The sequence below is a fragment of the Echiichthys vipera genome, assembly GCF_963691815.1.
Source record: "Echiichthys vipera genome assembly, chromosome: 22".
Lineage (NCBI taxonomy): Eukaryota > Metazoa > Chordata > Actinopteri > Perciformes > Trachinidae > Echiichthys > Echiichthys vipera.
In genome coordinates this window covers 6,185,347-6,322,120 of record NC_139847.1, presented here as the reverse complement: position 1 = coordinate 6,322,120, position 136,774 = coordinate 6,185,347, and the positions used below count along the sequence as shown (strand labels likewise).

Sequence of the window (136,774 nt, the reverse complement as noted above, 5' to 3'; positions counted from 1 at the left end):
CTCGTTCTTTCCGTCATGACCCAGCTTTTTAGTATTTAGCAAAATGCTTTGGTGAAAAGGAAGTTTTAAGGTCTTTTCAAAATGTTCTGTGGGTTTACTTCTGATACACATGCGTTTGATGTTTGTATGTACATGTATAATCCATAAAACTAATATAATCTTAAACTGCAATGTCTAACTACGACTGTGCATCTCTCTCCAAACTGCCTCATTAGATCCCATAACTCAAGTCCCCACCGTGATTTCCAATTCCACCTGGCACACCGCAAACGAATCCTGCACAGTTTTACTGGAGTGCAGTGCGATCTCTGACAGCAGTGTCACCTACACCTGGACTGTGATGAACCAAACCATAAGTGGCTCCAGGCTGCTCTACACCATCACACCTCAGAACGAAGACACTAAATTCACCTGCACCGTTTCCAATGTTGTCAGTGAGAAGTCGGCGAGCAAAATAGTGACATGCAGCAACATTACGACTGACGCAACAGATCATCTCATCAACAGAAGTGAGTACACCCTTGGTTAGGATTAGAAGAAAGGTCAATTGTTTAGAAACGGATATCTGCGTATGAAGATGGATAAATAACAACAAAAAGCTGGATTGTCGTCAGACCTAATTGCATTTAATTGTCCTAGTTGTATTCCTGCTTTATTAATCCTATGTATACTTATTCCCTTGGCACAATTGTGGTCTATTACTGTTACTCACTTGTCATAATAACAGTGATAATACCATCATTTACAGGTCCAAACTTTATCGTTCTCCTGAGCGCGGCAGGTGGAGGCTGTCTGTTGATCATCGTAATAACTGGTGTAGTGGTTTGGGTCTGTCACAGCAAAAAAAGACAGGAAGGTAAGAAACGCATCATTGAATAGCAGTGGCTTTTTATTTATTGATGTAGCACCATTTTTTCTTTTGCTTTGGTTCTTCATTCAAATCTACCCCCAGGTATTGACCCCAATGACCTCACCTTGTACGCTGATATCTCTGAAGTTACGATAGCAGCTGTAAGTATGCTCACGTATTCACTGTGCACAAATCATCTGCATCTGTTTGCCACACTTTACCGCCTCTCATTTCCAGTGTTGGGCACTAATATGTTATTGAAGCCCCTTTCAAATGATCTAACAGTGCGTGTGTACGTTTTAAACATGTTTTGGACATATTATTCATTCATTCATTCATCTTCAACTACTTGTCCCTATTGGGGTCGCGGGGGGCTGGAGTCGATCCCAGCTGACATCAGGCGTGAGGCGAGGTACACCCTGGACAGGACCCCAGTCTATCACAGGGCACATAGAGACGAACAGAGACAGACAACCATTCACACCTACGGGCAAATTTAGAGTCATCAATGAACCGAACACCTGCACGTCTTTGGACTGTGGGAGGAAACCGGAGAACCCGGAGAAAACCCACGCAGACACAGGGAGAACATGCAAACTCCACACAGAAGGGCCCAGACGGGGTTCGAACCTAGAACCCTCTCGCTGTATATTTTGACTTATTTATACTTTTTTTTGACATACTTATACTATGACATGCTATCTTATGACTGATAACCTCCGTCCATGAAGAAGAAGGCTGATTTACACAAAGACCAATTGAACCCAAAAAGGTCTAATTGAAGAGACTCATGAACTTCTAGTAGTAAGGGTCGACACCAAAATTGTCAGACAAATTAAAAGAACAGCAAGAAAGTCATTTGTTGATGACCAAAGAACAGGCTCTGTTGGTGCGCTGTGATCCACGTCATGTCCTCCCTCCTTCACGCTCTACCCAGGCTCTATCAGCCCTAGCCCTAGAGTATATCCAGCACATGAAAACGTTACTTTTTTAATAAAAAGGTTAAATAGTACTAATGCAAAACACTGCTAATTTCCTCTCCTATAACCTTGCAGGGGTCTCCATCTACCATGAAGCCATGCACACTGTATGAAACCATTGAAAACAAAGTCGACACAGTGACACCCGGGGTAAGAGCAAAACCTTTAACTTTTCATTCTTGCATTACACAATATATTACAATATAACATTTAAACGTAATATACAGTGTACTCTTCCCTCCCTTATATTAAATATATGACACATTTTTATGATTTGATGCTAACATTTGACGATGAACATTATATTTGATGAATCTGGGTCAGAATTGGAAAAAAGAAACTCAAAGATTAGAATATTTCACATTTACGAGAGGGGAATTTAAGATCATGTTCAATACTGGACCATTTTTAAAGAAGGTGTTGCTATTAGTCACCTACACAGAAATACATGGGACAATGTTGAAAAAGAAATTCACCTTTAAAGCTATGCTGTGTAATGTTTGTCAAATAGCGCCATCTGTGGCCCCAAATGGCGACTACATGATAACAGTTAATGCTCATATGTAGTGTACCAGTAGCACAAGTAGCAGAGAGTCACTAAGTCTGACTCAAAGTTTCCTAACCTTTGCTAACATTTTAATTAATGAATTTCCATTGTGTGTTTATTCACCTCAAGTGTGCAAGTCTCACTTAAGAGTGGAAAAGTTTCCTCGCATGTGAACATTGTTTTCTTTGGGAAATAACCTGGAATTTAGGGCGCAACTTAACAACATTTCTTATGTGAGAGGGCCTTTGACTGCAAGTGGCCAGGCCTTTCGTCCAGATTTAGCAGCGCGTTCGTAATATTGGTGGACTCCCTCGGTCTCCATTGTTTGGCTGTGAAGACGACAGACGGACAGAATCGGGTCACGGCATCACAAAGATTATAGGACCACAGAAATATTTGTTACTTTTACTGTCGGCTTCACACTAAATTTCCATAATGTTAGCTTCTGAGTGTGTCAGTGACAGCTATGTTCCCTGAATCTATATCTCCATAGACTACCGGTCATACCAAAGAAGGGTTCAGCAGCAAATGATGTATTGCTTTTGAGGCTACAACGTATATACTTTAGTAATGCTGAACAAATTCAAGATGCATGTGGATTTAATGCATGACTTAATGTGGGATGTTTCAGGAATTACGTTTGCTCACCATTCACACATGATTAAGTCACTAAGACTATGTGATCGGTTCGCTCCTCACAGATCATCAATTAAGAAATGTTCATTCACAGTTGCTTCATATGTGAACCGATATAAGAAGAAGAAGAAGAATTACTTTATTAATCCTGCAGCGGGAAATTTGGTTTTCTCACTCTATTATTATTCATGTTACACACACACACACACAGGCCCGAAGTACACACACACACAGGCCTGAAATACACTAACAGGACCTATATACATGCAATTAATGGAGAGATGTTAGAGCGAGGGGGCTGCCAGTGGGCCGGCAGTGCCCAGGAGATGAACTGGCACCTTTCCAGCCACCAGTCCATGCTCCATTCATGGTCCACACAGGGACTCGAACAGGCGACCCTCCGGTTCCCATCTGAGTCACCTATGGACTGAGCTACTGCCGCTCCAATAAGCAACCAAATAAGCTGGATTCCAGTTTAAAGTGATGTGGTCCTGCAGTTAAGCATTACTTCAGTGTATGATTTGTTCCCTTATTACTAAGTGCTGTGTTTTTTGTAAATGAGTCTTGTATCCACATGTAACTCTCTTTTTTTTTACTCTTTGTCACACATCCAGCCCCAGACTGTGTACGACAAGATCCAGTTTAGTCGCATGAGGAATGCCTCAGTGTCGCCCTACCAAGACATCTCCTAGAAGGTCAAATTCAGCGCGGTGTGCAGCTTCAATTTCCTTTGAGTAGAAAGTCAAAGTAGACCAAAATGCTTTGCCCAGAGAAACATACGGGAAAAGGTACATTTTCTATCTTTGGCCTCGAGAGACAATCGCACCTTCCCTTTAGCATATTAGAAAATGAATAACTTCCATTATATTTTTGAGCTGGAATTTTATTCACAGTGTTGTAAATTCTGTAAATAGAGATTATATTTTTATTTGCACTGTACTATGTAAATCTTGTGTGCATGTCCTTCCTGCCTACATGGCATCCCGGCCTGTGCAAAGGGGATCATATTAAATTTATATTTACTATCATTAGTGTCACTGTGTCATTTTGTAATCATGTTTTGCAAGCGTGTTGTTTTATCCAATATTTTCTTTTAATTTTTGGGTTATTTATGTGAAACTGCTATACATGAACATAGGCTTTTATCCAAATATTATTGTTTTTTTACGTGGAGTATTGTAAGTCAAGTCAAGTCAAGTCACTTTTATTTATTATTTATATATTTAAATACAACAGGAGTTGACCCAAAGCGCTTTACATTAGAAGAAATCAGGTTTGGGCAGGACAGTAGATAAAAGGAGCCCAAGAATACACAGGTCTTAACAAAACAAAGCATAAAATAAGTAAAAAGAAAACAATATTAAGATCAGCAATCAGCTTAGAATAAAAACAGGTGAAATAGAATCAAGCAAGAAAATAAAGGAAGTAAAGAAGTAAGAAGAAGGTTAAAAGCAATAGACGAAGTGAAATAAAATATATAAAAATAAATAAAAATAAAAATAATAAAAAAGGCAGTGGGGAATAAGGGAGGGTGTTAAGGGTTGTTAAAGGCAAGAGTGAAAAGATATGTCTTTAAATTAGACTTAAAGCTGGCGAGGGTGGTAGAGGACTTAATACGGAGTGGAAGGGGGTTCCACAGGTTTGGGCCAACAACAGAGAATGCCCGGTCTCCTTTTAAAATTTAAATACATAGTTGTTGCAGTGCCATTTTAAAAATCAACATTTGCTTAACGCAATTAATATTCCTTCAATACATTTAACTAGTGCAGGGGTCTGCAACCCGCAGCTCTTCAGCCCCTTTTCAGTGGCTCCCTGTAGCTTTGCTCAAAAATTATATAAACAATGTGTAAATAACGTGTTTTTTTGCACAGTGGACAAGGGAAAAATAATATTACGTGAAAATACGTCACATCCTCGGTCTACAGCCCAGCGCCTTTCCCTGCAGGTGGCTAATCTTGAGTTGGTGACCGGCACTGCTGGTGGATTAACCCCCCCGCCCCAAAAAAAAAATTGCGAGGAAAATCATGTTTCATGGACATTAATTTGCTTTCACATGTGGTGAGAAATTAGCAAACAACCACAATTTTAGGACGGGTAACAATAGGAATAAAATGTCAACAGTAACTATGTATATACCTTTATTAGCTGTGACATCAAATATGTTTTGCGGCTCCAGACAAATTTTATCTGGTGGAAGAGGCGGCAAAATGGCTCTTTTGATAGTAAAGGTAGCAGACCCCTGAACTAGTGTAACAGTCACAACGTTACTCTAATGGATAAATGCATTAGCAAGGCTTCAGGCAAAATGGTGCATTTGACGATAGTTCAAACAAGCACTGAGACAAAAAAACACAATATACAAAGTTAAAAAAAGTTTTTAAAGAGAGTATAAGAAGTTCATGTGACAAGGTAATTAAATAGAAAACAATATGACAGACAAGACATAAGAACCAGAGGAACAAGATAAGGTGGTTTTGCATCACTGATGCATAAAATGCGGTTTGTCAAAGTTCATCTCTGCCTCACAATCTGCACCTGCTTCAATCTGCCAATCAGACACACCCCTCTCATCAAGCCAACTCCACTCACCTGTGCTCTCTGCTCTGGCTGTATTTAAGCCCCAACTCCACACTCACTCATGCCAGATTGTTCTCGATGCTTGCACCAGACTCTCCAGCGTTACTCTGCCTGATCTCCCGGTTTCGACCCAGCCTGCCTCTGACTATCCTGCCTGACCGATCTCCTGGAAACCACCTCAGCCTTCCGTCCCTGACCACGATCCTCGCCTGTCCCCTTCTGGATTCTGCCTGTCGGCTCCTGTGGCTGACTGGTGGTTACCTGGTTCAGCTCTTCAGAGAGAGTGTAACTCCAGTCTCCTCTGTGGCTACCTGCAGGCTGCAGCGCCGTGACTCTGATTATTCCCTGCACCAAAGCCAATAAAGTTTGTTACCAACGATACCTGCCTGTATTTGTGCTGCTATTGGGTCCTAACCAAACCCGTTACACGGTTTATACTACAAAAACGTAACACCTGTACGATGTAATGTAATCACAATCATTGTGAATCTTTTGGGGCGTCTGTGTTGCTTCTCTGGGGGTCACATTAGATTGTACAGGGGTTCATTAGAGCGCATCAAGATTCTTTCAAAATGCAAACATTCATTTATTGAAGTTTTTCATAAATAAAAATGCACCATGCAGTTTTTCTAATACTGTCCTTTTTTTATTTACACAGTACAATCCTTATATACATACATACATGCTGCAGACATCTTCACACATCGTTGATATTGTTGTGTAGTCATTTTATTACTATTGTAGGAAAGAGAGAGAGAAACATAGTCATTACACACACCTCGACAGTGTGTTACCACGCTTTGCGACAAACCTTGGACCAATCAGAATAGAAACAGAAACTTACCATTAGATTATATTATCATCTTTTGATTGAAATAGTTTTCCTGGAAAATAAAAGGAGAATACAGATTAATTTGTGTAATGTCGACCATTTCAACCAGAACATGGCTACCTACCGTGATTGACATTGTACCTTTGAGGTGTACCCATGCAGCTTTGATGCGTTCTGTAGTTTAAAAAAACACACAATGTCAACATGTGGTATTTAATGCTTTAAATGTACAAGTGGACTATTCTTGTTGTAGCCTAATGTTGAATATGTTCTCAATATGGTGTCAAATCAACATTATGAGCTATAATTACTTATAAATTTGAGGGAATGATAAAATGAGGACATAAGTGTGTTGTATCTTTGTGTGATGTGTGGGTTGGACTTGAGAGTGGAAAGAGAAGGGGCTGTAACTATGGCTGACAAAAGAAAGTGTTGCACGGAAAGCAACCACAACACGGTGACACCTTTTTATCTCACCTCACCATTCTGAGAAATGAGTCATATCACATCGAGTATGTCATGCATGCACCTGAATCCTTGATATTTTATCTTACAATAGAGCTGGGTGGTCCCAAGGCCTTTTTGGGGAGCCTATGCAGAATTGCCAAAAATGTGCTTAAGCCCCCCCCCAGATCCTTACTTTGTTAAAGTGCCCCCAATATTTGTAATTGTTTATAACCCCCCATTTTTGATAGCACCCCCACATTGAAAAATGTGCTATGCCCAACATTTATCAATCTCTAATCCCAAACTTTGAAATAGGTCCACAGCTTTGATATATCTTTGATAAGCAACAAGGTTAATAGTTATTTGGAGCTCCCCGGTCGCTGCTGCTCGAGTCCTCACTAAGACCAAAAAGGTCGATCACATCACTCCAGTCCTCAGATCTTTACACTGACTTCCTGTCTGTTGGTTTACAAAGCAGTGAATGGTTTAGGAGCAAAATACATTTCAGATCTTCTGCTGAGCTACGAACCATCCTGATCTCTCAGATCGTCTGGTTCAGGTCTGCTCCGTGACCTCAGAGTCAGGACTAAACATGGGACAGGTCTGATCTGTGTCCCCAGAGTCAGGACTAAACATGGGACAGGTCTGATCTGTGTCCCCAGAGTCAGGACTAAACATGGGACAGGTCTGCTCTGTGTCCCCAGAGTCAGGACTAAACATGGGACAGGTCTACTCTGTGTCCCCAGAGTCAGGGCTAAACATGGGACAGGTTTGCTCTGTGTCCCCAGAGTCAGGACTAAACATGGGACAGGTCTGATCTGTGTCCCCAGAGTCAGGACTAAACATGGGACAGGTCTGATCTGTGTCCCCAGAGTCAGGACTAAACATGGGACAGGTCTGATCTGTGTCCCCAGAGTCAGGACTAAACATGGGACAGTTCTGATCTGTGTCCCCAGAGTCAGGACTAAACATGGGACAGGTCTGATCTGTGTCCCCAGAGTCAGGACTAAACATGGAGAGGCAGCGTTCAGTTTTTATGCTCCACAAATCAGGAACAAACTTCCAGAAAACCTGCTACTCTCAGTTCCTTTAAATCAAGACTGGAGACTTTTCTGTTTGTCGCTGCTTTTCAGTAAACTGCACTGAAACTTCTGTAACTGTAACCATCTTTATATGTTTTAAAAATTACCTTTTATGTGTTTTAAATCTTTCATATGTTTTAAATTACCTTTAAGTAACTTGCAAAACACGACAACCTTATTGGTTCTACTCTAATTGGTTCTTTTGGAAGATGACCAGTTGACTATAAACCTAAATTACAATATTATTGTCTGTATTGTCGTTATTTTAATGCTATTGATTGTTGGTGTTAACATAGTTGAAGTCATGCTATTATTAAAGAACTTTTCTACAAGGATGATGTTCTTCTCTTACCTCCAAAAAAGTATATCATAAGTACTGTAAGTGAACCTCCCAGGAGGCCCCCCGTGAAAAAAAGGATGGTATATCTTTTTCTGGGCTGAGGTTCAGGCTGAGGCTCGTTATCTATAACAATATGGAAGAGACAACAACATAATTATAAGAAAACATAAAAAAGGAAAGTTGCTTAGAACCACAATGGCATGAAGTGCAGCATGTTGTTGTTGTTTAAGTCCATGGTGACCTTACCGTCACACTTTGGAGTGACAACTCTTGACGTCTTCTCTATATTCCTGCTGGAGATGCAGGTGAATTCGACGTGGTTCTGTGTGGTGTTAAGAACTGCTAAAAGATCTGCTGAGTTGCCATCAGGATAGGTCAGGTTGAAGACAGTGACACTGGGAGGTTTACTCTGCCAGGACAATTCAACACCCTTGTCCGTTGAGGAGCAACGCAACCACAACCAACGTTCTCCTTTGGCAGATACACAGGTTACGTTTATGGTCGGTTTGCTGAGGCGTTCTGCAGGGGGGTGTAAATTGGAACCGTTGATTAGACGTCAGAAGATATGACATGAGAGACGAACAAAACAAGTAGAAAAATATTTGTGAGCGACCTGATGAACTTGCTGATAAAGTCAATACGCAAGTATCTGTGTAAGAGAAGCATTAAAGATGTACCCTGTAAGATTTCCATCTATTTACTACGTGGTCTCATGGGAGGGCGTATAAATAGCACGCCACTTTTCATGACTTGCATGACTTTTAGCGTGCATGTCTACGCATATTATGCTTTTCGCGTGTCATTTAACGCCCGTCGTTCCCCAGGGTTAGGGTTGGGGTTAGGGTTAGGGTTAGGGCATTTCACGCCCGTTATTTCAGCCATCCTTCACATGAAATATTGATTTAAAAACAACCCTCTGACAGAAAGCTCCACCACTTTGTATTTCTCCGCGGACAAATACGAACACATGGGTTTTCCCTCAATGACATTTGTGCGTCAAATGACATTTGTGCGTCAAATGACAACGCCATCTCTGCACTATACAAGTCAATTGAGACTACATGGCGTGAAATGACACGCAAAAATCATGAAATGCGTTGTAATTATACGCGAGATGGCTTGAGAGAAATAGCGTGTCATTCACACGCCTTTTGGTGAGACCAGGCTGCTATTTAACTGTTTAAGTTTCTATCTATCAAAGAGTGAGTTAAAACAATGTTGTTGATCATATGACCCACTAATGAAAGCACTTGTTAGTGACGCTGTTGTGGTTGGTCTGCCGGCCGAGATCATCATAAGCGGTTATGCTGCGTTCACTTGGAATTGGAAATTCAGGGCAGAAGTGTAATAGGAACATGTGTGTGTGAATTCAAGAGGGTAACATATAGGAGACGGACAGGAAGTAGAGAGGTGAATGTGTTTCAATAAAGTTCACAAAAGAGCAAAACATAAAAAAATATATAAAGAATAGTCAACACACATATTAAATGCAAATGTGACACGATGGAGGGTTCTGAAAGAACAGGCTCACCTGCAGTTACATCTTAAAGCCAAAGAGGCCGCTAGAAACAAGGTATCTCAAATCTTACGGAGTAAAGATTTAAAGATAAGAGGACAAAAAAAGTAATTTTATTAAAGGCTGCTCTTCTCTTTAATCAGAAATAAGCTAAATACCTTTAAAATACGTGTGAAAATAATTACTGACAAAATTTAAAGTTGTGTCAGTCTTGAATTCCATTCGCACTTACGTTTCACTGTGAGCTTCGTCTTCTTCACGCTGTTCTGTCTCTTTGTGTTGATGAGGTCGACAGAGTATTCCATGCCGTCGTCTGCGGTCAAATTATGGATCATCAAGTCACCTAACGAATAAAAAACAAGACTGTCAAATGGGAAATAAAATGACTAGCACTTTACACTTAACATGTGATAGATTTGTCTCTTACCTGAGGTGGTGTTGAGACTGAGTCTGCGTTTGTAGCGATCGACCCGTTCGAGGTTTTTCGTCCCGCTGCGGTAGGTGGCGATCCAAGTGTTGTTAGAGAATATTGACCACTCGATTGAAGAAAGATTCCATGACGGGTCGGCTCCTGAGGACAAGGTGACGGTATCGCCAAGATACCCGGAGACCTCCCTGAGGGATTCAACTAGTGCCGCTGTATTAACAAAACATTCAGCGTCAACATTACCTCAGGTTTTATACAAACAGCTGATCTTTGGTGACAGTTCAATAAAAGATGTCATTTTAGCACTAACCTGGAGTTTCAGCTCCATCTGGTTCATATCTTTTTAAATTTGCAACAAAACTGCTGTTCACCGTGTCCACCATCTTAATTTAGGGTGTTAGCAGGCTAACATTTGCTAATAGGCACGATACACAAAGTACAGCTAGAGTCTGATAGGAATGTTTTTAGTTTTAAAGGTCATTCAGTGTTGGATAAACTGAAATTTTGACCTAAAGATGTCTCCAGATGAAAGGTCAATGGGTAGCACTTTCAAACGAATCATCATCTGGAGACCATGAATGTCTGAACCAAATGGCAATCAATACTATAGTTGAAGAAGAAGAAGAAGAAGCCCCTTATTTGTCCCGCAATGGGGAAATTCAATTTTCACTCTATTTTTTCATTTTTTACATGTTACACACACACTCAGGCCCGGGATACACACACATGCAAAAATAGGACCTATATAAATGCAACTAATGGAGAGATGTTAGAGCGAGGGGGCTGCCAGTGACCAGCGCCCCGAGCAGTTGGGGGTTCAGTGCCTTGCTCAACAGCACCTCGGCAATGCCCAAGCGATGAACTGGCACCTCTCGCACCTCCAGTCCATGCTCCATACATGGTCCACACAGGGACCTGAACCAGCGACCCTTCAGTTCCCAGCCATACGTCACCTATGGACTGAGCTACTTCCGCCAATATTTCAATTACATTTTTTACCGATATGCTATTCTATGACTTTTGGAAAATCTTTATGACACGATACTGTGACATTTTTACCGACATACAAGATTTATGACTTTTTTAGACTTACTATATTTTGAATTTATTATTTTAAATCATACATATTATACTTTTTAATGAATTTTTTTATGAAATACTATACTATGACCTTTGTTCGGCATACTATACGTACATAAATACTATACGTTGACTTCTTTTTGACATACTAAACGTCTAACATGTCGAAAAAAGCTTACATGTCAAAAAGTCAAAGTATAGTTTGTTGGAAAAGTCATACAAAGTTATAAAAAAGCTCATAGTATAGTAAGTTGAAAGATTTGTTGACAATGTTGACATTTTTCAGAAGAGAGAAGATGTAAATGCAGTATATGATGAGGTTTACATATAAAGCAGACTTAAAACCTCTTTGGGTGTGAGTTCATTTTGTAATAGACTTAATATACTTGGTGTGAGTCTCACAGAGAGAATAAACATTCTGCTTATCACTGTTTTTACACCACTTAGTATGAGCTTCCTGCTATTGTTTGTTGCCGCGTGAATGTCCAACGCACCAATATGATTTATTTATGTTTCCATTTGGACATTAAACATTTATGCAAACTAGAGGAAGACATTTCAACTGATGAGTGGTTGGAAAGAGTATGGAGCGTATAGTTCTTCAAGTCAAGTCAGGAAGTTACTTTTTCTGTTCTGTATTGTCATTTTTAAGTATTTCAACGCTTTTGAAAAGTTCACACCAACTGCTGCTCAATGATATTTACAGCAAATGAAATAAGGACCTACCTTTGAGGATTAGGATAATGAGGATATCCATTTTCATCGTTTCAGCGTGACAACACTGAGAGACGGGAGCGCAAGGACGCTTGAGTGTGACACAAAAAGGAGGAAGTCACAAACCACATGCGGCATTGACACCCAATAACTCTTATGACAAACTTGTGACAAATTTAGGCAAGAAATCGTCATCATAATCTTCCAGGAATGGCCTAATATTAGTCACAAATTCTCCACTCCCATTTTGACATACATACATATTTTGACTTCATATTTGGCCTCACATGAAGTTGGTTATCACATTCATCAGCCTCTTTTCTATTTATATCTATATGGCTTCCTGTCCCCCTTAGAATATAGTACAAGGTCTCTCTCCTTACACACCAGTGCATTTAGGGGACAAGGACATGCCCCCTATACCTGGAGGAACTCCTCACCCCCCAGACCTCCTTACGCACCCTCCGTTCTGGTACCTCAAACACCCTCCAAGTCCCAGGAACCACGCTCCGCACCATGAGCGATCGGGCCCTTTTCGTCGGCTGCTCCAAGGTTATGGAGCACCCTCCCTGACCACCCGAGGGCCCGGCAGACTACAGATGCTTTTAAAATCTTCCTGTTCACCAAAGCATTTTTGCTAAATGTCTTTTAGATGTTCTCCTTTTAACTAATCACTTATTTGGGGCGGTAGTAGCTCAGTCCATAGGTGACTGGACTGGCAACCGGAGGGTTGCTGGTTTGAGTCCCTGTGTGGACCATGAATGGAGTGTGGACTGGTGGCTGGAGAGATGACAGTTCATCTCCTGGGCACTGTCAAGGTGCTGTTAAGCAAGGCACCGAACCCCCAACTGCTCAGGGCGCCGATCATTGGCAGCCCCCTCGCTCTAACATCTCTCCATTAATTGCATGTATATAGGTCCTGTCTGTGCATGTGTGTGTATTTCGGGCCTGTGTGTGTGTAACATGAAAAAATAATTGAGTGAAAACTGAATTTCCCCATTCGCGGGACTAATAAAGGAATTCTTTATCATTTTACCTTTTGTGTTGATATTGTTTCTATTCTGCTCTGTGGCACTTTGAGATTGTTGAATGTAAAGTGCAACACAAATAAAATGTATTATTATTATTACAATTATAGCAATGGAAACTGTTAAGTGTCATTTTCTGCAACAGATAAGTTCTAGAAAACTCGTGACTCATAAGGGACAAAGCACTTTGCATGAGACCATTTATTAAAAACCTTTTACATCAACTCGGTCCTAAAAAAACACAGCATAAAGAGAAAAAGACAACCTTGCTTTTAAATGCATTGTTCTTCAGACACAAGTGTTAGGAGCTTCGATCAAGTACAAGTAAAATGTTCCATCCAAAAACAGGAAAAATACAACTTTAGAAAACTGCACCGAAATGTATAGGTTAGCTGCTTGTGAGTAACAATCTATCTGTAGTGTTAAAAAAAGACATCTCTGAGTGACAAAAGACAACCCATGGCCCGATGAAGCTGCTGAGGGGCCCCTGTTGACCCCTTTAACTACGCTAGAACTGGAATGATTAGTCTATTAATCTGTTTGTTAATCAACAGAAAACTGATCTGCATCATTTTGATGATTTATTAATTAAATGGTATAATATAATTAAATGGCAAGGACCTTATTTATTCATTTTTTTACATCTTATCACTTTTTTCGTCAGCTCAAAGGAAGTCGTGAAGGACAATTCGTACGACTCAAGAAAAGACAGCCGCGGTGCTCTGAGAATACACTTACACGCATAAATTACGTGACGGTTGATGATATTGATGTGGGTCCGGTTTGCTGAAGCTACACTTTAAATTTAAGTGTTGAAAATCAGATTTGGACACAGGGCGCTTCTTCACGACAGAGCAAGTTCGGGTTAAGTAATGAAGGACCCGTGGTGATTACCAGCCGCGGCAGCGACGCTGGTATTGTTCCACATAGTTGGTTTTTAAGATTTTGCCAAGATAGGTTAGTTATTGTCCGTCTACAGATTTTGTAACCGCAATATCATCTCAACCGCTGCTGTCACTAAACTTTATTTTGTGTGTAGTTCAGAACAAAATGGAGATTAAGTTCTAAGATGGCTGTTCAAGCATTGCCCCCCCAAAAAAATACATACATGGAGGGAATCTGGGGCTTTGGGGGAGGGGGGTCAGGACATAAGGCTGCCCACTTTGATCCTGTTACACTCAACCACATTCACAAATTCATATATTCACTTTACAAAATACCAAAAGACAATTAACATCAAGCTGCCAAAAAAGAAGCACTTTGGCGGTTGTTGGCTGCATCGTGCTGGAACTCATGAATCCGATTCAAACCTCAGACGCAGAGGTGAAAACATCCAATACCAGTCGACGTAAACTGGTCATAGCGTACCTACATTGTGCTCAGAAAGTTAAGATTGCTTCTCAGTGCAGGAGTGTGCGTTCTCCAGAAATGAGAAGTGATTCAACAAAACCTGAGTGTGGGATAATACAAAAAAAACGCACTTATGAAATTATCAGTGCATTAAAAGTCGATCCAGTGTTACTACATACTCTCAGTGGGAAGTATGCATGGCCAATTTTCAGTAAACTATTCAGAGGAATCCAAAAGAGGAAGCGGTTCAATAGCGTGAAAGCCTGTTTGTAGCCTTTAAAGGTCTAATTAGACAGCATTTCAAGTAAAGGGGGTTAGGAGAGTAATTCTGAGCTCAAGCGAAGCCTCCTAAGTCTGATTGTGCATTAAAAAGGTCAGTACACACTCAGGAGACTTGTACATTAACCACAGACCCTACGTGGGTATCTTCTCTTGAATAAATGTTGTATGAATTTAAAAAAGTCACTAAAACCCAATTTGTAAACTCAAGTGGTCTTTTTTTTTTATATCAAAATGATCAAATTGTTATCAAAACAATACATTTCACTAAATGTGCACTGAAATACCCCTAAAAATACAGCAAAAATACTTCAGTATCATGGAAACTCGAAGCAGTCTGTAGTGCAATATCAGAAGTTAACAGTCAGCTGTTTGAGCCAAGTGTCTAACTTTGTTTGAGGAACAAGGTCAGAGACGGGGTATTCCTGTTGCCTGGCCTTTCCTCTTCTGTAGCTTCATGACATTCACGCCATGTCATCTGGGTGTCCTGTTTATCGACAAATAGAAATCATGAAAAACAACTTTAAAAAAGGGTATAAAAAGACACCCTGAAAGCACTAAGATTAGTAGCTTTGAATCCTCTTCATCCACCTCCTACACAGACGTCTCTGACTGGAGCTTCATGACAAATTTGTGCCTCTTGGGGTCGATGAACTCCTCGCCCAGATGCAGGAAAGGGAGGGGAGTCACGGTGACAACCAGGGAGAAGTCCAGGCGTCTCAGGGAGAAGACCTGGCCTTGACGCAGAGCGGCAGTCACCGGCTCCTCACTCACTAGTGTCCACTGGCGCCCTCTGCCTGTGTCCAGGTACTGGAGGGTGGGACCTGGGCTCAGGTAACGCTCAAGGAAAGCCTGAAAAGAAAAAACATTTTTCAATCAGTGTATAGTTAATAGCTGTACTAGTAACAGTGTGCACTAATGCAACAGTAACTGTTTAATGTGGCTGAGAGACATAACTACAAGTTGAAAATATAGCATTACTTTTAGAGCCGCAATTACAATTTAAGTTATGTTATATTTCCCTGGTTTCATAATGTATGTTTACTCCTCTAAGAGTTTATCACGGTTTACAGTCAACAGGGTCAATGAGATGACAGCTTAAAAAAACACTTTAGATCATTGAAATTTAAGTAAAAAATGGCCATAAACTCAAAAAAAGCGTCATAATATGCCGACGACAAACCACTTTTTGGTGATGTAAGGGATAAATAAAATGTTGATAAAAGTTAAACTAAAATAATATAAAATGAAAATACAATAAAACATAGAATTACTGCAAAGTGATGATAATATAAAATCTTTAATAAAAATAATAAAAATACCTCCTTACCTTGGGGGTCATGTTGTGTGTGATGCAGAACTGCAGGTGATGGATGATGCTCTCCATGCTGTGGTAGGTCTGCTGCCTGGTGGCACGCAGGTACTTCTGCATGGCCCTCGCCATAGGGGCAAAGATGGCTTGGGCTGCCTCCCTGGGGTCCATCACCTCCCGCGGGTGTTTCGGGGAGGACACGGTCGCCTCTTCATCCTGATGACGCTTGATGTGGGTGAAGGCTTCTTCTACTGCCACCACTAGCCTGTGAGGAGACACGGCAGATTGAGTGAGACACTAATGTGGATTTAAAGCTGCTCTTATAGATCTTTTTTTTTTTAGCAATTGGTCAATTCTTTAAGTGTCATATTTTCCATTTTATCAGACTTAACCAACTGATTCACAAGGATCATTAACACTCAATCTGTATCTTTATACATGCACATATTTGTGTGGGTGTGTCCTCACCTGGCCTTGCGTTTGCGGACCCTGCGCTCCACCTCTGCCTCCTCGTAGTAGAACTCGTTGTGGGAGTTGTCTCTTTTCCGAGCGGCGGCGGCGACCATACTTCTGGACTGACCCGTAGAGTTATTGGCGCTGTTCTCTGTGGACAGGAACAACCAAATCAATATCCCATCTAACAGACAACTGTCTTAACAGCGACGATTGAAGGGATGGCTACGGCGGTCGTCCCTTCAATTCCACACTTCTTGACATTACAGCAGAACTGTCTACCACAGGACGACTGGTACCCAGCAATATGTTTTTTTGTCATATTTGACAGTAATTTTGGATTCTATCGTCAGTAGTAGTATGGATTGGTCGAGTACGTTATTGTAGCCTAAGTAATGTTCAGAGCGCCGTGAGTTTCCGTAAGACTTCTCCACTGTATTTTAAACAGAACCATTAGAGGAATCATTCTGATTCAGAGGTTAAAGATAAGAATACTGGACACAAGATCATTTGTACCTTCCCCCAGGTTGTAGATCTTGAAGGCAGACATCTTCTTGGAGAGGATGGACTTGGGCAGGTTGAGCAGGGCGGGGTTATAGACGGGGAAGTCGCTGTAGTACTGGTCCAGAACCCACACTGCTGCCCGCTGAATACTGGAAGAAAAAAAACAAAGTCCTTCCCTTTAACTAGCATACTAAAAAATATAATTAGCTCTTATCACTGTTCATCACTTTTGAGATGACATTTTCATGACACTGACACGAAGATGAAGGAAGTGGTCAACCATTTGAGGAAGAAACATCTTCTCCCACAGGGCGAGAGACTATATATAACCCCATGAAGCAGAAGACAACAGCTTGGACAAAGTGATAAAGAAGGGCAGGGGGGTAATTATGAAGCAGGAACAACCATCTCCCGTTTGAGGTCAAAATATGACCTGAAATCCATTTGATAGTATGATCTTTTAGCCTTGGCTAGAAATCCTATAAAAAATAAAATAACAAATAACTAAAGTAGCCAGTGCAGGGAATGAACTGCTTGTTAAATAAAAAATTTAAAAAAGATATTTTTAACTTGACAAATGCATTCTGCAACCTGCATTCATTTTGTACTGATGAAAGCATCATATCATTCAAACTGCATTTGTTCTATTATGGTTTGACAATGTTGTGATCCTGCACGGGAATATTGTCACTACGAGGACAAATTGTGCAAAGTTCCAAGAGTTTCCGTCACACGACCATTGAATTATGTCTAATTATGCCTTAACAAAATGCATAACATTGTAACAGGATCACTTGAAAATGATTTGTTAGTATGTGTAACCTAAATATGGTTGCATGTGCAAAGTGCAGTTAAGAGTCGCAGATGCTGTCTCGGACTACTTTTGGTCGACAATATGTCAACATCGGACCCCGCCCACACAGGAGGAAGCGTGAGCAGCCTGTTTGCATCAATCCACCATCTGTTTTTACACAGGATGCGTTCAGGCACAGTAATGAGCGTAGATCACCTGCGTTTTGGCATTACTTAGAGCCCAACACACATTCATAGCTGTCATGCATGCAAAACAGACTCAAAGCATAGAAATATGCTCCAGGAAGCGATAATGTATGTTTATCTCTGGGTAAAACTTGTGGCCACTGCAGACAGCTGGACTGATAAAAATAGAAGCGTACATGTGCCTTCAAACGTGTGCGAGAGCCGGATAAGTGAAACATTCAGCTGTAATGCTAACTTTACGCCACAAACTGATTTTCTTGTGTATTAATCTTGAACCATGACAAATAATTTGCCTCAATTCTCTCTAGGACTAGACAAATGTTCCTGATATTCCACACACACTCACCTGAGATGTCCCACGTTGTAGAAGCGACTGGCTCCATCTGTGGTCCTCACAACCTTCAGGCAGAACGCCGGCTGCAGATGTCTGACCTCCAGCAGCACCAGGGCCAGGTACTGAATGAACAGCAGTGCGTCAACCAGAGACGCAGCATATCCCACAATCCCCCTGTAGTCCGTCTCTCTGGGCTCCAGCACCCGCACCCCGTAGAAGAGCCAATAGGACGCCACGAAGAGGAAGACCAACGCCAGCAGCAGACAGCGGAAGATGAAGAAGCGGGGCAGAGTGGCTCTGGGCGGGCGGAGAAACAGCGCCCACGTGGAGATGAGCAGGATCAGGAGCTTGAAGGCCAGAGAAATGTAAAGGCCCTCGCACGGCGTGCCGCAAGGTTCCAGCGTATCCCGCCAAAGGAGCTGCGGGAGGGCCAAGAAGGCCAGAGGAGTGACAAGAGCGAAGAGCCCCAGGACGGCGCCTACCGCCGGACTGAGGTAACGGCGGCATTCAAGTGGCGAAGAATCCTCGAGGTCCTTCGACATGCGTGTCAGGTCCTCGTTGGAGATGCTGTCCACGGAGGTGCCGGTGACCACCGTGGTGGTCTCGCCCCAGTTGTCATCCTGAAGAGAGAGCAGAGAAGAGCGTTGGAGATACGCAGCCCAACGCGGCTCAAAAGGGAATGATTCAAATCTAACTGACCCTGTCGTCTCCTCTGGTGGACTCTGCGTCCAGCAGCGGTTCTCCAGGGGCCTGGATGGTCACGGACTTGTCCCCACGGATGCTGCTGTCGCGGCTCTTGGTGCGATGCCTGTCCCTCCTCTCCCTGGAGAAAAGGAAGTCAGGGGCGGTTTATTATCCATCAGACAGATTATTGCAAACTGCCTAGCACAGGGGTGTCAAAGTGATCCAGTAAAGGGCCGTGTGGCTGCAGGTTTTCATTCCAACCAAGCAAGAACACACCTGACTCCACTTACTCAATCACCTGAACTGTCTTCACACAGTTGATTTGTTGGACCAGGTGTGTTTCTGCTTGGTTGGACTGAAAACCTGCAGCCACACGGCCCTTTACTGGATCAGTTTGACACCCATGGTCTAGCAGGTTTAAATCATCCTCTAGTCAGTGATGCAGTTATATGAGAGCTATTGTGGTAAAACTATAATCTAAAACAAATCTTAGAAGCGTCTGTTTACATTATATAAACAAAACCATAGAAAGTCATTCCAATCATTTACTTTACTATATTTTCTTCTTTCACTGTTCATCATTTGAGCATTTAAAGCTACTATGAGAAGATTTTCAGGTGATCTTTCAAATTATTATCTGCCTTTTTTCACCACTCGGGGGCACCAGAGTGGGAAACGTTCAAAATCTACACTGTCTCTTTAAGGATGTGTGGTACATTTGATTTATGTCCTTTTCTGTGTGTTTATTCCACGGCTGCAACTAACAAGCATTTGGATTATTAATTATCATCCAATTGTTTTCTCAATTAAGAATTTTGGGCATTTTTAATTGAAATATAACTGAACAATTATTCAGGAGTAGTCACACATTCATTTTCTGTTGCCGACAACTTCATTTCAATCGATATAATGTTGCAAATATATCTATAAAGTCCAAGTAACTTGACATTTACGCATGGCCTTAAACAACACAGCTTAAAAAATGTGTTGATTAATTAGAAAATTTGACAGAACATTAAGCAGCAACTCTTTTGTTATTTGATTATTTGCTTACGTCATTTTTTTTTGTGCCAATTCACTGGTTTCGACTTCACAAATGTAAATATCTGTTTGTTTTTTTACTCTTCTATGAAAGTAAATTTAATGTCTTGGAGTTTTGGACTGATGATCAGACAAAACAGCAATTTGAAGACTTAATTTAAAGGCAGATTAATCAACCCACACAGTACGATCTGGGGTTTGCTACCTGTGTTTGCGGGAGCTTCGCGAGTGGGACGACTTGTAGGAGTAGCCCGAGTACGTAGACTCGTTGTCCATGTCGGAGGCCGGCGGTGGGCGTGGTTTCCGGGCCCCTCCTGCCCCCGAGCCGCCGCCTTTCTCCCAGACCACGCCCAGCTGGCTCTTACGATTGCTGATGGACTTGGTGGAGAGGGCCAGAGGGAGGCGCAGCAAGTCCACTTTACACCTGAGGGAATCTATCTTGGAGGCCTGAGTGGGGGATAAACCATAAAAATGATGAGCTTGGAAAAGGCAAAGACAAGGAAAAGGCGAGAGGAGAGTGAACAGAGAGGAGGGAGAAAGAGAAATGAGAGGAGAGAGAGAGAGAGAGGGAGAGAATTAGTCATATCACATTAGAATAAAAGCATCACAGAGGGGAAACATACCAAGAAGCAGCAACAAGAAGGGAGACATTGTTGAAATGCTGGCAGTCCGAGGTGTGTGAAAGTGTCTGTGCGTGCGTTCAGTCCTACAGGGCATGGCCGAGCCCATTCTTCCGCTTTGAGGGAGTTTTTATGAGCAAACTCGAGTGATTTGGCCCCGAGTGTGTTCTCAGCCAATAAAGGGCAATTAAGCCACCTTCTATTCTAGGATACGAGGCTCCAGTGTGCACGGCACACAGGGGAGGAGGCAGAACGTGAGAGCAGCGCAACAATGTTCCAGTTTCATACGTGAACGCTTTGTGTGACGGTGTAACGGTCAATCACTTTTCAAGCATTTAAACATGCATTTTCAAGCTGTCCGGCCCTTTAGAGCTGTTGTAAATTACATTTTTATATACAGTACATTAAACATTACATTACAGATACATTAAATCAAATGTTACTGTGCGATAATCAACCAAAATTGTGTTTCCTGACGGCTTTTTACAGACGAGAAAACACAGCTTATCATATCCTACGTCGTGTGTTTATCTTTGTCTCCTAATTTTGGGTCTGCGTGTGATACATGCTCGTCCAGACGCCACATTCTCCAACTGTCCCCTGTGGTCTCCAAGGGCAACAGAGCTCTACTACTACAATGGGGATGAATGGGAGGCTCGGGGTGAGAAAAGACACGAGGGGGGTAGTTGTCACAGCAACCAGAACCATCAACTCTGCCCCCCCCTCCTCTCGTTCTCCTTCAAATACACACCTCAGCAGACAGGAACAGACCCTGATCACATAGCAGGCTTTGAGTCTGACTGTTTGTGTCCTGCATTTGGAGTTTGACTTTTTTCATCTGGACAGGACACAATCTTTAGGTTTTCCAAAAAGGTACTTTCCAAATTGGACGTAGAACCAGACTCTTGATCTAATAACAAATATCCTCGCGCTCTCAATTTTGCTGCCATGACCTCCTGTGTCCGTCTTCCACATTAGACACTACAGCGTTCACTAATGGTTTCCATGTGAGTCACAACAACGATTTCTCAGCTGGAATATTTTGCAAACAGATCCATAAGTAGGGGCACAAGGCTGCGATGAAATACTATTTTAAATCAAAGAATGCGCAATGTTTTTTTGTAATAAAAGATACATGGATGCTTCACTGGTTGCAGCTTTACGAGAGAGTGATAAAGCCATGCATGGATTACTGTAAGGGCCTACCGGGCCCAGGGACAGGGGCCCAAAGTGTCAGGGACCCCCGGCCTTTACCTGTCAGTCGAAGAGACACATATCGACCACAGAGAGATGCAAAATGACACAAAAAAAAGACACAAAACAACCACAAAGAGCCACAAATCGAACATAATGAGACACAAAGATAAAAACAACCACAACAAGACACAAAACAACCACAAAGAGACACAAATAGACCACAACAAGACATATAAAGACAAAAACAACCTCAACAAGACTCAAAACAACCACAAAGAGACACAAATAAACCACAACAAAACATATAAAGACAAAAACAACCTCAACAAGACTCAAAACAACCACAAAGAGACACAAATAGACCACAACAAGACATATAAAGACAAAAACAACCTCAACAAGACTCAAAATAACCACAAGGAGACACAAATAGACACAAAACAACCAAAGCAAGACTCAAAACAACCACAAAGAGACACAAAACAACCACAAAAGAGAAACAAATAGACCACAACGAGACTCAAAACAACCACAAGGAGACACAAAACAATGAGACACAAAAAGACAACAAAGACACACAAATCAACCACAAAGACACACAAAACAACCACAGAGACACAAAAGAATGGGACACAATACAACCACAAAGTCTCGTATGTAGGACAGATAGTGGGGCCTTTTGCATGACTGTGCCCATGGACAAAGCAACACTTATAAAAACAAAAACACTCATAGCATCTTTTTTTTTGCCAGAAAGCAAGTGTCTGAGTGTGTGAGTCTCTGAAGTCAGCTGCAACGAGATTCAACGATGTGATGAAACTTAAGACTGAATGTTTCGTCCGTCAGGCTAAACACTTGTTCTCTAGCATGAAAATGAGTCCAAGCATAAAGGCAGAGCTACACAGGAGCAGCTTAACCGCAATGTTGATGTCCCTGGGTGACCGATGGGACAATAAAATATTAATAACACTTTTTATAGTCTCTGTACTGGGGAGAGCATCTCTCTCTACATCTTTAAAAAGGGAGAATATCCTGGAGACATCATCACTGACACTGATCTGAGAGCCCGCATCCTATAGTGGCATGAAAAATGATCTTTGCTGCAGATTGTGCAGACTTAACAAGCCTTTAAAGAGCAGGAGATGACTATCAGTGTGTATACTGGTCAAAACTTGGGCCAGACACAACACAGAGCATGAGAGTAAGACACAGAGCAACACCTAAATATGTCAGAATGAGCAGCTTCTCACAGGTTGCAAAACTACATTAATGGGCCCATAAACATAAACAAGACCAGCGCTGTCCCTCTGCCATGCTGCCTGAGACGGTCAATGCCATCGATCGCACTGACGAGCCTCTCCCACTGTAATCAATCCCCAGCAGATCGATTTCCTGTCCACGCTCAGCATCATCTGGGATGTGAGAGGTTCCACGTGCAGTGTGGAAACAACTGTTACCACACTGTAAACACAGTGTCAACTATGTGCAAATAATTTGATTTTAAGATTATTTTTTGGCAGTTTTCAAGCCTTTTATTATGAAGAACAGACAGGAAATGGGATGAGAGAGGGGGAGACATGCAGCAAAGGGCCACAGGTCGGAGTTGAACCCGCAGCCGCTGCCTCGAGGACCTTCAGCCTCTCTACACGGGGCGACTGCCCTAACCACTCATCCACTGGCCACTCTGTATTTACACAACTTTAACTTGCCCTGTTTACATTTGCACCGAGGGGAGCTGAAGCTGTTCTATGCTCTCTTCAAAGCCACCAGACTCCGTTGACAAAAACATCCATTTTACCTCGCAGAAGTCGAGAGTTGTTGGTCTGTTGTTGCCTCGATCGGTTACTTTGTTTGTGTTATTGTGTGACTTCGATAATTTAAAAGGGTTAGGAACTAAGAAAGCAAACAAACCAAAGTCTGGTGGCTTTGAAGAGGGCATAGACATGCTTCACCTTCCTGTTGTAAACTGTTTCCTGTCTGATGGCAAGGTAACGTGCTGAAAATATAATTAAATATAGCGTACGAGTAAACAGATCTTTCTTATTTTTTATAGTTTAGCTGCTGCCCCCACCCACTGCAGTACATTTCGTAGCTTCCGCGCCGGTGTTTCTGTCTGTTTCTCCAAACTGGAGACGTGCAGACCACCATCTCCTGTCGATAACACACTGACTATGGACCGGTACGTCCCACAACCACACTCAAAAATATCCGAACCTTCCCTTTAAAACAAGTTTAAGTGTGAATCTCTTCTGATGCTGTGATAAAATCAGGTACAGCAGCACTTGTTTTATGGAGCTTTATAAAGTTTAAACAAGACTTTAAACTCTTATCATATTCCATAACTCGCTACCAAGTGTTACCTCTCACTTATGTATGAAACATGTAGTTCATGCGTGCAGCTTCAGGTTGGTGCTTCGGGCTAAGCAGCCAGCCTGTAGGGGCTCCCGGGGGCCCTGCAGGCCTCAGGGTGGCAGTGGGCCAGCGAGGCGGGGCTGCAGCCTCAATACACACTCATTTAGGCAACTCGAGCCCAGGCTTCGAGGCCTTTGTACAAACACACGTCCAGCGTGAATGAAAGCGCACGATTCAAAGTGTGAACAGCGGCGGCCGCGCCTGCGATTTAACACCAGTGGAAACAGAGCGAGACAGTGCGCGAGACAAAGCGGAACACACCCGGGGGTGAAGTGATGAGCAACAGACTGGTGAACACACACACACACACACACACAGAGAGAACTCGCCTCTTGTGCGTGTGAGCAAGTCTACCGCACCGGTGTTTCATTTGGCACACGGTGCGTAAAAGCGCAAAAACGGATAAAAAGAAAGAAAGAGCTGCGAGTGTGTGTGTGTGTGTGTTTGTGTGTGTGTAAACCCGGTGTACGTTCACACTGGTAGTGAAATCCAGCTCTGATCGGTATCTGCCAGCTCACCAGTCCTGACAGAAGAGCGATCGTGCGCAAATAAGAATGAATTTGTGGAGAAAAAGAGGAAGTAAATGGCAATTTTCTAGTTTTTTTGCATGGAAACCGGTGTTAACGCGTACACACACACACACCAGCGGCACATTTTTACCCAGAATGCATGCAGGGATGTCTTACCTTTCTACCCTAAAAGGGGGAAAGCTGAGACCCCGCAGCACAAAGAGCCGAGCAACAAAAAGTGCCTCCGAATGCTCCGGGTTCACTTTCTCTCCTCTCTCATCGGTCCGCGGTTTCCCCCGCTCTTCTATCACCGGAGCGCCACTCGGTTTCTTTTCCGGTGAAAGGAGCTCGTTTGGTTTGTTCCCCGGCCGTTAAATCGCATCTCAAGTCGAAGCCGCACGAACGGGGCAGCGACACGCATCTCCTCCACGGCTCCTGCGTCTGCTGTGTTGGCGGAGGAGCCCCGCTGAGCTGAGCGGCTCCGCGCCGACCATCCAGCGCGGCTGTGACACACGCCCGCGCACATACACACACACACACACACACACACACACGCACACACACACACACACACGCGCGCGGTCAAGTCACAAAGAGTGCTTTCACAGCTTCTGGTGATGATTTTCAAAATAAAACATGTTGGCGGAGGAGCCCCGCTGAGCTGAGCGGCTGACACACACACACACACACACACACACACACACACACACACACACACGCGCGCGCGCGGTCAAGCCAGAAAGAGTGCATTCACAGCTTCTGGTGATGATTTTCAAAATAAAACATATTTACAGTGGAACCAAAACGCCTCAAAAACCATAAAGAAACACTAGTCTGCTCTCGTGCTCACTCACCCTCATAACTCACTACTAATGTTGCACTAAAATGACAAATTAAATTCTTTAGTTTCTAATATTTTTCAGCTGAGGCAGACAAATATAAGAAGTGTTTTTCTTCTTATCTGCACCTTTCCATTCCTGTAAATGTTTAAATGTATTGTAGTTGTGAATTGAATTGATCATTGGGTGTAACAGTGTAATGAATAGTTATTTTCATGAAAGGAACAAATAAATACAAACACAAAAACACCCTTGAATGTTGTATTAAACTATTATTATTATTACACAATTATTGTGTTAAACCTTTGAATTAAGAGCTGATCCCACAACAGGCAATGGGACATTTAAAGGTTTTAACCAACGCCTGAATTCAGTTGTTTGAAAGCATTTGCAACATTTTCTCCTCATCTCACTTTGGAAATGAGTTTTTAAGCTTTGACATAAAGCTTAAGAATGTGTCATTTACGGTTCACTAAAGTGTCTATACTTTGATTCATTTCAACACCATGTGTTTAAGATTGTATACGATGTGCATATTTGATAGTGTTGAAGCTAAAAAACAAATACATTTTGTTTTACAAGAGCTAAAAAAAAGGAAAAAATGTCCTTTAAATTGCTGTGATATGGGATGAAATATCTTTTTCATACTAGTATTAGAAGAAGAAGAATTACTTTATTAATCCCGCAAGAGGATATTCAATGTTTTTGTATTGTTTTGTATCAGTTGAAAATTCTGGTTTTGTGATAATTTTACACATTTAAGGGAACGTGACAGATCTGAACATGTCATTTACGGTTTACTAAAGTGTCTATACTTTGATTCATTTCAACACCATGTGTTTAAGATGATAGGATGTGCATATTTGATAGTGTTGAAGCTAAAAAACGAATACATTTTGTTTTACAAGAGCTAAAAAAAAGGAAAAAATGTCCTTTAAATTGCTGTGATATGGGATGAAATATCTTTTTTTAATACTAGTTTTGTATCAAAGTTTAAAATTCTGGTTTTGTGACAGACTTGGCATCATTTTAAAACACTTTAATAAAAAAAAATATAAAATTAAGCGAGGATAATTCAGCCCAAATTCAAAGTTCAATAACACAAAATGCGCTGTAGCCATTTTTCTTTGTCCAGTTTCTTTTTAATCTCACAAAACACACGAATCTGAGACACGGGCTCTTCTTCCTTCTGTGCAGCTAAACAATCGCACCGATTTTTAAAAAACATGGGAGAAGAAAATAATTTATACATCCTTTTTTCTTTTTTTTCAAATCATATCTACAAAAATAAAAATCAAACACGAGGACTAAGGCTTTACAGGAAAAGAATGAACATATATATATAAAACAAGTGATCGCTCTATATTACATGAGTGAACAAGATTTTTTTTTTTTTTTAAAAAGACACAAAATAAAAAGACAGTGAGATGAAAGTTAAAGACGCGTGTATTCGTACAGTAGTTTGCACCGTGCAGGGAAGTTCGTTTGTGCAACTTTAAGGAAAGAAAAAAAGGAATTATAGCTTTTTTTGTGTGTGTTTTACAGCCGGTTAGGGCCACGACGCTGGCGTCGACGTACAAGATAAATGTATGTAAAAGAAGAAATCACGGAAGATACGAAGAAACTGAAGTGTAGAGGTAGAAATTGGAGATGGGAAATGCTGTTAGAGGTGGAGGAGAGAGGAGGAAAGAAGAGGAAAGAGACTCTTGACTCGGATTCAACCGGCTCAGACCATCTGGTTCATTTTGGTGCCAAATTACGGACAACGCATGTTATCTGTGCGATGACTTCCGTGTCCATAATTTGGCACGGAGATGTGTGAAAGCAAAAAGGACTCTTCTTTTCACCCCCGTCTGGTCCGACATGCTTGAAAATCAGCCGCCAAAAATGTAGAAACACAATTAAAACTGTTCCCTTCAACACCTCCGAAGACATATTTCACTTTGGTGGAACGTTTTGACATTTTAGCACAAAATATCCTCCGGTTCTTACGATCAGTAGCTTTTATTTTAAGTTTTTTTTTAAAATCCAGGTTTCACACTGAATGGTTCCTTCAGTGTGTGTTGGCTAAAGAGTGAAAACCTTCCACCGGGCAGTGAAATATCCTTTTAATAGAAGAATCCAGCCGGGTACCCAGTTTGGTGGGTAAGCGTGTAAATAAACTTGGCTCCTGCTTTTGTTCAGTTCGGTGCCGTATTGTCAGTTTTGCTGAGTAACTCACTAAAGTGCTCCTCAGTTAGTATTTGAAACCAGCTCAAATAAAAAAATCCAGTCCAGTGTGATTCTGCCCCAGCTTGATGAGAAAAAAACAACAAAAAACAAACAAACTGGTACACGTGTAACGGTTTAAATACAACTTTTCCTGTCTAGTGTGTATTAGAGTTAGTTCAAGATAGAAGAAAAGCACTTGGCTTTAGTGTCAGTCTCTGCTGGTTACACGTGCCTCAACGAAGGCGTACGCAAACTTTCTTTAAGGACGTAAACTTTCTCCCACGTATGATCCAACAATAATGAAAAAAGGAACAGTTGGGACGTTATTCGCTTTCTTTCAGAGTGTTAGAGGAGATCGATTCCAATCTTGTGTCTGCGCGTTAAAGGTAAACTCCACTAGCAAAACGATCCTCAGTCACTCACCGAGCGTCGCGTCGAACGCTCGATGAAAACTCCACGGTGAAAAGAAAAACGTTTGACGTCAAAACATGCGTCAACAAACTCTCACACAACCCGCGCAGTATTATCCAAGTCTTGTTTATCCAGTCGAATGCTCAGTACTTCGCAAACACGTTCTTCACCTGAATATTTATGTGGAAGTGTTTTAAATAATACATGCACGAGTTGTTTTGATATTGTTTGTTGTTAGACGCGGCCTTCCTTCAATTCATCGACTTTTTTTTCCAGTTGTTGGACTCTTCGTTCACCGTAGAGGCAAAAAAACGTTTTCCTCACGGATTCGACGCAACACTTGGTGAGTAACTGACATACAAATGATCGTTTTGTGGGTAAAGTATTAAGTACGGAGCTTAATCCAGCAGCTGATTAGCTTAGCTTAGCGTAACAAACTGGAAACAAATGGAAGCAGCTAGCTCGGCCCTGTCTTGAGGTCATCCAACTAGCACCAAAACACCAACGCGATAAGTTCCTGCAGAGTGTCCCATTTCCAGTCTTTATGCTAAGCTAAGACTAGCTAGCACATTTACCATGCAGGTATGAAAGTGGTATTACCAAAACTATTCCTTCAAATGAATTTTTGCTTCATGTAACTGTGCTGCAGTCACAGAACAGCTGCGTTGAGTTTTTGTTTCCATTTCTCCAAATAAATACAAGTTGTTCCGTGTCTCTCGCTGCAAAGCGCGGTGCTCTCATGGCTTTGGATGTGGGCTACGTGGCTATAAACACTATGTATGGTAGGACTGCTGGATGGGAGGATGGGAGAATGCTGGTTCACATTATTCACAGTGGTATTTACACACACACATACACACACACTGGAGAGAGGGCTCGAGGATGCACGGTCAAATCTGTAGAAAGTGTAGACCGGCAATGTGAGCGGCGATATTTGGCAGCAATTTGATTGAGCGACACACAGGTTTGCAGTAAAAATTCAAGTTTCTAAGTTTGAATCTGTGGTTGTGCTCTTTCCTCACGCTCGTCGTCAACATTGCCCGTCTTGAACTTTCGCAAACCTCCCAAACGTCAAACGACTTTACATGATCCGAACAGCTGCGTGAATCCACTGAGCTTTGTTTATTTGATCCCTGTACAGCCTCTGAAGCAGCGCGGAAAAATAAAACCTGCCAGCATTTCAGTAGTAAACAGCGCAGTAGTGTTTCCAGAAAACAAAGAGAACACTCAACGTGAACTGTGTGATGATCGCTATGTCGCACCGATGGTCCCGAACGGCCATCTTGTCGCTTCAGAGAAGACTTAAGGATGTGTCGGTGTGGCTGCGGCTGTTCCCGACACAGTTTCTCCCGCAGTGTGGCGATATGAACGTCTTGACATGAATGAAACGGTTAAATGATGTGTGTGACAGTTCCTTACCCAGTGCAAATAACCTGAATTACATAGACACAGTCCTTCGGCCGTGGTGGCAGGTGAACTCAGTGTAAAACAACCAGTGGAGGTGGAGGGGAGGCCATCTTGGCTCAAACGTCGGCCCCGAAATAAAGCCGGCTGGCATCTCCGGTCCCTGCTCCGTCCACTGCAGAAGACGTACGTGACAGAGGGATGCATTGTGGGTAAAGTGCAGGGGTGATGGGTCCCTCGGATTTTTTTCCTTTAAATTAACATTTCAACACTTTTCTGCTCCGTTCCTTCGACCGGCTCTTTTTAAAGCGAGACATACAAACTCCTTTTCCTTCACAAGTATCCAACGTGGACGTTTTTTCGCCACTTTCACTTCTTCCATCTTTTTCCTTTTCTCTTCAACTTGTCTTCTGCCCTTTCTTTTGTGTTCCTTCATACTCTTTCGCTCACTCCGTCCTGGAGTCCCCTCGTGCTCTGGTAGAAGTCGGAGGCTGCGCTGACCTCAGGGATCCTGGTGAATCCGGCCAGCTTCCTGGTATCCCGGGGCGACGGGAAACAAAAGAAGCGAACAAACGACAACAGCTACGGTCCCTCCTGGGCTCTGTTCCATCTGCTAGTGCATGCAGGGACGAGGGGGAGGCGGGGGCTGAGGTGGCCAAGTCTGAAAGTGGGTACGTATGGGTGCGTCCGTATACCGACAATCACGATGGAGAGACTCAAAGTAAATCCACTCCGCAGCGGCGTCAGAATCCGGTCGACTGAATCTTGGGCTCCGCGGGGCTGCCCTCTTTGCCTGGTTGGGTTCAAATAAAGAAAGGTATTCAGTGAAACATCGTCAGCCATTTTTCTGTGAAGGTTTTACGTTGCAAATTCAGTTCCTCCTCACCGTCTCCTGAGCCGCGGTCCAGAGACGGTGTTCTAGAGACGGTCGCTGATTGACACTGCTGGTCCTCCGACTCCTGATTGACGACTGGCTCTCTGAGGGTTTTCAACAGCTTGTGATGGGACTTCTCTATTTCCTGTAAAGGGATGAAGATGCAGAACGTAATGGAAGTAGGACATGAATGTGACTATGCTAGCCTGTGAGAGATAAAGATTGAGGGAACAAACTTCTGTGAACAATCATAAGAATATTCTGCTGCTTCGGAAATGTTTGACCCAGTTTGTTGCGTGTTTGTCGGGAGGCCAGATGATATATGCTGCGTTCATTACAGTCGCCTCCAGGGCTGCAGTGTTAGCTCTCCTTCCCTGAAAGCTGATCTGTGCCGTCGGCTATATTTAAAACATTCAAATAAATAATAGAGTGGCTGGTGATTAGAAGCCGCGGTGGAAACACTTTGGGGAACAGAATGGGGAAGAGTTTTAAGTCTCGTAAGAGAAAGAATGTGTTTGTTTACACAAAGGTTAATACACTACAATTTGAAGTCTGTTTGAAAACTGTGTCACCTCTTTCTCCTACTACACCTTTTCCCAAAGTCAAATTTAAGCACTTTTCAAGCATTTTAAGGTGCATTTCCAAGCTTTTCCAGCACATTACAGCTGAATAAGTCATATATTTATATACAGAACATACAGCATCTACAGTATACCTTAAAGTATACAGTAAAATTAGATTTATTTATATTCTTTTTATTTATGGCACAATTTCATTACTTTAACTAATTATTAAGGTTTTATGACTTACATAACCTTTTAGCTAAAGTACAGATTTTAGGGATATGAAGCATTTGAAGCATCTCCGATAAATGACATCGCAAAGTGCAAAAGTACCGAAGCAGGCACTGACGGAGCGTTTTTCTAATGCAGAGTTCAAAAACACAAACTCACCTTCAGCTGCCGTAACTTGCTCATCAACCCCTCGATCGTGTGGAAAATCTCATCCACATTTTTGATCACGTGGCTCTGGTGCCCGGCCTGCGATTGGCCCGTCTCCTCTTCCTGTTCGTGTTGCACGGCCTCTGATTGGTCTGGCTCTGGACCCTGGGTGGGCATTTCCTCCTCTGGCTCTGTCTGTGGTGGTATCTCTTCCTCCGGAGGCTGAGGGAAGTGGCTGGCGGTCGGGGTGGGAGGGTCGTTGAGGTCATCGGTGACGCTCTCTCCCTGCTCTGTTGGCAATACCAGGTAGAAAGTGTTCCCTGTGGCACAAAGTGTGCTGTGAGTCATTTCTTGTAGATTATATTTTTTTTATCTGGATGAATATTACACATGAACAAATTAATGCTTTTCTGATAAAAAAACTACAGCACTCGACCGATTCAGTCATCATTACCCTGAGCAGTGGCCTCGCCTCTTGGCTTGGATGATTGGTCGGAGGGGAGGGTGACATCGGCACTCATGTCATCAGGGACAGAAGAAGAAGAAGAAGGACCCGCAACCACAGCTATTGTACAGATGACAGACGTGTGACCGAGAAAAGCGTGTGTGGAATGAAAGATGAGGGAAGAAGAGTGTGTTGTGAATAGCAAGCGGAAAAAAAGATGAAGAGCGTAAGACACAAAATAATAAATCACCAAGTGCAGAGAGGACATGCAGAGGAAGGCAGCCATTAAAGATTTTATATTAAAAAAATAAAGAAAACAGAGAGTAGTCAGCTGAATTACTGTCAGTTCATTCAACACCAAATATTCAAGAGAACAACAGTGATTCATCTTGGAATAAAGGTTTCAAACGAACTCAGAGTGAAGACTTAGAGATAATTAATGAAAAACTTTTCTCCGTCTTATTCATTTACCTTTCCGAACGATCTGAACGCTGCTAGGTTGCTCCCCGTCTGAGGCCGTGACTCCGTCGGGCTCGTCCTCCCATTCGTTGGTGCTGAAGTTGAGGACAGTCTCCAGGGACTCCGGCCGCTGTCTTTCGGAGAACGAGCTCCTTTCGTTGGCCGTCTCGTTGGTGGGCGTGTCGTCTGAATGGTGGCTCCAACCGTCCTCTTCCAAATCTCGCAATATAAGCTGCCTTAGTGTTTCAACTGTAGAGAGAGAGAGAGAGAGAAAAAATAAGGTTCTAAAATTCCTCAAGGTCGATCACTGGCTGATTACTAAAAAGCTATTTATGATGTAGGTGTGTTTTGATTTCTTCTCACCGTCTTGTAAAGCGGCCTCTGCCACACAGACTGGTTTTCTGGCTCCTGATTGGTCCGTAGGTGTGTCTTCTGAGAGAACAATGTCGTCGTTGGAATGAGTCTCCATGGAGTCCGACTGCTCCGTTATGGAGTTGTCTGGAAGATTACATTTAAAAACAACTTCATCACAGCCTGTTTTGTGATTAACTCAAAGATCAAATGATTTTGTTTCCTAAATATTTGCAGTTTACATGATGGAAGCTGAGTATAATGTGTTATTACCTGCATAGACACTGCTGCTGGTTGATACCGGGGACGCACTGCGTAGACTGGGGGAGCTGTAGAAAAAAGAAACGACACACACTTAGCATATGCAAGGTGATGAAAAACCAATGTAGAAAAGAAGAAGAGAAGTAAATGAAAACACATCTATTTATCTTCGTTTTCTACTGCAGACAGTGACACCTCAGGAAAGGCTGGACTGTCAGTTAATCACCATTGCTCCTTCGATCCGGCACACTTTGCAGGGCTGCTATTTAAATTTAAAAAATCTGTGTCGAGTGAATACAAAAACTTGCATTGATAGTAGCTTGGCTATAAAAAAAATGGTGGGAATGCAATGTCACGTGTCTAGTAATGGCTAAGCTCGCTTGAAGCTTTGACTGAGGGGGCACCAAAAAAGGACAAGGTATTATCCACAACGTCGGGCAAGCATCAGAGGTCAAGCAGGGGGAAGAGGGTGGGACTTGGGAGGGAATCGCTGTGAGACATGCAAGAACGGTAAGAATTGCTTTAAGTAACTTTCTTAAGGAGCTCTCCTTGGATTTATTGTTCACAGATAAGATTTACTCACGATAAACGCATGGATCCGTGATTGATCAGGGGTGATGATCCGCCAGATGATGAGATGGTCTTTTCAAGTAAATCTTTCCAGCTAAAAGAAAAACAACAAAAAAGTGTCTGGATGATGAAGAAGAGCGTGGATAAGCGCTGCAATCCTTCCTGTCAGTTGAACAAAAGCACTTACGTGTTTTTCTCCGACGCCGTCCCAGCCACCAGCTCATAGATCTGCCTCTCTGTGGTGCTGATGACATAAAGGGCTTTGTTGTCTGGAGAGAAATCAAAAGATTCGATCAGCATAAAAGCAGGAGAGCACATTTTGTTTAAAGCTTGGTGTGCCCACGGCCTTACCTGTAGCTACAGAGCGAACCAGCAGAGAGTCCAGCTTCACCAGAGGGCTGAAGGAGGTCTTGCTGTCTCCGCTGCCTCCTCCACCTCCGCCCAGCCAGCGGGACGGATATCTCAGCTGCAGCCGGTCGTCTGGACCCCTCTGTAGGAGGACCAGGCAGTCCGACAGCAGCAGCGCTTGAATCTCTGATGAGAGGGACACACAGAGACGTGTGAAACCAAACTGATGAGACTGTTTGTATCAATGCAGAACGCGACCACACAGATGTACTGACCTATCTGCTTATCTTTGCTGACTTTCCACGTGAGAGGACCTTCGTGAATCATTCTCTTGGTGGTGAGGTCCAGACTCTGCGAGAAGAGTAAACAAAACACAATTAGTTATAAAAAAAAAGGAGGAAAGCCTTCATCACAGTATGAATGAGAAAGAAATTTAAAAAACAGGTTAAGAAGCATAAATGATTTGACTACCCTAAAGAGAGGGGCAGCGTCCAGCCTGCGTTGGTATTGGCTGAGGCGTTGCCGTTGTTCCGTTTCCCCGACAACCTCGTTGACGGTCTGCAGTATCCCTCGGCAACAAGCCTGGGCGCGTTGAAGTGAGGGAAGGTCCAACGAACCGGCTAAAAGCAAAACAAGAATATCCGTCTTAAAAAAAATACTTTTTTTCATTTGCTGTTATTATTACACCACACGTGTTTTGATTCCTCACCGTCTGTGTGTTTGATGATGTTGTCCAGCAGCAGGGGATACTTGGTGAGTCTCTGCATCTCTGACACCAGCAAGTCTTTGAGCTGCAGCCTCCGGCAGTGAGGACTCGCTTCACACTCCTGAACAAATGTCAAACACGTGAGCACGTAAAGACCGGGATAGATGTTAGTCAAAAAAGGATCAGTGGAGAAACGGTTATATTTTTTATGGTGAATCATAGATTCTCCAGAACCCTCCATCTGATCTACTTTACACTTGGAAGTGACGTCTTTTGTGTCAAAGGTGGTGGACGAGTTCGATAATAATAAAACTTAGAAGAAAACCGGACCTGTGCTGCATTCATGTGGTGTCAGAAAAATCAGTCTTAAGCCCAGTTAAGACTGTGATTCACAACGCGACGAAACCGTTTTAGAACACTGCAGAAAGTTGCAGCTGTGTGAATGACCTGTCTCGTCTGGACTCAAACCGGCTGATTTTGTCGCCTGCGATCCAGTGTGTCAAATAGTCAACAGCTGGTTTTAGAACGGAAGACACGTCACCTGTTGCAACAGCCAATTAAGTCTTAGCATAGTCCTCTGGTCAAGTCACTTACAAACTGTCAGCTGGTTGAAAAGACAGTTCTGGACGGAGGCTCGACGAGTGTGTGCGTGTGTGTGTGAGAGAGAGAGAGAGGGAAAATGAGACAGAGCGAAAGAGAGAGGGTCGAGCGAGCAATACAATGAATAAGGCGAGCGAATGCCGTAATCCAGAACGAAGCAGTGAATCAGGGAAATAAAACGACAACTAGAAATGCAGCTGTAGCAAATATCTCACCGTCTCTGTCTTCACTTATATTTTATAATGCTACACATATATCCAGCTACAAAAAAAGACCGAAAAGTCAGAGGTTTAAAAGGAAGTACACAGAGGTGTTTCTATGGAGATGTTACACCGTCTCGCCTCGGCTCACTGGTGTGAACGGGCAGAACGTTGCAGACCTGCATGTTGCAGGTTGTTGCAAGTTTCATCTTGGTGCGAATCCTTGGTCTAAACTGGACTTTACAATACCAACGTGGGACAAAAATCATCATTCATAAATACTGGAAACAGCTATTGAAGTGTTGTTTAAATGCTCAGAGCAATAAAATACAACATATCATCTTTGAAGCATGTGTTTTGTTTCCACATTACAACTCAAAGCTTAACAGTCCAGACGACACAAACACAGCTACAACTACTCTTATAGCAGTACTCATATTATTAATGATAATAGTAGAATTATAATAATCATCTTGGCAAAACTAGAAAACATTCCTAATCATACAGAAATAACCATAACCGTCTTCTTTGAGTGAAATGCTCACAGAAGCATACGTGTTGAGGCAGGCGTGGAAGTGTGTGTGTACCTGGATAATGTGAGCGAAGCGAGGGTCTTTACGCTGTTTGTTCTTGATTAGCTCCACAGCCTGAGACTGCTGGCTGCACAGCTGCGACGCTTGTTCCTGAAACTCGTCTCCAGCTGCGCATTCAAACTGGAAATACACACGAACACACGCGCCTCTGTTAAACATACTAAATACACCGCGCACAAACATTACTGGAGAAATGAGAAGATGAAGAAAGGCGGATGGAACTGAGGGCGATGATTATTTCACTCACCCTGGCCAGCATAACGTCCCCGATGTCCTGAACGATGAGAGTCTCTCTTCGCTTCTTCATCGCCTCGCACAGACTTGCTGCGAAGAACAGATACAGAAGCCAAATTAACAGGGATATTAAAAGAACCCGACGTGGAAGGTTGTTAGTTACATCTTTTCAAATTAAACCAATTAAATAACCTTTAAATGGAGTTTAGTATGGCAATAATATCATACCATATACTTCCATGCTGGCTCTTAATTAAAGCCCAGAATACATATTGACTCAAGAAAGCTGCAGGCTGAGATTACACTCAACAGTCAGTATTTGCTTCACTTATTTACATATTTACCTAGCAACATGCAGCCCTGAATACATGTTGACTCAAAGTACAACTCACTTTATTGTGCAAACAGAAGAAGCAGAGAGCAGCGACACTCTTACACACAGAAAACACCCACGATTTTCCTCATATTCAAATGCTTACTCTTCTTAAAGCTGTTTATGATTTGAAAATAGATTGAAAAGCTCCTGATTATGCAAACAAGAGCAAATAAATCCACAGACAAAACATTATACGTGCGCCTGTAATTATAATGAAGTACACAGAATGTGCGTGCAGTCAAATGAGTGCTGGATTTGTAATTTTTCGCTTTCGCACACTGACCGTGGAGTTCGTAAACCTGGGGCAGGTTGGGGAAGATGCAAGCCAGCTCGTCAGTGTTCAGCACAGACCTCATCTTCTGGAAAAAGACCTGGTCCAGGACCCTCAAGGTCCGCATGTGTGACGCCTCGGTGGTGAACAGCTCTGATGACGACGTGGAGAGAGGTGGAAAAATAGAGAGGTTGATCAACATCATGATCGCTGCGTGTCAAAGAATTGATAATGAAACTAACAATCGTATGAAAATGTTTGCCGGGAACAAGTGTTGAATTTATCTGGTACCGTATATGACGGCCTGTCTTTCCACCTCCCTCGGACTGAGCGTGGCGAGGAGCTGAGGAGGAACTGTGTCCTGCCAGTTCTGACCGTCGCACACCTCCTCCTCCAGCGCCGCAGCGTCGGGCAGCAGGGCCAACGGTGAGTCCACACTCCTTCATGGTCACACATATGAACACAGGTGGGGGAGATGGACCGACGTGATGGACAAACAAACAGACACATTTTTATACAAGCGTTATGGGGACAAAATGAGAGATAATGAAAGCTTCTTGTGAACCAAGCCATTTCATGTGGGAAAGAAGTCAGCCATCTTTATTTCTAATTTCCTGCCAGAAAATGACTGAAATCTCTGATCATCTACGGGGATGACATCGAAACTCACCTGCGTCTAGACCGAGGGGTGTATGGGGGTGTAGGGTTCTCTAGAGACCTGAGTTTGAGAGAGAGTGGAGAGAGAGATGGCATGAGGTGAAATCCTACACTTCCTGGGGTTAATGTCCGGGGTGTTTGAGATAAAAGAGGCGAGCTTTGATTCTTGAAGCTTATGTAATTATATCAATTTAAAAGCATCCATGTCTGTATCTTAATTTCATCTGTAGAAATGGGAGATTCCAATAGTCAACATGAAAACAATCTTTACCGTGCAGAGCTGCTGGACGCGGATGATGACGTGCTGTGCTGCAGGAGCCTGAGGCCAGGCCCCTCCCTCTCCTCCCCGCAGTCCTCCATGTCCACGTCACTACGAGAGCGGGGGACCGATTCCGTCCCCGAGACCACGCCCCGCCGGCGGCCTTCTCCCTGAGCCTTCAATGACTCGCTGCGTGCCAGACGCACTGAGACCGTGGGGCTGCAAGAGAGAGAGCGTAAAGAATGCATATAGTTTTTTAACTAAATCAGCAAGTATCAAACACTTTGAATAAGGTGCTGTACCACCCATATAAGATGATAGTCAACATATGCTCCTTCAGGTGACGATGTAGTTTAAAAGAATATAGGGATAGTTTGGAATGGAGTGGGGTTGTATGAGGGACTTATCCAGTAACACGCTCGCAGTTTGGAGAAGCAGACACGAAATCTAAGCAATGTACTGTTGTGGACGGGGGCGACATCAAAACCTATTTTAGCCACCTTAAAATAAAATGCTTTCACCGCTTTACCTTGTCAGCAGATGCCCTTGAGGATGAGGAACTGAAGCTATTATCTAAGCGCTCGTCAAAGCCACCAGACTCCATTGACATTGACAGAAACATTAATTTTGCCTGACAGAACGCAGGAGTTGCTGGTCTACCGCTGCATCGATCGGTTAGTTTGTTTGCGTTATTGTGTTACTTTGGTATTTCAAAGGGTTCAATCTTGGATTCCAGTTTTTGTCAATGCAAGGAGTCTGGTGGATTTGACGAGAGCAACGTACGGCTTCTGCTCCTTCTATGTAAACTCAAACAGGGCTTTCTGATGGAAAGGGAAACGATGAAATTCTTCCAAATATAGTGTACACTTAAACTGATATTATACACTATATACACTGACTAATGGATAAGCACATAATACAACCTCCCTTCAAAAGCATCTGAACGATCCCTTTAAGTGGCACTTCAGAGCTACCTTTCCATGCTGTCTTCTCCCAGGCTGCTGGTGGAGAGCCTCTGGGGGTCGGCAGCGTCCCCTCCCTCCTCTCCCGTCTCTGTGTGATTCTCAAACTGCTGAATGATGTTCCTCACACTGCCGGGACGGACTGCACACACACATATTACTTTAATTTTTACAGGATGGTAAAGTAGTCCACATAAAAGGGTCAATGTGTATAAAATGAATAAATACATTCCACAAAGAATAACTAATTTGTGAAAAAGCAGAATGAAAGGTCAAAGGGTTAAAAACAAAAGTGAAATAATATAAAAGATATACCTTCGGTGGGTGACAACGGGACATGGAATGCTACGAAACCAAAATGAACCAAAAAGAAAACAATGAAATCAGAACAAGACGCAATGATAATTCCATAAACCAATAAATAAACCTGCAAAAACAATAACAGGGCAAACAGAGGACGGGAATAAATCAATATTGTCTGACAAATACGAGTGAGAGCATCACACGTTTGTGTTAGCACGCCTCTAATGTGGTGTGACAGTGTACCAATACTGTCAGCTGATAATGACTTTTCACAGACGGACTAATACCAGCGTGATGATGAGACGAAACATCTCACATTATGGTCTGTGTATGTTAGGCATTTACATTATTTACTGTAAAGGTCCTAATATACTTTACTGGTTCTATGCATGCGTGCGTGTGCGTGTGCGTGTGCGTGTCTGTGTGTGTGTGTGTGTGTGTGTGTGTGTGTGTGTCTCTGTGTGTGTGTGTGTGTGTGTGTATGTGTGTGTGTGTATTTACTTGACTGGGATGTGGACCGGGGTTTGCCGATGTACTTCAGGATGGGATTTCTCTTTTTATCCTCTCCATCTTTCTCTTTCTTGGTGCCACTCAGCTGTGGAGAGAGGATCCGTAAAGTCCTGTTATATAATCTACATATATACATGACTCTTGTTCATCTTCTATTCTTTTTGCAACATAAAAAAGTCCGCTCTGCGTAGTTTTTTTTCCGCATTTGCAAAAAATGTGTTGCTCGTTGCTCTTATCGCCAATTTTAGCGTCAGACCACAGACGTGGTGTGCAGGGGCATTAATGTAGCATTTCCACTGCATGGTGTGGCACGACTTGACTACCTGCGTTTGGGTTTTGCATTAGCAAAAGTTGCGAATAGTACCTGGTACTTTTTTTGGTAGCCAGACGGTTGAGGATCCAAGTGAGCTGAACTGATACTAGAAGGTGGAGTTAAAACGCTGCAGGTCACTGATTGGTCAGAGAGAACCGCAACCGCATCCTACACAAACCCGCCATTTTGAATTTATGGCAGCTTACAAAACTACAATTTACAAACTGCGGACAACGCCCCTGATAAAAGGTTCATCACTATGCTGATCGTGGAAAACTTATTAGAGAAAAGCGCCTGGTACCAAAAGTGACTTGAGTAGAGCCGAACCATGCAGTGGAAATGAGGCAGAAAGTTTTCTATTCCTGCATATTAAGAAAAAGGAAAACAGATGCCTACATTTTGAATGATACACAGCATTTTTAGATGTGTGGTCTCAACGTAACAGTAGACAACATTATTATTGTCGTAATCATTTCCAACATCTCTCCCTTCCGTCCTTACCTTCTTCGTCTTTAAGAAAGCGAGCCACTTCTCCTTCTCTGTGCTCAGCCCAGGGAAGACCTTGGAGTCTCTCAGCTTGATACCAGAGTGACGCAGGTACAGGTGCACGGCCGACGCAAGAGGAGAACTGAGGGAGGCGGGGCGGATCGGGAGACAGGACAAACATGGAAACAAGAGGAGAGTAGCCCACACGGGAAAACAAACAAAGAAAAGATGTTAAGAAAGAAAGAAGCAAATCGCTCAGACCGATTGCAGTTAAATTAAATTCCGCTCGGATGGACAAGGCGCTTTGTTTACCTTCTGTCCTCTTCGTGCTTTGATCTGGAGCGGGGACAGAAAGAGAGACATAAAGAGGCTGTTAACTCGCCCCGCAACAAATAACAGACTTTCAAAGAGATATGCAGTGTAGTTCCTCAGAGTTAAATCCAGTTCATTCAGGTGCAAACACAGGTGGAAGAATCAGAGTGTAGCGCAGCAGTCATGTGATGGGAATCGGCCCGTGTGTGCATAAAGTCAAAGGAGGAAATGTCACGTGGTTTTCCAGGCTCTGCCGCTGTGGTAACGACCTTTTTTATGATAGCTTGGGTGAGCTCTTCCTATCACTTTGTCATAACTGTTTTATTGGAGCCTAGACATCTGACCCTGTTGCTAGGAAACAGTCTGAGTGTGTGGAGATTAACATTCACTTCCTGGTTACAGTATGTATCCTTAGTTAACGGGTGGATTTAGACCCAGAAATCAGTTTTGCTTTATCTTTTGGCACTAAAATAAAATATACATATTAATAAATTGCAAAAGAAAAACAACCCGAGGTTTTCTAGAGTGACATCAGTGAAATAAAGATTAGTCAACTTTTCCGGAAAATGAACCGTCGCCCTCGCCATGACCCTGCGAAGCAACAGCAGCATTTGAGTGACAGACTCACAGTATTTCCCAGAGGGCGGTGACCTGTCTGTCCACCACCTGTCTCTCCTTCGCCGGGTCTCCGTCCAGCTGCAGCAGGTCTCCTTCTCCGAACAGAGAGCCGAGGCCCATCATCTGCTTGTTCCTATGAAACATAAGCTCGTCAGGTTAATATGAGCTCGGAAATCATGTGTGGCCTCTTTGTCCACGTCCCCACATTAAACTGGTCCCGTCCGAATAGGGATTAAGACATAGGCCCAGGTTGAAAAATACCCTAGTGTCTCTTTAAATACTCCCAGTCTTGAGTAATGTACCTGTAGTCCTGTATCTGGTCTTGGATGTCCGGAAGCACTAGCTGCTGCAGCTCGGACAGAGGTCCTCTGATGTCCTCCTGAGCATGAAGTCGACTTTCTGAAGGGACCGTAAACACAAGGTGATGTCAGCGGGGACACTTACAAGTGTCGTGTGACTTAGAATGCAAATCAAATCGAGCTCAACCTTCTTTTAGTCCTCTTACCTATATCTGCCAGATACTCCTCTCGTACTTTGATTTTCAGGGGCTACAAGGAAGAAAAATAGAAAAGGCATTTTTTTTTCACGTTTATATTTTTTCATTTTTTTCGGTAAGGCAAGTTTATTTGGAAACACACAAAATGACAGATAAAAAATCATCAAAAGTTCAATATATTTACTCAAAAAACACAACATCCATGGACATTTCCAGTGTTTGAATTACAACCAAATTCACTACGACTTGTCAACTTTACAAATTCCTCTAGTTCGATTGATTGATGGTTATTAGTTCAAAGTCTGTGAACCTCGACGGCCAATCAAAACGATAAGGTTCTACGGCCAAAGATGTCGCTTTTATTTATAAAGCGGTTGATTGTATCCACATTTTGGTGCCACTTTCAGATCCTGAATCCAAGTAGAAAACAAACACATGTTGGTACATACTGCATCTGGGTCGAGGAAATGGGAGCAGATCTGCGGTGCAAGTGCGCGGGCGTCTTTAGTGCTGGAGCCCAGGTAGGCCTCCACCGACAGGTAAAACAGCTGTTGTGGACAAACGTGATCACGAATGTATGTCATCAAAAGTTAGCAGAATACATTTGAATTGCCAGCACTGAAAATAAAATATAAAACCATTGTGTTCAGTATCAGTAAATTGCTGACCATTTAAATTCATAAATTAAAAATAAATACATTCACACAACATCTAATGTGGACTGACCAGTGGGTTGGGGTCCAGAAGCTGGGTGAAGACGTATCTCATGAACACGGCCATGTGTGCCGGTCGAGACTTCAACAACTCGATGTCCTGGAATGGGCCGTCCATCTGACAGAAGGATGCAGAATACGTGAATACTCGTAAAGATGGAGGGAACAGCAAGATGCAGCAAGGGCAAAACGATGAAGGGGTAGCAAAAGAAAGACTGCTGAAAACCACATCAAGGATTAGTCACACCACGTGTCCTCCTCACCTCGTTAAATGCATAGCCGTCGTCTTCTTCGTCCTCTTCCTCGGGGCCGATGATCTGAGCCTTTCCGCCCTTTGAACACGGACACACACAGATTTCAAGAGATGGAAAGCACTCAGTCACACTTGAGGACACTTACAGCGGGCCCAAGCACATCTGCCATTTTCATTCATATACTGTGCATGCGGCAAAACGATTGGATGATGTGAAATAGGTAGGGAAGTAGGGAAAACCGTTCATAAGAAGTATTTAGTGTATTTGTGTATGTTCAGCATAACTCCAGCAGATCTCACCAAATCAGACAGGGTGTGTGTGTCGGAGTTCTGCCGTCGGTGTTGTGGGATCCTGAAGGAGGATGAGGGGGAGGAGTGGGGACTCTCAAAGGCCTGGGGAGGAGGAGGAGCAGGAGGAGGAGGAGGGAGGGAGGGAGGGAGGTCAAGGGGGACGGGATGAGTGGGACCATCACATACACAAACACACGTACAATCTCACCAGTTTACGTAAAGACAGGAGTGTGCGGCCTACCTCCATGTCTCCTTCGCTTGAGTCCATTGATAGTCGACCTGCCAAAGCACAGAGCAGTTTTAAACCCCTTATACTAGGTAGTGAATGACACCCCTGACCTTGGACAGCGTATTTCACAACAGAAGACCCATTTTAAGCCACTTTGATAAAACAACCACTACATTGTATACTATGCATTACGAGATCTCCAATTATTTGACCTATTTCTGTTTATTTTCTGCTGATATGTTGAATAGTTATAAAGGTCCCATACTGTAAAATGTGAGATTTCCATGTCTTTTTTATTATAAAGCAGCTGGGGGGGCTTTATAAATATTGTGAAAGTATCAAAAGCACTCAGTTCACAAAGAAACTGTGTCTTTAAACAAGCCGTCAGGACTTCCTGTACAGTTGTGATGTCACAACTATAACATAGAGGTAGAAAGTGACGCTACAGTGACGTTACAGTCAATCCCCGGCTGCAATAATGGTGCAGAGAAGGGAAACCCGGAAGAAATGCTGACCAATCAGAGCAGACTGGTCTCTTTCAGGGGGGGGGTCTTAAAGAGACAGGCGCTAAAACGGAGTGTTTCAGACAGAGAGCGAATACAGGTATATTCAGACAGACAGGATGGAATATTTTTTGTGTCTTTTGAACTTCAAAGCATGTAAACATGTTCCACTAGAAAACCAAAATACTAGCATGGACTTGAAAATGAGCACGATATGGGACCTTTAAACTCGGAAGTGTGCATTATTATATTTAATTAAATAGGTAAAAGATAAAGAGATAGAAACCTTCTCCTGCGATGACGTAGCTCGTGGCACATTCGGATCGCGTTCCCTCCTAGAGAAGCAGAACAAAGCATCAGTTCATTATTTCAATAATGTTATTATTAAAGCTTTTTGGGGCAGCAGAACTGGTAGTAAACACAAAACTGACAGATATTTGAATTTAAAACCCTTTACAGTGTTTACACTAAAATGTGATCGGCTTGATGGTTGCAATTATGACGAGTAAATGTATGAAAACCACTTTATCTTGAATTTAACTGAAATTATCTGGTCACGTGACCAAAAGTTACATGCATAGAGTTCAGGTCTCCTCACCAGATCTTGCTGAATCTTGACCCTGACTTGGTGAGCTCTCCTCTTGGCACTTTCAATCCGCTCCCCCAGTGACGACGACGGGTTCCTCAACTGCTCCTCCATCAGTTCCTGTAAATGAAATTAAATCAACAGTGTCACTGTGACTGATAATGTTCAAAGCACCAGGCAACAAGGCGTTGAGTAGTAGTGAGTGTGTTTACCTGCAGTTCAGCCTCTTCCTGCTCCAGCATTTTCCTGAGTATCTGAGTGGCATGTTTTTGTACTTCTGGGTCCTAAAAAAACACACATTTAGAACAGAAATTGTGAATTATTTTGATCATCCCCGATCCTACTTTTCCTCAATTTTAATCAACCTTTGCTATTGTTTCATTCACCTGTAGTGGTTTGGGTCCAGTGATTCTTTGGGATGGGGTGCTGCTGAGTCCAGAGGGCAGGGGTGGAGGTGGAGGGGGCGGGGCCTCCCCACCCTGAGACGTTCTTTGATTGGGTGTGAGGTCAGCGGAAAGGGGCTCTAAGGGCAGGGAGGTGGCTGAAGGGGGCGGCCCTTGTAGTGTCAGAGCCACATAAGTTCCAGCTATGGGACGATTAAAAATAAGTGAACCAGATAAAATCAGATTAAAAACAGAAACATACCAAACATGACACAAAAACAGGCATTGACAAAGAAAAAAAAAAGGCAAACATGGACAACAATCACTGCTTTCTAAACTCACATTTGATGAGCTTAACCACCTCCTGATGGGACATGGAGGACACCAGCGAGCCGTTCACCTGAGAGGGAGACAGACGGGAAAAAGAGCAAACTCATCAACAGCAGAGTCAGGAAGAGCCTGGCAGCTTCAGTGTCTGTGACCGAAAGAAGTAAAAACCTTTATTATGCGGTCCCCTTCTTGGACCCCGGCCTTGACTGCTGCGCCACCTGTAAAGATGATTAAAGACATTAAGTGTTAAGTTCACGTAGAGACGATTAGTAAAAAACTATGGCTAATCATTTTGATAATCGATTGTCAAAGTAATTTTTAACGCAAAATGGCTGGAATATGGAGACTTACTCTTTCGGATGAATCGATAATAAAAATAATCATTAGGTGCAGCCCTAGTTCTAACTCAAATGTCATGTGTGCTACAATAAACAAGTGATTTATCACCGCCCATGTCATCTGCGACTAATATTATATTTAAAAATACTTTTACTGATAGATTTTCTTTAATACCTTTGAGACATTTCCCCCGGTGGCTCAATAAAGATAACCTTTAAACATTAAGAACTGACTTTCAACTGTATTTGAACCCTACATCATGCATTTCTTTGTCAATAACATCCCAAAATCAGTCTGCAAATATATCAATCAATCAATCAATCAATACTTAATTTGTTAGGGACAGTGCACATTAATGAACAACGATAACAACATATCACTGTAAAAGTGCCGGATTATAGCCAAGATGCTAATTTCCCTGCTAAAAAGAATAGAAAAAATACAAATACTACTAAATAAATAAATAAAATACAAATCGAAGGGACAAGACAAACCGCACAATACATTACATACTCAGGAGGACACCAGACCCACACAGGATAAAACAATGAAATAAAAGGTCATGTGCAATATGATACAGTTGAGTCAGTGGTTGCATCCTGATGGCAGTTTGTTGGAGCGCCTGTGTGTAAAGTAACAGACTAAGCGTAAACTGAGCACTTGCTTACCTGGTCGGACGTTCTGCACTAGCTTGACTCTCTCTCCACACACGGTGAAGCCGTAGCCGAGCTGGTCCTTCTGCACGACCACACATCTCTGGACGAGACCCGTGCCTGGAAGAGGAGGACAGAAGGATGTCGATAGTGTTTGAGAGATACTGATTTATGTTAGATATAGCTAAATGGATCCAGAAACAAAAACATAAACCAGCGTCGTATTTACCCGTACTCTCAGCGGGGACTTCGACCGTCGGCTCCCTCTGCTGAGTGGCGGAGGATTTGCGCTCCGAGTCCCCGATGGTCAGGCTGCTGAGCCTGGGTTTGAGAGACGAAGGGAAGAGAGGCTCAGCGTGACACAAGACTAAACTGGGTGATTTATGAAAGTGCTCTGGGAGGGCTGGTTGCACTGGGAGGGGGAGAGGGATAAAGGAAGAGAAGGAGAATCGAGGGCCGGAGAGAAAGAGGGAAAGGAAGCTTGCAATTAAACATAGCAACCGGACAGAAGAGAGGAGAGTCAGAGGAAGAAGAGTCAAGAGAGGCCCGTAGTCAGATATGTGTAAAGGGTGAGAGATATGAGATAACGCACGAGAAGCAACAAGAAAGGGAAAACTCACCAGGCGGCGAAAGGGCTGAAAGTGAAGCATGACGGAGAAAAAGGCAGATAAAGGGAGAGAAAAAGAGAGACATTTAGCATGAAGAACAAATCCTGAAGTGAACGCATCATCACCACGCCCTTTATACCCAGAGATAAACACTGAGGGCAGCCTCGACTTCCAAGAATGTATTTATTTAAGGGTGTACCGCGCAAGGACACAGTGTAAACACTGAAGTGATTTGGTTTCATTATGAGTGGTTGGCTTAAAGAGAGGGTAGTGAAACACAGGTCTGTTGTGATTTGCGAGAGTCTGGAGATAATGAGCGACTGGTGAAGTGGTGAAGTGGTGACGTAGGGCTGGGCGACTAATGTTATTTTATTCTGAATTGATTTTTAGGCTTCCAGTGATTATTAACAAGACAATGGAGATAAAACTCTTATCACGCAACATTTGGTTTCACAGTGTTACAAATCCAGCACACGCCTTTGCTTCACTTTCACTTATTTCCATGAGTCGCTGACTGGAAATATGTAATAATAACACAGTCACCAAAATGTTTAATATATGTTACAGGTGTAGCAGTGCACTACAACATATTTGATCGGATTTGTTTTGGTCTAGTATATTTATTTTATATTTATTTTTAAATATTTCAGGTGTCTGGTTCCGGCGCTGTGTCAAGCGGCAGCCAGCAACAGTTGCTCTCTCTCTTTTCGCACTTTTTAGCTATTTTATCTAATGCTGCTACACTTTTAACCCTGTTTTCACTTATCGCTCCTTATCACTTCTTTAGTTTGTACCTATTTTATTTCAATATGCTGCTAAACTGCACGCTGCGTAATGTTGTATATTGTATAAACCTGCGCTTAACCACAATGTCTGTTGCACTCTGTCACACTTAGTTAATTGCTTGATTTATTTTATGTAAGCTTTATTTTGATTTGACTATGTTTTTATGCTTATTGTTACTCTGAACCTTTCCCATCTTTGTATTGAAACTGTTGCACAGTAATTTCCCTCGGGATAAATAAAGCTTCTTGAATCTTGAATTATGTTTTTGAATGTATATGTAATTATATGTATCTCATTTTTTTAACTTTCTTTTTTACGTTGAATAAATATTTAATATTCAAGAAAATCCACTGTTTTTTGTCAACTAATCTGGATTTCTAATATTGACCTTAATAATCATGACTATGATATAAGCCATAAACGGCCAGCATTATTGTTAAGTGAGGGAAACTAATCCACAACAAATTAGAGTTTTGAGTAATCCCTTCTGTCATTTGTTGAGGAAAAATGTTGTCTGCTTCTAGCTTCTTTAATGCGACTCGTCATATTTAGGACTTTGGGGATTTGGACTTTTTGATCAGAAGAAAAACAACAAATCTGAAGACCCCGTGCAAAAACTGCTGCAACAGCTGTACAGTCTGCAGGCGTCATTAACCCCAAAACTCTGAAGTGAGCTCTCGATGGACAGCTGCCCCACCTGAACGGGTGGGTGTTTTTCTTAGTGGCTGGCCTGCTGTCACATGACACACACACGAAAACAGTGGAACACACACACACACACACGCAGACACAGACACAGACAGATAGGAAAAAAGGTTGACAGCAGGAGAAACAGGAAAGACACACGACCAAGACAAAGATGCATCTAAGAGACGAGCACAGGAACACTGTGTGAGGCCACGCGGTGAATGTGGCGATGACTGACAGTAACAAACGGGACGGGACAACACGACAGACGAGCAACAAATAAACAAATAAAACTCAAACTCACTCTGGATAAAATGTGTGGGGATTCTACGCTAGGATTCAGAAGTGATTCTCGATAGAATAAAACGGTGATATGAGGTGATTTTGTGTTAAAGATGAATTCTCAGGCTGCACTTAGTGTCATGTGTACACTATTTTTGCCCTATTTTTCCTTGTTCCTGAGGGCTGTTTTATCACCTCCCCAGTAAACAGCCTGTTCGACTAGTTTTTCCAGAGGCCAGACTGGACTTCAGTCAGATAAACACACGACAATAGGCTGATCTGGGAGCAGTAGAGTTTTTCTGTATCCTTAACCACAGGAAGAAGAAACAGACTAGGTGTAGGAGTAGTGGTAGTAGAAGTTGTAGTGGACGTGGGGCTCATACCTGTCCAGTGTGGAGGTGGGTTGGCGGAGACTCATGTCTGCAGCCTTGTGTCACGCCTCTGCTTCCTGGGTGCGGGGGATCAACACTGTCACTGGGCCTCTTTTATCATCATCCCCATCATCATCATCACCACCATGAGTCCACACAATCAACTCTCTGTTGATCAGATCTTCAAGCTGCTGGGAAGCTGGTTCAGATCCGACACAGTGCTCCTCATGGTCCCATGCGCCCTAGTCTTGGCTCCACTTAGGGGTCGGTGGGACTTCTTCTTGTTTGTTTGTTTGTTTTTTTTAAAGAAAAAGAAAATGCTGCTAAAAGTATTAGTTGAAATCTCCTCCGGCTTCACTCGGTTACATTAGTGGTTAAAAATAAATACGAGTCAGACTGTCAGTGGCTTGATGTGGCTGCTGTAGTGGGAAAAAGGATAAAGGACAGTCTGCTTCCTCAAAGGTCATTAATCATGAATGAAGGGATATGTCTGCTTTGCTCCAGGTCAACAACTCCCATGCCTTTTAGTGTCCGTATTATAAGACCTATTTTTGGCAGGAGAAATCCAAAATAACTGCTTCAACGCCCAGATATATCCATTTTTTGGCAGCATAAATTAAAAACAACTGTTCATAGCTAAGGTCCAGGTATCAGCGCATGCGCATTAGCACGATGGGCTAACGTATTGACACCTTACAAATGAAATAAACCAACAGTTTACACGCAGCCGGACCTTTTTACACGCTTTCGACCCAAATAAGCTAAAAACACTACTTTAATGTCGCACGTTTCAAGTCATATGTATGCTTGGGTTATGTTACGTTAACATATAACACCATTCTACACACACACAACATACCGTACCTTAGTTTTTATACTTAAAAAAGTGAATTACCACCTCACTCCGACACAATTCAAAGCTAAAGTCAACCCTAGCTTGGACGTTTACGTGCTAACTGACACTGACGCGACCGTTGGCGTTGCTAAGGAACTATTAGCGAACGTTAATTAGCAGATTAGCCGGCATTAGCTCACTTCTGCCGTTGAGGCTTAATGAAATGAAAGCACCGCGCAGGAATGAGATTTAAAAGGTGCTTTCTCGATTTTAAGCAGTGTTTATCTTGTTATGTATCCAACTAGGGGGTGATAAACATTTGAAGCGGCCTGCTATATCCACCTAGCGTTAGCTCTAAACGGACGGGCCCGTTTTCAACCGCGGCATGGCGTTACTCCTCAGGCCGAGCGAAAGCGCCGTGGGTTCGGCTTTCACCTGAACCAGTGAGTCGGTCCGTTTGGAAGGTAGCGAGCTAACAAGCTATGCCTGCAAGGTCTTTTTCCTCCAAAACAAGTCACAGTGGTAAAATCCGGTCTTGCTTCTCTCTTCCTCTCGTGGTCTGCCAGAAGACGCGGAAGTTAAAGTTGCATAATATGAATTATTGCCTGTGAAAGTTCTTGAAATAATGATCTGTGCTGTGTTGTTATCCTGCTGTCTTGACTGGCTGCTGATCCACCACCATGTTCTCAAGGATCACAGCACCACAGCGCCCTCCTCGGGATGGACTGTGGTACTGCAGGCAGTTTGACCAAAAGGCTAATGGAAGGAGGCTGGGACACACGCACACACACACGCACACACACACGCACACACACACACACACACACACACACACACACACACCCATCATACACACACACACACACACACACACACACACACACACACACACACGCACACACACGCACTTTAGAACACATTTGGGCTTTCAAGAGGACACTTTAGCACGCGTTTTGGCTCCAGGGCACTTTAGCACATGTTTTGGCTCCTAGAGGACACTTTAGCACGCGTTTTGGCTCCTAGAGGGCACTTTAGCACACATTTGGCTTCCAAGAGGGCAAATTAGCATGTGTTTTGGCTCCTAGAGGTCACTTTAGCACTCGTTTTGGCTCTCAAGAGGAGATGTTAGCACACATCGTGGCTACCAGGGGGCATTTTATCACACGTTTTGGCTCCCAGGGGACACTTTAGCACACATTTTGGCTCCTAAAGTGCAAATTAGCATGTGTTTTGGCTCCTAGAGAACACTTTAAAACACCTTTTGGAACCTAGAGGGCACTTCAGCACACGTTTCGGCTCCAGGGCACTTTAGCACACATTTTGGCTCCTCAGAGGACACTTTAGCACACATTTTGGCTCCTAGAGAACACTTTAGCACTTATTTTGGCTCCTAGAGGACACTTTAGCACACATTTTGGCTCCTAGAGAGCACTTTAACACACGGTTTGGCTCCTAGAGGATACTTTAGCACACATTTTGGCTCCTCAGAGGACACTTTAGCACACATTTTGGCTCCTAGAGGACACTTTAGCACACATTTTGGCTCATAGAGGACACATTAGCACACATTTTGGCTCATAGAGGACACATTAGCACACATTTTGGCTCCTAGAGAGCACTTTAACACACGTTTTGGCTCCTAGAGGACACTTTAGCTCACATTTTGGCTCCTCAGAGGACACTTTAGCTCACATTTTGGCTCCTAGAGGACACTTTAGCACAAATTTTGGCTCCTCAGAGAGCACTTTAACACACATTTTGGCTCATAGAGAACACATTAGCACACATTTTGGCTCATAGAGGACACATTAGCACACATTTTGGCTCATAGAGGACACATTAGCACACATATTGGCTCCTAGAGAACACTAGCATGCTTTTTGCAAAACTTGGGCCACGACCACCCCATGCAGCCGGCTGTTTCTACCCTTCAACTACTTGTAAAATTCATAACTGAGGCAAAAGCAGACGTGCAGCTCATCCATCATTCCTTTTGCGTTCAGTGTCCCAGAGGAAGCGCCGGGAGTTTGACACAGACTCACCGGCATTTTTTTTCCATTTAACGTAGCCTAAGTGACGCAATATGAAACCCTCCATGACCTTACCGGGGCTCGGAGAGGGTTTCAACACTTTACCAAATATGGCCAGTGCGGGGCGTGGGATCCTCTCTGCTGCGAGGTATGTGGTGGATGAGAGCAGGGGATGCGTCTCCAAGTACGCGCGGTGGCACGGGGGGAACTTTAGGCTTATGAGACGCAACGAAACACGAAAGAAGAACTCCGTGACCAGAAATCGGTAAGATCGATCTCCACAGTTGTACTTCTTCTCTTCTATGAGCGCTTATGTGGAAGTTAGAGGAGCGTTTATCATGCGTCTATTTCTGTTACAAAGCCACAGCGCTGGGCGCGGTATGTCCGCTATTTAGGGACGGAAACCCTCTGCATCACCGCCAGTTACAATGTCTCTTTTATCCCTTTAAAGTAAACGCATCTCCTCTCGTTTCATTGAAATGCCATTGTATCTGCCCGTAGCCCGTATTCACTTAAAAGATGATATGAATGAATGCAAACAGAGTCCAGGTTAAGAAGCTTTTCTGTGTTGTTATCCTCCATTTCCAGGCCAGTTTAAATGATCATCTGCAACATTTAAGCCCAGGACAGTGATAGGTAGTAGCACCCAGGAGGATTTAGAGTAAGAATGCAACCTGAAAACAAACCAAAGTCTGGTTTCCTGTCAGCAGCAGGAGCACAAGGCCACACACACACACACACACACACACACACAAACAACCACACACAACGACACACACACACACACACACACACACACAACCACATCTTTCTCTGAATGTTACAGGTTGCTCTTATTTAGCTCAGGTATTAACCAAACCGCCCTCTCAGTGGTTAAACTGGGGGACCAAGCATGCACCAGTATGTTTAAACTCACAGATTTAATTAGAAATTTAAAGATATTTTTGATTAAAGATGTGGATTTTTTTTTGGGATTATCAACTGAGCTAAATAATTCCCCCCTGGGATGATTCATTTCTGACATTGGAGTATTTCTGATTCTGATTCTGAGCTGCATTTCTAACTTCTAACAGGTCTCGACTCCTAAAGCGATGAATGCTTTGTGTTCCTGCAGACGTGCCATTAGCCTCTCAGAGCTGCTTCCTGTGTTTCAGTCTCATTACACAGAACAGGAAGTGTGGAGTTAGTGGCTACAATAAATTAAGTTAGCAATTATCAGACGTTGGCAGAATGAACAATGCACCGTCCTGGGACCTGTAGAGTGACACTTGTGTGAGTTAAACGGCCTGTCATCATAACATCTAAGAGTTTTATCAGCGTAGATAGAAAACAATGCGATTATCAGTTTTTCCACACACCACATGTGCACTTTAAAATGCATGAATGCTGCATGGTTTTGACAGAATTTGGCAGGGTACATTAGGTGCATTACCTCCCTTCAATATATTCTGTGAAAGCAGATATAATTGGTAGCATGTGTAAGGAAAAGCCTCCTCCTCCTCATGGACGGATTCTGAGGCAAAGGGGCCCTGGGCACACACGTGTAAGAGCCCCCCCCCCCCCCCCCCCCCCCCCCACTCTGTCTACGGAGGAACAAGACACCTACATTTTGAAGAGTCTACTTTTAGTCGTTTTTTAATGATTTCATTTCCCACTGTGGTTATTTTACGTCCATTTTTAGTTGTTTTGTATGTTTTTGTTATTGTTTGGCATCTCTGTGATTGTTTTGCATCTACTTTTAGTCATTTTGCGTCTTTTTGTAGTGGTTTTGCGTCTACTTTTAGTCATTTTGTACCTTTTTGTGGCATGTTTACATCTCCTTTTAGCCATTTTGCAACTTTTCGTAGTGGTTTTGCATCTATTAGTCATTTTGCGTCTTTTTGTAGAGGTTTTGCATCTATTTGTAATCATTGAGCATCTTTTTTTGTGGTGGTTTTCGTCTACTTTTAGTCATTTTGCATGTTGTGGTGGTTTTGAATCTACGTTTTACGTTTCTATGTCGTCGTTTGAATCATTTTGCGTGTCTGTCCTAATTTTTCTCTCTATGTGGTTGTTTTGTGTCTATTTTCAGTCATTTAGCATCTGTGGTCATTTTTTGCATCCTTATAGACATTTTTTGTCTCTTTTTGGTCATCTTTGGTCATTTTGTTTGTACTTGTGGTAATTTAGCGGTGGTGGTGTTGTGATAATTTTTCAGCAACATTTTAGTCAGGCACTTCGGCCTACTGGGCACAGGCTCAGGGGCCTACTGGGCACAGGCCCAGGGGCCTACCGGGCACAGGCCCAGGGGCCTACCGGGCACAGGCCCAGGGGCCTACCGGGCACTGGCCCAGGGGCCTACCGGGCATGCTCCTCCTCCTCCTAAAGTGCATTGAACTTGAAATGGAGAAGGATCCTGCCTGTTGCTCTTCATAAGGTTTCTCCCCCTTTTTCCCCACGCTCAGTTTTTCCTTATCTCACCTTACCTTATGAATAACAGGGAAGTTGGCTAGACATGTACCCACTTTAAAACTGCTGCATGTGGAGCAACTGGCACAGAAACCAGATATAAAAATGTGTTTCTTACATCGGTACAAAGCACGTTTCAGGAGAATATGACACTGTTAACCACCATGTTTAAAACCTAAAACTGCTGCACATCAGACCTGTTTAAACACTGGTTGTATATGTATTTCAAGGGTCTGGAGGAAGTCATATCTTGTACAAACTGTAAAGCAAGTCTACAGTTTGAACACTGGAGGGCACCAACATAGAACCTGAAGTTAGACCAAGGGACTTTCCAACTCCTTCAGCTGTGAGCAAAAACATACTTCCACTTCCTGTGCAGACCCACCCTGCACAGGTCACAGCTCGAAACAGGTTCCTCAAACATTCCTCCGTCTCTACACGACTTTAGTTTGAGCCTAGACATGTCAGTCAGGGATGAACAACTTGTTAATAATCACATTTGTAGCTTTAGTGATGTCATTTCTTAGCATTTCATGACAAAGCATCAGACGGCCATTTCCTCGACACATGATGTTTTAAATAGCGGGTAGCTGGTAACAATAAGCGACACGTGGGACATCAATAAATCGTGTTTTTGAAGGTAAATTACATTGAGTGAGGGCTGTTAGGGAAGCAGAGACATCTGCTTAATGGGAGACATTAACACTGCTTTTGAAGTTTTCTGAAATTTGACATTTCAATATGCAAATGAGGAATTCTCTTAATAAATATGTGCTATATGCAAAAAATCCTAGAGCATAAATCTCAATGTTGGTGCATTTTCTAGACATTAGAGTCAAGGGTTTTTTTAATAGAAGGAATTCTCTCTTTATAACTCCATTAATTGGAAAATTATTGGGGCGGCAGTAGCTCAGTCCATAGGTGACTCGGCTGGGGTCACTGGTTCGAGTCCATGAATGGAGCACAGACTCCTAGGCACTGCCGATATGCTGTTGGGCAAGGCACTGAACCCCCAACTGCTCGGGGCGCTGGTCACTGGCAGCCCCCTCGCTCTGACATCTCTCCATTAATTGCATGTCCTGTCTGTGCATGTGTGTGTATTTCAGGCCTGTGTGTTTGTGTAACATGAATAATAATAATAAAGTGAAAAAAATCAAATTTCCCTGTTGTGGGATTAATAAGGTTCTTCTTCCTCTTTAATTATGGAAGACTGAATCTGCCAAAATAAATACATACATAAACAGAAAATAATATTCAAAGTACATTTAGGCATTAATGAATTGCTAAAGTGTAACATGCATTGAAATTTCTGTTACCTTTGTATTTATTTCCATGCGTATTTACTTTCCTATTTTCCTATTTCATTCTATTTGTTTCTATATATATTGTGTTTGCATTTTTTAATTAATTTATATTTGCATTAATTTAAAATGTTTTCTTTTGTATTCATGTATTCATTTTTTAATTAATTCATCAATGTATGTCTGTATTAATATCTATATACATTTCTTCAAATGATGAATTTGACTCTTGTTGCTCATTTTGTAAACATTTTGCAAGACACTATGGTTAAAGTGTTAATTAGACCTTGAAAAGTTATTAGTCGGTGACTTACATTAAGACAATGATGTTTGTGGGTTTTCCAAATTTTGACATTTAAATATGCAAATTAAGTATCATGAAATGCTCACGTTTGGTGAAGCTGCTAAAGATGTAGTGCGGTAAAATAAATACATACTGTATGTACAAATGCATAAATGTGTCTTGTGTGTCTGAAAGAAGACGTGTTATGTATGAAGTGTCTCACCTTCAGATATAAAGCATACAGTGTTTGTATTTCACTGACACTTTACATCTACGTGTTTGAAAATCCCATGAATCTTTGCTTCACGTTACCCTCATTACTCTCTTCTTTTATTGCTTTTCTGCAGAATATGTGACAATCATCGACAGAGTGTGTGACAAGCAGCCGACACAAGACCCCACGTTCAGTATTAAAAACTCCTGCTGGACTACAGAAGCCACCATCCACTCCTGATTTAATCGCGACGCCCCCATCATGCCGTTGATCGTGTTACCCACCTCCCAGCTGCTGTGGGTGCGTGTAGTTGCCCTGCTGTTCACCTGCGTGGCGTTCAGTGTCGCAGCGCACGGCGCCTCGCTGCCCCACGGAGGCATGGCTGACTGGTGCATCTTCTGCTGGGCGTTCAGCTTCGCCTGCACCCTGCTGGTCCTGCTGGTGGAGTTGTTTGGCCTCCAGGCCCGAGCCCCGGTGTCCTGGTCCAATTTCCCCATCACTGTCGCCTGCTACGCCTCCCTCCTCTGCCTCTCTGCCTCTATCATCTTTCCGATTTTTTTCCTTCAGGGCCAGCATTCATACGGTGCCACTCGTGACTATCGCATCGTCTCCACCGTCTTCTCCTGCCTGGCCGCGGTAGCCTACATGGGGGAGGTGAGCTTGACTAAAGCGAGGCCAGGAGAGGTGGCGGGTTACATGGCTACAGCTCCAGGCCTGTTGAAGGTGTGCCAGACCTTCCTGGCCTGTGTCATCTTCATTCTGGTCAGCGACCCTGTGTCGTATGACCACCACGCAGGGCTCAAGTGGTGCATGGCCGTGTACTGCATCTGCTTCATCCTCTCCATGGCCGTGGTGGTGCTGTGTGTGTGCGAGTGGACCGGCTGTCTCCCCATCCCCTTCTCCAAGTTCCTGTCGGCTTACGGGCTCCTGGCGGTCATCATGTACTTGACGGCTACCATCATCTGGCCCGTGTTCCAGTTCGACAAGCGCCGAGGCCAAGCGTCGTCCAAACTGATCGCGGTGGCAGTGCTGACCGCCCTCAACTTCCTGCTTTACCTTGCTGACCTGGCGTACACTGCCAGGCTGGTGTTTGTCACTGCCTGAGACGAAAAGAGACACATTGAGGGTTGAAGAGCAGAAAGATGCAAAGAGCTTGAGTGGCTTTGCCGAAAAGTGTAGCAAAAAGAAAAGAAATGCTCCTCCTGTTGCTGTAAAATTGGCTGCTAATCGTAAAATGCTAAAATGTGAAGAAAGCCCCCCCCCCAAAAAAATCCCCAACTCACTTAAAACACGTGTATTTTCAGACGTCTGCAATGACCGCATTTTACCTTCAATGTGAACCGACCTGTGCTAAATGTGTTCACGTGAACAATGTCAAAGTGGGGTTTTACACGATGATACAGCAAAAACAAAGTCAGCTGTTAAAATCCAATGAAGTCAACACACTGGAACAGCAGAAGACATGTTTTTTGTTTATTTAAAAAGGGAGAATAAATGTATTTACTGTATCTGAGACACACGGACACTCTGGCTGCTGATGAGGAAGCAGCTTTCATCACATCCTTATTATGAGCTTTGGTTCATAGCTGTCCCTCTGTCTCGATATCAAAGTATTAGTACTGAAACATGTGAAATAATGTCATCTTTAGAGTTAAACCAATACATATATTACTTTAAAGCATGTGACGGAATGTGGTTTGTTTGTTGTGGCTTTCCTGACGCAGTCATGAAGAGTCATTATGTTCATGATGGATATTTAGATGTATAATAATTCTTGCAAATGCATTTGACGAAAATAAGTCCAATGGGTGTTTGTGTGTGTTTGTCATCAGATAATCAATAAACCAAGGACACGTGATGGGATATGTCTGTTCAGTTGTGCATATACCTTAGGGACAGGTACAGGTACAGGGACAGTGTGAGTGTGCCCTAAAATGTATGTGCATTAAAACACATGCAGTGTGTTTTTCACATTGTGAATTAGAAAGCGAAACCATTCAAACACAGAAAACACAGGAAACACATTCACATACACTCCACATTTACCTCAATTTTGACAACATTAAAAGTTAATTAGTTCAGTCAGGACTGAACACTGCGCGTTAAGTTGCAAGGTGCAGATATTTAAATTCCTCCCGAGGGCCCCTGGAGGGGGGCTGGAGTCTCCCTTAGAGAGAGGGTGAGAAGTTCAGCATCCGTGAGGAACTCGGAGTAGAGCCGCTGCTCCTTAGCGTTGAAAGGAGCCAGTTGAGGTGGTTCAGGATCATCTGGTAAGGATGAACCCTGGGCGCCTGCCGAGGGAGGTGTTCCAGGCACGTCCAGCTTGGAGGAGGCCTCGGGGAAGACCCAGGACCAGGTGGAGAGATTATATCTCCACACTGGCCTGGGAACGCCTCGGGATCCCCCAGTTAGAGCTGGTTAATGTGGCCCGGGAAAGGGAAGTTTGGGGTCCCCTGCTGGAGCTGCTTCCCCCCGCGACCCGACCCCGGATAAGCGCATGAAGCTGAGATGAGGGCCCCTGGTCTATTGGGCTAATCCGACCTGTACTTCATAGTTGATATTGTAAACACATCTGATTCTTTTTTAAGGCTCTGAACCCCCTCAGGTGTTTTCAGGTAACCTGGTTGATTGGACCAGTGTGTCTGTTTTTGTGCACGTACCAAACTGAAGCCACAAACTACAAATATAAAATATATATATATAAAAAAGCTTCATTAGGGCATGTCTGTTTTCTGTGGAAACATTGCTGACTGGTCACTGTTGAAAAATCTTTTTTTTATTTAACCTATAACCGTTTTTTATTTGCGCAAATAAAGTTAATGCTTGATATTAAAACCCCTCCCCCAAACTAACATTCCCTTTCCTCACGGGTCAAAGTGAAACTACACTTTCTTCAGACCACAGGCGAACAGGCGCAGGGATATCCAGTGCTACATAGATCAAAATCGTTTTGATTTGACGCTGATTTCTCCTCCAGCAGCATGGAAGGTGAGTGAAAAGTTATGGCTTAAGTTATTAGTTGATGACTGGACATGAATCTATCAAATATGACGCTAAACGCTGCATTTAGCTAAATGCCAAAGGGGGAAAACTTGACTTTAAAACTTTCCACTGCCTGACTTCCGTCTTCTGGTGGTCTTTGGCTGAGTGGATCTACTTTACGCTGTCGTGACCACACTTTAACCAGGCTGTAGGACAGGGCTGTTCAACTGGCGGGCCCCGGGGGGAACATTTCCTGGCCATTTTGAGTTGAAGCCCCTGTGGAAATAGCGATTCATGGCCGCTGTCCTCTCTCTCCAAACTATCTAATAACTGTCTATCTCAGCGTACGCGCGGCCACAACGATCCGCGCGCTCCCGCTACGCTCTTCTTCGCCGGTTTCTGCGTCCTCTTCGCAACAGCTCACCAAGGTCCGCTCTGTTGTTGTTGTTGTTGTTGTTGTTGTTGTTGTTGTTGTTGTTCTCAGTCGTCTCCGTGTGGTTAAACCACCACCGCAATGTCTCCTACTCTGAAAAAAGAAAGAGGTGACCCAATTAAAATCACTTTTGTACCTATGCATTGGAAGAAAAGCTGGGGTTATATTTAGGAAACTAAGTCTAAGTCAAACACATTCAACTTGCTCCAAAGATCCATTTTAGTTTGGGGGGGGGCTGGAGCCGATCCCACCTGTCATCGGGCGTGAGGCGGGGTCCACCCTGGACAGGACACCAGTCTATCACAGGGCACATAGAGACGAACAGAGACAGACAACCATTCACACCTACGGGCAATTTTAGAGTCATCAATTAACCTAACACGGACATGTCTTTGGACTGTGGGAGGACACAGGGGAACCCGGAGAAAACCCATGCAGACACGGGGAGAAAATGCAAACTCCACACAGAAAGTTCATTTTGTAATTATGGCTGCAGTTTATTTGCACAGAACATACAAAAAGGTGTTGTTTTGTGTTCGCTATTATCCAAGTTTGTGATTTTAAACTCTTTAAAATAGTTAAAAGACTGTAAGTAACCAATGTTCTGACCATTGTGGGTTAGCTGTATATATATATATACCTGTGTGTGTGTGTGTGTGTGTGTGTGTGTATATATATATATATATATATATATATATATATATATATATATATATATATATATATATATATAAACTAGTCCTATAGGTGGAAACAACAGCCTTCTGATCCAGAATATCACCTATAATGCGAAGGGGGTGCATTTCACGGCAGGGGTGCTGAATGCGGCACAACACCGACAATTCACCAGAGAATGGACAGTTATTGAACTGGCCTAAATAAAATCAGTCAAAATCCTCTGCTTCGTTTACTGCACTCTACAGTGAAGACTGTGAAAAATCGTTTCATTGCATTTTAAAGAACAAGTAAAGAACATTCATGTAGCAGCCTGTTAGTTTTAGTCGGCACGTTCACCAGTTAAAATCAAAATCATGTAATTAACTTGTCTGTCGACGAGACAAATGTACAGTATTATTGATGGGCATTATTTCTTATTCTTTCAGAGTCAAACAGAAGAATTGTCATTTGTGGAAAAACTGGATATGGGAAAAGCAGCCTGGCTAACACCGTATTTGAAGAGAACAGGTTCAGGACCTCCCACACTTCTAACTCTGAAACAAGTGAATGTAAAGCAGAAACCAAATCTGTCAACGGAAGAAACATCACTCTGATCGACACTCCTGGATTCTTTGACACACACAGACCTGAGGAGGAGGTGAAGCCTGAGATAGTGAGGTGTATCACAGAGTGCGCTCCTGGGCCTCACGCTTTTCTCATTGTGCTCAAAGTGGAGAAGTTCACAGAGCAGGAGAAGGAAGTCATCAAAAAAATATGCCAATACTTCTCTGAGGAAGCCTTTAAATACGCAATAGTTATCTTCACTCATGGTGACCAGCTCAATGAGGGACAGACAATTGAGGATTATTTCCGCAACAGTGTGCCTATGAGTGATCTGATAAAGAAGTGTGGAGGCCGCTGTCACGTCGTTGATAATAAATACTGGAACAACAACAACCAACAGGATGAATACAGGACCAACCAGTTCCAAGTGAAGGAGCTGCTCAAGACCATAGACGAGGTATATGAGGCAAACAATGGAAGATGTTACACCAACGAGATGCTACAAGCAGTGGAGGAAGAAATAGAACTAGAGGCCGCGCACATTAGACTGTCATCGGGTAATATGTCAGAGGTAGAAGTCAGACAGAAGGCTAAAAGCAAAGTGAACAAGAGTCTTTGGATCAGATTGGCAGGTACTCTAACAGGTGCACTGTTGGGAGCTTTGTTTGGTGGAATAGTGACCTTTGCAATACTTTGCCTAGTTGTGAAGAAAGCATCACCATCAGTATCCGCAGTCAAAGAAGTACTAGCAGTAGTAGGCATAGGAGGAGCAGGAGCAGCAGGAGCAGGAGCAGCAGGGACAGCAGGAGCAGGAGCAGCAGGAACAGCAGGAGCAGGAACAGCAGTAGGAACAGCAGGAGCAGCAGGAACAGCAGGAGCAGGAACAGCAGTAGGAACAGCAGGAGCAGCAGGAACAGCAGGAGCAGGAACAGCAGCAGGAACAGCAGCAGGAACAGCAGGAGCAGCAGGAACAGCAGGAGCAGGAACAGCAGCAGGAACAGCAGGAGCAGCAGGAACAGCAGGAGCAGGAACAGCAGCAGGAGCAGCAGGAACAGCAGGAGCCGGAGCAGCAGGAGCAGCAGGAACAGCAGGAACAGGAACAGCAGGAGCAGGAACAGCAGGAGCAGGAGTAGTGGCGAAAGGAACAGCAGCAGGTGTAGCTAAAACTACATTAATCACACTTACAGCGGTAACTGCTGCAGTGGGAGCGGGATTGGGAGGTGCTACAGGATACTCTGCATCCGAGGGAGCAGACACACCACTGGAAGCAATAAAGATGGCAGCAGAGGCTGTCAAGGATGGAGCACTATCTGTCTATGAAAAAGCAAGTGGTGCTTTGGACAAACTATTTGACCCAAAGTAGAGACAGAGTTTCAACCAAAAATGAGCCATGGCTCTTCACCAAGGTGGAGAGAATGTATTCAAAAGTAATCTCATGATTGCATTGCAATCTTCTGCTATTGAGCGGATTATGTTATTGTATGTTGTAGTCATATGCAACAGGGTGTTTTTCTTGTCTGAGCTTCAAACTTCATATTCTTGTGAGTGATTATAGATCATAAAGTATAAGAGTATATCAAACAGACATGATCTAAATCCACTGCTATTCTTTACAAAACAAGGGATCTGTGGAATAAGAAATGTCTACACATTTTCCTTTAGTTTGCTTGAAAATCTTTATCTAAACTATCTTTAACCACTGAGCTGATTATGATTATTCATATAGGTCGTATAGATTTGGATGTGGTGTCCAGCGCACGCTCCGTAAACTAGAACACAAACATCAAAGATATTTTCACCAGCATTGAAATATATTTTGTTTGCACCGCCGACTTTATTTCTGCCTCCTGTCAAAAAATGTTCACGGATTCCTGTTGCAGAAGCTAAGCAGAAAATGTATGGACAGCATCATTGTATCAGAATAGTTGTGGTTCTGTGTGGATTATAATGTATCGCCAAGACAAATATGAGGAATTAATAAAGTGAAGCCTTAGAAAAAATGTTATTTGTGCAGATTCAGTTTTTCCACGGAGGCTCACCCCCTCCCTGTTTCGATTTCACAGTAAGTGAAATTGAAACTTAAAATTTCTTCATAGGGAGTGGAAAACAAACACACAGGAGGCTCCTCTGGTCAATCCACATTTTTGCTTTTTACCACATTTCTCTTCCAACAATATGGATGGTGAGTTAAAAGTTACTACTTACAGTTTTTACGTGTTAACACTGATCCACTGTACACTATTCTATCACATAAGACATTCTGCAAAGTAATATTTTGGCTAAATTATCCTTAAAATGCTGTCATTTGAAAAAACCATGCGTTAGGCTAACTGTTATAATAGAATCAGTACTGACTAATGTAAAATACGCAGCCTCCTGAGTCACATGTTTGGTATTTGTGACGCAGACCTTTGGGTTAATTATCTGCCCTGTGGCATTTCAGCAGAGTAGTCCATGTCATCTTTATCTGAGAAGACTTTTGCGGAGAGTTTAATCAGCTGCTATAAAGTATTCATGTGATAGAAGTAATAAACTAGATAAAATAGACTTCTTGCGAGAGAGCGGCTTAACAGGAACTGAAAACACCAAAATACACCAAGCTGTGCATGATATTCCATTAACCTCCAGATGGCAGCACAAACCAGCATCCAGTGATGAGAGTAGAGAGAAGTGAAATGCAACTGTGAAGGTGAGAAATCTGTGATGAGAATATCAGTTTTATTTTCAACCATCACCATCATAAAAAAATATAGGGTTTCATGCAGCGTAAAAATGTATCATCACAAATACATAAATAATAGCAATAAACACACCCGGTCGGTCAGTGACCTTCAGCACTCACTGGATCGGTTCGCAGCCGAGTGTGAAACGGCTGGGATGAGGATCAGCATCTCTAAATCTGAGGCCATGGCTCTTAGCACGAAACCGGTGGATTGCTTACCCCAGGTAGGGAATGAGTCCTGACCCCAAGTGAAGGAGTTCAAGTACCTCGGGATCATGTTCACGAGTGAGGGGACGATGGAGCGTGAGTTTGGCCGGAGAATCGGAGCAGCGGGGACGGTGTTGCAGTCGCTCCACAGCACCGTTGACGAAAAGAGAGCTGAGCCGGAAGGCAAAGCTCTCGATCTACCGGTCAATCTTCGTTCCTACCCTCACCTATGGTCATGAAAGCTGGGTCATGACCGAAAGAACGAGGTCGCGGGTACAAGCGGCCGAAATGGGTTTTCTCAGGAGGGTGGCTGGACTCTCCCTTAGAGAGAGGGTGAGAAGTTCAGCCATCCGTGAGGAACTCGGAGTAGAGCCGCAGCTCCTTAGCGTTAAAAGGAGCCAGTTGAGGTGGTTCGGGCATCTAATAAGGATGCCCCCTGGGCGCCTCCCTAGGGAGGTGTTCCAGGCACGTCCAGCTGGGAGGAGGCCTCGGGGAAGACCCAGGACCAGGTGGAGAGATTATATCTCCACACTGGCCTGGGAATGCCTCGGGATCCCCCAGTTAGAGCTGGTTAATGTGGCCCGGGAAAGGGAACTTTGGGGTCCCTTGCTAAAGCTGCTGCCCCCGCGACCCGACCCCAGATAAGCAGATGAAGATGAGATGAGACACTCAGTGAAGTTGAGGCTGAGGGGAATGCCTTTAGTTTTGCAGGTATTTGGTCATAAACCAAAGTGTTCTAGCAAATTAAAACTTGACCTGATGGTGGCCCCAGTTTTTAAAAAAGTTTGCACAAAATCACAATATCAATTTTAAAGTTGCTGTTAAAGTCATAATCCGTTAGATTTTCATCTAGTTAAATTTCTTTTAAATCTATCAAAGAGTGGGTTAAAACAATGGTGGTCACATGACCCACTGATGGAGAACCTAACCTAAAATGGAGGATCAACAGACAGAGAAAGAAGATTGTTCAACTTCCAGTCCAAAGAAAAAGAAACAAGAAACGAATGCGTGAAGAAGGGCAAATAAACAGAGATTGCGAATGTGACAAGATGGAGGGCTCTGAAAGAACAGACCCACGTGCAATTACATCTTACCGCAAAAGAGTTAGCTAGAAACAACATACCTGAAAACGTACAGATTATAACTTTAGGTAAATGGTTTTCATTTTTACTCCTTGTCAATGCAAATGTACATTATTAATTAAACGTCACCATTTGTCTCATCTAGTGTTGACAACAAGGAGAATCGTGCTGCTGGGAAAACGGGGAGCAGGGAAAAGCAGCCTAGCAAATACCCTATTTGGAGAGGAAGTGTTTAAGATAAAGCACAACTCCATCTGTGGAACAAGTGAATGTCACGCAAGGTCCAAATCTGTTCATGGCAGAAGAGTTACTGTGGTCGACACTCCTGGTTCCTTTGACACGGATAGACCTGAGGAGGAGGTGAAGCGTGAGATAGTGGGGTGCATCACAGAGTGCGCCCCTGGGCCTCACGCTTTGTTCATTGTGCTTAAAGTGGAGAAATTCACCAAGCGAGAGCACGCTGTCGTCAGCAAAATATTTCAGTATTTCTCTGAGGACGCTTTAAAGTATGTTGCGGTTGTCTTCACTCATGGTGACCAGCTCCCGGCAGGAATGAAAATTGAGGAGTTTGTGGATCAGAATAAACGCCTCGGTGATCTGGTGAAGAAGTGCGGCAGCCGGTGTCACGTTGTCGATGACAAATACTGGAAAAACGGCCGAGAGGATGAATACAGGAGCAACAAGTTCCAGGTGGCAGAGCTGCTCAACACAACAGACAAGATAGTGAAGGCAAACAAAGGAGGCTGCTACACTGAGAAGATGCTCCAAGCAGCGAGGAGAGAAGAAGAGGGCACTGGAACATCAACAGGAAATACCTCACAAGGTCTCAGAAGTGTCTCAAAGAATGCGTGGGTCAAATCAACAAGCCCAGCGGCAGAATCAGATGAGGAAGCCGTCTTTGGGACAGCTGTCGTACTTCCGCAGAAAAGTGTTGGAGTGAATGAAGGTGGAGGAGTAGAGAATGAACGAGAGGCAGCAACTGGAACAGGAGAAGAATCGATGGAAGAAGCAGAAGAAGTAGCAACAGAAACAAAAAAATCAACTGAAGCAGTAGGTGGCGGATTGAGAAAGGTCATACGTGCTCTATTTTGGATCTTTTCTGTCATAGGAGCAGTTGTTCGCGGGTTAAAAAAGTTCATGGGTTGTATATTTTGGATCTTTTCCATGATAGATGCAGTAGCTGACACATTAGGTAAGTTTATCAATGGTATATTTTCTATGATAGGAGCTGTAGTTCGCAGATTAAGAAAGTTTATAGATGATGTATTTTGGATGTTTTCTATGATAGGAGCAGTAGCTGCCAGGTTAAGAAGGTTTATAGGTGGTATAATTTGGATGCTCTTTATACTAGGAGCAGTAGCTGGCAGATTAATGAAGTTTATATATTCATTCATGATCTTTTCTGGGGTAAAAGATAGAGTAGCAGAGGCATTCGTTCCAGTAGTACTGTGGTTAGAGCCATTAAAGGCAGCAGTTGCAGCAGTAGTAGTTGTTCCAGTAGAGGTAGTAGCTGGAGCAATATGGGGAATCACTGTAGCAGCCATAACCGTAGGAGAAGTAGTTACATCAGTAGTGGCAGTAGCTGTAGGCGTTGCAGCATTAGGGGCTGTAGCTGCAGCAGTTTGGGTAGTAGGAGGAGCACAAACTGTGGAGGTGACAGCTTTAATCCTAATAGAAGGAGGGCCAGGTGGCGAACTAAGAAAGTTTATAGGAAATATATTTTGGGTGTTTTCTGTGATTGGAGCAGCAGCAGCAGTCTCATTGCCAGGAAGAAGAGGAAGAGCAATGACATGGGTAGAATTAAACATGTATCCATTTAGACTTTGTTTTGAGAGACGTAAAAAAATGCTGATGAGTGCCTTCTTTATTTGCTGCTATCTTATGATGTCCAAGTATAAATCATAGGGGTGCGGTTGAAGGGTCCGGTCCCTAGACTAACAGAGTGTCACCCTAATATGTATCGGTTGCGACTGTCAGACTTGGATATGGTAACAGACTGAATAGCAAACACACAACTATATCTTATTATTCTTGCTTTTACGCAATTACTTTGGGAAATTGAAAATTAAAGCTTCTCCTTTAAGGTGCTGAGATGATTTTCCATATGGATATAGTGTAGGAATTATAGTTCAGATGCAACCAAGTATTGCTTATATTCCTTTCTTCTTCATATTCTCACTTTATGATGGAAATGTGAGGAGAATTGGTTTATTGCTTGATGCATTTCGTCGGAATATGTTGTATTGTAACAGACATCTTTCTTGTATAACGGCATTTTAGTTGTGCTTATTATTAACAAACATTTGAAATTGACTGTTTTTCGGATTATTGTTTGCTTGTGCCAGGCTTAATGTTACGAAAGTATACCGAATATTATAATATTGAGGAATTCTGACTGATGTCCTGTAGATGGCAGCGAATACACTTGGTCACTGTTTGATGAAATGATCAAAAATGAATGAAATTCACTGATGGAGATTTGTTACATGTCGGACGATTATTTCCCATTTTATTCTCTTAATCTTTTGTGTTTTGAAAATATTCGCTTAAAATGTAAAAACCATAAGGTAACAATAAAATGATGGATTAGACTCATGTCCTCTGTGTTAGCTTTGTTCCCTCTTGTCCATTAACACCGCTGTATGACTGATACTCTAAATAGACCCAACCAAATAAACTCTCCAGATCTTAATGGTCTCATAAGGATTATGACTTTAACTACGTCCTTAAAGAAATATGTACTATGATGTTCATTAGATGTATTACTGTAGGACTCAACAAAACTCTCTGTGCACTGTAAGTACTGCGCCTGCACACTACAGAGCACTTTAACGTTACCATTTTGGGGTAATAACCTTTGGTGGTGTTGATATTCGATTAACAGCACAATGTTGTATGATTATGACATCATCAATGTGTACTAGTCAACAGAGTAAACCGTAAATTCACATTTTTGGGGTAACACAGCTAATTGGTAGCTTAAGCTTCATTCAAGTTAATGTTGATGTGAACTGTTAATAAGCGGTGACATTAAGGCATAAAAATAACAAACATGTATGTAATATTGTTATTTTTTAGGGTTGTGCTTTTCAATATAACAAATCCACAACAGTGTCAGTACAGTAAGAAGACTATTATTTGGCATTACCGTACAGGAATCAATGTATTTGACTTACTTAACCGGGTCACATACTTTGTGTATTTTATAGAGCATTAGCTGATTTAGAAATTAACATTAAATTACACAGAAATGTAATGTCATAAGTTTGTGGTTAAGAAAGATACAGTATGACCAGATGTGACAAGTGATAGCAGCACATTGTAGACCTGGCTTCTTAAGGTGTACACTTGTATAAAAATAGAAGTACACGTGTGATAACACTCATTCCATCAGCCTTCCACCAAGAAACAAGTCAAACAGGCGGCGAAAGAAAGTGAAAGTCAAAAGAAAGGACACGTAGTTACAACATCCTCGACATCCTCAAGATCCTGAAGAGCCAAGTCATTTTCTAAATTCTGCACTGATTTCTATTTTTGAAAGCATGAGCGGTAAGTTCCTTATTCTTTTATATTCTCCATGCACAGAAAATTCAATATTTTCCCATGTTTGTGTACATTTTTTAATTCTCATGATATGTAAATGACATTGATTGTTGTTGTTACAAGTGACGTGTGTTTAATAATGTTTGAATTGATATATACGTGGCATTTATATATTTATGTTGTAAGAAAAGTCATGTCATAGGGTCACAAATGGTCCATTTTATCCACTCCACTACATTAAATGAGTCACGATAAATATCAGGTTTATTTAAAAAAACAAAAAACTTGCATTTCATAGAATCAAGGCTTTAAGCGTATATAATGAGCCATTCTCACTACAGCAATTTAAAAAAAAAAGCTTTGTGTTTGGCTTCTCATCTCGTAGTTATTTCAGAAAAACTCTTCCGTAAGATTTAACCCCACCCCTCAGTAACCTCTGACCAATCACATGCAATACCATGCAACGTGAAGAAGAATAATGCAAACAGTGACTGAGAGGGACACAAGGCCTATTTGGCTCATTTTTGATGACTGGAACTGAACTTATGTCTTACATAATTTTATGTAACAACTAAGCAATCCACAAGCACATAATAATATTAAAGCTGTAATATTATTTTTTGCACATTTCCAAAACATCTGTATCCATTTGAACTGCTTGTTAGCAACAGTCAAAGCCCTCGTACAGAGGTAGTGTCTATACTGTATTTGATATTTCCACTAGTAAAACATACATACACACAGAAATATACACAGATCTATGTTTAGATAAGCCTAATCTGAACACTGACAGGCTTGTAAGCAGTAGCCAGTTTTACTTGCATTGAAAACACAGCAACGCAGTCCATCATTTGCGAGTTACCATGGTGATATTGTCTGCAAAATGTCCCTACTTTTGAGCTACTTTTCCCACCGTACATCTCCTGCACCTTCGTAGACAAATTAGAATATTATATATAACTGACACTGAGTCATTATTGTCTTCTAGTATCAACAAGGAGGATTGTGGTCTTGGGAAAAACTGGAGCTGGAAAGAGCAGCCTTGGCAACACCATATTTGGAGAGACTTTGTTCAAGCCAGACAGTACAGCCAATTCGGGAACAAGCGAATGCAAAGCTGAAACCAAATGCGTCAATGGAAGAAGCATTATGTGGATTGACACTCCTGGGTTTTTCGACACAAGGTCTGAGGAAAAGATGAAGAGTGAGATAGTGAGGTGCATCACAGAGTGCTCTCCTGGGCCTCACGTTTTTCTCATTGTGCTTAAAGTGGAGAAATTCACAGAGCACGAGCAGGCTGTCATCAAAAAACTGCTTCAATATTTCTCCGATGCCGCCTTAAAATATGCGATCGTTCTCTTTACCCATGGCGACAACCTCGACGACGAAATGACGATCGAGCAGTGGGTCGTTCAAAATGCAGATCTGAATGACCTGGTACAGAAGTGCGGGAGCCGATGCCACGTCGTGGATAATAGATACTGGAAGAGCAACGAGGAGAACGAATACAGGAGCAACAAGTTCCAGGTGGCAGAGCTCCTCCAGACAATAGATAAGATGACTGTGGCAAACAATGAAAACTGCTACACCAATGAGATGCTCCAAGCATGCGAGAGGCGGATACAACAAGAGGAAGAGCACATTAAAGGATCATCTCCAAACATGTCACAGAAAGAGATCAGAGCAAAGGCTAAAAGCAATGTTCAGAAGTTCATACTGATGGGAGGTGTTACAACAGGAGCACTGTTGGCAATTTTCCTTGGTGAGAAATTAATGACAGACGAAAGACTAACATTAGCATTAGTAGTAGCAGCAGCAACAGCAGGGACAGCAGCAGGTAATAGTGAGTAGCACAGGGAACTCCGAAGCATAACATGTCGTTAGTCGTGTCTACAGCAACAACTTCTGGGACACAGCAGGAGCAACAGGTGGTTTAATAGGAAGTCTTAGAGCTGGAAGTACTGACTCACGGGAGAGGGGGCTGAATACCAGATTTCTAATATTTACCAAAATTATTTCTATATTAATTTCTGTTACAGCTCACATGTTAATCTTGAAATAGTACAGTCGGATTTAAAAGATGCTATATTCATAGAATCAGTACAATTACTGTTAATGGTGCGTCCCTTTTACCTCGGATGTTGTACGTCGAAGCTGAGAATGACGTCACACCCGAGTTATCAGCATTTCGGTAACAAAGTCGGAAAAAACGCAGCTGAAACTACCCGGCTACGGTTAGCCGTTGTTAGCACGGACTGCTTTGTAGTTCGCATAGACACGTTAAAAATGTAAATTAAACTATGACAGCATTTCCATATAATATACATCTAACAATACTATGTATTTGGCTTATTTTGACAACAAATAGTAAAAAAGTGTTAAAATAAAATGATTATTACAGGGGCTTCTTTACTGTTTACAGCCAAGGAAGCCATCTTTAAATGTCAACTCAGGGGTTGTGCGGATCGTCCGAGTCAGGATTTTGACTTTCGGGTCCAGTTGAAAGTTCGGACTCGGAGTTGGGTAATCCCGACTTCCGGGTACAACTGGAACGCACCATTACTAATACAAAATTTTTTACATTCTGCTCCATTCTCACTCTAGTATATTAGATTTCTGTCATCAGTCGGACAGTTTTAGGCTGAATTCTATCAAACTTTCTCTTTAACCAACAAATATTAACGATGGCGTAATGTTTTGGGTTAATGTAAGGGTGTAAAACTAAAGTCTAACTTCTTATCTTTGTAACCAAATATCTCTTTAATGGCCTAATTTAGCTTTGTGTTATCAAGAGTCATAAAAGTATCTAAGTATGTTACTTGTTTACATTCAAATCTGACTTTAATGTAATCATTTGGGTTAACAACATTTGGTAGTTTTTGTTGAAGAATTACGTAATCATATGAACAAATTGCATGTGTAATCTACAATAATACCTTTGACATTGATCGTACCATTGATGTGCTTGCTTTCTGTGTCTCTGAATGTAATTAAATGCCTTTGTGTTTCTGTATATCTGATTATCTCATTTGTGCCCTCTATAACTTTAAGGTAGGAGGTTTTCTTTGCTACAACATTTATCAATAAACAACAATAAAAATGCCAATTATTCACGTTTCCAAGAGTTCTTTTTTTCCTTAAACCATTTTAATTTGTCACATCAGGTGAGCGCCCTCTAATGTTAATAAAAAGGCAGTTAAGAAGCTAAAGATTGGACTTAAAATGCTAGCTTTAGCGATGTTTGAGGGGTGGGGGGGATCTTCTTGGTTTGCTGCCATTGCCAAAAAGACCAGTGATGGAAACTGGACCAATGGTTGGATGGACAAAACACTTTATTTATCATTTTTGCTACATACACTGTGAGTGTGTATACATTCCCGGTTTGTTTTCTGTTTTAAGTCACTATGGAAACCAATCTTTGACATATGATCCTGGATCAGAAGAAATATGCTATATCGACTAACTCGGCTGTAGTGCCATTCAAAACTTCCTGCTTAACCCTTTGCCAATGTTGCCAGACAGGTATGAGTCAGTGTTTTGATTCTTTAAAACAGACAAATGAAAAAGAAAATGAAGGTTGTGAACATCCTGACTTTAGCTTGTACATTTCAATATATAAACATGGACGGAAATTTTGGGGATAAACTACCTGATTTTTGATGCATTCTTGTATTAAACACCAAAAATGGTCAATTGTCAAAGCCACATATTTAGTATATATTAGTATATATTTAGAGTATTTAGTATATATTTAGAGTATGCTTCTGCTATTATTTGAGGAAAGCAATACATGTTTAAGCACACTTGCAAAGGATCACATCAGGATGTTGACTTTTAAAGGATAAACTCTTGTTAATTTTGCATTGTACTGTGTATATAATGATATTCAGGGTGAAAAGAACTATAAACATTGAAGCACTTGAGAGAATATTCAGTTAAGCTCCAATATCATGACACCTTTTGTTTTATGTAGCCATTTCTGGTAGACCATTGTTATCGCTGGTGCTTAGGTTGCAGTATAAAGATGCCTTTATGATGTACTTGAATGAAAACAAGGGCGATGTGGTAGATCATTCCATCAGCCAGAAAACAAGTCAGACGGGTAGAAAAAAAACAAACAAGAGGCGAGTCAGAGCGAGAGAACCAGAGAAAAGACTTACAGTCGAGGCATCTCGCGGATCTCAGTTCATTTTGTGTACAGATTTCTACTTTTTCGCGACATGGGCGGTAAGTTTAGCTATTTTTTCTACCGTTTTGTCGACAATGAGCAGCAAATACTTTTGTTCAAATACAAAAATATTTAAAATTCTGGATGATTTTGGGGCAAAACTCACAACTAATCCTAAAAATGTATTCATGCATATATATTTTAGTTGCAGGTTATTTTGTGTTGTTAATATAATTTCACTATGATCAAATAAGCTCTGATCCCTCTAAACAGGATTTGTGGATCATCATGTCACGTATAATATTTTTTTGTGTATCATTAAAAAAAAAATCTGTGACAAGTGACAATATCCATGAGTCAACCTCCTGCCAAAATTGTCAAAGATTATCGAAAATGTCCCCCAAAATACCACATTAAGACACCCAGACCTTTAGGAAGACCATAGAAAAATCCATGCTTTGATTTGGCATCAACACGTTTCACATTTGGACATTTTGGGGACGGATGTTGAGCACTTCTGATTTGAAAAATGCGTAGGAAAGCTCCTTATTTTCAATATACATAGGAAAGTCATACATCCTCTGTTCTAGGGCTCTAGTTTGTGGTTGTAAAGTTTCATAGGGCTGTGATTATCCTCAACCTCAGCTTTCTAGACACACAATTTATGCAATTGCAGACTGTTTAGGGGCCCCAGTATGTTGAAATATTCAAAAACATCATTTAGAATAGTTTGCCTGATAACATTTGTTCTTTCTGTACACTGTGTAACAATTCTTGGAGCGCAGTGATTAAATGGGAAAACACAATCAGCGCTGGGTAATGTTACTTTTAAAAGTATGTTACAGTGATATAATAACTTGTTAGAGTACTTCTACTTGTACTTTCCTGTACTTTTTGTTGGTTATATTGTCCAGAGGTAGCGCATAGTGTCCCAGCAGGTCAGAGCAGTGGAGGTCTGCAGAGGGAGCGCTACAGCTCTTGTGTACTTCCATGTCCATGAAAGTAGGCGAAATATAAGAAACCCTTGAGGGTACCTGATAGGTCTGTGCCACCTTTTGGCTATTAAGTATATGACAATGACCTGGGCCAGTGGCGTGCACAGACTTTTTGAAGGGCTGGGGTTAAAGGGGGTAAAAAGGGCACATATAGAACATTCTCGCCACTGAAGAGGGCAATTTAGCATGCGTATTGGCTCCCAGGGGGCACTTTAGCACGTGTTTTTTAACAATTGCCCCTGTGCACGCCAGTGTACTCTGCGATGTCACTGTGTCCTTAATGCATAAAAGTCACCCTATGGGGACTGGTGCAGGCAGAAGTAATTCAGTGATTCTTAATAATTCTTAATAATAGTTTAAAAGTAACTGATTACCCAAAACGTAACTAAATAACTCATTCGTTTAAACGTGTTACTTGTTACAACAAAACAGTCATCTGAGTAATCTGAGTCCCCTTTCTCTTCTAGTGCCAAACACAAGGAGGATTGTCCTCGTGGGAAAATCTGGAGTTGGGAAGAGCAGCCTGGCTAACACCATATTGGGTGAGGCCAAATTCAAAACAAGCAATTTGAATGACTTGAAAACACATTGTTCTCCAGCCGAAACCAAATCTGTCAACGGAAGAAGCGTCACTTTGATCGACATTCCAGGATTCTTTGATGCAGGCAGGTCTGAGGAGGAGCTGAAGCCTGAGATAATGAGGTGCATCACAGAATGCGCTCCTGGGCCTCACGCTTTTCTCATTGTGCTTAAAGTGGAGAAGTTCACAGGGCACGAGAAGGCCGTCATCACAAAGATGTGTGAATATTTCTCCGAAGACGCCCTCAAATATGCTGTAATTGTCTTCACTCATGGTGACCAGCTCCCTGAAGAAATGAAAATGAAGGAGTACGTGGAGCAAAGTGAGGGACTGAGTGATCTGGTGAAGAAGTGCGGAGGCCGGTGCCACGTCGTCGATAATAAATACTGGAAGAACAACGAGGAGGATGACTACAGAAGTAATCGGTTCCAGGTTGCAGAGCTACTCAACACCATAGATAAGATAGTGATAGAAAACAATGAAGGCTACTACACAGATAAAAAGCTACAAGAAGTAGAGGGAGAGATACAGAAAGAGGAAGGGCGCATTAGACGGTCATCGGGAACCATGTCACAGGAAGAGATCAGGAAACAGGCTATAAGCAACGTCCTGAAGAAGCAGGCGGACGATCCAGCTCAAACGTCGTACAGAGGTTTAGTGGGTTTTGCGGTGATCGCTGGATTACTCGCAATTGCCTTAGCGGGGTTCATGAATTCAAAAATTGTGAAGGTATTTAGCGAAGCACCAGTGATTCATGAAGAATTAACAGCACCACTGGTAGAAGTGGTGGCAGAACCACTTCTACCAGAAGTTTCAGAAGTGTCTCCACCAGCCAGTACGATAGAAAAGGTAGCTGAGGTATTGGTCACACCAGTGAACGTAGTAAAAAAGACCTTTGAAGTTATCTTGGATAGACTTAATGCTTTGTATGAAAGAACATACAATCCTTGGAATCCATTTGAATAAACAGCAGAAGTCTTAAGAGAGGTTGACATTGACATATACAATGTTGCAATCATGCAATGCAGATCATGTAAAATCATTGCTATCAGTTTTCCAGGGTAAGCTATGACAGAAAATAGTGTAATGTTTGATTAGATTTTTTCTGTTTGGCTTCTTACCTTTTGGAAGTCCTCGTGTCTGCACTTTAAACTTTGTGCTTGTTCCTGTCAACTGAAAATGTATCAAAAATGTAAATACATGTGTTTCGCACTTCACTAATGATCTTAAAAGTGTGTGTTGGGTCACAGACTCTCTGTTGTGTTTTAAAGGGTATTAAAAAAAATGTACATTCACTTTTCCTGTCTTGACGAGCACTGCTGAAAACGTTTAAACAGCTGTGTAATGTCTTCTGGAGCTCAGAGGGAGCTTTCCAAAGTTTAAAAAGTTTGAGACTCGTAATGCCTTGTAGAAATTGTAGGTGTGGGATTTAATAGACCTGGACATTTACAGTTATATAATGAAAGAAGCTTGAGGTGCAAGAATCATCCCCGGGGTCTTTTTCTGCAAATCCACTCATCGGATCAGCCATCAAGACCATTTTTTTGGTGTCACAACTATTAACGTAGATATCCCGGACAGCCGCTAATAGCTAAATGTGGCTAACATTGATTAGCTTTGGGCAGCACGGTGACGGCATTAAAACGTCTTTCCGAAATTTAAAAAGCTTGAGACTCGTAATGCCTTTTTAGAAATTGTAGGTGTGGGATTTTATAGACCTGGACATTTATAGGTATACAATGAAAGAAGCTTGAGGTGCATTATGAGAATTGTGCGATCCAGGCTACGGATTAAAAGTAACAATATGTCTGCTTTGATTTTGAACACTCAACTTTATTGAAATGCAATAGAAAATCAATGGTGTAACCTTTAAAAGTGATGATTTTCCATTCTGTATATATATTTTGTGTTAATATGCATTGCTTTGTTATAAACGCATTATGTAACAATAAATCGGCTGATTGATTACATCTTTAAAATTGTCTTTTTTCACCATTCACACGTGCTGTTAAAAGAAAAAGGTGAGCATACTCATGTTTTCTTATTATTACTTCCGTTTAAAGGCCAAAAATACCAATCATTTGGTCGTACTTACTAGTATTATGTGTGTAGCCAAATTTGATATATATTATCCTTCTGAGCCACAGAGATCCATACAATGTTAATGCGAATTTTTGGAAATGTTTTATTTTTATTTTGTGAGATTCTTAAAGAGCAGAATAAACTTAAACCATGAAGTAATCTGTCTGCAGGCCGCACATTAAAACACAAAGGCTTTGTTGTTTTCAGTCTATTCACTTATAAAGTTGATTCCCTGCAGTTGTGTATGGATGCTGCCAAAAAAAACAGAATTAAAAAAAATCCTTTCAACTTGTTCACTCAGACAAACACTCCACCCTAAAGGTATGAAAAGGTGCAGCTGCTATCCTCCCTCTTTGACAAGCAATATATAAACACTACATATCCCAGTTATTATATAATCTGGATGCTTTGAAAGGCTTTTTACACCCACACATGTGTTTTCAGTTATCTTGCTGATTAGACCTCTTCTCAGGACTCTGGGTGTGCTTACCGTGATCGATTGACATCATGAGTCTCCTTCTTTATCGCACCTGTTAAAGGGAAATTCCGGTTTAAAATCATCCCCGGGGTCTTTTTCTGCAAATCCACTCATCAGATAAGCCATCGAGACCATTTTTTTTGTGTCATAACTATTAACGTAGATATCCCGGACAGCCGCTAACAGCTGAATGTGGCTAACATTTATTAGCTTTTGGCATTAAAAAGTCTTTTTAACCACTAATATTGCTCAAAATAACAGCAAACATCTGCAGCAGCATGAGAAGAGTCCCTACACATAAAACAAAGCACCAATGGGCTCCTTCCTTTTGGATTGACTTTGGTGATCGACTTGAATGGACTTTACTATGAGAGGAGCTGGTACAGAGGCCAGTTGGTAAGTCTTTAAAACACTCTTTTAATAAACTCTGCGTTCTCTAACTATGTTGTTGGTGCTTCGTTTTATGTGTAGGAACTCTTATCATCAAAGAAAAAGTTTTAATGTCTTCACCACGCTGCCCTGAGCTAATAAGTGTTAGCCACATTAGGCTGTTAGCGACTCTCTGGGATATTTACGTTAATAGTTGTTACACAAAACAATGATCTGGGATGACTTTACACCGTAACTTCCCTTTAAGGCGGGACAAATTACACCTATATAATTCTTATTGGTAGTTGGAGATCGTAGTTGGAGATTTTGTGATCATAAATTCCCATCAAAGCTTCGGCCCATCTTCAACCCAGCAGAGGTCTGATCAGCCACAATAAGGGAAACCACCTGTGTTTGTGTTCAGAGGCTTTAACAGGAGAGCTTGCAGATGATGGATGTCTAATGCTACAGGCTGTTGTGCTTTATAAACATAAAATGCCCTCATCACACTGTGGGAAAAATGTAGTTTTGAGGACAGTGAATATAGGAGGATGGGTGGAGCACCCGTCGGCAACATCAGTGAACGATCGGCTGGTTGTAAGGCCTTTTTTAATAATCTCCAGCTGAATAAAACAAATACCGTAACACGCTGTACTTTCCCGTCACAGTCACCGCTTCAACCTGCTCTTCTGGAAACTGTCATGCATGTGTTCATTACTGTCTTCTATTTCTGTAAAGGCCGGTTTACTGGCATCAGAAAACCATCCCTTCATTGTACGAGGCTTTATCAAAACAGTGTTGCAATTGTTTTAAATGGAATGAAAAAACGCCCACATTGACGGGTTACTGCATCTGAGCACCAGCTCGCATTTACCTGTAGAATACATTTGACAAATGTTTGAAAATTGGTTATATATTACTGATGTTAACCCCCTATCACCTGACAACCCAAATACCCCAATATTTTCTTTAAAAACGGCCTTTCACAAATGAATTTTACTTTAGCTGATGTAGTTTTTATATTTTATTCTTTGTTTTGTAATCCTTTTTTATTTAGTGGATATTTATTTTAGCTGACTTTTTCATTACCTTGTCCCTTTTTTCGTGTTATTATTTAACAAAAATCTCTTAAAAAATTACACGAAATACATTTTGAGTCTGATATAATGTGTTAAAACAGTGTTTATTGAACTGAACATGCATATGATTGCATGTTGTTTTAATGTGAATATTTTCAACTACAACACAGCAATAGGGCTTTCATAATCTGAGATTTTGAAAATGAAGTCATAATATTATGGAAAGGTCTTATTGGATGCTTTGAGTCATATTGTTGAGTCATAGAGTGTGGTCTATACCTACTCTGTAAAGTGTCCTTAGATAACTTTTGTCATGATTTGGCACTGTAAATAAAATTGAATTGAATATTATTTGATTTCATTCATTTTTAGATCAAATATAAGTAAAGACATTTCCACCATAGTGTGGTGCATAAAAATGAATGCTTAATGTGTGCCCCTCAATGTTTAAAGGACACCTGAGCCCGCGGGTACGCCCAATCAAGTCAAACCGGTAAAAAAGCGAAAGTAAAGTCAAACTACAGCTGGAGAACAGGAGGAAAAACATCAACAACAGCAGCAGCGGTCCGGGTGACTACAGGGATTCCTTCTTTTTTTGCAACATGGACGGTGAGTTGTTTCAGTGCAGTGGTGGAGGAAACATTCAGATTCTTTATTATACAGTATGAAGAAATAAAGGAGCAACCCTGCGCTGTAAAAAATGCATAAGTGTGTTGAAAATGTTACTTAATTAAAATTATAGTAGTATCAGAAAAATGTGCTTAAAGTAGAAAAACACCAAATTATCATTGGTGAGGCATGAATGTAAGTTTATACTGTTGGGTAGTTTAATCTTGAACAGTGCATCAGATTTGCATCCTGTTTCATTAAGTATCTAACTATATCTGTGAAATGCAAGTGGTAGAGTAAGTACCATAAAATGGAAGTTTAAGTATCTTAAATTTGTGCCTAAGTACGGTATGAGTGATGGACATTGTATAAGCCAGGGGTGGGCAATCCGGTCCTGGAGAGCCACTGTCCTGCATGTTTTAGGTTTCTCTCTGCTCCAACACACCTGAGTCTGATGATTTGCTCGTTATCAAGCAGCTGCAGCTTGTCACAGTTTGATTATTGTTAGACTCAGGTGTGTTAGGGTAGGGAGGAACCTCAAACATGCAGGACAGTGGCTCTCCAGGACTGGAACTGCCCACCCCTGGTATAAGCGTAACCACTGAGTTGATTTTGCCACTTAGACATTTAAAAGAAAGAAGTGGTGTCTTCAGTTCAAAGCAAATCTCGCTGCATAAATTATCCATAGAAATCATACTTTAAGAATATATATATATATATATTCGGCTGTATTTGAGCAAGTTATCGTTAAGTTATTGATAGAGGAATGGTTTGACGATCCGTCCTCCATCACCGTCTGGTACGCTGCTGCCTCTGCCAAGGACAGGTGCAGACTGCAGCGTATCATACGTTCTGCAGAAAAGGTGATTGGCTGCAACCTCCCTTCTCTCCCAGAACTCTACTCTTCTAGGACCCTGAGGAGAGCAAGGAAGATAGCTGCTGATCCCTCCCACCCTGGACACTATCTGTTTGAACCTCTCCCCTGTGGCCGGAGGCTGCGGTCCATCAGGACCAAAACCTCCCGCCACAAGAACAGTTTCTTCCCCTCTGCCATCAGGCTTTGAAATTCTGTTAAAGACGCTTAACTGTCATTCGTTATATTAACGACATCTGGAACTCATACGTTATATTAAAGTACCCAAATCACAGGTGTTATATTAACACCCCCCCCCCCCCCCTCCTCCCTTTTTCACTGGACACTTTAACTTGCACACTACCACCTGCACTGGTCATGCAAATACACTCACTTATATTTCATGTATATGATTCAATGCCATATGTTTAGTTTGCGTGTGTTCATGTTTATATTTATGTAGGCACTGTCAAAGCAAGTCAAATTCCTTGCAATGAAACAGACATTTAAAAGAAAGGAGTGGTTTCTTCAGTTCAAAGCAAATCTCGCTGGATAAAGTATCCATAGAATTTATACTTTAAATATATATATATATGTATATATATGTATTAACCTGTATTTGAGCAAGTTATCGTTAAGTTATTGATAGATGAATGGTTTGACGATCCCTTAACTCTTCATCTGGCGCCATCATCAGGCCAAATATATGATTCGTTCAACACTCAAACACACAAACAAATCCTTGCATAACAAAATTCCCATTCCCACCAGCCTCAGCTGTACTGAGCTGTGGTTTAAAATGCAATCAAACAAAAAGTGAAACATAATACTCAATATTATATGTATTTTCTGTTTATATGAGGAGATAATGCTAAATAATAACATGTTTTTGTATTTGTGGTGCACACACTTGGAACGTCTTTCAACATACAATAAAACTAAGTATAATTGTACCTATAGGTCATTTTAATACCATGATTACAAACTACTCCATTCATGAATGTAATTGTTTCTACACACATCCTCAATGATTACTGTCACATGCATAATGTGTTTTGTATTTCACTTTATTTGTTTATTTGTTGTTTGAATTAATTGTCATTTTATATGTTCCTTGGCGTACTTTGTCTTTAGTGCTAATCGGTAAATGCTAGCATGCTAATAAGGTACTCATTAACTGAGACAATAACCATGATCCAAATATCCCATATCACGTCTCCTAGTTTACAAATGATTTATCAATTAATTAGAAAATAATCCGAAGGTTAATGAGTAATAAAAATAATAGTCAGCAACCAAAACGTTTAATACCAAAAGGACAAATTAACGAAACAAGTAAAAGTGAAATGTTCTAACACCGAGTCATTGTTCTCTTCTAGATCGGACGTCGAGGAGGATTGTCCTACTGGGAAAAACCGGAGCTGGGAAAAGCAGCCTGGCTAACACCATACTGGGAGGGGACGCGTTCAAGATCAGCCATTCTCCCATCTCTGAAACAAGTCTATCTTATGCCGAAACCAAATCTGTCGAGGGGAAGACCATGAAATTGATCGACACTCACAGTTTTTTTGACACGTGCGGGTCTGAGGCTCTGCTCAAAGCTGAGATAGTGAGGTGCATCACAGAGTGCGCTCCTGGGCCTCACGCTTTTCTCATCGTGCTTAAAGTGGAGAAGTTCACAGAGCAGGAGAAGGAAGTCATCAAAAAAATATGCCAATATTTCTCCGAGGAAGCCTTTAAATACGCGATAGTTCTCTTCACCCACGGCGACAACCTCGACGACAAAATGACGATCGAGCGGTGGGTCGTTCAAAATGCCGATCTGAGCGATCTGGTGAGAAAGTGCGGGGGCCGGTGCCACGTCGTCGATAATAAATACTGGAAGAACAGCGGAGGGGGCGACTACAGAAGTAACCGGTTCCAGGTGGCAGAGCTTCTCAAGACTCTGGACAAGATGATTGAGACAAACGACGGAAGCTGCTACACCAACGAGATGTTACAAGGAGTCGGGAGAGAAATAGAGAAAGAGGAGGAGCACATTAGACGGTCATCAGCGTACATGTCACAGGAAGAGATCAGAACTAAAGCTACAATTAGTGTTTTTGACAAATTGTTGATCAGATTAGCAAGTACTGTGACAGGTGTGTTGTTGGGGGCTTTCCTGGGCGTGGCAGGGATGGTTACAGCAACTGTTACAGATGTTGAGGATATTTCAGACGTTGCAGCACTAGCGTCGACAGCAAGAGGAATGGTTGCATCTGCGGCCCTAAAGGGGGTGGTAAAGGGCGGTCGGTTAGGATATGATGCCGCTGAAGGAGCTAAAACTCCTCAGGAAGCCATAGACAAGGCAGTAAAGGCTGTCTGGAAGTAATTTGGGTCTGCAGCAGATCAATACAACAAATAGAGCATTAACAATAAAAAAAAGTGAAGCAGGAGGTTGATGTTTGTTGTATTAAATACATAAATAATCTATCGATCTACCGTGTTTTCCGCACTGTGAGGCGCACCGCATTATAAGGCGCGTAGAAAAGACGCTACAGTCGAGGCTGGGGTTACGTTATGCATCCATTAGATGGAGCTGCGCTAAAGGGAACGTCAACAGAACAGTCAGTGGAGGTCGTCTCGTTGCTTCCTCCACTTCCGCACCATTGATTGGTTCATGTTTAACTCTCCGGCTGCTGCTCTATTCCCGTGTTCTACTGCGTGACTAATGGCCTTGAGTGTAAACTCTGCGTCGTAAGCGTGTCTCTTAACAGGAGCCATTTTGGGCTCTTTACACAAACACACAAATGGACATGAAATGGCACGCTTCGCGCAGTCGTATATCTCAACATGCACCGCGCGTTACTTCTTCTACGGGGGAAAATAGAGTCGGCGGCTGCTCACCGTAGTTGCGAGACCTGTTGTGGCTCAATATTGGTCCATATATAAGGAGCACCGGATTATAAGGCGCAGTGTCGGCTTTTGAGAAATTTGAAGGTTTTTAGGTGAAACTTATAGTGCGGAAAATACGGTAATGGGTTTTATGGATGTGTGAAGAAATATGAAGTGTAAATTGGGAACTAGGAACAGAGATCAAGCTGCACTTCCAAGTGATTCCTGTTAATTAGGAGTGTCAGTGTGATTTTAGTGTTTTACAGATACAAGGTAATAAAAACACTGATGAAGACACATTATTCACATTTGAATGATGCCTAGGAAATGTAATTGTATTAGAGAGAGTTTAAGAACATTCATTATAAAGTGGGATATCATATGGGAAGACTTTTTTAAGAGGATAAAAGTGATCAATAACCTGAAATGATCTATAGCCACTTACTTTACACTTTTCCTGATCACTCTTTATTGGTGTTTTTGCATTTTCTTTGGAGTGATTCGACAAGCGAGGAGCTGTGTGTTGATGTGTTTTTTAATCGCTCTGATGTCGAGAAGATACAATAAATTCAGACGTTGAATGATAAGACAGGTTGTTTTTTTTAAATGTATTCCTTAATAGGTAAATCAATTATATCTGGGAAAGATAAAGGACATATATTATGGTACTATGATGCCTTTTAAGAGGTGTCACTCCATATTATGAATACTTGATGCTGAAAGATGCTTTTCATTTTTTGTTTGTCATTAACGTTGTCACAAGTTTGCCTATATAACAATAAAACTGCTGAGTGCTTAAGAGTTCCCTAGCCTCTGTTTTGTTGTGCAACTATAAACCAAAACAGCATTTCATATTTGATTCATTCCAATGTTTCAATCAGACTTCCTGAAGTTTCCAAAGATTGCAACCTTGTCTTCAATATTCTGAGAAAACATGGTAAACTCAACCCATTTGTCACGTTTATACAATCTGTGAGTGCTCTGCAGATGAATATGGCATAAATAGATCATTTAAAAAACAACCTACCTCCACAGTCACTCCCCAAAACAGCTGTGCAGAAGTGCAGCCATCCCCCTGAAGAAGAGGTAAAGCAAGCAGAGCTGCAGTTATTAAAGATGAGGTGTATGTCTAACTACATTAGCTTAGTTTTTCTCAACCACTAACACTGTACGTCCCCAAGCACTATAGATCAAACTCGTGTGCTGTCTCACCGCTTTGCTAAAAGTGAATTACAAAAATATTGTGATTACCAAGAGATTACTGGAATATATATAAGTATAGTATTTAGATGTAATAGATATTAAACGTAGATTAATTGTGATGCACATGGAAATATCACATAAATGACGAACAATAAATGTATCCAGTGTCAGACTATGCACCTGATGTGGAACATTGTTTGTAACATTAACCATAAAGTCCCCAAAAAGTTTCTCTTCTAAAAAGCATTGTTAAAAAAAAACTATAATTAATGAAATCATTGACAAGTTATCTAAACAAGATATCAACATAAGCCTCATCTCACAGTATCAGAGGCTCTAGTCTCTAATACTAGAGCCGTGTACAGCAGCATCTAATAATAATAATAATTTTATTATTATCATTATGTGTTCAGTTAGTTATTTTTCACATACAGCGGTACACATTATTAGCATTGCTATTTTGTTTTAAATTATTATTTATTTATTTTTGTTATTTTTCCACATACAGCAGTACAGTTTTATTTAGTTTTAAATATTATTCATATTCATATTCATATTATTATTATTATTTGTTTTAGTTATTTTTTTCCATAGACAGCAGTACACATTATTATCATTGCTATGTTGTTTTTTTGTTTTAAATATTATTGTTATTTATTTGAGTTGTTGTTTCCACATACAGAAGTAGGGATGCGACCCCTGAACATGCTCTCACATTAGTCCATGCAGCCTCCAATAATATCTCATGTAATAAATAATAAAGTTATGAGTCATGCGTCCCTATGACTCGCCTCCGCTCCCTGTGCACTGGAGGCGCACTCGGTCCTGCAGGAGCAGACGGGCGACACTGTAAACAAACTGCCCCGCAGATCGGACGCTGCAGATGTTTGTCTTTGACGCTCTTCACCGAGAAGAGCTGAAACATGGCTGATATTTACCAGTACCCAGTTTTCTTTGAGGGCCGCAGTCTGTCAGGGGAGCAGCTGAAGAGGATAGAGAGATACTTCCTTATTCAACGCAAATCAGGCGGCGGAGACTGCGGACCGGTGAGGAGGGTGGACGGGCAAACCTACAGCGTCGCTTTCAAACACTCAAAGGGTAGGCCAAAGGTCACGTCATAATTATTATCTTTATTGTACTAAGTCATGGCAGGCTGTGTTGTGAGCTATGGTAAATGTTGGTGACAGAAGTCTTGGCCCACCCTGTGTTTGAACTATAAAGTCAATGCATCAACTAAATAGATTTTAGATAAATTGTTTTAATTTATGTCGTCAATATAAATAGATAGTCAATATAAATAGATAACATTAAGTGTTTAAGTATAATATATCCAATCGTTATGATGTGAGATTTAGATCCTGAACCACAGCGAAATCCTTAAGTTTCTATTTCGGGAGAAAGTGAAACTAAAAATATGCTGCCACAGACGGACGGGGTTTGGAGGTGGCCAACTTTCTGGAATATATTTAGACTTACACTCAGGATATAACCATGCCCTACAGAAATAAGGAATAAAATAGCTCACTACAGAATAGTGTGCTATAGTAGTAATAGTGTCATGACCGAAAGAACGAGGTCGCGGGTACAAAGGGCCGAAATGGGTTTTCTCAGGAGGGTGGCTGGAGTCTCCCTTAGAGAGATTGGAGAAGTTCAGCATCCGTGAGGAACTCGGAGTAGAGCCGCTGCTCCTTTGCGTTGAAAGGAGCCAGTTGAGGTGGTTCAGGATCATCTGGTAAGGATGCCCCCTGGGCGCCTCCCTAGGGAGGTGTTCCAGGCACGTCCAGCTGGGAGGAGGCCTCGGGGAAGACCCAGGACTAGGTGGGGAGATTATATCTCAACACTGGCCTGGGAACGCCTCCGGATCCCCCAGTTAGAGCTGGTTAATGTGGCCCGGGAAAGGGAAGTTTGGGGTCCCCTGCTAAAGCTGCTGCCCCCTCAACCCGACCCCGGATAAGCGGATGAAGATGTGATGAAGATGAGATGAGATGAGATGAGACTACAGAATAGTAACATTTAAGTTTCACTGCACCAACTGTGTGAACGCACAGTTACAGTACCATGGGTGGACATCCTGGGGGGGGGGGGGGGGGGTCTCTGAAAAACATGAATACCCCCCCCCCAATAAAAATAACCCTAATTATTGAAAACTGAACAAATGTATTTTCAGACTTCCCATTCGTCACAAAAATAATGTTTGACAAATATGTTTTTGACTCCTCATCCAATCTCCGCTCTCCTCCACTACAACACAAACAGGCCGTTGATGATAAGCAGGCTTTAAGTTAAAAAAAAAAGCTTCATATTTTGATATTCATCCATCATCATACATAAAGTAGTCCCATACACTGGGAGAGAAGGAAGATGGTGAGAAGAACTGGGGGTGAGTAGACATTACCTGCCCGAGACCCTTAAAATGATGATTTACTAATATAACAGTTAAATAAGCAGTGAACGGCTGTTGGCTGTTTAGGATAAATAAACAAGAAAGGTAAGCAGAGTAAATCATTCAATGTCGTGATTTATGGTGGCATGGTATGAGTTGCATATGGGCATATCACTTTTGTCCCCCCCCCCAAGAAAACACAGGGATATCTGTCCCTTCCTGTGAACTGACTCTTTAACCAACCTCAGCCAGTTACGATGGTCTCCCGCCTCCACCTCCCAGCTGTGTTTCCCTGAGCTGAAGCCCTCAGAGCCCAGGACATTTGCATACTTATTAGTGAATCTCTCTGGGATGTCAGGAAGCTGCTGCCATGAGTCTCCTTGTCTCACACTGGTCAGATCATTAGACAGATGAAGACCTTGGTTTGCAGTGTTTGGGTCCAGAATGACAGGAGTGAAGTGGACCTTCTCCTTCATCTTCTCCCAGACTCTGAAGGACAGGTTGCCCAGGTGTTTGGCCACATCTATCACTCGTGTTAAAGATTTGTATGATGGTGCACATGGAGTGCGACAAAGAAGACAGGATAAGACAAATATATGGTTGACCTACATCCATTGGTTCACTATTTTCTAACTATAAGTCTCATCTAATGTAGAGTCATTGGTTCATGTTACATGAGCAACAACTACATTATTTGAAACCCACAATAACCACTGTCACACGTTCTTGTCATCTTAGCTCAGCAGGCAGTCCTGCAGAAATGTGAGCATGCTGTGGATGGTCTGGTTTTCACTGTCCGAGGGAGCCTGGAACCGCACACCTCCTCCCCCAACAATGATCTTACAGCTCTGGTACAGGTTAGCACTACATTTGTAAGTGTTTTTAAATTTTTTAATAAATATTTCCACTTCAAAGTTTCCAGTCAACACCAAATGGGTGTATACTGTATCTTTAACAGTTTACATTTATGTATATTATTGTGAGGGATTTGTTCAAACAATGCATATAAGATCAGTAAATAGTTGTTGTTATTATTTGGATGTCTCTTTTCACAGAGCTCACAGTCCATTCCTGCCTCAACTCCTCCACCAAGTGCTGAAGAATATGAACTACAACTTGATGTCTTCCTCCTTCGTTACCTTAGGGAATGCCCCAAGGCACAGACAGAACTAGAGGAAGCACTCACTTCTGTGGCCTGCACTATTCAGTTTTTCCCAGAGGAGGAGAGGGTTTTAGTCAGCCATTTAGCTCAACCTGGAGCTGCAGATGAAGTTGGTAACTGGAAGGCAGAGGTAGACAAACTCTTTGATGCCTACCTTTGTCGCTATGAGGTGGACTCTCGCAAAGTTAAAGCTTTGCTTCAATCCTGCAGCTCTGGTCAAACCACAGATGAGGTGAAGGTGTACAGTGAGGTTGGGATGGCTGTTGTTGTTGGAGAACGTTCTCAGGTGAACGCCGAGTTGATGGATGTGGAGGGCTCGTATGTTAAACAACGGTCACATTCAAGTGAGAAGCAAACCAGCATCCGTCGACTGGGTGAGGCCAAGCTCCGCCTCCTCTGGAAAGAGATTGAGCACGGTTTGGGACGAGATTTTCCAGCAGTGAAGGTCACGCAGGGAGCTGCAGGTCAGCTAGTTTTGGAAGGTCCTGTCGAGGAGATTCTTAGAGCTGGGGATTGGATCTCTGATCAGGAGAATTTGGTGGTGGAAAAGAAAGTTTCTGACATGAGCCCACTTTTTTTGGCCTTCCTAAGGGAGGCTTTTGGAGGTCCAGGGGTGCTGGGTAATTTTTTAAGTGTTGGCGATAAAGTGGAGGTAGAGTTAGGAGACACAGAGCTACGTTTCTTCTCCTTTTCCATGGATAATCTTGATGAAACAGAAATGGCACTGCAAGGTGAGATCAAAGAAGTCTTGATTGAAGTCCCTAACTGCTCTGCAGTGCCAACTGAGCTTCAAGAAAAGCTTAAGTCCAAGACAAATGAGATGAACCAAGGGCAATACAAGGCTCAGGTTGTGTTTGGCTCAGACAGCACGGTGTGCTTACTGGGCCAAACCAAAGAGATTGAAGAGCTGAGTGAAGCTGTCGTACAGTTTATTTTGGACCAGTCTACTGTGCAAAGCATTGTCCCTCTGCCAAACCTAGAGTTAGTACAACTCTTACCAGGATTCCTGCAACTGCATGGCTTTGACTGTTCAGGGGTCACCTTCCATCCATTAACATCTTCCTCTGGGCCCGTGGTGGTGCTGGGAGGTCCATCCAGCAAAGTGACTGAGGTTAGGAACAGGCTGGATCAATTTCTGGACTTGTTTCTTGAGCCATTAGGGGCAGCAAGATATTCCAGCAGTCCCACCGGAAAAGATGAAGTCTCAAGTATTGTACATTTTTTGAAATCTTTGAATCTGATTGAAGTAAACACAACAGTTGCTAGCTACAGCCTTCGTGACGGGTTCCAGGTGCTGGTGTGTCAGGGTGACATCACCAAACAGGATGCCGACGCCCTGGTGAATGCAGCCAACGAAGATCTGGACCACGGTGGAGGGGTTGCTGCTGCGTTAAGTAAAGCAGGTGGTCCTGAAGTACAGAGTGAGAGCAATGACTTAATAAAGTATATTGGGAAGATTCAAACAGGTGAGGTCGTGGTGACCACAGGAGGGAACTTAAAGTGCAAGAGACTGCTGCATGCTGTTGGGCCCATAGGTGGAAAATCAGGTGGCAGAGAAAGGGTGTTACTGGAAAAAACTGTCAAGTCTGCTCTGGATTTAGCAGAGATGATGGAGTTCAGGTCTATAGCCATACCCTGTATCAGCTCAGGGTCATTCGGTGTTCCTGTCACTGTTTGCTCTGAGGCTATTGTAACTGCTGTTAAGAAGTTTGGAAGTCAGGGAGGGAGAAGTCTGAGCAGAATCATTCTGATTGATAACAGAGGAGAAGTCGTGAAGGCCATGCAGGAAGCATGTGACCGGCTTCTCCAAGGGATAAGTGCCGGATACAGTGAACCAAGAGATCTGGACTTCCACATGGATGCTGCTGCCCAAGGCACAGCTCCTATAGCCACTGCTGGAGCTCCTGGAGGTGGTGTCCATGTAGAGATCATTCAGGGAACCATCGAGACCCAACAGGTGAGAAACTTTGCTGAGATTTTAGGAAAATTAAACAAACCTACTCATAGAAGAATAAAAGCAATCATCTGCAGAATGAATATTGTTGAGGATCCCTCCACAAGTGCTCTTCCATATGACAGGCATCTCATTAAAAATGGCCTTGCCTAACTTGATGATGTGCACAGAACAGTTTGTTACTGTCTCTACTGCAGCTTGCTTGACCGCTTTTGAACAGCAAAGCTCACTTGATGATAAAGCCCATTACGCCTTGCCTACATCTCATTTGTGTGGCCAAGAGTGCAAATCCCAGTCATAACTAATGTTGCCCCATATCTGCTGGATTTAGAAAATAAGCAAATGTTTGCAAGCTAGTTTGCTTTGTCATTGTAATAAACTGTCAGTGTTGTATTTACATCAAGTCCTGCTGTCTCCAAGTGGCCAAATCAGTTATTACAGGTTCAATGACAATACCTTTGTTTAAAGCCTTTATAACTGTCTATGTCTGGTACTTTAGGCTACGGATTTCTGAAATCTGTTTGTTGTCCTAGGTGGATGCCCTGGTGTCGCCCATGATTGGCCATGATCCCCTCTCCAGCCGTGTTGGAAACACTTTGTACTCGATGGTTGGACCTCAGCTGACTGCAAAGTTTCATGAGGAAGCAGGTGGAGAAACAATGCCTGGAGACGCAGCCCTAGTGGAGGGGTTTCCTGAACTTCCATCCAATGCAGTGTTCTTCCTCAACCTCATACCCTATGATGATGACCCAGATGGAACTGGAGTCCAGGTGAAATAATGGAGAAGTTTTCGTTTGTATCTTAATTTCTTGCATTTGATCTTGCTAGGCAACCACAAAGTCACAGATCCTCAGCCAGCCATTATTTTGCTATGAAGTTTAATGACGTTGGGCACTTTCTGCTGAGTTGAAGGTTTTTCAGGCCTTTTGGAGTGCTCTTGCAATTCGCAAGGAAAAACACAAACCATTACAAAATGTTCTGTCTGATTGAGGCTTAAAACAGTATTTCTAGCCTTAAGAATAATTCAATTCTGACCTCTTCCAGGTTCTGAGACTGGCCATCAACAACATCCTAACTTCCTGTGAGAAGAGAAGGTTTGGATCTGTTGCCCTCCCAGTAGTCGGAGCTGGGCTTGCACTGAGTTTTCCTGACAGCATGGTAGCCAGGGTCCTACTGGAGCAAGTTCATGAGTTTGAACAGAACCGAGCAAGCAGAACACCATTCCAGGTCCGCATCGTCATCCACCCCGAAGACGAAGAGTTTAGTGAGGTACTGAAAATGCACTGTACCATAAATGTTGACTATTTACAATGCAGCTGTGTTGCTTGTGCATGCATTTGTATAAAATATAGTAAGCGGTAGAAAATGTGTCTTTTCCAAATTGATTCAGATTTTCTTTGTGTAAACAGCAATTTATCAGAAGTTGAAATATCTTAGCTAATGACTGATTCATTTGGTGTGTCAAAAGTACATTTTAATAAATGTCACATCTATTCATACAAAATGACTAAATGTCAATGTTACAGTGGATTATTGTTGAAGTCATTAATCAATATAATCAGATGTATTGCTAAACTGTTGAGCAATAAACATCAGCTAACCTTTTTTTCTGCATTAGATGAGTATATACTGAAATTTGTATTAAACCATACTTCTTGTCTCTGCAGGTCTTCACTTATTTCCAGGAAGATTTACAACTCAAAGGATTCCCAAAAGATGTTCCCCAACCAGACCAAGGTGAATACTGTCACTGAGATACTGTTTCCCAAAACAGCATAAGCAAAGTACTTTCAAAAGCTAAAGAAAGCAAACAAGCAAGACATAATTGTAGTTAACAGAGACATTATTCTCTCCTCTAGGGTCAACTACAAGGAGGATCATCCTGCTGGGGAAAACTGGAGCTGGGAAAAGCAACCTAGCTAACACCATATTTGACGAAGAATTGTTCAAAACAAATCATTCTCCCAACTCTGGAACAAAAGAATGTCAAACCGAAGCCAAAATTGTCAATGGAAGAAGCATCACTTTGATCGACACTCCCGGTTTCTTCGATGCAGGAAGGTCTGAGGAGATGATGAAGCCTGAGATAATGAGGTGCATCACAGAGTGCGCTCCTGGGCCCCATGCTTTTCTCATTGTGCTTAAAGTGGAGAAGTTCACAGAGCACGAGCAGGCCGTCGTCACTAAAATATGCCAATATTTCTCTGAAGATGCTTTAAAATATGCTGTAATTGTCTTCACGCATGGTGACCAGCTCCCTGAGGGGATGAAAATTGAGGAGTTTGTCAGTCAGAATGAGAATCTGAGTGATCTGGTGAAGAAGTGCGGCGGCCGTTGCCACGTCATGGATAATAAACACTGGGAGAACAAGCAGCAGAATAACTATAGGAACAACCAGGTCCAGGTGGAACAGCTGCTCAACACCATAGACAAGATGGTGATGGAAAACAATGGAAGCTACTACACCAATAAGGTGTTTCAAGAAGTGGAGAAAGAAATACGGATAGAGGAAGAGCTCATAAAAGAGAAATCAGGAAACATGCTGCCAGTAGAGATCAGAAAACAAGCTAAAAACAAAGTGTCTCAGAGGTTTTTGATCCAACTCGCAGGTACCGCGACAGGAGCGTTGCTAGGAGCTTTTTTTGGTGTGGCAGCAATGGTTGGGTTAGTTGTCACAGCTCTGCATAACTGTTCAGCAATAATGAAAGTTGTGAATCAAGTTCCAGGATTGAAAGGGGCTGCAGCCACAGCAGCAGCAGGAGGTGGAGTAGAAGTAGCAGGAGTGGCGATGGGTGTGGCTACCGCAGGGTTTGCTGCAACAGGAGGTGTCTTAGGTGGTATTATTGGATATGGTGCTGCTGAGGAAGCAGAAACACCACGGGAGGCAGCAGAGATGGCAGTTAATGCTGTCATAAACAAAGGAAGAGATGCCTTTTCTGAATTAAATAAAAATATGTCTGGAACACGCAAACATTAATAGCCTTTACAGATCTAGTAGACGCTGAGGGACACTATCATTCAAGTCCAAGTCACCTTATGTCTGACTTTCATCATCAACTATAAAATGCCTGGCTCTTGAATTATCTGCTGAATGCTTCACTCTGTTCACCAGCAAGTGCAGATGCTAGTAAATACCCACTAAACATGTTGACCTCAACACTGCTACAACTGCACAGGCATGAATACGCAACGCCATACAACAGGCAGTTGCGGAGTGTAGCCACACTTTTTACCTTGATAAAATGCAAATAAATATATTATATATACTAGTGGAACATGTTCGGACAGGATTGTGATCCGAAATTACAAAAACAGATGCTACGTTTTTTGGTACACTGCTACACGTAGTTAGCTACATGCTGTAATGTACGATAAAGCTGTAATCTTGCTGATCATTTATCCAAATCTATGGATCACATTCTTGCTGGAAAATATTTGATTGTTTAGTTTTTGGTTTACAAGCCTGTATTGGTGGTGGTGGGGGTGGTGGTAGGAGTGATGGTGGTGGTGGGGTGACGGGTAGAAAGTGCAGGAGGAAGGACACGATGAGGTTTACATTGGGTTATGTAGACGGTTCGTAATGGTCACAAACAACTGAGTGTCTTGCAATTCTTTGAATTCGTCTGATTTTGACCCGCTCCAGTTAGGCATTTTTCATCGGCGTCGCCCTGTACATGACACTTTTCTTCACCATCAGATGTTGTTACCAACGCGCCTACCTGCTCGCTGTGGATATTTCGGACAATGAGCTGCTCTGTTCACACTCTGGCCCTTACATAATCACATACAGCTCCTCTGGGTAACGTCTAGATTAGTTCAGGTTTTCAGTGTATGTGTGAAAGGAGCGTTTGTCTGGTTGATATTTGGTGCCGGGCAGGTAGCACACATTTGGTTTATCAAAGCGTTTTTGATGGAAACAACATCATCGTTGATAAGAGTTTGCGGATTAGAAAGACAGAACCAGCTTAAAGGCTTCACAGAGCCGAGGGGAACTGCAGGACTGGGTGATGATCCTTTTTTGAAGTTGACAGTACAAGCAACAACTTTCATATCACACATAGTCACTTTATCTATTTTTATTATAACAAAAACTGCAGCTTTAACTAAAGGGAACAAGGTTATGGTACAAGAAAAATAAACGTTCATTCGGAAATATTACTTATATCGCTAATTTGTAAATGATTTGTAAAATTTGTCAATCCTCAAATCTTTAATATATTGGTGTTGTATAAACTGCACTTATTTGTGTTTAATTATCTGTCTGTGGTGTTTGAATGTGGATATTTTATTCCACACATATTTTCTCTAAACCGTAATCTGTTTTTCAACAATAAAATCACAGATATCCTCCAAAGTTTTCTCATATGTCCCGTTTTGTTTTATGGTGGCTGTATGTTTGCCCTGCACCGACGAGCTCTGATCAACAGGGGGCTCCCGAAAAGCAAGAAAAGAGACTTTGTTCGATCAGATGCCACTGAATTATATTCGGTCACATCCTGTAAAGACAAGGTGGATCAAGTACAGTAGCAATGATGGCATTTATTGTGTGATTCATCTTACATAGGATGCAGTTACGGGTGATTTTGTAATGTAAAAAATGTTCTGGTTCCACAAGGAGTGTCAGGGGTCAAGTCACAGAGCTGCTATGTAAAGATAGTGTTTCTCTGCTAAAGCTTCGTCTCAAAACTCAAAACTGTTGGGTATTTGGTGACACAGGACATTCAGAAAGGCAATCTAATCAGAGTTACCTATTTTAGCGCCTCTTTCTCAGTGCAGACATGCAGTTTAATATCCATTTGTCCTGCATGTAGCCTGTATTTATAATATTGTGTGTAAATAAATGTACATGCCTTGAAAATGAGCGGAATTTACCTAAACCTTGGTTAAGTGTCTTGAGAGAAAGGCGTTAACACACTTGCCTGATTAGTGTGCAGTACTTGTGGACTAACTTTTTATTATTAATATTATAACCTTTATTTATCCTCGAGAGACATTGAGGTTACCCTCATTTTCAATGTCATAACTTTTACAAGGTAATTTAAACATTTACGGTGGTTACATGAAAATGTACATTTAACGAGAAACTAGAAAGACAGTCATCTGAACGTTGGTAAGTTCACAGTTTTTCAGTTGAGTTCTTTCATTCTTCATTCATCAGTGTATAGCTATTTGTTTTGTTTTGTACATTTTAAAAATAAAATTGTAGGCCCTACTTGTTAACAACCACACACGCACACACACAAACACACAGACACACACACGCACACACACGCGTGTGTATTAAGCTCTTGGCATTGTAAGGATTGGTAAAGTTGTATTGAATGGAATCAACATCAATATTGGGAAAGTGTTGAAATCATACATACACCGAAATTTTTTTATCACTTCCTTTCTTAGCCTAATTTTAGATAACTGATGATGATGACATCACTATGACATCATCAGGGTTATTTTCTTTCTCATATTTAGAAAAAGGACACCATGCAATGGTTTACACAGGCTAATTAGCACTAACCATTTAAACTAATCTTGGTGACAGAAAATTGGCGTCTGCCCCTTTAACACGGTTGCTCTCAGCACACAGGTGATGTCAATTCAGGTTGGTGGACATCGGACCTCACCTGGTTGGAGCACATAGTCAGCTCCTTCTTTTTATGAAGCTGGCTCAGTAAAAATGGCTGCCAAGCAACAACAACATCAGCAGCAGCGAGAGCAGCGACGTGGAGTTGAGCTGGACCATGATCAGTTCTACTGTTCAGTATGTCTGGACCTGCTGAAAGAACCAGTCACTATTAACTGTGGACACAATTACTGCAGAAGCTGTATTGAGGGTTGCTGGGACAAGGAAGAGGAAAAGGGAGAGTTCAGCTGCCCTCAGTGCAGAGAGACCTTCAGTCTGAGGCCTGCTCTGAGGAGGAACAACATGCTGTCTGAGGTGAGGGGGGGTTATACTTGCTGTTACCTTATCTTACAGAAAGTATATCAGCTACATTGGTGCATCATACTTTGATGATGGTCCGAAACTTCGGACTTCCCATTGTACTTGAACGCAGCATTTCAACGCATGTGTCGGGGGAGCGTCAGAGGTCAGGCAGGGGGGAGAGGGTGGAACTTTAGAGGTAATCCCTGTGAGGCATGCAAAAAAGGTGAGAATCGCTTTAATACTCTCTTTGTCCTCCTGGCAGATTGCTGTCCCCTCATACTGGACGGGAACTCAAACTACACCTACCTCCACCTGATAGACGACAACCGCAGAGTGAGGCCTTCACCCAGCACGTATCCTGCTCACCCAGACCGGTTTACTAAGTTTCCACCGGTGCTGTGCAGAGAGGGTTTATGGGAGCCATGTTACTGGGTGGCCTACAAAGATGTCAACCGAACGTCAAAGTTTGGCGACGACGACAAGTCCTGGAGTTTAGAGTGCACAGAAAATGGGTACTCCTTCCGTCACAATAATGTAGTAACCAGGGTGTTGGGCCCCCGATCCGAAAAGATTGGAGTGTATCTGGATTATAGAACGGGCACTCTGTGTTTTTATCATGTTCCTTACCCGATGATCCTGCTCCACAAAGTCCAGACCACATTCACAGAGCCTCTTTATCCTGGGCTTGGGCTGGAGTATGAATGGTATGATATTGGAGTGTTTGCACAGCTGGCCAAGTTATGGTAGTGAAAGTGAAGTCCTAAAAATAAATAAACATGACTGTAACTAGTGAGGACATAGCTCCATAATTGCTCTATTGGTGCAGCGATCAAAGTATATAATAACTCAGGACATTCTCATGCATTTTTCGTACATATGACAACGAAAAGTAATGCGCAGTAATTGGTGCATTTCCACGTATAATTTGTGTATTTTTAACGTATTGAAAGCAGGAGACGCAGTATAAGAAGGGGTTAGATTGAGGTGGTGGACGGGTCCAAAACACAGGACTTAAACCCGGGCGAGCAGGGTCGGGGTTCATGTCCCAGACGTACAAAACCAAACTACAACCTTTTTTTACTAGTCCTAATACAGTGTTTCTTACGTCTAACTCTAATCCACAACTGTAGTCTATAACCAATCACGTAACGGTAGTTTTGGTGCACAAACCTAACCGACCCAAAGAGCAACCATCACAGTCCACTTCCAGTCCGTCGCCGCCTCGCAGTCCACTTGCGTTCACCGTTTTGTAAGATATCATACAAATTTTGTACAATGTTGTACAAACCTGTTCATTCGAATACCTTGAATAATTCTATACTTGCTGCATGATATTATTTCTTGTCTGTTGGGCTTTTATTTCCATTTAAGCTGTAGCTGTTGGGCTGTCTTGGCCAGGTATCCTTCGGAAAAGACAGAAGAAGAATTCCTTTATTAGTCCCACAACAGGGAAATTCCATTTTTTCACTCTATTATTATTTTTCATGTTACACAGGCCCGAAATACACACACATGCACAAACAGGACCTATATACATGCAATTAATGGAGAGATGTCAGAGCGAGGGGGCTGCCAGTGACCAGCGCCCCGAGCAGTTGGGGGTCCGGTGCCTTGCTCAACAGCACCTCGGCAGTGCCCAGGAGATGAGCCAGACACCAGTCCATGCTCCATTCATGGTCCACACAGGGACTCATACCGGCGACCCTCCGGTTCCCAGCCAAGTCGCCTATGGACTGAGCTACTGGCACAGATTTCTTTCTCAAGGGACTTTCTGGTTTTAAAAAAAAACAAAAAAGTCGCCTCCAGGGCTTTGTACACTAACAGACTGATTTGCAGGTTACGTGTAATGAAGGAGGTGTAAAACCTGTGATGAAGTCCATGCAATTCCATGTTTGTCTTTTTTCCTGAGTAAAGGCGTTTGATTCATTGGTGGTTGAGCGTGACAGACCAAAGGCTCATCCAGATGGTTTTCATCCCTGGCAAGAACAAACTTGAAAATTAATTTCTTAAGTAATCTGGAATATGTGGCAACTTTACCTAGGAATTGGACAAACCTACATCTGCTTAAATGCTCAGAAATGTTCAGTCTAACCTGGCACCATTTTAGAGTACGCTGTAAAATGTCTTGATAATTGTAAAATGAAGTTTCTGTGTGGAGTCAGAGTGGCTTTTCTGTGGTTGCAATTCAGAATTAAAGACGTTCTGTTGAAAAAAAAAATCTCATTTGTTTCCTGTTTATAACAAGGTTATTACCTCAGAGTTCTGGGGGGAAAAAAACATATCCTGCTCATGCTTTTTTGAAATTAACAAGATAATTATCTCATAATTCTGAGAAAAGTTTTCATTTTAGGGGAGAAAGTTAATGTGATTTATTTAACCATGCAAACGCCTCAGCAAGGAACACTGGAAAATGAAACAAGATTAAAGTGGAAGTCAATTACATTAGAATAAAATGGAAAAAGCAGAAAACTAATCAGAAATAGAAACATTCACTAAATGACCAAAGGTATACGGACACAGCTGCCCTTGTGTACTTTTGGTCTGGAGTTGTTTTCCGTGGTTACGGCTATAGGCCTCTTTGTTTCAATGAAGGGAAATGTTAAAGCTACAGCACACAATGATGTTTTGGACAGTGGTTACCTTTTGCGTTTCAACATGACAATGCCGTCTAAGGTCTTCCCACAACATTATAGCTGCAGATTTGTGGTTTCATGCTCAGGAATCACATCGGCACGTCCTCAAACCTGAACAACTGACTTGTCCATGGCTCCCAAAACGACACTTTAACGCTGTGAAACGGTTGCAAAGTTCCAAACACGGGTTCAATGTTGTGAAACTGAGCTACATGCTTGAGTTTAGGCAACACTGGCTCGGTTTAGGAAATATCCTGGTTTGTTTTACATGAGTAAATTGGTTACAGACGTCAGTTTGTGACGGATGTAAGTCTGGCGTAGTTACATCCATGGTACCAGATGTGGTCACATGCTAGCTACGTTAGTCTGTATGTTGTTTAACTCCACACAGGACATGCGCAGTGGTCTCCATGGGTGAAAGTGAAAGTCATGTGTTTGTCATTATCCCGCTACTTTTCTTTGCATGACATGCCCTGCGTAGCAAGAGAGCAACTAGCATTGAGCACATAGGATGATCGACCTTCTCTTAGGGAGAGAAATACAGAGAAATCCCGGACAGTGTCTAACAGCCAGACATGGCACACACCTAGTAGTTTAGGGCGGAGCGCTGAACCACTAATAACCACTAATACTGCTCGAAATAACACCAAACCTCTGCAGGAGCATGATAAGAGTCCTTACACATAAAACGACGCTCCAACAACGTAGTTAATGAATCTTTAGTTTTTTAAAAAAGACTGTTTTACAGTGCTAAAAGCCTTAGCAGCCGGCTACGTCCTTATTGAAAGGCAGTTCAGAGTTCAGTTGAAGGAGGAAAGTATTGAACTGAACTCCAGTGCCGCTACGCTGAGCGTCTTAAGAGAAGTAGTGGGACCACCCTGACTTACTTGGAGTTCCACAGTGTGGTTCAGGAACCTGTATCGAAGTCAAGGTATTGGTGTTGGACATTTTTTTTTAACCCAGCACTAGTCGTAATATGCAAGCTTGCACAGTTGACCTATACAGCCATTTTTGCTTGTTTGGTAAAGTCTGTCTGAATCACATGAACAGTAGGTGTCATATATCGGGTTTCCACATGCTTTTGGTCATATAGTTGGATTTTTGTGGTTTTGAGATATCCGCTGCTAAAACATCAACCCCAACTTTGATTCAACGGTGGAGAGAATCTAGTTTGTGCACGCTCGCAGCACAGTGATCCGCATAGTGAGATAGCATAAGGGAGAAATGGATTAACCCTTTATGTCGATACTGCACGGATGGAATTCCTCGGTCGGCGTGTGAGGATGTTGACAGACTGGCAGGGCAGAAGCAGGCCGGGTAATGGGGACACACCTTCACCTCTCACTACATGTTACAGCAAGCATGACAAATCAATCAGAGAGAGAGAAAGAGAGAGAGAGAGAGAGAGAGAGAGAGAGAGTGGGTGGGGGGAAACGAGGGGAAAGGAAAGGGTGAAAAGTAGAAGAAGAAGACACACCAACAACATATTCTTTTCCAGCTCTTGGTGTCCTCTTCCTTCTGTTAGGGATTACATTTGATGACTTGGTGAGTGTGTCTCATTTACTCTCTTTCATGTCTCTGTTTTGGTTTCTGTCAGCAACAGCGCTGCGGTTACAACTGCCACCAAATCACTGCAATCAACTGTAGTCACTGCTACTGTTGCGGGTAGCAACTTGGAACAGTTTCCTTTTGTTCTTCTCTTACAGGAGTAATTCCCCTGTTATTTGTTGCTGTTTATTAACTTATTCCAATGGTTGTCAGGTGGCCGTGTGACGCTGTCAGGTTCATTCAGCTGCTGTGATTTGTTCAAATATGAACAACGTGGCATTTTGCGCAACTAAATGTGTGTTGGGTTGTACAATTTCTGGATGTTTTTTTTCTTTTCTAAGCACAACAGGTGTGTTTCAGTAGGTATGTGTGTGAGTCAGACAATGCACACGAGCACACCTTTTGAGTCAGTCAGGTTTTATAGTATGCGATGTGGTCACTACAGGGAGCTCTGTTTGTGCAAAAGGATAATAAAAAAACTCAAACGCGGGGAAGAAGCCAACTTCGATTGTCCGTGTTGTAAGAAAGCAAAAGAGGATGAAGAGAAAGAAGAAGACCCAGTTTGACTATGACGCCAGCTGGCTGGTTACAGTTGGTGTAGTGTCTGGTTTTGGGGCCGTTGCACAATATGACGCAGTTTCACCGGCTGCTGCTGCTTTGATGCCACTGTCAAAGTGGTTTGACCGGCTTTCTGTAAACACTGCCATGTGGTCACATCTTCGTGTCACTCTCTGTTCCTCTGAAAATTGGGGGAAAAGCTTTCATCTGACAATATTTCATTTGAAAACTGTTACATATGTGCACAAGTGCATATGCAGTAGAGAAGGACGGTTTGTTTGCAGTAGAGTTCACATACACATATGGGAAAATCACACATCATCCAACTGAAGACAGTGTAAATTAAGAGGAAATGTCAAATTAAAAAGTTCTTACATGTCCAGAAGTATTTAAAACCATATCACGTTAAGATATAAAAACTAAAAATAGATCAAATAAATAAATCAGTAAAAATCGTTTAGGTTGTTTATGTAATCGGTGAAAAAATAACAAATGTATTACATTCAGTCATCTTCAACCGCTTGTCCCTGTCGGGGTCGCGGGGGGATGGAGCCGATCCCAGCTGACATTGGGCGTGAGGCGGGGTCCACCCTGGACAGGACGCCAGTCTATCACAGGGCACATGTATTTACATATTTAGTTGTTTTCATTATCTAATTGCACAACATGATACAATAGACTAAGTGCCAAATACCAACATGAATAAATAATGATCATCATTGTCATTAACAGAATTATTTTTCTATATTAAGATTAGAAAGTTCCAAATGTTCCTTAAATTTGATACAAATGAAATGCGTCTGTTCACTCGTAACAGCAAGATTAGGCATGGGTGCCCCATTGGCATGCAGGAGCTAAACCAGTGGCATACTAACAGCAAGTGTGCAAGAAATGTTTTCGGGAAATGTGGTGTTTAATCATTCATTCATTCATTCATCTTCAACCGCTTGTACCTGTCCGGGTCGCGGGGGGCTGGAGCCAATCCCAGTTGACATCGGGCGTGCAGCGGGGTCCACCCTGGACAGGACGCCAGTCTATCACAGGGCACATAGAGAAAAACAGAGACAGACAACCATTCACACCTACGGGCAATCCGCATGCTAAATGACCTCTTTCAAAGCCATTGCCAGGTCCACTGTCGATTATTTACAGACTTTCTTCCTCTTCTTTATTTTCTGAACCCACTTCATGGCTTGGTTTGAAGAAAAGGACTTAAGAAATGGTTATTCAATGTGCTTTCTTTGTTGACCAGAGAGTGCTGTTTAGTTGGCTCAGAAGAAAATAAATAAAATGGTTCGTATAGCTTCATGAAGCTTCATTTGGACATCAATACTTTCCCCTCCACATTCGCAAGGACCCGCACTGCTCAGCCTCTGATTGGCTAGTACTCGTTGCCTTCTTCACAGCACAGGTGGGGGAAAATAATAATGTCGAAGCGGGCTCGGTGGACATTGATATGACACACTAATGTAATGCAAAAGTGGCACTTCATATCAAAAAGGTTCCCAACCCCTGATTAAGGCTAAAGGAGAAGCAATAAATGTCTCCAAAACTCATTGAATGTCTGCCTCTCAGGGTTCAATCATTCCTACTGTGCTGTGTTTGTACCTGTGAGATCACCTGGTGGGCACTCGCTTTCCAAAAGACTTACTGATTTAAAACTATAATAATCTATCATTACTGCACATGTTACGGGTGTGGCTAACAGATGTGGGTGTAAATATTTGATTATACACACACTGCATAGTTCGAGCGCAGCTTAAAGGGTGTGCTCTTTAACTAATACTCAAGAATTTCCAAACAAGTGGTGACATGTGACTCCTGAAAACATTTTTCCAGTAGCAATAAAAAGCTGTTAACTTATAACCTGGCAGGAGCCTCGGATGAACAGAAGCGCATTATCTTATGTAGTTGTGTATAATGTATCTCTAGATTAACTCTAAGCCTACTCCTCTTCTTAAAGATTTGTATTGGCTTCAAGTTATTTATAGATATATCTGTAGAGCATATATTTCATAGTCCAGCCATAAACTATATTTTTGTTACCACAAAAGTAAGTGTCGGTCTTGTCACTCATCCCCTTGCTCACTTAAATCTATTACAGTGATAACAATATTCTTTTATTTTCTAAATGATGCTGGCTAATTTCCTCAAACAGCTGAGCATTATAGTTTTTCAACATATGGTTAAGTTGTCAATCAAAACATAAACAATAAATTAGGTTTAGGCATCAAATTGACTTGGTGACAGTGCAAAAAACCTTGTGGTTTGGGTTAAAATAAGTGTGTTAGCGATGTAACATGGGATGGGACACAAGCTGTGGTTTGTATAACCCAATCATTCACCCCAATCACCGTGGCAGTGTGCTACGTCTAATAAAGACATAAGAAAAGGGCCGAATATATTTTCTGTTCTGTGGTTTGCAGAAAGGTACAGTGCCCCCCAAAAAATCTGCTCACCGGGCTGAGAACAAAATTCACTGAAGTCAATGATTCAGCTAACGTGATTCATACTTTTGGTCATGTAGTGTATACGTTTTGTCTATTATTTTTGACATATTTATATTTATTTAGTTTCGTGTTAATCCACTTAATTCATGTTCTTGTATTTCTAAATATCCCGGTGTAAATCACTTTAAATTGCTTTCGTTTGAATGCTCCTCCAGATAAATTTCCCTCGTCGGGTCTAAAGATAATTCGAAAGAACATACATCGAAGAACGAGTCACTGCTCAAATACTGACACCACCACAGTGGTTGTTGCTCACCACTCATGTCTGGTCTCGTTGTTCAGGAATTAAGAAACCCCGTTATAACCTGTTACACTTGCGCCACACTCCTACGCTTTCCTGCAGAAATACATGCTTGTATTGTCAAACTGAGGCCTTTGCAAGATAAAACATGGAGTAGGATTCAGAGGGGAGGCTCTTTATTTGTCCGGAAATCTGTAATTTTGTAATTTTGCAGGTCGCCGTCAAGTGAGGGATGCCTCATATTTTTTCAGGTTTCCTCCCATAATCCAAAGACGTGCAGGTGTTAGGTTAATTGATGACTCTAAAATTGCCCGTAGGTGTGAATGGTTGTCTGTCTCTGTTCGTCTCTATGTGCCCTGTGATAGACTGGCGTCCTGTTCAGGGTGTACCCCGCCTTGAGCCTGATGTCAGCTGGGATCGGCTCCAGCCCCCCGCGACCCTGACAGGGACAAGCGGTTGAAGATGGATGAATGAAGAAGATCTTGGCAAAACTTTTCGCCTATTCTTAAGTCATAAACACAACAGAGAAAACAGTTTAGATCAAACTTAAAATTGATCACCAGAAAAAAAAAAAAGACCTCCCTTGCCTCTCATGGCTTCCACAGTGTTCTCACTTAAAGGGAAGAAATAAATATGCTGAGTCAAGCCCTATTCGGATGGGACTAGTTTAATGTGGGGATGCGGGGTAAGGTCATTTTTACCAGACCGTTTTACAGAAGGTGAAATCCTCTAGTTAAAAGGACCTTACACCTCGTCCCCACATTAAAGTAATGGCGTCTGAATAGGGCTTTAAACCTTAAAAACATTTATCAATATTCTCTCTTTGGCAGGTAACGGAAATGGCGCCGACAAACACCTCCCCCATCCCAAACAACTTCATCACATCCAATTCGACACACGAGAGCATTGTGGGTTCCAAATCTGGCACCACTGTGGGCGCCCTCATCCTCAGCCTCGTCTTTCTCTTGGGCTTCCCTGGAAACCTCTTCATCATCTGGAGCATCCTGGCACGCGCCCGAAAGCATTCCGTCACCACGCTCCTCATCCTCCACCTAGCCATCGCCGACGGCTCTCTCATGGCTCTCACCCCGTTCTTCATCGTCTACCTGGTTATGAAGAAATGGGTGTTCGGGAGTGTGATGTGTAAGATCCTCTTCTACCTGTGTCTGGTCAACATGTACGCCTCCATCCAGCTCATCATGCTCATGAGCATCTACAGGCTGGTGGCGGTGCTGTGGCCGCGGCGGGTCACCGTTATCACCGGCCGAAAGACTGTAATGCGGGTGTTGGCGGTGGTGTGGGTGCTGGTGATGATCGCCTCCATTCCTGCAATGATCTTTAGAAATGTGAAGGAGGAGGGAAAAACCTGGGTGTGCGAACCAATCCATGAAAGAAGTGGCTATGTAAGTGAACGAAAAAAATCTGATTATACACACAATAAGGCACTCTTCACTACCCTCTTAAATGTGTTAAGTGAATAGATAATAGAAAACTGGTCTTAGGTCTTCATTATGCTTCAGGATCTGCTTCAATATGAAGTATGAAAATTCCCCTTTCCGTCTTCTTAGAGAAATATAAAGGAGAGGATCGATACCACATTCATGTCTGTACAGTGAATTTGAACAGGGGCGGAGCCAGATGTAGACTTTCGGGGCTCAGTCTGGGGGCATGCTCCGGATTTTTTCTTTTTACATTACATTACATTTAGCTGATGCTTTTGTCCAAAGCAGCTTCCAATAAGTGCATTTCACAATTAGGACACAAACCAGAAGAGCTAGTTTTAAGTAAGTGCGTTAGCTTCAAATAAGTCAAACCATAAAGAGCTACATATATAGAGACGTTTGTGTGTTTGGCCATCTAGCAGCGCTGAGCTGTCATTATAAGTGTACCATTTCTACTTTTACCGATACTTTTTATGCAATTACTTTCGACAACGTCGCTATGTAGAAAGTCGGGAAGAACCTGTGCAATTCTCTGCTGCTCCAATAGCAGTGGGACTTTAACTTTGTAAAAAAACTGAATGTATATATATCAATTATGTGGGCGTGCAGAGGACCAAGATGTTCGCCGGAAGTGAATAAAGAGTATTAACAGAGGGGACCTTGTTCCCAACAGCAACAGCACGTTAAGTTTGGTAAACACGTGTCAATCTCACAATGAACAGCATGCAGCTGCCTAGCTTAAATCAGTGAAAAAGTAATGTCAGCTAAGCTAACACTGCTTAGCTAGCTCAGGTTAGACGCCTCTATCAAGGCTGCCGTTGTCAAAAGTAATGTTGCATAAAAAAGTACAGGTAAAAGTAGAAAAGGTACACTTCCTATCAAAGCTCCCATTTAATTGCTTAGAAATTGCCTCATCTTATCTTCCATGCACAGGTGATTATCCAGTACACGCTGGAGCTCATGTTGGGGTTTCTAATTCCCTACACGGTCATTGTAGTGAGCTACATCTGCATCTTACGGAGGATCCGACAGACCAGGTTTCGCCGTCGCATTCGTAGTGAGAAGCTAATCCTGGCCATCGTGTTGACCTTCTGCCTCTTTTGGTTGCCCTACCACGTCATCAACATGGTGCAAGTATGTCATAAATCCTGTTTTTACAAGTAGCATAGAGTCCTAGCATTATGGCTATAGAGTAAATGTCTTAGTCATGTGTCTAGGTTTAATGTCAATTATAACAGAGATGCTGATCATTAAAGTTTTCACTGTTTTTTATTTTACTGTTTGCAGGTTACATGGGCTATACATCCAAAGGGTCCAGTAAAAGACATGTAAGTGATGGCACGACAGGTTGCGTTCATTTTATTTTTGTCAAGCTATTTTAAAATTCCAACCAATCATCAGTTGTTCTAGAGTCAAATTGGGCCATTTCAAGCACTACTCATTCAAGAGTTTTGGACAATGTTATTTGCTTTCACCCTGAGAGTGGGATAACAGCTGACAAGGGGGGTGGGGAGATGCCTTTTGGGGTGCAGGGGGATTTTTTGTTGCAGTACCGCGAGTGGCCACTGGAAAAAAGGGCTGAGTGGCAGCCTTGCAGACAGACTGCATGCAACATTGGTATTTTTATATAGATACTGTATATAAAGCTTAAACAGAGGGGGATCAATGAGCTAAAAACGTGCAGTGTCCACTAGGGGCATGTTTCACAATAGAGCAATTTCATGTTAAACAGGTCGTTTTCACAGCATCATTTAACCTGTTTAAGGCCTGGTACAACAAAAAAAAAGCTGTAGTCTGTATGTTTAGGTCATATCTCCATGACAACACTGAGTGGGGTGATTTTTTTTGTACCGGGTTAGTTTTTAGTTTATTGGAGGTTAAATTTTTATGGATAATTAGGGGCGTTGCCTCTTGAGTGACAGCTAGCCTCTGGCCCTCACTTCTCCTTGGAGGTATACGTTAGCCAGATGGATGTATCTCCCTCCCCCCCAACGTCACATCAATGCCCTTTTTGGTAATGAGGCGGAGTCAAAGTCTTACAAGGTGGGGACTCCCGTAGGCAAGGACGATTGGATCAAGTTGAGAGAACGGACCTTGGTGGAGAGGCTACGTCCATTTTTTATACATACAAGTCTATGGACTTGACCCAAACAGATTCGACTTTGTAAAGTCTTAATTGGGGACACTTAGGGGAAATTATGCATACATTCTCATTCAAATCTAAGTCAGTCCTTTGTCCCTAATGAAATGCTCTCCTCACTTTTCTACCCTCCAGGCTGAATACAGTATGGCACAAGAGCCGAGCCGTCACCTCCTCCATAGCCTTCATCAGCAGCTGCGTCAACCCAGTGCTCTACTTCTTCGCAGGAAAGTCTTACATCAGGCGAGAAGGCCTGGCGTTCATGGCTCGCTTGTTTGAGGGCACGGGGCTGGACTCGGGCACAAGGAAGAGCCGACAGAATAGCCAGAACAGCCGCGACAAGGATAAAGACGCAGACGCCGTCAGGCTAAAGGACAAAGACCCAGACTCTGTTACCAATTCGAGCTCTAATAACAAACCAGTGAAGAACGGTAATTAGAGGACACATGATTCAGCAGGCCTGGAGATGGCGTTGTTCCGCTGGAGGGGAAAATTAAACCACTCAGGCCATTAAACCTCCGTCCGGTCACGATGACTTCATCAAGGTTCTTCGTGCCAGCTGGTTCCTGCTAATCAAGTCAAAGATTCAGCAGCAGTCCAGTTAACGTGAATTCTTCTTCTGAATGAGACTTTTACAACCTTTAAAGGGATGTCACCAGGCATGCTGATCCTGGATCAACTCACATGCATCTGAAAAGTGACGTTGTTGTGTTTGAGTTGGTGCTTAAAACACACATTAGAACTATATGTCTGATGAGATATGAGCCTTGCTTTGCTCTTAACTCTTTTGTAAGGGAAGAACTATGGAGTATCATCCAGGACCCAGGTGGTGCCTTGTGTTTACCAACTTTACATTTGAACTGTAATGTCAAAATTAATCTTTTAAATGTTTTTTTTTTAAATCAAATATATGCCGTTTTCTTTATGGAAGGTTTATTTGTAAAAAAAAAAAAAAAAAACGGAAGCACTGACATGTCAAAAAGAACTGAAACAGTGAGTATTGTTATACTCTAGTGACGAGCACAAAATTGAGAGCTCAGGTTCGACTTTGATTTTTACAATATTCACACTGATGTGTTGCTTTGCGTGATTCTCTCTTACATTTATTGTTTTAAAGTAGCATGAATTGATTTTCTGGTCATTTGGGGACACGCTGTTAACACAACACTGACATATCCTCACCTTATAAAGTTAATATGGCAAACATGTAAGTAAATCATTTTTGTTTAATTTACATGTGAAGCAGTCAGCATTCATTTTCCATTGTGTTTCTGGCCACCTGATGGATGTAAATCCATTATTTTATCCTCCTTTTTGCTCTGTTTTTGGTCTCAACCAACTCCTAAGGTAAACATCTTGCTGTTTAGCTGCTAAATGCTAACCTCGAGAGCAGACAAATGGCTAAGCTCATGTTTCATTTTGCCGTGGCAGGTAGGTCTGGCCCCTCTCCCATTGAGACAGATTTCCAGCTGACCTGGACCTATGTAGAGCAATCACAGCAGTCACAATCACAACAACTCATGCGGGGCGGGGTTTAAGATGACGACTGACAGAGGGTAGTCATGCTTCAACTGCATCAAACTGCAACACAAAACTACGATCAACATTCTTCTAAAAAGAACGCGACGCATAAGAGCTCCTGCAAAAGACTAAGCTCAGTCTCAGCCTGTTTATTCAACCCTTTTAATTTGTATAAGCCTCCATAAGTTTTGGTGTGATTATGATTTCAAAATTATTATTACAAGCACTTTTTGTAGGCCCCTCCACACATTTGGACCCTTACCATGAAAATATTGTTTATCGCAACTTTAAAGAGAAACTCCTAAACTGGAGTTGGTCAGTAAAAAAACAAAAAAACAACCAGAAATACAGAAAAATACAAAAAGAAAAAAACAACCTCTTCCTGAAAATGTGACACATCTCAACGTTGTTATGCAATTCGGGGGTTTAACACTCATGTATCAACAAGATCCAGACAGCTTACTGGAATATTCCCCCACCTCACTTACTTATTCACCCTCATGATGATCTCTTATGCTGTTCATTCCTGCTCTTCCTTTAAATTTTAGTTTCACAACATTTCTCTGCTCAGTGTTATTATAATGCAGAACTACATATCTGTGCCAACACGCTGAATTGTTGCTGTCCATCACAAGGGAAACTGGTACACTGTTCCCGGTTTCCCATGAAGCTGGTGTGCGTATCAGTGAATAATCTGCAATGGTTGAATAAAAAGTGTATGCGGAACAGTGGCGACATTTAAACCCAGTGAGCTCAAGCTGACTTCCTGTGGACACATGGGTTTCCCCTCACATCAACCCTCTTACTCAATATATGTAGTTTTTGTTCTTTCTCTCCATGCGCAGTCTTCAAAGCAAACAGGGAAGCCCAACAGATCACAGTACATGGTAATTGTTCTGAGTGGATTTACCGTGGTGGCATTAAAAAAAAGAGATCAGCAGTTGAAGGTGAGTATGTGGGTTTTATGTAATTCAGCAGGAGTAGAACTTTCCTCATTTTCAAAATAGACTTTCCTCTAAAAGTCGTGTAGTTTGACAAAAACTTTTACATTCATTGGCACACACATCTTTGTCACACAAGTATATAAGAGAAGGAACCGAGATTTCCGGAGGAGGTTTCTTGAATTTTAACAAATGTTGAAATGAGAGTCAGGAAAAACTAAATTTAATATCTGTTCATTGACTATATTCGGTGATTATATTTTGTTTTGTAGCTGCAGGTTTTCTTTGGAAAAAGTGTGTTTAGAGACAATAAGGGTCCGATAAAAGTCTTTTTGTTTGAAAAAAGAAGAAGTTTACAGTGATCCTTTACTTGTTCACTACGTGGTGTTAAAACAGAACTGTTAAATAAGTTCCTATTAGTATTCAGGTTCCTTCAACACATTATTATCTTCGTTCCTAAGACCTTTATAGTCTCAGATGTATTTGGACAACTGAGAGAAAATATACATATACTAGTGAGTTGATTGATAAGAATAGAGGGCTCCGTCTTGGACTTATTTGACCAAAAAAATGGCAAACGAAATATAAACAAAATGCAGGAAATGAAACAAAATAAGTAATTCGAAAATACCTTCAGTCTCATCACACCACAAAGCTTTAAGGTAGGCAAGAATAGGTAAAAAGTAATTTTTTTGCAGTGTGCAGAGCTTCGTTTGACACAAAACATTGCAGCATTACTGGACTGTAATTGTCCGTTTGTCTGCAGAACAATAAACACGATAAACATCATGTAAGGGATAATGTAGAGCGAGTAGGTGATTACAGTAAATTGAACTCGAACAGGGTGATGCAGGATCCTTTATCAGAGGCCCTGATAAGACAGAGCATGTTTTGCAGATTGCACGCCACGGTGCGTTTTTTTGTTGAAGACAGGTTACATCTTTTTGTCTTTTTGCCTTTTTGCCAGGCAACCACTGGCCCATCATCGGCGACCGTTATTTTGTTGTAAAGCTAAATGACTGGTGCTTTTCCACTCTGAATTGTTCATTGTTTTTTTTAACTTGAGGTATGGAGGGTGTGAAAATATGAGGCGCTCAGCAGCGCAAATGCATACAGCAAAACGCTTCAGTATCATTGAATTACAAAAAGCCCCCGCAGCTGCTAAAACATTTATATACTCATATTTAAATCAATGTGTTGTCTCAAATGGTTGATGTCTTTGGTAAACGTAGGCTGGCCTCACGCTGCTAAAATGTAAGAAATCAACCATTTGAGTTAACACATTGATTTAAATATGATTTAATTGATTTAAATATGGTCCTCCAGTGTCAGAACTGCGTCCATAGCAACAGTCTGTAATGCAGAAATATCAGCAATGACCAAAATCGCAACGTAGGAAGTGACGCTGCATCAAACCCTACCATCTCACCAAGGCAGCTCATGACCTTTGACCAACCATGTTCCAGAAATGCATTGTGTAGTCAGAGATAAAGTAGCACAGATGAGAACTACATGTATACAAATGCATTGTGCAATATTTCACATCATTGACACACAAACCTTAATACAACATATCCTGTTTCCTGCTTGTTTGTCCGTTGAAAGGTTGTGTCAGTTTCACAGTTGTCGAAGTCACAAGTCCTCAGAGGCTTTCGTGATGGCATCCAATATCACCACCGCCACCTCTACCACCTCCACCTCCCAGCAGTCCTCCATGCCCATCAGCGCCCAGGTCGGCATTGCCATCCTGACTCTGGCGTTTGTGCTGGGCTTTCCCGGGAACCTGTTTGTGGTTTGGTCGGTGTTGTGTCGGGTGAAGAAGCGCTCAGTGACCTGTTTGCTGGTGCTGAATCTGGCCGTGGCAGATGCTTTCGTGCTGCTCAGCGCCCCTTTATTCCTGCGGTACCTGGCCGGAGGCAGGGGTTGGGAGTTTGGCTCGGCAGTGTGCAAGCTGGTGCATTACCTGTCCAACGTGAACATGTACGTGTCCATTTACCTCATCTGCCTGATGAGCATGGACCGTTGGCTGGCTGTAACCAGGCCTTTCCTGTCCCAGAGAATGAGAACTAAGCGCTCCCTGCTGGTTCTCCTGCTGTCCGTCTGGGTGTTAGCGTTCTTCCTGGCACTGCCGATGCCCTTTTACCGCAGGTGAGACTTAAATTCCCTTTGCACCTTTTGATTTGTTAAAGTGTAATTCCGGCGCTAAATCATCCCATGGTCTTTTTTTGGCACTTACATACATCAAATAAGCCATTGAGACAGTTTTTTTCGTGTAACAACTATCAACGGAGAAATCCGGGAGAGTCGCTAACAGCCGGACGTGGCTAACACTGATTAGCTCGGGGCAGTACGCTGAAGGCATTAAAACGTCTTATTTAATCATTCATATTGCTCATAACACCGAACCTCTGCAGTGGCATGAGAAGAGTCCTTACACATGAAACATGATGTAGGTGCCGAAAAAGACAATGGGATTATTTTGCGCCGGAATTACACTTTAAGTTGAGTTCATTGATATTTTGATATTTTCTTTTTGTCTGACAATAAAAAAGTGAAGGAAAAGTTTCTGTAAAAAGTTGAAAAAAAGAAAAGACAAAAAAAAAACCTTGTTGGTTCTCTTTAATACTTATAACTTCATAGATAATAGATGACAAAGACAAGGACAGAAGGACGCCTCCTTATCTGATTTCTATGTAGTTTCGCAATAATTAGAAACATGACGCTTCATATATTCTGGATTTTATTTCCTCATTGCTTTCAGAGACAGTGCAAAGCAGTTGAGTAGACAGAGAACATGTATATGGACGTGTATTAATGACAAAAATATTGGGTGGGGCGCTCCAACTGGCCTACCATCGAAATTTAGATTATACGTGCAGATTGGTGAGCATGAAACAAGCTTAAATTCAGATCACTCGTCAATGTATCTAGCTGGTTTTCTGAGTCTGAGCACTTTAGAAATGTGAAAAGTCACCAAATATTTTGCAGGCTGCAGCAGAACATCCAGCGGATGTGGTTGGGAACTACAGTGACGAGGGTGAGGTTGAACAAGATCACACTTCACTTGTTTGAAGCCATTGAGTTAATAAATCACTGGTGTTCATTTCGATCCAAAGACATGATTCCTCCTGTGGGCTTGAAACATATCTGGGTCTTACACATCTGTTCCTGTGTGCTCTTGCGTCTTGATATGTTTTAAGGTTGCTTAACAGTGTTTTGACGAATGTACTTCCATTCTTAGCTGGCACGCGCAGCTGTTGTTGCTGAATGTCACACCTTTGAGTATATGCTCAGAGTTGACTCAGCGCAATCTGTGGCTGGTAACTATTGTCCCAACTTGTGTATTTCTTCTTCTCTGACAGTAATCTGAAGAAGATCTTCCCAACCAACAAGACTTTGAACTTTTGTGTACCGTACCACTGGGGGAGCGTGGGTCACCGGGTCTTCCAGTACATGTTTGAGACTATCATGGGCTGCCTGGTGCCTTTCAGCCTCATCAACACCTGTTACTCCTCTGTCATCTGCCGCCTGCAAAGTGCCAAGTTCCAGCGCAGAGGACAGGGCAGTCGCCTCATCCTGCTGATCATCTGCACCTTTGCGATATTCTGGCTGCCTTATCACATCGTCAACATCATAGAGGTGATTTTTGTTCAGTTGTGATCAATAAACAGATGCGTCAATGATCATCATCAGTCCAACCTGGTGACTTTATTTGACTCTAAACTCCCCTTCCCCGTCTCTCCCTCCTCCAGGTGGTCGGTCTGTTGCAGGGCAGTGATACGGTGACCAAGGCTGCCCTTACAGCCCGTCCAAATGTCACAGCCTTTGCTTACTTCAGCAGCGCAGTCAACCCCATCCTCTACGTGTTCGCCGGCAGCTCCCACATCCGCCAGGCCGGCCTCAGCTTCATGGGCAAGCTCTTCGAGGCCACCAACTCGGAGAGCAGGAGCACGTCTACCTTCGCCCGAAGCGGCCGCTCGAGCCGCAGCGGCTCTTCACCTGATGAGAGCTCTGTCCTGCGCACGTTGTCGACCAAACTGGGAAGGCCTTTCAAAGGCAAGGACAAGGACAGGAGCAGCAGTGTGGCGGGAAAAGACACAGACGAGCCTGAACTCAGGAATTTGGCGAGTGTTGACCAGATAGAGTAACGCTTTAGCTCCATACCCAAGCTGCTTTTCTCAGGACTACTTTTCCTAATTAACTGATTAGACACAGACCGTGTTGACTCATAATTTATATTATTAAGCCTTTACTTACATGGCTTTAACATGTTGGACACCTATTGGACGGATTTCCATGAAATTTGCTACAAAAACTCATTATTCCCAGAGGATGAATCCTAAGAACTTGCCACCAGAGGGGTAAAGTTTGTTCCTTATCCAATAAAACATCTCTATTTGAAAGATGGGTGCAGATTTGTGCAGATATTCATGGTCCCCAGATGAACCCTAAGGACTTTGATGATCCGCCGACTTTTCCTGTAGGGCCACCATGAGGTTGACATTTGTAGTTTTGAGTGAAATGCAATGTTAACTATTGGAATTGCCGTAAAAGTCCCATCAGCCTCAGCTGCATTTTGTGTTTAGTGCTAATTTGCAAATGTTAGCATGCTAACGGGCTAAACTTAGATGTTGAACATTTAGCTCAAAGCAGTACTGTGCCTCGGTAGCATGGCTGTGCAGTGGAAAAGAAAATCTTCAATCAAAGGTAAAACCAGCACACAAAAAGCATTCATACTTGTGTTTGATTGTTTTTCTAATTGAAGCTGTGTTCGTCCAGAAATGTACAAAATCATAATCATTTTTTGTGTATTTTATTGTATGTTTTATTTTCTTCTGAGCCTAAAAAAGAAGGTTTTACTTTATATGGCAGTGGCTTTATACATCATAATAATTTATGTATATTTCGCTCCGTAAATGACCACATATATTTTGGATTTGTGTGGATGGCTATTTTTTCTTACATTTAAAAGTTACGTGCCATTTGTAGTCAAAAACAATAGACGTTTGTTAAGTTAATAAAGCTTTTTTTAAACCTTGAATCTCTGTGTAGATTTCACAAGATGCCCAGATGAGTACATGATGTGTTGGCTTATGAAATTAAATGTCCTTTTCGCTTATGCAATGTTCAGCAGTATGACCAGATCGTTGCATAAGACACATTTCACCAAAGCCTCCCTTCTTTCACTCTTGCATCATGCATCATCTCAGTTCACTGTTTCATAACACCTGACTGAAACGGCCCAAAAACTTTTCATTTAGTTAATCTCCTTTAAGGCTCAGAGCTAGCCCCACATTTCACATTTCACTTGAGAATCATTGAGAAAAAGACTAAAAGGGGAAACAATTTTACAGGAAACATGAGTCATATTTAAAGCTGGTGAGTGACAGTGAATGGACATCCAGAGATCCACTCTAGTGCAGGATAGTGACAAAATGCTGGTTGTTAAGTAACCATGTCAACTCCCTGCTTGTAGCAACCAAGAGGTCCGGTGGTGTCACAGCCATGACGACCCTGTCTCCTAACAGTTATGTTCTCATACAATTGCATTCTCAATTATGTTCCTTTCTAAAAATTTTCTCCCGGATTACGCTTGTTTCAACATTTCCTCATACCACACTTTGTGCGTACCGTTCCTCGCAACGTTGTGAATTGTTCAACGTTTTTTCATGGATACAATACGGTACCATGTCATGCAAAGAGTCATATATCACATCTCATATATCGTACCATAACTAACGAAACGGTGAACGAAAGTTGACCGTGTGAGGGTGATGGACTGGAATTGGACCGTGAAGTTGACTGCCAGACGGCGGACTAGTTTTAGCCTACGTACAATAGGTAACGGTTAGGTTTAGGCATGAGAAACACTTGGTAAGGATTAGCCCAAAGACTGCGGTTTGGTTTAGTTCGTCAACAGGAAACCGGTCAAGACAGATGTCTGTCCTCCGTAGTGCTGGATCTTTTCAACTTTCCTGCCTGTTAAAGGGAAGCCTTTCGTTGCCACTGTGTGCACAAGATTGCTGGATTGATACCGTATATGATAACTAGAATAATTATTACTATTTTTAGAAAGATAGTATAACTTGTTGCTGTCAATAAAAATTGGATTGAATTGAACTAAACTTAAACAAACCCTGCTCGCCCAGGTGAAAGTCCTGTGTTCTGGGGACCCATCCACCACCCCATTTGCTGTCCTATACTACATCTCCTACATCTCGTCTCAATACCTGGAATACAAATGAAATAAATACATGGAAAACACACAAATTACTGCTCATTACTTTTCGTTCTATGAGCGAGAAATCGATGAGAACAGCCTGGTTTAGTACAGTTAAGTACATTATGTGCGTGACGTATGTTAAGTAGGTTACGCCCCCATCCGGAGTGTAGATTAGAAACTTATTTGTGATACTTGGAGACAAACGTTTGCCGGATCTGTCTCCACAGCACTGTATCAGCCCTGGACCATGACACAGCTTCAAAAGATTACGTTTTGGAAAAGGGGTAAAAAACGGGGCGGTTTCTATCTCTTTAAACCAATCCCAATCATCTTGAGTGGCCCTGGATCTGGCTGTTCTCATTCACGTTGTACATGTAACTTGCATAACTTTTTGTAGGAAATAACACAAACCTCTTGATGAGAACATGTTGCCCGGATGCAGCAATGATGCTCTTGCAAAACCGATAGCGTAAGGGGCCTGACATCATGCCAGATTTCAATATCCTCATAAAGCTGTTAGAAGCCTTCAAAGATAAACCTCAAAGTTCATTCCTCACCTTGTTTCTGCCAGACAGACGGTTGAACATCTCTCCCACGTATATACAACTTACGCAGGATCGAAACCTCACACCGAGGTCACGTGATCACATTGATTCAATGATTTACATAACAGAAGATGTTTTTTTAATTCATTTAATCTTGCATACGCTGTCAACTCAAGGACCTGTCTGAATATCTTACGGTTGAAGGCCGAAAATGACGTCACCTTGGATTTAAGCCCAGCAGAATAGAAGAGTTTAATGAAGAGCTGAATAGTTGTTGTTGTTGTTGGCAAAGTTGTATATTCAAATACCAGGAAACAACATTTTTTATGAGGTCTGAGTATGAAAACTACTCTGGACGAGAGGACCATCAGTCTAATCTTTCGTAATCATACTGCGCTTAATGTTCTAGTTAATTTAGGTTCTGCAGGCGTACCAGGAGACAAAATCGGTCCATGAAGAAGAAAGAAGAAGCAGCTAATAAGGAAATTGTTCTATAGTAAATAGATGCATCGCTTATTAGTGTCTCTAACAACAGAGCAGTGATTAAATCAGCGATCAGGCCGAAGAGGACTCACATCATTTACTACAGTATCAGTTTCCTCATTTCCTTTCATCTCTGTTTCTTCCTTTTCCTGTTCCTTTTCTCTCTATCTCTCATTTCTCTATTGATATGACTCGGGGGATCACACACACCCTTTGGGTCGCATCACAGTTCAAGTAGATGGAAAGATTGTAAAAAAAACCAACAAAAAAAACAACCTGTAGGCCAAAAAGTTACTCAGCTTTGAAAAATGGAACTGTTTATTTTATTAAAACCACACACACACACACACAAACACACACACACACGCACACGCACACGCACACGCACACGCACACGCACACAAACACACACACACACACACACAAACACACACACACACACACACACACACACACACACAGAGGACAGGAAGCTGTTTGTGAGTAAATAGGACAAAAAAGTTGTGAAAAGCATCAAACTCTTGTTGTGGCTTCTGCGACCTCCTTTTGCATAATCTTTGGTTTGAAGTTGTTGACTGAAATAAAAATTTAAAAAATCCACATACTTGGAATTTACACATCGACGTCATTGAACGCTGCTTCGGTGCGTACGTAAGTCGTGGCCCCACGTTTTCATTAAAGGGGTAGTCCAGTACTTGTCAAGAGTCAAAACTACCCTGACTTTTAGTTTATACGGTCAAACTCCAAAAACACTCGATCCTACATTTCCCATAATGCAACCAACTGCATTCGACTCTCCCAGCCTTCCTGCCCACATCTTTCTGGTGACATCATGTTCATCAGGTTATTTTCTCAGGCTCGATGAGTTCCTTCAGACCCACAGACGACATCGTACAAGTGTTTTCTCTTTTCTTTTACAGACGAATGAGTCACCTGACCTTTAGGTGTAAAGTCAGTGGAGTTCCCCTGAAAGAGAGTGCATTTTCTCCCGACTAACTGACAGCAGCAAAAAAAAAAACAATAGCGTCAGTCATTTCATAAAACAACATATGTTTGATTTAAAAAAAAACAAAACACCTTTAGTAGTCTTAAAGCAACAACATGTAGGATTCGTTTCTCAGATTCTGTCACTATCCCTTTTTCTTTTCTTGGTCTCCTCCGACAAAACCTTTGCTTTCTTCGGTTTAGTTTCATTTCTATAAACACAGTATACACAGTCTAAACACGCTGTACCAGCCACCAGACAGGCATACACGTGCTACGCTAGCTAGCTGGGCTCTGGCTGACGTATGCCGTAAAGCGGTCGATTTTTTTGTAGTTTTTTTTGTGCGCGGGTGTCGACCCGAAATCCGAAGTTGCATTATGCCAGCGAAAGCGTTACAAACTCCGTCAGGATACGACAGATGTGACATTGAACTTATTGTAAGTTGATGTACAATCACAAGGGTCTTGGAAATCTATTATGAAGGTTGAAAAACTACATGGTGTGGCTTTAATGGGCTTTGGTTTGTGTTTTTGGTCCCTATTTGGGCTCGTCTTGTCCAAACGCCCGCTCTTCACTGGAGACTCGCGGCCGTGGGAAGTGTGGGAGTGCTGAGGGCTGTCCAAATCCACAATTCAGCCAGTCCACAAGAGGCCTTAAGCGGACTTCCAGAAAGTCCCCTCAGGTTGCACTGATTTATTTACCCACAATTCATTGCAATATGGACATGAAGGACCAATTGCGGATAAAAAGAAAAAATGAACTTATTATGAAAGTATAAAACAGGGCTGCCTAATCCTGCTCCTGGAGGGCCACTGCCCTGGTGTGTTGGAGCAGAGAGAAACCTGCAGGACAGTGGCCCTCCAGGACGAGGTTGGGCAGCCCTGGTGTCACTGTATTTCAGCATTACTGAATCATGTAGAACATAAATAATATCAAACCACTTCAGACGGAAGAATAGGCTCATAGAGGTCATCAAAATACTTTTTATAAGTGCAGCATACCCTAGGTTTATATATATATATATATATATATATGGCTGCAAAACAAGAGGCAAAATAAAACGGTTCTACTGTAACTGTGGATTTTGGATAATGTCAAGTTTTTCTTTCAAAACATGAAGCTTTTCATTCATCTTCAACCGCTTGTCCCTGTCGGGGTCGCGCTGGATTTGATCATTCGACCCGACATTGGGCGTGAGGCGGGGTACACCCTGGACAGGACGCCAGTCTATCACAGGGCACATAGAGACGAACAGAGACAGACAACCATTCACACCTACGGGCAATTTTAGAGTCATCAATTAACCGAACACCTGCACGTCTTTGGACTGTGGGAGGAAACCTGAGAACCTGGACACAGACACGGGGAGAACATGCAATATCCACACAGAAGGGCACCACCCGGGATTCGAACCAGAAACCCTATGGCTGTTAGGCAACAGCACAAACCGACACACCACTGTGCTGCCAAAGTTCACTGTTGATAAAGGTATCTTAGTTTGGTAGGATAGTGTGTGTAGGATCAGTGCTGGTTTTGTCTCATAATTAGCGACTGATGATAAACACCTTGGTGATGCCAGGATGAACGGAGGAGACGTTGCCCTGACACACCAAGATGATCTAGAAACTGTCTGATTTTTGGACTGTGTGATAGTATACGAACTTGGACATCTACAGTACCTTTTACCCATACATAAAACCTGAAGTGCCCTACATCAACATCAACAAAGCAGATAGCTTTGCAGGAGGATGTTGCATCCACGATACAGATCTAATTTTGCAGCTATGGGTGAGTCAAACCTGCCAGACAATTTTGAAGAAGCCTTTATAAAGTTGTTTTTTTAGACGGGTCCTTTTTTAAGGTGGCTAAAATATGTTTTGCTGCCGCCTCTGTCCACAGCAATACATCCTTAGCTTATGTGTTGAGGCTGCTGTCTGCTTCACCAAACTGGAGTTGGATGGGGTGGTGATGAGGTCACACAAACAGGGCTTTTTCACCCAGGAGGCCACCATCATATTCAATGTGTAACTGGTTTTACCCACACCCACAATCTTTTCCTAATCAAGTGGTTTTATTGACTTAAGTATCCCTTCAATAGTTCAAAATGTCCTTTTTAAAATGTCTTTTTTGGTATCAAACACAGTTTAAATCCTAAAGTAAATCCTAAAGTATGCAATGTACAATGAAATCCTCTCATGAGATCATCTCATCTGACGTGACACAGTGTCATTCTTGTATAAATCAGCAGAGGGAGGCAGAGCGGCATATTTTGTTCTGACTGTGAACATGGACACAGAAATCAAATGAATACATACAGGTCAAAAATACAAAAAGAAGAAAACCTGCTGGTTAACTTAATTTCTCAGTGCGTATTTATTTTGTGGGACTCAGATTATCTTAGGTTAATCTGTATTTTTGTATTTTTAATGTGTGTAATGCTGCTGGTACACTGCAATTTCCCAGCTTGTGATCAAAAAAGTATTTCTATTCTATTCTAATCTGCCAAACTACAGTTATTAAGACTCAAGAGGGTGACTCACAGACAAAAATAGAAAATATATATGACATCACTTTCTACACGCAATGAGTCCTTCTCAAGTGAGGAAAGAACAACGTCGGTGTACTCCTGCAGCCTGCCCCCAGACATGGATGGATTACTGAACGGGCCTATCGGGCACAGGCCCAGGGGCCCATAAAGTCAAGGTAGACAGTAAAAATAGATGCAAAACCAACACAAAAGGATGCTAAATGACTAAAAATAGATACAAAACCACCACAAAAAGATGCTAAATGGCTAAAAATAGATCCAAAACCACCACAAAAAGATGCAAAATGAATAAAAATAGATACAAATCCACCACAAAAAGATGCCAAATGGCTAAAAATAGATACAAAACCACCACAAAAAGATGCCAAATGGCTAAAAATAGATACAAAACCACCACAAAAAGATGCCAAATGGCAAATTGGTTGATAAACCACCACAAAAAGATGCAAAATGACTAAAAATAGATGCAAAACCAACACAAAAAGATGCTAAATGAATAAAAATAGATGCAAAACCACCACAAAAAGATGCCAAATGGCTAAAAATAGATACGAAACCAACACAAAAAGATGCTAAATCACTACAAATAGATGCAAAACCAACACAAAAACATGCTAAATCAATAAAAATAGATACAAAACCCCTACAAAAGGATGCTAAATGACTAAAAATAAATGCAAACCAATCACAAACATATACAAAACAAATGACCACAAAGAAAAGTAGACTCTTTGAATGTAGGTGTCTTGTTCCTACTTGTTTCTACAGAGTGGGATCATGCATCATGTTTGTGGTTTTGGAGGAGAGTTGGTGGCGTTCTTTTTCGTGCAACATCATCCATATCACCCCTTCTTATTCCACCTCTCCCTTTTTGTTTCTCTCCATAATGCGTCGCCGCGCTGAGCTCCTAGCCCACCTGCTCGTCACCAACAGACACTTCCTGTCCGAGTGCAAAAAGGGGAGAGTCAGGATAAGGAGAGAACAGGGACAGTAGGGAGGAACGGCATGAACGCAGCATTCCTGAAAAAGTAACATACACAGTCACTGCACTTGTTGACTTTGTCATCAGAGACACATCGGTCGTCCTCGTGACCCCTGAGGTGTCTTTTTTTTCACTTTCTAAACGTAACTGCGCCCACAAAGTGATCCGCAAACAACGTCATTATGACAGACGCTCCCAAGTTCACAAGAGGTTACGAGCCTCTCATAGCCTGTGTCACTGTCTTTAGCAATGCTGCAAGATAATGTGTCAGTACAAAAAGACATGAGTGTTGACACGGTGCTAAATATCTGCGCGGCTTCATACAACAGAGTCTGAAAAGCAAAAGACGTGACGCACCAGCATCACATTATTGTTAATGGAGTCTTCCCTTCATACAAATGGTTAATATCCCTTTTTGGAACAAGGCTCTGCGTAGACACCTACCTCAGTGATGCCTCTACCAGTGTGGGTGTAACAAGTGGCTTTGACCAGGGCACAATGGCACTGAGAGCATGTGGGGTGCAATAATAGCCGGGTACAGGCACTATGATGAATACACTGCAAGAAGTTTAATAAGTCTATAAAAGACTGTTGTTTTTTTTTACTTAGACCAAAGTTTACAATGTTGTTCCAATGCAATAAAGGAGCAGGCCACTTTATTTTCAAGGAAAAGCTACATAAGTTAAAGTGAATTTTAGATTTCCCCCTCACAAACTCCTGAAGGTTCAACAGCATATACAAAGGTCCCATATAGTGCTGGTTAGAGCTGGTTAATGTGGCCCAGGAAAGGGAAGTTTGGGGTCCCCTGCTAAAGCTGCTGCCCCCGTGACCCGACCCCGGATAAGAGGCTGAAGATGAGATGAGATGAGATGTCACTACTGTATATTTAGCATGTGTCTTGCGAAAGCAGAGGAGGACCTGGAGTATTGAAGTAGAAACATTACGCGCTCATGTACAGTCAGTGATTCTTTAAAAAAAAAGGAAATGTAGGTTGAGTCAGCAAACGAGCATCGGCTCAGCTGTTGACTCATCTTCGAACATTTAGAAATATGCAGTCGTTAATGATTATAATTTAAGAAAACAATAATATTGAAAGAAAAACAGTATGTGAAATAACATGTTTTAAACAGGACAAATTAATAATAAAACCATTTTTAAAAAGTCCACCTTTACGTCATGTAAGTGTGTAAAGATGAACTTTTATAGAGAATTATTAGTTCCGTGTTCAGTTGATTAGAGAATTATTCTGGTATTTATTTTTATTTCAGAGAACAGCTAATAGAAAGATAAGGTTAGCCCCAAATATAAAAGGTTATAGGTGGGAAAGAACACTAAATGTTCTCACCCGTAAATGTTACTATGTGAAGATGATAATAATGTAAAGATGAGTCTGTGAACCGATTCGAAGACTTAAATGTTCTTTCTAGACCTAAAGAGTTTCATATGTTATCTTAAGCTGAGTCATTTGCATTGTTTCAAATAATGGGATTCCTGCGTTAGGTAAAAATGACATCACAGGGAAGCAACATCATCTTTTATGAAGTTATCTTACATTTCTTTTAGTGTAGTGCGTGTGCGTGCGTGTACGTACGTGTGTGTGCGTGCATGTGCGTGTGCATGTGTGTGTGTGTGTGTGCGCGCGTGTGTGCGTGTGTGTGTGTGTGTGTGTGTGAGGGAGGAAGCTGAGGAAGATGGGAGTGGATGTCCTCTACCTCATTGAAGGTATAAATACAAAGCGTCCCAGTGTGAAATGAAGAAACAGTTTATTCACCTGGAACCAAAAGGACCCGTGTGAGTACTCAAGACTTGTCTTTGCTTTAAGTATCGCCTTGGTAACGACGTGTTTTAATATGAGGGAATCAATGTTAATGTTTGTCTTATAGGTTATTGTCAACGATGAGTGTTTAGTGACCGTTTAACATCTAAATTGAATCTAAAATAACCAGTGGTATGTAGGGAGGTTTGCAGTATTAAGGCCAATATGGACGGATTAGGAGGCAAAGGGCCCCTGGGCACAGACGTGTAAGAGCGCCCCCACCCACCCACTCTGTCTATGTAAGGGCAAGACACCCGCATTCAAAGACGTTACTTTTGGTGGTTTTGTAGTTCTCTTGGTGGTCATTTTACATCCTTTTTTAGTTGTTTTGTATGTCTTTTGTAATTGTTTTGCATCTCTGGGATTGTTTTGCATCTTTTTGTTGTGGTTTTGCATCTATTTTTTAGTAATTTCCCATCTTTTTGTAGTGGATTTGCATCTTTTAGTTGTGGCTTTGCATCTAGTTTTAGTCATTTTGCATCTTTTTGTGGTGGTTTTGCATCTAGTTTTAGTCATTTTGCATCTTTTTTTGGTGGTTTTGCATCTATTTTTAGTCATTTGGCATCTTTTTGTGGTGGTTTTGCATCTTTTTGTTGTGGTTTTGCATCTAGTTTTAGTCATTTTGCATCTTTTTGTAGTGGATTTGCATCTTTTTGTTATGGTTTTGCATCTATTTTTAGTAATTTACATCTTTTTATTGTGGTTTTGCATCTAGTTTTAGTCATTTTGCATCAATTTTTGTAGTGGTTTTGCATCTTTTTGTTGTGGTTTTGCATCTTTTTGTGGTGGTTTTGCATCTTTTTGTAGTGGTTTTGCATCTTTTAGTTGTGGTTTTTCCATCTTTTTGTTGTGGTTTTGCATCTAGTTTTAGTCATTTTGCATCTATTTTAAGTCACTTTGCATATTTTTGTTGTGGTTTTGCATCTTTTTGTTGTGGTTTTGCATCTATTTTAAGTAATTTTGCATCTTTTTGTTGTGGTTTTTCACCTGTTTTTAGTAATTTTGCATCTTTTTGTTGTGGATTTGCATCTTTTTGTGGTGATTTTGCATCTAGTTTTAGTCATTTTACATTTCTCACAGTTTCTCTCTGTGGTCATATTAAATCTGTTTTTAATCATTTTGCGTGTTTTTGACGGAATTTTTAGTCTGTGTGGTGGTTTTGTGTCTATTTTCAGTCATTTAGCATCTCTTTGTGGTTGTTTTGCATCCCTGTAATCATTTGTTTGTCTCTTTGTGGTACATTTTTGTTATCAGGTGTATACTTGATTTAGGATATCTTTCTGGTCTTTTTGTGGGGTTTTTTCACCACCATTTATGAGTCACAGCCCCTGACTTCATGGGTCCACACAATAATACATTAATAGTTAAATATATTTACAATAATATGTAACATAAATTACATTTTTTTATTCTTACTAGAGAGAGAAATAATACGTTAACAATAAACAGATGCTTTTGTGGTCTTATGTTTTACTGAAGCTCATATAGCAGAACATAAAGTCAGGTGCATGATAGAAGAGCTCAGTATCCAGAAGAAAAGAAGACTCCCACACACTGCCTTTGCATTCAAGACTTCAAGAGTTGAATCAGTAATTAGTCGAAACGAGTTCCTTTAACAGTGTGAATCAGTATCACTGAACTGAAACATTCACCGGCTATAATGGAGCCACGTGGTTACAGGGGAGGATATTTACAATGTATTTAAAGCGGCACCCTTTTGGCCATACTGTTGTACAGGAATCAATAAGACGTGCCGATGGGACAATTCACCTCCAAACGTGAAGGGTTGGTCCCTCCCAGTTACTCTTCACACCATTTTAACGCCGGCAGCCAGCAACAAAATGGTAACCTCCAAATTCCTCCAACCATCGTTGTCTCGGACGTGGATTCGAGGTTTGTGCTGTTAACTTTAGTCTCCTTTTTTTTACTCAGTTAGGTCCCACTGTGGCAAAACTGGTGCATCCTTTATTTCACATATACAAGAAATGCAGCTCATGACTATTAAAAATGACCTTCAGCATCCACTGCAACATCTGCTGACATCTTTTCAAAATATCACCTCTGCTTGGACCTCCCATCCAGCAGCCCATCAGAACACGGGGGCTCGAGGATGCAGCTGCGGAGATCTTCCTTCTACAGCACGTTGGACCTGGTGCCACAGCTAGAGCACTACGACAGCACGCTGCCACACAGGCAGGCGAGGAGCCGACCATCTCTCGAGGCTCTCCGCAGGGCGTATGATGTAAGTTTTCCTTCTCTGGGAAGAACACATCACATCAACTCACACCATGTTACTAGCTGAGCCTATCAAACAGCGACTAAATTCCAATCCGTTATTACCATTAGGTTGGTTTAAAAGTAGAGATGCACCGATCTTGACTAATTAGAGTCAGTCATTTCTGTTTTTATTAATGTCATCGGATCGGGTATCGGCCGATACGCTCAGCCCAGGTATCGATATCGGATTGGATCGGGGAAAAATGGCTTGATGCATCTCTGTTAAAAAGGTTTTTCTTTGTATGAAATGTATTTTTCTCAGGAGGTGGAGGCGGACGTAGAGGTCAACACCACGGACTCAGGAGTTAACAGCCCGCCAGACAGCGGAAACCAAGAGTCAGAGGCTCCACTTGAGAAAGCTCCTGTTAGATTTGGCTGGGTGACTGGAGTCATGGTGGGCAAAACTCATGTGTATTTTGGGTGTACATACAGACTTCCTACACTACTGTCATTCGTGTTAACACTTGATATATGAAACAATCTTACCACCATCTAACTGAGCTTTCTTTGTTGCGTCGCAGGTCCGTTGCATGCTGAATATTTGGGGAGTCATACTGTTTCTGCGCCTGTCGATTATCACTTCTAAGGCGGGCATTTGTGAGTTCATTCATCCGTTTTGCAGACACTCCATTGATCTACTCCCCCCCGAATCTATGACCGGAAATCATTTATCTTTACACTTGGCGAAAATCATAATGGGTTGAAACACATGAAGAAACAGAGGGCAAAAAGAATTCAAGTCACACCCCCAGGAAACTCCAGACATAAAATGTATTATAGTTTTTGTGTATTTCAACCAATCTCTGTGTCCTAAACTAATTAAAAACTGATTTTAATGCATTGAAACCGTTTTTTTCTGTATTCAGTGATGCCTATGAGTGATCACAAATGTGTGCATTAGCCACTGTACTTTTTTAATAAAACATGCTACATCCAACATATGGTACACTAGAGGCCCAACAAAGTTTGATTACTGTTTTTTATTAACTCCCTGGGCTCCATGTTATGCAGTATCCAAAGTATGTATGATTGAGAAGGTGAATGCATGTACAGTATGAGTTATCTAGTCTATCTATCAGTTTGAGTAATATTCCCTGGCTTGCAAAATAAACAAGATTTAGGAGGATAAGTTATAATAAAGAGTCAAGAAGTAGCAGAAACAGACCTTTCTGTAGCTAAGATGTAGAGAAAATACCATTGATGTATGATGATAATAACGATGAATCCCTTCATTCGTCTCATCTCAGTGTTAACCTGGCTTATTATCCTGATGTCTGTGGTGGTGACCTCAGTAACTGCCCTCTCCATCTCTGCCATCGCCACCAACGGGAGGGTGATCTCAGGTCAGTCACTTCCTGTGTCATAAAATCAAGGTTTGGAAACATTAAAGCTGCAGTAATGTCTTGTTTTTATCCTGTGTATGAAAATGAGTTTGTGATACTTAGATTTAAAATGGCCGATTGTGCCTTTTAAGAATGGGAAATTGTATTTGAACTTTGTAATTTAACACTGATGCCGCATTCGAACTTGACGCAATAGAAGCAGCGCGACTACATACAAAGTCAGTCTATGTGATTTGCGTCGCCATCGCGCGGGTGATGCAACGTTTGCTGTGATGGTCCAAATATGATCAAGCAGCATGAAACTCACTTTTATTGCCATTTCAGTGTGTGTATCGCAACGGGTCTGAACGTGCATGAATGTCAACCTTTTGTGGTTGAACATCATTTTCAGGTGGGGCATATTTCATGATCTCCCGCTCTCTGGGTCCGGAAATTGGTGGACCGATTGGGATGGTCTTTTCCTTCGCCAACGCTCTGGCCTGTGCACTCAACACTGTTGGCTTTGCAGAGGTGGTCCGTGATCTAATGCAGGTACTTATTATCTTTGAACTCTAGAAATGGATACATAATAGTCTGTTTTACATAACCCTTGAGAATATAGGTACTTGATGAGGCAAGAATCTTTGATGACAGTTTTTTTTAATGTTTTTGGTTAAGCTAGTTTAGCTCCCATTAAGCTCTTTGGCATTGCAAAACAGATTTTCTCGGTAAATAGCCTAAAAGAATTCGACAACCTCAACCTTTAAGCTGTCATATCATGGCCCGACAATGACTGCTGGTTCTACGCGATGTTACCCAAAAGTTTTTCAATATACATACAATTCATTTTTGGGTTCTCATGCTTGTCTCAATAATTTGGTTGTTTAAACGTAGGAGTTTGGTGTCGTCATGGTCGATGAAATCAATGACGTCCGCATTGTGGGCGTGATCACGGTGACTATTCTTCTGCTCATTTCATTGGCTGGAATGGAGTGGGAGTCAAAGGTGAGCGCATCCTGACACATATCACTTCATTTGGTTAATTTGTCACATGAATCTCCACATCCACATTTAACTTCCCCGCTACATCACGTTTTTACTTTTTTTTCTTTTTTCTCTAATTTGTCTCTGTCTCTTAGGCACAGATTTTGTTCTTTATAGTTCTCTTGGTCTCCTTTGCCAACTACTTGGTGGGCACAACCCTCCCGCCAAGTCCAGAGAAAAAGGCCAAGGGCATCTTTGGATACCACAGTGAGTTCAGGCTTCTCGAGACAAACTACTGCTTTTTAGTACAGCATCAGCCACTTTATCAGGAGAGTACAGTGGGGTTTTTTGTTGCCAGGTGAGATCTTCATATCAAACCTAAAACCAGACTGGAGAGGAAGCGACTTCTTCAAGTTATTTTCCATTTTCTTCCCCTCTGCCATTGGCATCCTGTCCGGAGCCAACATCTCTGGAGACCTCAAAGTATGAAGAGAAAAAAAGCAGAGAGACACTTTTTACATTACAGCCACCAACAAGGACTACAATAACGTGGTCTTGTGTATTATTTCCTTTTGCAGGACCCTGCTACTGCTATCCCCAAAGGCACCCTCATGGCCATTTTCTGGACTACATTCAGCTATCTAGTTGTGTCCGTAACTGTTGGTAAGCTAATCACTGAACTTTTACATTTTGTGTTTATTTGCTTCTCATTTGATTGGTTTAGTTTTCAGAACTGGTAAGGTTTACCACTCATATTGAGGGCAGTGTCATCTGTCTACTGCATGAGTGTGAGAACACTCTGAATCCCCTAACCCTAACTTAGGTTTGGACTTGATTATAAGGAATATAGGGATTTGTGTTGACCTCTAGTTTGTACTTGTGTGTCATTTTCACGGCCATGAACTGCACAATGCAATTTCCTGATTCTGATTTGCAGCAGAAGGCACTTACACCTAAAATTAACCACTTTCTGCATTCGTACGTACAAAGAACCCGCTTTGTACAAGACATGAGAGCCAGCAAAAGGAAAGCAATCCAGAAAATCAAACATAGCAGAAAAACAATAAAGCAATCCCTCAAGTTGTGAAAAGAGTACTGTACTTTTTTCCTCTTTGGTAGCCATCTTATCTTGGATGTCATAGTTTTTTAGAAACAAAACAAAAGTGTCAAGTTGTCCATCTGAAATATCACGTTACATCATGACAATATAATATTTACATCTTCATCATCCTCCAGGGTCCTGTGTGGTGCGGGACGCCTCTGGGAATATAAGTGACATAGTCATTGGAAACATTAGTGACGGCTGTGTGGGTCTCGGATGTAACCTGGGCTGGAACTTCACAGAGTGCATCCAGTCACACTCTTGTAAATATGGTCTGGCCAACAATTCAAAGGTACCATTCAAATCCAGAGGGCTTTAGTTCCGCCAATCATGGAATAAAAATATAACATCCTTATTATTAAGATTATTAATCTTGTTATATGAAATACAGTATGATAATGTAAATACTTATTCTTGAGGATTACTTTTCCAACCAGGTACTGGGCCAAGTTTCAGGTTTCCACTACCTCATCACTGCTGGTGTCTTTGCAGCTAGCTTGTCATCCGCCCTTGGCTTCCTTGTCTCTGCCCCTAAAGTCTTTCAGGTGAGAAACCCCAGCTAAAAGTATGTATAAATGTAGTCAAATCTAACATGATGCACATTAATAAGCTTGTATATACTGCTTTATTTGCCAGTGTCTGTGCAGAGACAACATATACCCCTATATTGGATTCTTTGCAAAGGGTTATGGGAAAAATGACGAGCCGCTCCGGGCATATATACTCTGCTACATCATTGCGGTGGCCTGCATTCTCATTGGTGAGTATGTTCGAACATGGTCACTGTTTTGTTATTTTAATTATTAAGTACTTGTATTTATTAAATTAATACTTAAATATATATTTTAAAGAGAAAAGCGTTCAAGGAGTTTGTAAGGTGTTGATTGATTCAATTCTATCTCTTGTATCTCTTACAGCTGAGTTGGACACCATCGCAAAGTTGATCTCCAACTTCTTCCTGTGTTCCTACAGCCTCATCAACTTCAGCTGTTTTCACGCTTCAATCACCAACTCCCCCGGTGAGTGGCTCTTTCTGTCTGGCCACCACTATGGCTAAGGTTCAGGATTATGTAAACATTGTGATAGTAGTTTGTAGGAAATAGTGATCTCCTTCCTCGGTCAAACACTTTGCTGACCGCATCTGATTGGCTTACCCTGACTCTTACCCTAAACTAAACCAATCTTGCTCCTCATGCCTAAACCTAACCAACCCAAGCAACGAATGCAACGAGTACCAGCCAATCAGAGGCTGTTCAATCCTTCACCAATTCCTGGGAACCATCCATTATTTGCCGTCTGTGCCATATAGGACAGAGGGGTTACTACAGGATGTGAGATTAGGGTTTTTGTGTTATATCCAGAGACATTATAAAATAAGTGGATGTGGTCACCATTGTGTCAACATTCATTTGTGGACTACCATTTTGAAACCTTGAGTTTGGTATTTGGAACATCAACATCTTGTTTTTTGGGACTGGAAGAGACCGGATTTTGACGAGAGGATAGAAATTGAGTCAGGGGTGGATCTGACAGTCAGCCCGAGGACAATACTGAGCCGTGGTAGCAACTTCTTAACCACAAGGTAGCCACGCTCTAAACCATACCCTGCTTGATCCCTCTGGGACCATTATATAGAAAATGAACACCATGCTGTATTGATGAAGACTTGAAACCAACGTTGAGACCATAAACTCCCCATAAATATAAATAAATCAAGGGAGAACTAGGGTAATCTTCTCATTGACTTCTATACAATCAAATTTCCTTTGCAGCCAGTGGATTCAGCCCCTGCTGGCTATTAGAAAGATTGACTTCACTTTCCAGCCCCGGAGGTTGCAGTCCGGTTATGCCACCTTGAAGTAATCTATTGGTCATTGTTGCCCCCTTTAGGTTGGAGGCCGTCGTTTCACTACTACAGTAAATGGACAGCTTTGTTTGGAGCAGTGATATCTGTCGTACTGATGTTCCTGTTCACCTGGTGGGCTGCTCTCATCACCTTCTGCATCATCTTCTTCCTCTTTGGATACGTCAACTACAACAAGCCAAGTCAGTCCAACAAATGAGAACTCTTTTTTTTGTTGTTTTTATCCTTCTCAGCTCTTTAGTCGTTACTTTACTTGTATTTTGACATCCACAGAGGTAAACTGGGGTTCGTCAGTCCAGGCAGGTACATACAACATGGCTTTGTCATACTCTGTGTCGCTGTCTGGTGTTGAGGATCATGTCAAGAATTTTAGGTGGGTAACCAAAAAACCTCACTTGTATCTTGCGTCAATGACCCTCCAGTCACATGTCGGCATACATTCTTCTCTCTATTGTATCAATTTTAACTGGAATTTGATCCTTTACTTCTCTTTTTAGTAGAAAAGTAGTGTTTTTACATTCTGTCTGTGCTCTCTGATGTGTTCTTTCAGACCGCAATGTCTCGTCCTAACTGGGCCACCAAGCCAACGACCAGCCCTGGTGGACTTTGTTGGCTCTTTCACCAAGCACATAAGCCTCATGATCTGTGGAGACATAATCACAGTCAGTCATTTAATCTCAACAGGGAAATAAAAGCGATGGTTTATGTCCTTGTGTTAAAGAAACTATCAAATCCCCTCAACACCCTTATAGAAGCGTTAAGTTTTATTGGTCATGCTTTTCATTAAGTCTTCCTGTCATATGGATAAATTATAAATTCCCGACTCTTCTAGGAGCAGGACAGGCAGACTCGACCGCAGGACACCACAGATTTGTTGGTGAAGTGGTTGAACAAGAGGAAGGTGCGCTCCTTTTATACTCCTTTCACCGCGGACAGCCTCAGAGTTGGAGCTCGACACTTGCTTCAGGTAAGACATATCTCATTGAGAAGCTGCATCTGCTCAACCTTACAAAACATATTTACTGGGAATTTGTCTAAGATGATAATAAGTGCAATGTTTTGCTTTTTCATCTTCTCATTTGTGTCTTAGGACACAACATCTATCGAGTGCTAAATATGACTTTGAATAGAACATTTGATCATCCTGGTACTACCCACATAATACTTGTATAGCTTGTGTGTGTTTTTATTTATCTTTCTTTTTTCCTTCTCATTTGACATTGTTTCAAGGCGTCTGGTCTTGGTAAGCTGAAGCCCAACACCCTGGTTCTGGGTTTCAAGGCAAACTGGAGGGACAGTTCTCCTGAAAGCATTGAAGATTATATCAACACCATATAGTAAGTATAGCTAGCTTTTTTTAAAGTGTTGACTTTGATGCCATTTCAATACCAGTAAAATTGAGCGTGAGGAACTCTTGCACCTTTTTACAAAGTCATTGTTGCAAAGCTGAAATCCAGTTTATTGTTCCAGATACAGTAAAAATAACTTTTTTTAAATTCGTATTACACTTTCCACGTCAAAACTCCCATTTCAAATTCATCCTCTCTTGCTTTTTGTTTCTCCATAGCGATACTTTCGACTCCAACTACTGTTTGTGTATCTTGAGGATGATGGACGGGCAGGATATCTCTGACCAGTTTGATTTTGAAGGTTAGAAATCCAGACTATTTCTTGTACTACAACACGATATGTTCGTTTGGTGATGAAAAAACTAATGGTGAAGGATGTAATATCTATCCTCCAGTGAACCAAGGCTTTGAGCCTGATGAATCTGTTGAAAACGATGACCAACTATCTCCTGAGAGGGTATCAGGTGAGTACTCATACTGCAATAAAATAAATCCACATCCAACAGTTACTAAAATAGAAAAACATTTTATCTGCAGCTCCATTTGACTGTGATGTTCAATGGACTTTACAACCTATGACAGAGAGCCTATGACATGTCTGACAGTTCATGACAACAGTTATTCTTATTTTATTCCAATCCAGTGCTTATAAAATACACGGCCCTTCCCTCCCTCCAATACCTCCTTCATTAATATCTTACTTACATAGTCCCTTATTGGGTCACACATACTTGATGTAATGAAGCCAATTCATCACTCTGGTATTTCTGAGCACACTTCATTTTAAATGGCTATAATAAATATTTTTTTAATAGCATTTTATCAAATGAAAATGTTAAGACTTTGGGAGAACGTGGAAGAAGACATTCGTAGTGATGAAGGTTTAGATTGTCATCCGAATCTGAAGCTTAACGGAGCATTTCAGCTCATTGTTTAGCTCTACCGTTTTGGCTCTAACCACTCTCATAGTGTTGTTTTTGGCTGCAGCTGTTTTTTAGTGAAACATCAGACCCTTTTGGGGAAAAAAGGTCTGATGTTCCCTGAGAGGGGAACAAAGAACCCAGGGAACCAAGGACCCAGGGAACTTAGGGATGACCTCCTTAAAAGCCCGATATTTCCCTGAGCAGTTGGTAGAGACCCAAACCGGAGCTAAAAAAGCCACAACTGTGTCTATTATTGCTTCCTCATATGACTCAGTAATTCTGATTTTCGCCCCTGCATCTCACTCCTCCTCCTCTTACAGCTGACGACATCTCCGATAGAGGCGACAGCGATCAGATCAAGACGGTGTTTCAGAATGACCAGGGGAAGAAGACCATCGACGTCTACTGGATAGCTGATGATGGAGGTCAGAGCTGACAAAACATGCACGATACCCAAGTTATGTGTCGACTTGTTGTTAAAAAGTGCGATAATCATTTATCCTCTTTCTCAACTGCAGTATTTCCTCTCCTTTAAGGTCTGACATTGCTGGTTCCTTACCTGCTCACCAGGAGGAAACGCTGGCACCACAGTAAGGTCAGGGTCTTCATCGTAGGGGATGAACAAAACATGGAGGAAGGCCGCAACGAGTAAGTTTTCTCTTTTTTACCTTCTGGATGATAATTATAATGTTTTCCCACAAGGTTCTGGTAGCTTTTTTTAAGATTAATTACATTTTTATGCAGGCTGATTGGGATTGTAAACTGATAGAGTTCTGCTGTATTTGGTGCAATAAGTAAAAGATTTCCGATTTTATGTTTTACACTATATAACAGGGTGCATTATGGTCTGTGGAAACTGTATCTATGGTTCTAAACATTTGTGAGGGTGCTTGTGCAAGTAAGTTCAACTTTAACAAACAATTCAGCAAGCCAGGGTCTCCAGACTCCTTTTATCCTCATTCCTCTTCAGGGAGCGTGTGCGTATTAGTGTGTCAGGGAGTTTATATGTTTGTGTGTGCTGGACACACACTGTTTTTTGTAACATTTCATCTTCTGAGACTTTGACTGCCGTTTCTTTAAGGATGATCGCTCTGCTGAAGAGGTTTCGTTTGGATTTTAACGACGTTACGGTCATGACCGACAGCGAGAGGCGCCCACACGCCAAGAAGTATGTCCTTCATTCACTGTCACAACACAACCTGATATCACTTGTACTTAATACAGGAAGTTTATAACAACAGGTGTCCTTTTCACAGTTTGAAGTGTAGCTGTAAGCTACGATGTATTTATGTATATTTGAATGTCTTTTTTTTACTCTGGTGCCCCGAGTGGTGCTTTCCAGGATGACACACAGCAAGTGTTTAGGTTTAAAACAAGACAAATAAATTACAATGGACTTTGAATGTGCTTTTGACCTTTCACTCCACAGCAGACTGGTATTGAAATAGATAATAACTATTTCAATACATTTAGATAAATATAATTATTTACATGTAATTCAAATATATAAATATTTATGCTAAAGATAGAGTCGTAAAGAGGTCTTTGAACCTTCAAAAACCAAGACTAGATTCTTATAGTTCAACGTATTTTATCTCTGACCATCAAACACTGACTTCTGTCCCTTTTGATCCAAGCCTGAGTAGGTTTGCAGACAGTGTCGCCCCCTTCAGGCTACATGAGGAACAGCAGGAAGGGGTCTCACCCCAGGAACTGAGACAAAGCGCTCCGTGGAAAATATCAGACAACGAGTTTGAGGCCTTCAGACTTAAGGTGTGTGTGCCTGTATGTGCTTATCATTAATAATAACACATACTGGTGTAGTACGAACACTGACAAACACTGATTGAAAAATAACCCCTCAAACTCCTTTTATGTGTACGTCGCTGACATGACCCATAAGCCCACTAAGTTGATTCTGATTGGTATCTTCCATCCTTGACAGTCTGAGAGAAAAGTGAGGCTGAATGAAATCATCCGGAGGAATTCACAACACGCCGCACTCGTGCTTGTGTGAGTACACAGTTTACATCGTCAGTTGAGTTCAGGGTTTGACGGGTTAATGAAAATATTACATCAAGGCCCATCAGATGTGCTTTTCCTGTGGGATCATGCATTTTCGACTTTTAACTGATCTTTAAGAAGTGGGTGGTCAGTCTTTTTGATATGTTTAGATATTTTGGAGATGCTTTAGACGAATGTGATTACAATAAACTCAGCTGTAAGCAGATATAGGGACATTTGAGGTCTTTATTAGGGGAGCGTGCCTATGTTCCCATAGCCATATGTTCCCACGACCCTATTTTCCCACTGCTCTATGTTCCCCCATTTCTAAGATTTCTTTTCAAAATTAGGCCCTAACCCTAACTAAGATAACATCAGATAGTGTTCTTTGACGTCCACATAGCTGTATTTCCATGGCAGTGTGGTGATGATGGAAAAAGATGGGAGAGATTAGATCTTGTTGGGCTTCGCTGCAAACCACAGCGAGCGCTAATTTGACTTGTATATTTTCCTCATAAGTCAAGTAGGAGCTTTTGTATGAGTCTTTGTTCTTTTCATGCAGCTATGTGATGTTCATGTAAATACCCCACCCCCACCCCCCACCCCCAGGAGCCTCCCTGTGCCACACAGTGACTGCCCCAGCGCTCTGTACATGTCCTGGCTGGACACGCTGACCTGCGGCCTCCACTGCCCTGCGGTGCTGATACGAGGAAACCAGCAGAACGTGCTCACTTTCTACTGCCAGTGAACCCAGTCTATTGTTCCGGTCCGATATTTTAAGACATTAAATGAAGCCACACAAATCCAAATGAGTATATAAAAGTGAGTGCAATTGGTGCCAAAAACGAAACCATAAAGAAAAATGTGTAGATCGAACAGAGTAAGAGGTCTTGTAGGCAGTGATGGAAGATAACGCCAATGTAGTAACATGCATCACTGTCATCAAGATCATATTCAGGATGAGGACATAGGATGTGTCAGTTGTGTCTGAAATTTGAATCCTGAGAAAAAGTGATAATAAGAGTATGTCCAAATCATTGCTGGCATGCAGAAGTCCCAAGTCTTTGTTTATTTATATCTCAAAATATTCTGCGGTTATAAAACTGAGTCACATGTAAATCAAATTCTCCTTAAAGTGTACGTCCGGCTAAAATGGACCCCATGGTCTTCCAAATAAGCCATATGGAGAAATCCCAGAGAGACGCTAACAGCCCCGAAGGTGCATCCCAATGCATCCAAAACAGCATTTTTTAACCTCTAAGGGCGCACCCACACTGTCCATCCGTACCGTGCCCAAACAGGTTTTACAGGTAAAGTCTAGTTCATTTGACCAGTGTGAGTGCAACCGTACCGCGCCTAGCTGCGGCCAGCTTGCCGGCCACGGACCGTTCTGGAGAGGTGGGCTTTTGTAAAGCACGTTTGCACATGTATGAGCACGAGCGTGCGCACGTGTACAAGCACGAACTCGAGGCCTACGGCCGCTCTGACGTCATTTCCTGTGCGCCTGTTGGGACATAGACAAAAAAAGAAGGGGACCATGCTCGGACATTTAAAACAACGGCAGCGAAAGGTCACACGTTGGTGTGATGCAGAGGTGGAGTGTTTACTGCAGATTTGGTCGATGAAAATATTCAAAAACAGTCCGACAAGACGCAGAAAAACGAAAACAAGATCTATGGAAAGATTTGTAAACAAAGCGACGAATCGCGATGACGTCAATCAATGCGCGTGACGTGTTACGGCATGATGACGTATGGACAGGCAAGAAGCATTCGTGCGAGGCCCAGGTAGTGTGAGTACAAACGGGCCTGGGCCGCAAGGGGGGAGAGGGGGACAAGTACCCTAAAACCCAGGGCACGGTACAGACCGGACAGTGTGAGTGCGCCCTTATACTGCTCAAAATAACACCAAACCTCTGCAGCAGCATGAGAACAGTCCCTGCACATAATAATGGTCCGTACAAGTCGATAACCAAATGCAGTGCAAAAGGAAGGAGCCCATTGATGATTTGTTCCAGCAAAACACGTAAACTTCTTTGTTTGTGGCCGTAAAATAGTATTTTTTATTATTTAATAAACTCCTGGTTCGCCAACTACATTGTTGGTGCTTTGTTTTCTGTGTAAGGACTCTTCTCATGCTACTGCAGAGGTTTGGTGTTATTTTGAGCAGTATTAGTGGTTAAAAAAGACGTTTTCAATGCGTTCAGCTCACCGCCCCGAGCTAATCAGTGTTAGCCCTTTGGGACTGTTAGCATCTCTCCGGGTATCCTCTATACATGTAAAAAAAACTCTCTCCATGGCTTTTTTGATGTATTTTCATGCCGAAAAAGACCATAGGGTCCATTTTCACCAGACTTATACTTTAAGGATTCTGCTACCTATTTCCTTCATTAATCTGCATTATTTATACATGCTGCAGCTCTGTGTCATGCACATGTTATCTGCTCAATGTTGTGATACGTTTGTTTTCTATAATATTAAATGATCCCAAAGGAATATGTCTCTTTACTGGCAACAATGGACAACTGTTTCCTGGCAATGACAAAAGCTCTGACACGTCAGTATTTTCATATTCAAATGGCGACAGCAGTATAACAGTGACAACGACGTAGCAGTGTTCATCAGCAAGGACGGGAGAGAGACATCAGAACAGAACGAGATGTGAGTTAAGATCCTGCTGTTTTATTTCAGATTTGATTTTTGTGTTTATTTACAGAGGTGGACGGTAAATCCACTGTATTCAGTTCTGTTTAAATCTAATTTATATAAGGAAATGAATGTTTTCAGGTCATACTGCAAAAAAAAACGCTTTACAACCGTTTGCACTTTTACATCTTTTTGGACACAAAAACAAAAAGAACTGTCAATAAATTTCAATCGACATTGATTTTTCACTAAATACTGCTTGTTTTTAGCATTTTAACGGTATAGGTTATAACTTTCTGAATGTTTTTTAAATGCAAGAATTACTTCCTATCAAAAAACACTGATTTTCCTGCATAATTCTCCTGGAAAGACATATTGAAACTTTATATATATGTGTGTAT

The 136,774-nt window shown here is 42.0% G+C and overlaps 10 protein-coding genes and 1 long non-coding RNA gene across 13 annotated transcripts in view; 8 read left to right on the top strand and 3 right to left on the bottom strand.

Moving 5' to 3' along the window:
• The window catches only part of LOC310964340 (uncharacterized protein), a 7,114-nt gene extending 3,105 nt beyond the window's left edge, over positions 1-4,009 (top strand). The window contains exons 3-7 of the mRNA XM_083937430.1: positions 216-509; positions 749-856; positions 953-1,011; positions 1,906-1,980; positions 3,628-4,009. Of these exons, the coding sequence (XP_083793556.1) occupies positions 216-509; positions 749-856; positions 953-1,011; positions 1,906-1,980; positions 3,628-3,705 (614 nt within the window). The 3' untranslated portion in view covers positions 3,706-4,009. The remainder of the gene's footprint in view (positions 1-215; positions 510-748; positions 857-952; positions 1,012-1,905; positions 1,981-3,627) is intronic.
• Positions 4,010-6,562: 2,553 nt separating this feature from the next.
• On the bottom strand, positions 6,563-8,672 carry LOC310964418. The gene is made up of 3 exons (XR_014593732.1): positions 8,538-8,672; positions 8,304-8,414; positions 6,563-6,596 (listed from the first exon to the last, which is right to left on the bottom strand). It is a non-coding gene; the product is annotated as an uncharacterized lncRNA (long non-coding RNA).
• A 6,499-nt stretch (positions 8,673-15,171) lies between these two features.
• vangl2 (VANGL planar cell polarity protein 2) lies at positions 15,172-25,162 on the bottom strand. Its single transcript, XM_083936753.1, has 8 exons — positions 24,928-25,162; positions 20,218-20,459; positions 18,987-19,110; positions 18,300-18,907; positions 16,967-17,103; positions 16,466-16,601; positions 16,016-16,262; positions 15,172-15,537 (listed from the first exon to the last, which is right to left on the bottom strand). Exons 2-8 carry the CDS (start codon positions 20,286-20,288, stop codon positions 15,280-15,282), a joined length of 1,581 nt encoding a protein of 526 aa, XP_083792879.1. The 5' UTR covers positions 20,289-20,459; positions 24,928-25,162; the 3' UTR covers positions 15,172-15,279.
• Positions 25,163-26,724: 1,562 nt separating this feature from the next.
• arhgef11 (Rho guanine nucleotide exchange factor (GEF) 11) lies at positions 26,725-50,282 on the bottom strand. 3 transcript variants are annotated; one of them, XM_083937454.1, is made up of 41 exons: positions 48,787-50,282; positions 46,270-46,361; positions 46,056-46,160; positions 45,217-45,266; positions 45,061-45,118; positions 44,722-44,921; positions 44,548-44,619; positions 44,348-44,455; positions 44,036-44,084; positions 43,259-43,296; positions 43,027-43,119; positions 42,737-42,805; positions 42,487-42,591; positions 42,210-42,308; positions 41,770-41,812; positions 41,567-41,663; positions 41,275-41,397; positions 40,647-40,670; positions 40,350-40,476; positions 39,527-39,620; positions 39,038-39,067; positions 38,735-38,864; positions 37,773-37,979; positions 37,515-37,562; positions 37,136-37,284; positions 36,857-36,997; positions 36,211-36,287; positions 35,958-36,083; positions 34,574-34,691; positions 34,336-34,484; positions 34,140-34,215; positions 33,868-34,050; positions 33,704-33,785; positions 33,530-33,610; positions 32,959-33,014; positions 32,698-32,832; positions 32,347-32,583; positions 31,885-31,995; positions 31,443-31,750; positions 30,502-30,634; positions 26,725-30,408 (listed from the first exon to the last, which is right to left on the bottom strand). In XM_083937454.1, the coding sequence occupies exons 1-41, from the start codon at positions 48,819-48,821 to the stop codon at positions 30,359-30,361; spliced, it is 4,308 nt and encodes a 1,435-aa protein (XP_083793580.1). In that variant the 5' UTR covers positions 48,822-50,282; the 3' UTR covers positions 26,725-30,358. The 3 variants fall into 3 exon arrangements, with proteins under 3 accessions (XP_083793580.1, XP_083793581.1, XP_083793582.1); XM_083937455.1 differs by having other exon boundaries at positions 46,276-46,361; XM_083937456.1 differs by lacking the exon at positions 31,885-31,995.
• A 1,511-nt stretch (positions 50,283-51,793) lies between these two features.
• Positions 51,794-57,137, top strand: LOC310964064 (myeloid-associated differentiation marker homolog). Its single transcript, XM_083937052.1, has 2 exons — positions 51,794-51,904; positions 56,019-57,137. The coding sequence occupies exon 2, from the start codon at positions 56,147-56,149 to the stop codon at positions 56,987-56,989; it is 843 nt and encodes a 280-aa protein (XP_083793178.1). The 5' UTR covers positions 51,794-51,904; positions 56,019-56,146; the 3' UTR covers positions 56,990-57,137.
• A 1,613-nt stretch (positions 57,138-58,750) lies between these two features.
• Positions 58,751-75,779, top strand: LOC310963938 (uncharacterized protein). Its single transcript, XM_083936895.1, has 7 exons — positions 58,751-58,873; positions 60,404-61,880; positions 64,835-65,355; positions 69,064-69,918; positions 72,049-72,140; positions 72,182-72,302; positions 73,706-75,779. Exons 1-7 carry the CDS (start codon positions 58,867-58,869, stop codon positions 74,782-74,784), a joined length of 4,152 nt encoding a protein of 1,383 aa, XP_083793021.1. The 5' UTR covers positions 58,751-58,866; the 3' UTR covers positions 74,785-75,779.
• Positions 75,780-78,355: 2,576 nt separating this feature from the next.
• Positions 78,356-82,966, top strand: LOC310964105 (GTPase IMAP family member 7-like). The gene is made up of 2 exons (XM_083937102.1): positions 78,356-78,435; positions 80,668-82,966. The coding sequence occupies exons 1-2, from the start codon at positions 78,429-78,431 to the stop codon at positions 81,657-81,659; spliced, it is 999 nt and encodes a 332-aa protein (XP_083793228.1). The 5' UTR covers positions 78,356-78,428; the 3' UTR covers positions 81,660-82,966.
• A 1,232-nt stretch (positions 82,967-84,198) lies between these two features.
• LOC310964402 (protein mono-ADP-ribosyltransferase PARP14-like) lies at positions 84,199-93,212 on the top strand. The gene is made up of 7 exons (XM_083937520.1): positions 84,199-84,463; positions 86,487-86,620; positions 86,804-88,867; positions 89,398-89,634; positions 89,909-90,133; positions 90,532-90,601; positions 90,724-93,212. The coding sequence occupies exons 1-7, from the start codon at positions 84,289-84,291 to the stop codon at positions 91,839-91,841; spliced, it is 4,023 nt and encodes a 1,340-aa protein (XP_083793646.1). The 5' UTR covers positions 84,199-84,288; the 3' UTR covers positions 91,842-93,212.
• Positions 93,213-98,829: 5,617 nt separating this feature from the next.
• On the top strand, positions 98,830-107,093 carry ltb4r2a (leukotriene B4 receptor 2a). Its single transcript, XM_083937007.1, has 5 exons — positions 98,830-98,965; positions 103,108-103,680; positions 104,653-104,853; positions 105,007-105,047; positions 105,995-107,093. Exons 2-5 carry the CDS (start codon positions 103,117-103,119, stop codon positions 106,296-106,298), a joined length of 1,110 nt encoding a protein of 369 aa, XP_083793133.1. The 5' UTR covers positions 98,830-98,965; positions 103,108-103,116; the 3' UTR covers positions 106,299-107,093.
• Positions 107,094-107,209: 116 nt separating this feature from the next.
• ltb4r (leukotriene B4 receptor) lies at positions 107,210-113,239 on the top strand. Its single transcript, XM_083937006.1, has 4 exons — positions 107,210-108,327; positions 109,927-110,469; positions 111,684-111,960; positions 112,074-113,239. Exons 2-4 carry the CDS (start codon positions 109,979-109,981, stop codon positions 112,467-112,469), a joined length of 1,164 nt encoding a protein of 387 aa, XP_083793132.1. The 5' UTR covers positions 107,210-108,327; positions 109,927-109,978; the 3' UTR covers positions 112,470-113,239.
• Positions 113,240-123,659: 10,420 nt separating this feature from the next.
• LOC310963937 (solute carrier family 12 member 3-like) lies at positions 123,660-134,476 on the top strand (the record flags this gene model as incomplete). The annotated part of the gene is made up of 27 exons (XM_083936894.1): positions 123,660-123,796; positions 123,986-124,145; positions 124,443-124,574; positions 124,702-124,777; positions 125,428-125,523; positions 125,915-126,054; positions 126,397-126,507; positions 126,642-126,753; positions 126,845-126,969; positions 127,065-127,149; positions 127,723-127,880; positions 128,026-128,133; positions 128,225-128,348; positions 128,506-128,607; positions 129,479-129,634; positions 129,726-129,825; positions 130,003-130,114; positions 130,285-130,419; positions 130,683-130,789; positions 131,020-131,102; positions 131,197-131,265; positions 132,045-132,149; positions 132,261-132,372; positions 132,806-132,892; positions 133,362-133,497; positions 133,670-133,737; positions 134,338-134,476. The coding sequence occupies 27 exons, from the start codon at positions 123,660-123,662 to the stop codon at positions 134,474-134,476; spliced, it is 3,075 nt and encodes a 1,024-aa protein (XP_083793020.1).
• Positions 134,477-136,774: the final 2,298 nt, after the last annotated feature.

Coding starts and splice junctions, on each gene's coding strand:
- vangl2 (XM_083936753.1), bottom strand. CDS start 20,288: ATGGACAACGAGTCTACGTACTCGGGCTACTCCTACAAGTCGTCCCAC. Junction 19,111..20,217: donor CGAAGCTCCCGCAAACACAG/GTAGCAAACCCC, acceptor CCTTTTCTCCAG/GGAGAGGAGGGACAGGCATC. Junction 16,602..16,966: donor GATCTACAACCTGGGGGAAG/GTACAAATGATC, acceptor TCCTGTCCACAG/AGAACAGCGCCAATAACTCT.
- arhgef11 (XM_083937454.1), bottom strand. CDS start 48,821: ATGAGTCTCCGCCAACCCACCTCCACACTGGACAG. Junction 40,671..41,274: donor ACCGCCCTCTGGGAAATACT/GTGAGTCTGTCA, acceptor TCCCCGCTCCAG/ATCAAAGCACGAAGAGGACA. Junction 37,980..38,734: donor GGAGAAGACAGCATGGAAAG/GTAGCTCTGAAG, acceptor TCTCTCTTGCAG/CCCCACGGTCTCAGTGCGTC.
- LOC310964064 (XM_083937052.1), top strand. CDS start 56,147: ATGCCGTTGATCGTGTTACCCACCTCCCAGCTGCTGTGGGTGCGTGTA.
- LOC310963938 (XM_083936895.1), top strand. Junction 61,881..64,834: donor GACAAACTATTTGACCCAAA/GTAGAGACAGAG, acceptor TGTTCATGGCAG/AAGAGTTACTGTGGTCGACA. Junction 72,303..73,705: donor ACTTTTTCGCGACATGGGCG/GTAAGTTTAGCT, acceptor TTTCTCTTCTAG/TGCCAAACACAAGGAGGATT.
- LOC310964402 (XM_083937520.1), top strand. CDS start 84,289: ATGGCTGATATTTACCAGTACCCAGTTTTCTTTGAGGGCCGCAGTCTG. Junction 84,464..86,486: donor CGCTTTCAAACACTCAAAGG/GTAGGCCAAAGG, acceptor TTGTCATCTTAG/CTCAGCAGGCAGTCCTGCAG. Junction 88,868..89,397: donor GAACCATCGAGACCCAACAG/GTGAGAAACTTT, acceptor TTGTTGTCCTAG/GTGGATGCCCTGGTGTCGCC.
- ltb4r2a (XM_083937007.1), top strand. CDS start 103,117: ATGGCGCCGACAAACACCTCCCCCATCCCAAACAACTTCATCACATCC. Junction 104,854..105,006: donor ACGTCATCAACATGGTGCAA/GTATGTCATAAA, acceptor TACTGTTTGCAG/GTTACATGGGCTATACATCC. Junction 105,048..105,994: donor AAGGGTCCAGTAAAAGACAT/GTAAGTGATGGC, acceptor TCTACCCTCCAG/GCTGAATACAGTATGGCACA.
- ltb4r (XM_083937006.1), top strand. CDS start 109,979: ATGGCATCCAATATCACCACCGCCACCTCTACCACCTCCACCTCCCAG. Junction 110,470..111,683: donor CCGATGCCCTTTTACCGCAG/GTGAGACTTAAA, acceptor CTTCTCTGACAG/TAATCTGAAGAAGATCTTCC. Junction 111,961..112,073: donor ACATCGTCAACATCATAGAG/GTGATTTTTGTT, acceptor TCCCTCCTCCAG/GTGGTCGGTCTGTTGCAGGG.